Genomic DNA, 127,231 nt, shown 5'->3' with positions numbered 1-127,231 from the left:
TTTCGCAATTGGCTTATCAAACTCTACAGGTTCTTGAACCTTCCTCTTTACCAACTGGTCGGTGCTGATCCTTCTTCAGCGTTTCAGCCTGACAACGATGGGTTGTTCCCGGTGCACGTCGCTGCCTCGGCAGGCAACCTGGTTGCTGTCATCATCCTTCTTACCAAGTGCCCTGGCTGCGCTGGATTGCGTGATTCTCAGGGCAGGACCTTTCTTCATACTGCTGTCGAGAAGGGGAGCCATAATATTGTGAAATTGTGCGCATGAGACCACAGTTTAACTCGATCCTGAATATACAGGACAACCAAGGGAACACTGCTCTGCATCTAGCTATCCTTGAAGGACATTTGTCCATATTCCAGACTCTCATCATCAACCCACATGTTCGCCTGAACTTGCCAAATCATGAAGGAAAAACCCCCATGGATCTTGCCGAGAGCAAAGCTCCACCAGGTTTTTATTTGGGATGGTAAGTAATTCATCGACTACTACTATTACTCTTTATTTCTCATTTATTTAGAAAATGGAAGAAAGCTCAATTTAGTGTTTTGTACTAATTGTGGTAATTTTAAGCCACTTGAAAATTTGCTCTTTTCTTCTCAGCCCTAGGAAATACTATAGTGCCACACAATGTGAAGTTCCAGTAAAAATTACCGCGAATAATGGACCTTTACGATTTTTTTTTCTTGCAGCATGCACGGCGTAGGATACTTGGTACGCTGACTTTTGTAAATGCTCAGAATGGCAACTGTCGCCGTGATCATTTCAAAAAAGCTCGTTCCGAAGCTAAACAAGGATGAAGAGTCAAAAAAGATAACGGGTTTGCGCAGATTGTGGGCATCTGCTCGGGTGCTTGTCGCGACGGCAACATTCGCCGCAGTCTTCACAATGCCCGCGGTCTCTGTTCTGAGGACACGAGGGGTACCCCAGGGCGCCCGCCGCTGCGCCGAGCCCAGTTGGCCCCATTGGGTACGCCTATCATGGCCGGGAAATATGCTTTCAACGGGTTTGTCCTCGCCAACACATTAGCATCAGCTGCTCGGCTATAGCCACCTTCAGTCTCGTCTACTGCTGGATGGCTGCGGTTGACCTAGAGAAACGCATCAAGCTGGTTTCTATCTCGCTAGCACTGCTGAACGGTGCCGCGAGAAGCTTCTGCGCTGCCTTCGCATTTGCGCTCTATCTACTCCTTTCTCCGGTGGCCCCGGCGGACCGCCATCGCCACGGCCACGATGACGGCTCTTGTGTTGCTCGACGCGCTTCGCTTCCTGTGGCTACTGTTCGTGACACAGTCCATCGTCCTCAAGAGAAGGGGAGGCGCGGTGCCACTGCTCAAGTTAACAACTGCATTCATTGTCAACATGGTGTATCTCTTCTGGCCTTACATCATAATCTTCAGCCTGCTGGGAGGTCATAATAAGAGCCCGTTGCACCCAAATTGACTCCTCTGCCAGCGTACATGTGATTGAGGACAGCTGTACGTGGTGGACCCATGACACCGTGCCAAGACTCCTTGCCCGTATTTAATTTTTTCTTGAGAACAATTCTTTGTGAGCCATTTCAGTCTATAGTCTTAATTTGTACGTGTCTGTGGGTCGTGGGTGTAAGCAGCTCCTATACTCGCGCTCCATTTGTTTGTTTCTAAATGGACTAGATATATGCCCGTGCTTTGCTACGGGTTGCAAGAAAAAAATTTCATAACAATGCACAAAGTACGAAAAACATGGTGTTATTAATGGCATATCAGCTGCACGTAGGATACACCAGCATGTGAGGATACATCACATACAAGGTGCAATGTGACAGCTTTTTATTTAAAAAAACACAGCAAACAAAATAAACTTCCCGTGGTGAATTGAATTCTCCACACTGAACTACGACAACCAAATAACGTTTGCAGAGAAGAGTTAAACACATACACTCAATGCAGGATATGTATAGCGCAGTTGAGAATATTGCCAACTCCATGTACATATATAATCTTCATCAAATAAATGATTGCTCCAATTGGCGTTCCTAAATTCGGGCACCCGTAGCGTGTAAGTTTCAATGGTCTTTCGCATCCTTGCAGGCCACGTTGCGTCTCCTTGCTTTCCAGCGTGGCCTTCTTCGATCAGCTAGCTTATTTCGTCGTCGTCCGGCCGGTTCTTCAGGAGAGAGCTCCGTCCTCCAGCCAGGTCGGCTGGCTGGTTCTGCCCTCTTTGGGTTTCAGATCGGACGACGCGAAATTAGTTTTGAGAAGTAGTTAGTCTCTGTGTTTCCTGGGTATGTACGCATGTGCTGAGTGAGCGAGCTGCGCCTGTTGTAGGCTTGCATAAGAGCATGCATGATAGCAAGATTAGCAAAAAGTTCACGTGCTGGAAAGTTGATCCTCGGAAAGTACTAGACACTTCTTTTTCTTTGATTACAAAATATACTAGTAGACACTTGTAGTACTAGCTTGTACTGACTCTAGTAGTATATAGTACTAGCTTGCTTTGGTTCCTTCTCTCGTTTGGTTTGGAGGTCGCGGAATCGAATACTGGGAAATTACTATTTGTTTGTGTGTTTCATAGGCACGCATGTGCTGAGCCAGCTGCGCCTGTTGTAGGCGAGCATGCATGATTGGAAATTTGGCAAAAGTCTCGTCGTGTTCGTGTTCTGGAAAGTTGATCCGCGGACACTACTAGAAACTTCTTTCTTTTTTTTTCTTTGATTGATTCTAATATACTGCTAGTAGATACTTGTAGTACTATTAGCTTGTACTAGTTCTAGTATACTAATAGCCTAGACCGAATCCTAAATCCTTGCAGACATTTTTTGTATAATTTTGCGCCGCATCTGGATATATGGTGACCCGAAGACGCCGACACAAACGACCATCGTGGTGACTGGTGAGGACCGGAGGTGGAGGCGTTGGTGGCAGCTACCGCTGTCTAGGCTACTGGGGCAAAGCACCGGCGAGTCGGCGACGCAGCGGCTGAGCGGTAGCGCGGCGCGGCGCACGAGCCGAGAGCAAGCAGCAAGCGCAAGTAGTGACCGGTGAGACGAGGGGCGCCCCTTTTGAGGCGGGAATTCTGCCGCGAACGCCAGAAAAAATACTGAACAATAGGCGAGACGAGAGAGCGGTCAAACACTGAAAACTCGGGGCGCCCGGCGACTTCGATTCCCCCGGCCGGCCATTGCGAGCTGCAGCAGGCCAGCGCCGGCCTGATTGTTTCAGGAATTCAGGCTCCGGCAGCCGGAAGAGGCCGTCGTTTTCGGCCCCCTCGTCGGCACGGTGGCTAGCTAAGCTAGCGTACAAGTCAGTGGTTCAGCGCACGATGCCATCAGCGACCGGCGCCTGCTCCGGTATCATGTTACAAGAGCAGACACGTCTACCTGGTCGGCTCGGCATGGTCCGGGACTCCTGGTCCGGTTTTGTTTGGCGTTGTTCAGTTCCCAAAAAATTTTGCGCAGTACTCGTCACATCGAATTTTCGAACACATGCATAGAGCATTAAGTGCAGTTGAAAAAATAAATGATTATACAGTCTAACTGATTAGAACTGATTAACATGAGCTGAATCTTTTAAGCCTAATTAGTCTATAATTGGACATTATTTGTCAAATAACAATGAAATGTGATACAATACTAAAATCCAAACTTTTTCACCAACTAAACACACTCTTACATTGCTCCTTGACCGGTCCCAACCCTTCTAGTAGGATGTCCATATAATTAATAAGGGTGCTATAATAAATAAGAGAGTATGACATAAGAGTTAATAGAAAAAAATAGATATAATTTCTTATGCAAGACACCATATTTACACCAGAACCAGGAAAGAGAGAATAATGATAGGATAAGGCAAGAAAAAAGAAAAGAGAGAATTAGATGAGATTTATTTTCTGTATTTATGTTAAAAACTATGTATTGAGAGGTAGTGTCCATAAATACTTTCTTACTCTCTTTTTTCTGTAGACAATACGACACTCATTTGGCTGGTGGCTGATGTTGATTTGTTATAAGAAAAAATTATTGGCTGTTGCCTGATCGACTGGACACGACTGCATCGTCGCCGTCACCCCTCCCCCCCCCCCCCTTCTTTTCTGAACGGAGCGCTATGGGATGCTAATCAGGCCGATAATTGCATGCATGCGGTCAGCCTAAACCACCCCAGCTCTATTGATTAACCCGAATATAATTTACGGTCTTCTCGCCGCGCCAGATGTTCCCACGCGTAGGGAGAAAGGGGGGAGAAGGAGAACATGGACGGGAGCGTTCGCCACCAGCAGCTTTATTTGCGCCACGTCAAGCACTCGCCGTTCAGGGCATGGTCACTCCACTCGGCAGCCGCGACATGGCATGAACAATGATTTTTTTTTTGAGGGACATGAACAATGATCCCAGCCAGGCCAGCACCGATGTGACGCGTCACGACTGAGCATATTCGCTCTCTCCGTGCGAGAGGATAGGGAACTGTGCTTTCACACGCCCCTGCTGCTGCTGCAGCAGCCGGTGTGTTGTGTACTTGTGCTGTGTTTTCTCCAACTCCGACTGCTCCCGCGCCGTCACCAACAGTAGTTATTCCAGCCGGTGCAGAAAGCCGAGCCCGTCGAGGAGACAGGTCGTTGCTTGCATGTCGTATTAGGCTCTCCGCACTCGTCACTCTCTAAATTCATTTTCTAAAAAAATATTCTTGCCTAGTCATCAAAATTCTCCTTTCTATATTCAGTTTCTCCGCGTTCATTCACTCTCTATATCACTCTCTATACCAACTACCAGACCGTGGGGCCCACGTGTCGTAATTTTTTTTCCTTTTTTTACCCCCGCCCTCCCTCCCCGCTCTCTCTCCCCCGCAGCCCCTCTCTCTCTCCCCCTCCTCTCTCCCTCCGCCACCGCGCCACTCCTCCCCCGGCCACCGCCGTGAGCCTCGCCGAGCCACGCCGCCCCCTGCTCCGAGCTCCGCCGCCCCTGCTCCGAGGCCCGACGGCGCCCAACGGACCGGAGCTCGCGCGGCGCGGGGCGGCGACGGCCCACACGGCGCGGCGAGGCAGGGCGGCCTCCGCCGGCGGCCATGGTAGACCTGTCCGCCCAGAGCCCGCGATACGGCGCTGGGCTCGGGCTCTGTCCGCCCAGGGAGCTCGCCGCCGCCCCCTGGACCTCGGCGCGGCGGTCCCATGGAGCGAGCGCGCGGATCTCGGCGGCGTCGGCGAGCGCACCTCCCCGGTGGCCCCTCCCTCTTGCTGCTGCTCCGGGCGGCTTGGGATGAGGCGAGGCGGCGCGGCCACGGCGAGCGCGCGCACGAGGCGGCGGCCGCGGCGAGCAGGGCAGGGCGGACGTGGCGAGGCCAGGCCGGCGAGGCGAGGCAAGGCAGCCCCCGATGGCGCCGCGGGCGGTGCTCAGCGCAGCCCCAGGGGAGCACGGGCACTGCACCCTCCCTTGGCGGCCATGGCGTGCGGCCCGCAGGGTGGGGGCGGCCGGCGCACAGCACGGAGGGGCAAGGGCGGCCGGCGCACGGCACGGCGGGGGCAGGTGCGGGGCCGAGCGGCGGATCTGGGCGGCGGGCAAGGAGGCAGCAGGGGTGGAGAGGCAGGGGGCGGTGGCGGTGTCGAGGCCGTCGCCGCACCAGGGCTTGCGGCGGGGCAACGGCGAGAGCAGGCGCGAAGCCCATGGCGGCCGGCGAGCGGCCCGACCTCCCTCGCCTCCCATGGCCGGCGCGGCGGACCGGGGCAGCCGGCGCGCGCCAGCACGACTCCTCCACTCCGCGCCGCCTTCCCCATGGCAGTGCGGCCTCGGCGAGTCCAGGCGACCATGGCGGGGTGGAGCAGGGCCGGGATGGGCGCGCGGGCCATGGAGCTCGCCGCGGCGCCCCCTCCTCGTCGGCTCTTCGAGCTCCGCCCGCGGCGGCGGGGCATGAGCTCGTCCGCGGGCGGAGCAGGGGCGGAGGAGCAAGGGCGCGCACGGCAGAGAGCAGGGAGCAGAGCGCGGCCCTCGCGGTGGCGGCGCAAACCGCCCTCCTCCCTCCTCCTCCTCTCTTCTCCCTCCTCCCTCCATTGCCGGCGTGGGGCCATGGCGGGCCGCGCGGCGAGACGGCCGCCACCTCCCGCGTGCGTCCATGGCCGGCTTGGGGTGGCGGCCGTGCTCCTCCGACGTGGACCGTCGGCGGGGACGGTGGCGGCTCCTTCCGGTCCGAGCCGCGGCGCGAAGGCAGGGTGGTTGGGCCGGACGGCAATAGCGCGCTGTCCGTACCCGCGCGCTGGGAGTTGCGGGCGGGAGGAGCTGCGCTAACTTAGCGCAGCATTTAGAGAGCCCCGCTGCGGGAGTTTTCTCTCCAAACTCCAACTGTAAAATGCATAGAGAGTGGGATAGAGATCCCAGTGCGGAGAGCCTATTACTGCATCAGCACGATCTGCATGCCGACTCTCCAGATCAGGATAATGTACAGCAATCAGGCCGTTACTACTACCGCCTGAAACCCTGATAAGCTACGACTTTGCAACAACCGTGGCCTCTCGGCGACTGCTTCGCTTGCTCCACCTTGTTGTCATCTCGGCATCTCGCCTTTTGCTTTCGTAGCAAAATTGAGTGTTTATTGCCGGCTCGATTCAGCCCTGTTCGTTTGGCTGTGGCTGGTGCAGATTTATTATGAAATAAAAATACTACTGGCTGACTGATGGTTTGTTGACGGGTGCTGATTTGACATGAGAAAAAAACACTGCTACTGGTTGGCTGACAAGCCAAGTGAACACATTAAAGCCGTGCTGAATCCAAACCAGTGGAGTAACCAATCATGTCAGGGCATGGCAATGAACGGCCGTACAATAAGACATGAATATGCGTGGGAGTGGGACCAGCATGCAGCATCCTGTACAGTTCAACGGCCAGGGTAGAGCATGATCTCCGCTGACACTGATGTGACACAACTGAGCGGATAGTCAGCCAGTGCTTTTGGCACCAAAGAATAAAACTATTTGGCATCATGGCATCATGGCTGGAGTTGTAGTGGGGAAAAAAGGGCAGCAAGTGATCGGTGCATATCAAATGAATCCAATTAGCAGATCAAATTTACCTGACAGACAGCACAAAAGTTTCGACTTTAAACCAAATGGTTGGCATTTTTTCCACTTTCAAACTGGAAGCAATGACACAGCAAGTACTCGTCGAAGAACACTAGTATTGGTTCATGTAGGTTGCTCAACTGACAGGCCGCCTGACAGAAGAAACATGCACACAGGTAAGCTACGATATTTAGTAAGTTTACCCAGTACAGCGTGTTAATATGACATGCCAGCATCTGTTCTTGTGTTATCAAAAGTCATGGAACACCATGAGGGACTCATCATGTCTAGTGAGAGCTAGGATCAAAATGTTCTTTCTGTTCCGAAGTTTGGTTTCATCCTTTGTACCCTGAAATAAACAATGCATGAGGTTCTGATGCGCAGCAGTGTACTCTAAATTGTCTGACTTTGCATCAAGATCAATTCTGGCAACAAGATACAGCAAACATGGGATGCAAGCCCAGGAACTTACATTGCAATTTGTATTCTAGATTAAAGAATGCGACTTCAAGTATGGCAACTTACTACAAGGAATTATTGTAATTGCCAAAGATGATTAATAGCTAACCTCGAGTAGAAGTTCAGCCATACAATTGACCATCTGGCGCAAGTTTAAAGCAGCATGATAAAGATGATCGATGTAGTGTTCCCGATATGTATTTTTCACTCTCCAAACAAAAAACTGTGCATTTCCTGTTCCTGATGCCGCAGAAGGGACTCTCTGCAAAAATAATTGACTTATATTCCCAGCAGGAGCAGTTCTTTTGTTGTGTCCATTTAAAGTACAGAACAATATTGCTTGCAAATACTTAACTCACTACTACTCTACTAAATGCGCGGCAACTGGCAAGTGTAACAGTTCAGCAATTGTCTTCACTGCTGAATCCATGCTTGGCTTAATCTATCGATCAGGTAGAAGTATTCTGAAACTTTTGCTCCATGAAAATAAAAACTGAACTCTCCATAAAATGGTATTATATTTGGCAAGGACTATGGTGGTACGGCTGATATGTTCCGAGAAGAATAGTTACTTTGTACTAGACTCTTAGACTAGTAAATCATTAAGAGCAAGCAAAAGCATAAAGAACAGGGGTAATATAAGCATATAAAGTTTTCCTGTTCTGGCCTTCAGCTTTAGGAATTGGCAGTTGCGTAAAATCACTTCATATAAATTATTTGTGTTTACCTAAATTATTGATTAGCTAAATATGTAGTTGCTAGCAGAACTCTCCGTGTAGGTTGAGGAGTTAAAAGTTTAGTTTTCAAGCAACATTCACAAAAGTGAGCCTCCTGGAGATGCAATGGCTAGTCCATGGGACTCACACTAATTCAGCACTTGGTTGTTGGACCTTGGGTCAAGGCATTTTCTCTGCCTCTTCTGACCCTGAGAAAACTCAGGGTCGCCTTGTAACCTTAGATCTCAAAGCATATTGTAAGTAATATGTAAATCTGCCCAATCAAACCACCATCACCACAAACACCCACCCACCCAACTGGCAGATGCACATTAACAGCCTCCATTGTGCCAATCATGTGCACACTGAAGATTTTTGAAGATGATAATGTAGCCTGTCTGGTAGCATCCATCGATGTATAAGTACACCAATGTTCAATAGACATGGAAGACAAAACAGTCTGAGATTTTCTTCATTCCAAACTAATCATTCTATTTGGCAATATTTTTTCCAGATATACCACTCAAAAACCCAGAGGTCAGTAAGAGAAGGTTAGCAAGAAATGTCCAGATATGCCCTATTAAATGACATACTAAATCAGTCAACCCCTTTCACATCATTAAAGTAGGGTAGAGAGCAAAAACATTGCAATAAGTAACTGTTACTTTTTTCAACTGAAAACTATTTTGAAGCAGCAACTCCAAAGTAAAGGGACAAAAGTATTGTTAAAAAGATGGGAGTAGACAAAAAAAATTTGTCGAAGCAAGAAACGCTACATGTGTAGAGTTTATGGAACAAACCTCTGAATCTATGTATTCATCCTTCCAAAGTTTGTATAAAGTTTCATGAACAATCTGCTTGTCTAGAATTGTCTTGTCAGTAATCTGCAAATTTCGATGGAAGTCTAGCATCATGCTCTGAAGTTAGAGAGTGAATAATAAAAAAAAACATGAACACACCAGCGTAATGAAGATCAATGCATCATTGATGCATATAAAATGTGTCTGAAAACATAGCAGAAGAGTGCAATTTCCTTGGCATAGAAAATTACTTACTTCATCGGTCTCAACGGGACCGGCTTGTTTCAGCAATAACCTAAAGATTGTATAAGCTTCTTGCCCATGTTTCTTCTTCACAAGAGACTCTACCTATACGCACAAAGAAGAGGAACCAATATGGGTCTGATTTTAGGATATTTTAGTAACCCTAAACAATAAAAGGATGAAACAGTAAAGCATTCACGTACCTCATCGTTTCGACATGTCTCGACCAGTTTGTTTAAATCTGCAAAGAACACACAACTGTCATGCAAAAATCTTACATAAATAGCTTATAATGTCAAGGCTGATAGTGTCATAGTGGAAGTCCAAATCAAGAATTACATCAGTGTTCAAGAAACGCTACATGGTAAATAGCATGTTAAGTCAAAACCACCAGCATTAGGTCAGAAACCTCACAAGAGCAGAGTTAAGGTTGTATTACCAAAAAAATGATACCAAACTGATGCATTAAAGTTTCAAGCAGAGAGGAATTCAGATAACTAGACAATTCATGTATACAGTGATACAACAGTACAGTCTCCAGTTCATGTACAACAAATAGTTAAATACAAGTCTTACCGAAAGTGAATTGTTCTGGGTCCCTAGTGGTAGAAATGCACTCCAGATCATTCAATACACTTATTATCTGATCCACTGTCATTGATGAACCTCCTTCCTTCTGTCCTACTCTCTCCAAAATTCCATTCATTGGTGATGTCACTGCAAAAGTCGGAAATTCATTACTAAAGTAGTTCATCTCATCAAAATAATTGAAACTTTGCCAAAATACAGTCAAATTTGATACTTTTTTCATCAAATAGCTTTCAAAATTTTTAGTTTGGAAACCAAAAAAAATAATCATATATGCAGATCACATAAGAAATGCCGCCACCCCACAGTGCCCCAAAAGATCGCAACATTTTTATTGTGTATAGTAAAGTGAGGATGCATTAAGGATATGTACAAAGATGCGACGACGTTTGTCCGGACATGTGATGGAAACACCACTGACTTTCCTATTAACATAGGCCTACACCAGGGGTCAGCATTGAGCCCTTATTTATTTGCTTTAGTGATGGATGAGATCACAAGGGATATACAAGGTGAGATCCCTTGGTGTATGCTCTTTGCTGATGATGTGGTGCTAGTTGACGAGAGTAGGGCAGGGGTTAATAGGAAGTTAGAGCTGTGGAGACGCACGTTAGAGTCGAAAGGGTTCAGACTTAGTAGGACCAAGACCGAGTACATGATGTGCGATTTCAGCGCGACTAGGCATGAGGGGGGAGACGTTAGTCTAGATGGGCAAGTGGTGGTCCAGAAGGATACGTTTCGGTATTTAGGATCGGTGTTACAAAAGGATGGCGACATTGATGAAGATGTTAGGCATAGAATTTCAGCTGGCTGGTTGAAATGGCGGCAAGCTTCTGGCATTCTTTGTGACAAGAGGGTGCCACAAAAGCTAAAAGGCAAATTCTATAGGACAGCAATTCGTCCGGTGATATTATACGGTGCTGAATGTTGGCCTACAAAAAGACGACATGTGCAGCAACTGAGTGTAGCAGAGATGCGGATGTTGCGGTGGTTTTGCGGGCACACAAGGAGGGATAGAGTCCGGAACGAAGTTATTCGGGATAGGGTCGGGGTGGCACCAATTGAGGAGAAACTTACTCAGCATTGGCTGAGATGGTTTGGACATGTCCAACGAAGGCCTCCTGAGGCGCCGGTGCGTAATGGGATCCTTGAGCTAGTCGATAATGTAAAGAGGGGTAGAGGTAGACCTAAACTGACGTGGGATGAGTCGGTTAAGAGAGACCTTAAGGATTGGAACATCTCTAAAGAAATAGCTTTGGATAGGAGCGCTTGGAGACTAGCTATCAATGTGCCTGAATCTTGAACTTATTTCTTTCGGGTTTCATCTCTAGCCTACCCCAACTTGCTTGGGAAAAAAGGCTATGTTGTTGTTGTTGTTGTATAGTAAAGTGAGGATCAAATAGGAAATGAAATTTAGGATTTAGGGAGTCAGGAAAATGATAAAACAGCACAACTTCATCTAAGGCCATACCAGTGTTGAATTAACTATTAGTCACTTCATAATAGTTTATCAGTTTATCGGGCTTCCTCATTTCAGAACAGTTATCCTACAGAGAGATCAACATTGCAATTATTACTGTGTTTTATATCCTTCATCTCTGCTACTGATGATGCTAACAATAGAGTGGCCTCTTATGTCAATAATAATGGTCTAATGTCGTTAGTTATTCACAAGAAGGGCAGGCCTGGTGCAGCGATAGAGTCTACCATCTGTAACTGGAAGGTTCCGGGTTCGATTCTCAGCCTCTGCACATTTGTGCCGAAAAAGCTTGGTGCTCCCCCAGACCCCGCCCAGTGCGGGAAACCTACGGCACTGGGTATGCTCTTTTACCATCAGTTATTAACAAGATTTTATGCCTCTTTGGTCATTGCATATAGAGTAGCATTTTGAAATGGACTAGCATTGCGCCCGTGCGTTGCTACGGGTAATATAAATTTTACCCAAACCTACATGAGAACACAAACCACCAATTTTGTGCTCTTTCACTCCGTGTACAAGTCGTGCCACGACCGCATGAGGTATTGATTGTTCTGGTTCCGATTGGGATTCGGATTGATTTGTTCGGGTTCCAATTAGGATTCCGATTGACGTACAGAGGAATCATTGCTTGCTTTATAAATAGTGGAGATTAAATTTATGACATGCTCCAAATTGGTCCATAGAAGACCCTTATACAGATAAAAAGGTTCAAAATTACCAACTTAATGAACAACTATCACATTGTGGTTTACTATAAACCTAGCTATCAGTGTTTTTTAGCACCGGCTAGTGATTCTTTGTGGATGCGCGTTTGTGGGCGGATGGTAGTGCATGAAGATGCAAGGATTTATACTCGTCCGGGCCGCCGCAAGGCATAATACCCTACGTCCAGTTCGTGTTGCTCGTGTATCTTGCACTGGTTTGAACTTTGAAGTAGGGGGTTACAAACGAGCGAGAGAGGGACCGGCGTCCCAAGTCTCTAAGATCGGTGAGGTGGAGTGTTCGTGGTTCTCGTCTAGTTAGGGCAGCTGCCGGCGGGTTACAAACTGGCCAGGTGCGTTTCCTCCTCTGTCTGTTCGTTCGCCTGACGAGGCGGGCCCGCCCAATAGGTCGGGTGGGAGGCGCGCCCCTTAGGTCGGGTGGACGCGGCCCGCCCCTTGGTTCAGACGAGGCGGAAAGCCCTCCACGTAGGTCGGGGCTAATCAGTGACACTATCACGCTGGCTGATGAAGCGTCTTAGCCCTTAACCCTTAATCTCTGGATATCCGGTATATTTATACCTAACACTATCAATTATGCTCGTGCATTGCTACGGACAAAGTTGGTATAGGTATCGGATGCGTATAGGTGCCCATGCGTTAATTTTGTGAGATCTACGTGATCGAGTCGTGGACGGAGGGGGCTGGTCCGACACGCATACGGGATGGACTAAGGTTCACCTGTCAATGACACGAGACAGACCAAACCAAACGGACCAAACCTTTAGATGAAACCTTACTTGCTTTAGAAATAGGTATAGATAAAATTTATAGTAAAGCTCTATTTGGCACGGCTCCAGCTAATAGCTCCATGACAGATTTGAGGTTGTAAGCATAGTCACCGGGTTTGTGGAACGAGGGTGCGTTCCACGTTCCAGGAACGCTGTTCCGGGGACGGGAACGGGGAACATTTTCGTTCCCGCAGTGTACAAATCAATCCCAAACACCGCTCCTCGTTCCCCGTTCCTCATTCCTCGATCCATTGTTCCGAGAACTTCGGTGACTATGGTTGTAAGCTAAAATAAATTTGACTAATATATATTTTTATCCTATCGTAAAACACTTGCTGAGTACACAGAACTTCAGCCCCACGAATCTGGGGTTAGGAATACACAGCTCCAAGAATTCTTCGAGCTGGAGCTGTGGACGCACAGCAAGTGTTTTTTTTTTTTTTGGCTTGACAGCTCTGCAGCCAGCACCATGAGGCAAGACAAAAACAGATGCACATTCAGAACAGAGATATATGATAAAAATAGTCTAACTTCATGAAATATGCAGGAGAGCTATTAAAAAAACAAAAGCTGGATCAAGCTAGGACCAACCATGTGGCTTCATATTATATACGAAATAGGTACCCAAATTCACCTTGACAAGGATTGAACTTGGTTGGTGTGGATAACATCCACATCCGCAACAAACTGAGCCAGGCTCAATTCCTGGTAATGTGCATAATACTTATATTTCATGGTCTAGTATTGAGAGCATTTGAGCAAGATATTGGATGTTACCAGTCTTGTTGTCATTGTTCATTACATTGGCCTCAAAAAATGCTTCCCATATAGCAAGGGTACCAACCTTCAGCTTTGCTTTCTTTCGGTCTGCACAGAACTTCAGTACAAGAAAGTATAAGCAGTAGGCATTGACATAGTTCAAGGTCATGCTTCTCAGACCTGCACTTAGCATGTATAGACAAATAAAATGTATAACAAATGTGCTGTTAGTATTTGTTTCTTCTTTTTCTGTACCCCATGCATGTAGAGACATGATATATATAAATTGTGAAGCTAACAGTTTTGAATTTTCCTTCAACTTAACTTGTAAAGTACACCCAACTATGTGCCACAGATGATAAGCTTCTGCAAGATGTCTTTACATAGAGAACCGAGCAATGGTTTGGTTGATAGATCCTCCAGTTAAGAGGCCGCCCACTCGGGCTCAAACCCAGGTGCTCGCAGGGCATGTGAGTAACTTCTCTATAAGGGTTCAGTACTCCCTTCTCTAAAGGCACAGCCAAGGGGACGTCTCTACCGGTGGATGGTTCTTTTTTCTTTCTAGAGAAGCGAAGTTCGACTTACCTACATCTGATGTGAAATTAACATATATGAACTTTTATTTTGGTAAACCTTTTTTTTCTGTAGTTCCAATCCGTTCTTAATTCTATTTGTTCCAATGTTCGAGAAAACGTTAAAAAACGTACATTTACTCGCGAGTAAACGGTAATCGGACCCCCAGCGCATCGATTATGCCCTGTGCGGCGATAAAAGCGCTAGGCGCGCCTAGGCAGAGCGATTATGTGCGCGGCGGAGTTTAAACGGTGAGGAAACGGGTAAAATGTGTCGCGATGCGTTCAGCGGAAGGGCGGGCGACCGGCGGGAACTTTCCCGCGCAGGGGAAAAGAGCGCGCGGGCAGGTAAAGGGCTGGCGGCTAGGTTTTGCGGGCCGCACCCTGCTTCTCGCGCCGCTATTTCTCTCGCCGCCACCCCTTCCTCCTTTTCCCCGAGCCCAACCCCGACCCCGACTCGCCGGGCGCCTGGATTCCTCGGGTCCCCGCCGGGCACTGGCTACGACGGGAGCAGCAGCCGAGGCGGCCCCTCCCAGCTCCCGGCGGCGGCGCCCTCCAGAGGCGGCGCGCTCCCAGCAGCTGCGCGCTCCCAGCGGCGGCGCCCTGATCCGCCACTTCCCTGTGTCCTTGCCTCAGGTGATTTCTTCAATCCTTTGCATGAAATTGATTGCTTTGTGTCATCTGTTGCTGTTTCCCCATCGATTTGCTTGATTTCTTGATCTGATTTGAGCAATTTGGGATCTATTTAGTATTTACTACAACATGAATGCAATATTGCTACTCTGCTGGTCTGCTGTATGCCTGTATCTGTCTCCCTTGTTTGAGTTGTGCCCTGCACCTTGCTTTGCAGGATGTCGACACCTGAAGTTACTGAAGTTCCTGCAGTGACAGAGGATGAGAACAATCTGAAGAGGAAGTCATCTGACATAGGATGGGAGTGGGGACGGCTCTGTGATCCAAATGACAAGAACAGGGTCAAGTGTCTTCTTTGTGGCCATGAGAGTGGACATGGATAGTGAGAACCAGGATGATGGAGATGAAATTCAGAACATAAGTGCCTATATGCCATGAGGAATAGTGGGAACCTTGCTGCCAAGTTATCTACTCTAGTTATCTTTAATTTCTGTTGTGTCATGAACTTAATTTATTATCTTGTTTGTTGTCTGTTGTGTTTTGTGAGATGTGACTGACTTGTGAGAGAAGTCAGCAATGCAACTTATGAGTGATGTACTGATGTCTTTAAGATATATTTGTGGTTTCTGAGCCTTTTCCCTTTTGCATTATTGTGGATTTGTGGTGCTGTTTGGAAGATTGAATGGACTGACATGTGCAGCACTAGATCTGTCCCTACAAGACAAGCTTCTACTCTTTTTCCTTCTATTATTGTTGAATTATGATTTATGAATGTTTTCAGATTGCTAAGTACTATCTCTTTGATTGACAGGCTTTTGCAATCAGCTGTTTGTTGAATGTAGGAAGCCAAGGAGGAGCAAACATGAAGTCAAGAACAAGTGTGCAACAGCAGGTAAAAGTCTCTACTTATGTGCCTTTACAATTCATCATTTTGGCCTTCTGGTACAGTATCGTATTGCGCCCAGTAGTATAAAAAAACATGCAAACGTTTAATCGCGTTTAATCAACATTTACTCAGCCTAGGCGCTAGTCAGTGGCCTAGCGCCTAGCGTTTTCTTGAACCTTGATTTGTTCATATAATTTCGAGAAGACTCGCCCCCCCCCCCCCCCCCTGAAATTATATCTGGTAAAGGTTGCACTGTGCTTGTATATAGGATATACTACCTCCGTTCTTAAATATGACACCACTGACTTTGTTCGTTCATTTGAATTTTCATCTTTTTTCTATAAATGTTTCAGTCAATAGATAAATTGCAAGTCAAACCAAAAGTACATGCATTTGATGATAGATCTAGTGGTACTTGTTTTACTTTACTTAACTAATTTGAGGAAAAAAATCAAAGGTGTCATATACTTAAGAACAAAGGTAGCATTAGTTAGGAAAAAACACATAATTAGAATAAATTGGCTTGCAATTAGCTAGACTAGGATTCTGCTTCAATAAGTCCCATTTGCAGACATGGAAGAGTAGGTAAGCACAAATGCACATGGGAAAAAACATGAATACATGCACCTACATAAATTTGCTATATATAGTAGTGCTACGAGTACATAAGCATGTTCAAGAGAAAAAAAAAGAGTACTCACTTTCTTCTTTAAACAAAATATGAACCTCTCAAAATTTGCCCGCCAGAGTACTTCATTTTCTGCAATTATTGAATCCTCTTCATCTACTTCTAGGGCTTCATGTTTCCGCTGAGAAAACAATGATTAAGATAATTAGCAGATGAACAGAGAAGCATATTTCATACATTTCAAACAGTGTAATACTATATAATGAAAACGAATGATGCATGTTTTGAAGCTTTCATGAAAAAGACTATGATGTAAATTCTAACAAAGAAAAAGTTACATCTAGTGCTCGACTAGGTGGATCACAATGATGATGTGTGGCAGAAATATCTCAGAGAAGGAGAAGTATTGCAACTCATAAAAAGGGCAAACATCTGTCCAAGATTTGGTGGATTCTAATTAAGACTACATCCGCACCATTAAATGTGTTTATCCGTAAATGATCCAGAACTTAATTTAGCGAATCTTCAGTACGACTAAACGGACACCAGAAAATGTATTGTCTGGGAAAGATTTGAGCTCAAAATAAGAAAGGAGTTTGTATAACAAAGATAACGCTCATTTGGATCCATATTTAAGTAAAATTTCAGTTTTGGCATTTCACAAGCCTATATATCCTGAATACCATGCAGTGCAAATGTGTCTGCCAATCAACCTAAGTTTTTATTAACGAAATAAGTAAATCTATACCACTAAAATGTGTTATCTGGGTCAAAAAAATCGCTAACATGCAGGAATATCATCATATTAATGAAGAAGGTATCTAGCAAAAATTAAGCTAAAAAATACAAAAGAGGTGTGGACAACAAAAACATCACTCATTTGGATCTATGTCTAAGTAAGAATATAGATTTGACATCTCTCTAGGTCTATATATCATCGTTTTCAATCACAATAACCTGAATATCATGTTGCTTTTTCAAGTTTAACACAAGGAAGGCAGAATCAGGATCATCATAGACATTTTGTTCAGTAAGCATGAAGCCAACAAATGACAAAATAATGATAAGCTATAACTGAAAGAGCATAATACCTTTCCACCAGCAACAGCATGATGATCATCATCCTTTGCATTCGATGACTCTTCCATGGAGTATGGAATCTCAGAAAATTTTTCAGCATCAGATAAAGCTGCAGTACGGACAACTTTTTGCTCAAGTGAAAGAACCGTCTCAACAGCCTGTCCCAAAGATATATTTGTCAGCTCACCCAGCCAATCATGATGTATATAACATGTAACAAGATCAAGATGGTGGTATTAGGGGTGGAGACAAAAACCAGAACATGAGAAACGTAGTTAATGGCAACATATGTTTTCATCAGCAGCCCAGGATCAAAACAAGATGTACAACTCCTTTTCATGTGGGGGCAATAGTATGCTATTCCCTTTTTATCCCTGCTCTCATCTACTTTCAGTCTGTCAGTCATGACACTCCTTAACCAGTGATCTAACAATCTGGTTTGAATGCTCTATGGCTACATCTAGACTAGTCAACTTTTATCAATTCCTTCACACATCATCAGATGCAAGTATTTTGTAATACAGGTCCAAGCCAGCAATGCCCACAAACAAAGGAGGTACCACATCAAAGACATTCACATTACATGGTATCGGACTATGCATGCCGCTATCAAATGCCTTCTCTACTACAGTATTAAAACAGGGGCACTCAATGGGCTTTGTGAAATAACAAATTCCATGAAAATAGAATATTATTGTAACACAAAACGAGCATCAATCATTATGGAGCAAGGTAGAATGTGTCCAGAACTCTAAACACTACAAACTAATACCCATAATGGCCAATAAGGAATAAAAGTTACTCTAGGAGCTCGCTTCCTTGTGGACGTAGGCTGCTCATCTATAAGCGGATCAAAAAAAGGTTCTGGTTTTGGGCAACGTTCCACATAATGCGCATATACAAGTTTGTTGAAGTTCATTCGTATTTCTTCCCTTGTTGGTTTGGGGCTGCCTGAAACATGTACTGACCCATTAATAGGAGGAATAAAGTTGAAAAACAAATCATGCCATTGAAAAAGGCCAAAGTTCAGACAATAAAAAAGCAAACGAGTAAATAATGGTCAGATAACCACTTCAATAAAAGACATACCATCTGGTATTTTAGAGATTGTTCGCCACACAAGTTGATCAAATGTTAGCCTGCCATTCAGAAGTAATCCTTCAAGAAGAGCTTCTGACTGCAAGTTGTAAAATGTCATCAAAATGCAAACGATAGCTAAAATATGTTGGGACCTAGGGCGTGTTTGGCTGCCACTTAAGGGTACCGCGCCTAAAGTGTGACAGATGAAACGTTCACCACACCTATGGCGAGCTTAGGCGGTAAAAATCAACTCGTGTGGCAAACTCGTGGTGCCAAACAAACATTGAGGCAGTTCATCAAAGCTTCGGCATGGCAAACTGCAGCATGCCTAGGCGGCAACCAAACACACCCCTAAAGTTACAGCACACTATTCTTTCTGATAGATAACTAGATGAAATGAAAGTCATTTCAGTGGCAGAAATAGCACAACAACTAAAGAAAAGTTGTATGTGAAGACTTAAGATCATGTCCGTTATTTCTCTTTTCAACTGTCACAGACCAATATCATGCGCAGGAGGCAGCCGCACACCTTCTGCGAAGGGGGAATCGAGAGTGCGGGCGTTAGGTCACCGCATTCGCGCGCGCGCGCGGTCGCTCCGCGAGTGTGCGAGGAACGAGGGGGAGGGGAGGAGGAGTAGAAGGAACGGAGGCGGGCTTACCGATACGAGGGGGCCGAAGTGGTCGGAGATGATGCTGACGGCAAGGAGGATGCCGTGCTGCGACACCATGGCCGCGCGCCGGGCGGCGGCGAGGGATGCGCTGGGGTTTTTCTGTGCGAGATGCGGTGGGCGGTGGTGGACTGGTGGTCTCGCCGGCTCGCCGCGCATAAACCCTCGTCGACGGGATGGGGGGGGGGGGGGGGGGGGGGGGGGAATTTATGTGATGGACGGCCAGGATCGGGCGCATCTTGAATGGCCGGTGATTGAGGAATTGAGGAGACAGCAGAGTTGGCGTAAGCCACCCGTATAAGGCCGTCTCGAGCATTTTCAGCGTGTCCACTGTCCTCTACAGTTCTACTTCAGCCTCTATATAAATCTATTTTGAAAAGTAGAAATTAGAGGTAAAAAATCCACTCTAGCAGAGATCCTATCTGGCTTCTTTGAGTAGGGAGGCTTTCAAATTCCTCTCTCCTAACTCATGTCTCACGGATGCATATTGAGGCCTCTACTCAACCGCACGCCTAACTTTTTCCTCCCAACCATAGCCTCTACTCATCATCCTTGTCCTTTTGCTATGGCGGGGCCGACGCCGACCACCACCACCTCCACCACAATGACACCAACTGTGTGTTTGGTTTCGGGACGCGATGGGTTGGGTTGATTCCATCTCTTGTTTTGGGGATGGCTCCAACTTCTACTATGTTTGGTTCATTTTTAGTTTGGGTTGGGTTGATTCTAATTTTTTATTTGGTTGGTGGAGTCAAGAAACAGAAAACGGATGACGTTAGACGCTGTTATACCACTATTCACTGTACCCCATGTGTAAGGAATGGACCTACATGTCATCCCCCTCTCTCTCTTTTTTTACTTTTTCTTCTCCCTTATCCTCTTCCTCCGGTCCTCCCTCTCGCCCGACCTCATCTCCATCTCCGCCCAAGCCCGCCGGCGTCCACCTCGCCCGCCGGCCCCGCCTTCCCGCCGGCCGCCACCATGGCCAGGGCCGCCGGATCTGTGCGCTGCCGCCGCCGCGCGCTCGGCCCGCCGGCCCCATCCGCCGCCTCCGCCAGTCGGCCGACCACGGCGCTGCCCTCCCGCCGGCCACCGCCATGGCCTCCGCCGCCGGCGCCCTCCTCCGCGATGCCTCCGCCACCGGCGCCCTCCTCCACCATGCCTCCTCCGCTGGCGCCCTCCTCCGCCGTGGCCGCCGCCGGTGCCCTTCTCCGCCCAGGCCGCCGCAGCAAGCTCCCTCCTCCGCCGTGGCCGGCGCCGGCACCCGTGGCGTCTCTTGGCCGGCGACAGAGAGACGGGAGAGAGATGGGGGAGCAGAGTGACGGGAGAGAGACGCCACCGTCAAAGCATAGCGGAGCGGACTCGTCCGCCAGATTTCGTGGGATGGAGCGAACCCGCATCTCCATCGAATATTCCCCTCTTGGGTCTGCTCCGCCCCTTGCTGCCTCCATCCAAACACTGCAAAAAGTGGTTCGACCCATTCGGGTTGGACCCCTTCTCCCAACCAAACACACAGCAAGTGCAGGGCTCCACGCCCATGCCCACGCGTCCTGCAAGAGGGCACTAGTGGTGGTGCAGAGGAAGCGTGCCGCCGGCGCATCGAGCCGGGCGGTCTGGATGAGGAGAGAAAATGAATGGAAGAAGAGAGAAGATGAGCAGATAAGTTTGAGTATTGGCCCCCACATGTCATAATGGAAAGGGTGGAGGGAAGACTCACAAGTGGCTTCCACATGTCATAATAGAAGTAGAGGCTGAATAAGAAGATTGTTGCTGGAGTTGACGGAAAAAGATACAATCCCAGAAATTTAAGACAACTTCTGCTAAGTAAGGGCAGGAAGTGGTGGTGTCGTTGGAGATGCTAACGCGCTAGCACTCGCTGGATGACGGTGGGATGCTGCGATTGCGTTGGTAAATACTAAATGGCTAAATGCCGTTTTGTTGGGTTTTTTTTTTTTTGCGTTTTTCCTTTTTACCGCTTCCGCTACTCCTGAAGGATCTAGCTGTTTTTTTTTAACCAAAGATCACTTTAGCCTTGCTTTGTATTGGAAGCAAAATAAATTTGGTTGGAGACCTGGAGTTGCCAGCACTTCAGACTTCACTTTTAAATGAAAAAGATTCTAGGCTTCAGAAAGCCGCACTCAAAACTACTATAGGATGATTATAATAACTCTTTAGGAGGCATTTTGTTAAGGAAAGCAAAGTTTTTTTTTAATCTCCATCTAGTTTGATTGTACTGTCGTGTCTTTGCGCCAAATAATACATATGCGCAAGCTCTTGGTTGCATTGATTTATCTTGTAGCCCTGATCAATCTTTGTATTTGGGTTGATCCATCTCAGTAACTCTGTTTAGCTATTAGCAGGATTGGAGACGGAGACGAAGAAACTTGAACAGTGACAGTATTGTGCTTCCTTTTTTTCTTTCATCTAAAGTATGCGGGCAGCCAGGCATGAGCCGATCGATGACTGGACCGGGAGATCAGTCAGTCGGGTCGGCCCTGGCCGATCATTCCTATCCACTCCAGAACGGTCTCATCCTCGCCTGTTTGTTTATACTAGTGGTTATGCACGTGCCCTGTTTATTTCGTGATTTTGCACATTTCGAGTTCTATGTTTAAAACTAATTCTATATATAACTCTACGGAGCTACATAATATACACTATTGTGTAAGAGTTCCGCCAAATAGACAAATCAATCAAGAATATGTAAATCACAAAATTCAACAAAATAAAATTAATAATTAATAACAATAATAATGTAGCATAAGAACTTGTCTCAATCCATTAATGTTGATTATTGACTGATATGGGAATTTAAAATATGGCCAACACCAGCATACAAGACTTAAAAAATGTAGCAAGATCCATCCATATTTCTTGCTCAGATCAGCCATGGTATGGCATTAATTTAAATAGATATATTTCTCCACTCAGGTGTTACATATGTTCTTTAGAGCTCCAGCTATATCTTCAGGAATGTTAACTTGGACCTCGTTCCATAACCACTTCAGTAGATCTATGACCAACCACTTCCTTAGAACTCTCACATTCTGGTATACAATACATCACCACAACAAAAATTTTAGTTAGATAGCTAATGGCATAGCATCATCATATCAAGAGCATTTAACTTTGACGAATAGTGTTAAGAGTGTTACAGACTTCCTAGGTTGTTTAGAATGTTGCATCTTTGTTGAAGTAGATATGAACTCTTGGGCCACCTGAACCGTATCCGTCTGAGTGAACTCGAAAATGTGCTGGTTCCTCTCCGACGAGATGTTCCAGGCAGTGTACATCATGAGCGCTATTTTGGTTCTTTTCTGTTTCCTTGGCAAGCCTGAAAGTTCCTGTTGCTATCACATCGCAATGGTAGAGCTCTGGATAAGATCACGCAATGTCCACGTGACCAAAGTGAATTAGGTGGCAACCCTAAAAAAAGGACACACTGAAAACAATGAATATGGCAAACTGCTGTTGAGAAAACAACACATACAAGTCGAGTTTTCACTTGCATCTTTCTAAAGAAATTAGTGGAGCATACATGATACATGGGAAATCCCATCCAGCATGGATGATGGATTGATGGACAGTAATTAAGCAATCTTTTATATCTTTTAAAAAATAAGGAACGAAAAACACCACCGCCACTATTCAACTGAAACATAGGAAAAATGCAAGGGAGCAATATTTCCAAGTTCTTTGACATACCATCTCAGGAAAAAAAAAAGTTCTTTGATGTACCTCTGGGGAATTGAGCAATGCAAATAATTTGGGATAGACTGCCGTCGTTGGTGGCCTAAGCACCAAGTGATTCTATCTTGCGAGCAAAGGTGCTCTTAATAGGAAAACACCACCACGACTTTATTCTGCTTCCTCATCTCATCAATTTTAGTTTTGTGGTTATATGATAAGCCAAATCCACCAAAGAGCACAGTTTTGACCACAGGCCTGCACCATGAATCAATCACACATTTCACTGGATAGTGGATAGTGATGTCCATTTTAATGCCAAGAGCCCTAACAATTATTATAGCTATGAACATAACACAATAAAATGCAGAGGCCTAAAAAGATTCAGACTTTCAGAGGCATAACAGTTTTGACAACCATCAACTGGGTCACCAGAAATGGGCCAGAAACCATTTTAGATGTGACTAATATACCTTGCTTGGATACTGAAGCAAGCATTTGTTCATTCAGCCATATAAAATTTTTACACCAGGGGTCAGCATTGAGCCATTATTTATTTGCTTTAGTGATGGATGAGGTCACAAAGGATATACAAGACGAGATCCCTTGGTGTATGCTCTTTGCTGATGATGTGGTGCTAGTTGACGAGAGTAGGGCAGGGATTAATAGGAAGTTAGAGCTGTGGAGACGCACGTTAGAGTCGAAAGGGTTCAGACTTAGTAGGACCAAGACCGAGTACATGATGTGCGATTTCAGCGCGACTAGGCATGAGGGGGGAGACGTTAGTCTAGATGGGCAAGTGGTGGTCCAGAAGGATACTTTTCGGTATTTAGGATCGGTGCTACAAAAGGATGGCGACATTGATGAAGATGTTAGGCATAGAATTTCAGCTGGCTGGTTGAAATGGCGGCAAGCTTCTGTCATCCTTTATGACAAGAGGGTGCCACAAAAGCTAAAAGGCAAATTCTATAGGACAACAATTCGTCCGGCGATGTTATACGGTGCTGAATGTTGGCCTACAAAAAGGCGACATGTCCAGCAACTGAGTGTAGCAGAGATGCGGATGTTGCGGTGGTTTTGCGGGCACACAAGGAGGGATAGAGTCCGAAATGAAGTTATTCGGGATAGGGTCGGGGTGGCACCAATTGAGGAGAAACTTATCCAGCATCGGCTGAGATGGTTTGGACATGTCTAACGAAGGCCTCCTAAGGCGCCGGTGCGTAATGGGATTCTTGAGCGGGTCGATAATGTAAAGAGGGATAGAGGTAGACCTAAACTGACGTGGGATGAGTCGGTTAAGAGAGACCTTAAGGATTGGAATATCTCTAAAGAGATAGCTTTGGATAGGAGCGCTTGGAGACTAGCTATCAATGTGCCTGAACTTTGAACTTATTTATTTCGGGTTTCATCTCTAGCTCACCCCAACTTGCTTGGGAAAAAAAGCTATGTTGTTGTTTGTTTGTTTGATATAAAATTTTTAAGTTTAATGGCAACAACGGATATCTCATATAATGATTTACTACATTTTTATTAAGTTTAAAATTCTGTGCCCTTAGGCTCAGCTTTTGTTATGCCATACATCCATATCAGCCATCCCATAAAATGCTTATGACTTCCAAGTCCCGGCAAGCAGGTGTTTGAATGGCTATAAATTTTCGCATCAAAATTATCTATTGCTGAGAAAAGGCCAAGCTGAAGTTAAAAACTGAGAGAAGAATATTACAATGGAATGGTCTGGACATCTGATGCAGCTATCTCTACCCAACACCGGGTCATCAATTCTTCTTGCATCCATAAGTTTACCAGATTGACCTATTGTCAAAACCACTCAAAATGATTCTTTTCTTTTCAAATTACTGAAATAGTATGCATGCTACGATAATTCAACAAATAGGGGATCTGCATGATGACTACCTGTGGTCTGTGGATCCTCGACAAATGGCGAATATTTTTGTTTTGAGTAAAGCACATTCTATCTGGGTGCGTCCTTGGGTCGACCGGCTGGCGAAGCGGGTCACTTTGGAGGATGCTCAAGCGGTGGTACTTGTCACTGCAATTTCCAGCAACTCACCCGGCGTAGGAAAGTGCGCTCACCTTCTTCCTCCGAGATAACTGGAACATCTTCGCATAGAAGTCCTCTGACATGCCAGGAGTCCTGAGGGAGGAGGCTGAGCACTTCTTAGATCTCAACAAGAAGGTGCGACCCGTCAAGCAACGGCTTCGCCGCTTCGCGCAGGATCGAAAGGAGGCAATTAGGGTAGAAGTAACCTGGCTCCTTGCCACTGGTTTTATCCGAGAAACCACGCACCCAGATTGGCTGACAAACCCAGTCCTTGTAAAAAAATGGTGAATGGAGAATGTGTGTTGACTATACTGATCTCAACAAACACTGCCCTAAGGACTCCTTTCCTCTACCTCACATCGATCCGGTCGTTGACTCGACGGCCGGATGTGTCCTTCTCTCTTTTCTTGATTTCTACTCAAAGTACCATCAGATCTCCCTAAAGGAGTCGGATCAGGAGAAGACGTCCTTCATCACCCCCTTTGGGGCTTACTGCTACAACACTATGACGTTCGGTCTCAAGAATACAGGTGCCACCTACCAAAAGGCCATCCAGAAATGCCTCCAGGGGCAGATCGGGCGCAACGCCGAGGCCTATGTCGATGACGTCGTCGTCAAGACAAAATGTAGTGATCAGTTCATTACAGATATCTCGGAAACATTTGAAAATCTATAGAAATTCAAATGGAAGCTTAACCCGACCAAGTGTGTGTTTGGTGTCCCGTCCGGAAAACTACTCGGCTTCATAGTCAGCAGCCGGGGCATCGAACCCAACCCCATAAAGATCAATGCCATCAGGTACATGAAGCCTCCCAGAAGCAAAAAGGATCTGATGAAGCTAACTGGGTGCATGGCAGCCTTGAGCAGGTTCATAAGCCGGCTCGGTGACAGGGGCCTACCCTTCTTCAAACTTCTCAAAAAGTACGATAAGTTCGAGTGGAATGAGAATCCAGTGCATTCCAGCAGCGCACCCCTCAGTCTTCTTTTCCGCCTCCGCTCGTCGGCTTGTTGCCAGTCTAGTCACCTCGGTTCCTCTCCTCGCCCAGACGGCCATAGCCCACTCGCCCTCCTCCTCCGCTCGTCGCCAGTCTAGTCGCCTCGGTTCCTCTCCTCGCCCAGACGGCCATAGCCCACTCGCTCTCCTTCTGGTCGCCTGCACGAACGGAGGCTCGGAGAGCAGAGCTGAGCAGGGCCAGCGGCCAGCGCTGCAGCGCGTGATGGAGCCGGATGGAGGGCCAGCTTGCCGCACTTAGTGGTTGATGTACAGTATGTTCATTGAACATCTACTAACTAATGCCTAATATTTTCGTACAATTGCGACTCATGATCTAATGTATAGTAAATTTATGCATATTTTATGGTTATATTTTTTATACAAATAAATAATGATAGATTCGCCTTAGGTAGATTTTAATCCTAGCTCCACCACTGGGCCAAAATGAAACTCGGGCGATAGTTAGATGATCAAAAATATATTTTTTTTTTCATTTTTCTAAGCTAGCAACAGTGACATGGCTTCATCTTAGCCTATTCCAAACGCTGAAGTTGGCCTAATCAGCTACCGTGTCACATCACCAGTTCATCATGCTGCCTTGGACGTGGTATGCAGGGTAAAGCAGCAGGAGTTCTAGCCTTACGGGAACAAACCGTTGCTCGACGCCAAGCATCATATTAGAATAAAGGAAGACCTGCTAAGCACGCTTAGGATAAATTCTGCTCGGAAGTGTCGGTCCAATAATCACGTAGTTAGCGATGTACGGCACGAGCTCTACCTGAACTTTAATTTAGCGCACGCAAGGGTGAGATGCTGGACAACGTCGTCTGCTTTTTTATTTAGACAATGGATAAATCAAAACCCTATATATATATACATCGATTCACTCACATCTAAGCAGAGTGAACCCTCGTACTCGTATATTGCCACCATCGATCACATTCACAATCCAAGCGTGGCGTGCGTCGTAGATGGAGCCAAGCAACAGTTCGAGGCCACCAATCGAACATGATAATAAGAAAGGCGACGGCGAGCGCGTGCAAGACCTCGCCGTGGTCCGCCGACCGGAGCTCCTCAGAGCGGCGAGCTCGGGCCAGCTGCGGCTGCTGGAGGAATTTCTCAGCAAGGAAGACGGAGGATCGGCTGCGGCCACAGCGTTGGCCCGGGAAGTCGCCGTTCATCTGGAGGTGGAGACTCCTGCACTCTACCTACCATCAGTGGCCACGGAGGGGGCCTCTGCACTCCATGTGGTTGCGGCCAGTGGAGACAGACCAGGGTACCTTCAGGTGGCGGAGGCAATCTGCAGGAAGGCCAGCCAGCTGCTGTTTGCCTGCGACGGTAACGGAGACACGCCGCTGCACTGTGCCGTGCGGGCGGGGAACGCTGAAATGGCCTCCCTGCTTATTCGGCAGGCTGACTGCTGCGACCGGGAGAAGATCATGCTGAGGATGCAGAACAAGCGCGGGGAGACGGCTCTGCACGAGGCCGTTCGCTTTGGCCACAAGAGAGGCATGCGAATGGTCGAGGTGTTGATGTCCCATGACAAGCAGTTGGCCAGTGTGGTTGCAAGGGATGGTACATCGGTGTTGTACCTGGCCACCTCGCTACATCATAACGACATTGCTCAAAAGTTGATTTTTGAGGACAGGGAGCTCGCCTACTCCGGCCCACTTGGACAGAATGCGCTGCATCCGGCTGTTCTGCACAGCAAAAGTAAAGTACTCTTCACCCTTAAATTTAAATCTATTTAGGATTTTCTGCTAACATTAAAGTCAAATTTGAGCCCTTGGATTATGTGTTTACATAGATAGTGCCACAGAGTAGCGTGATGCTATCAATCCTTTTTATATTAGTTGTGAATTTAGACGGTTATACATACAGGCAAATTAAAGTGATTATATGCATTTTTTTAATAAACATATGAATTTCTCCTGACAAATTTGAAAATGATTATGATGACTTTGGTTATGTTTGGATTGCTAAAATTGAGTGCTAAAGTTTAGCACCTATTAGCACTTATATCATTGGTAAAGTTTTTATGTCTTGGCTAAGATTAAGCCCACCAAATTAGCATTTTTATTTGGATGAACTAATGCTAAAGTTTAGCACTTTTAGACAATAGCACTTTGATCCAAACACCCTTTATTCATGACTGGCTGGAAACATCGAGGCCCATCATTTCTGACCCTTGCTGGTGACGGACTTTTGAGGTCCTAAAAGAAAGTATTATGAGGTGATGTAAGCGGGCTAAATGGAGTATCATATTATATTTGTGCTGAGTTGGAGGGGAGAAATGGTGAGGGAGAAGAGAAGCGGGCTGCAAGTTTACAACCTGCTTCCAGCCTGCTGCAACACAAACTCCAATAGTGGTGAGAGAATGAGAGAAGTAAGATAAATTATTAATGTTTCAATCCAGCTATACAACTAACTATTATATGGGCTGGCTATTAGATACATACCAAAAATCCAGTTGTTTCTTGTCGTATGCTGTTTTTTCTCAGAGGAAAAGAAGAAAGAATATGTGCTATTTGTACAATGTACTGCTGTTCTATTCTCTTTTGCGTTTGACTAAGTGATTAAGTGTACCTGCAGTGATGACAACAGCTCTACTGAAACTGAATAAGGACCTGACCAAACAACAGGACCTCTCTGGAAGTACGCCGACACACTTCGCTGCATCAGCAGATGATCCTTCCCTTGAATTTCTCCTATATGTCTTTATGGAGAGGACCCTCGAGTTTTACTCATTGGGCATCTATTTCGCACGGAAAAATTGGCTTATCAAACTCTACAGGTTCTTGAACCTTCCTCTTTACCAACTGGTCGGTGCTGATCCTTCTTCAGCGTTTCAGCCTGACAACGATGGGTTGTTCCCGGTGCACGTCGCTGCCTCGGCAGGCAACCTGGTTGCTGTCATCATCCTTCTTACCAAGTGCCCTGGCTGCGCTGGATTGCGTGATTCTCAGGGCAGGACCTTTCTTCATACTGCTGTCGAGAAGGGGAGCCATAATATTGTGAAATTTGTGCGCATGAGACCACAGTTTAACTCGATCCTGAATATACAGGACAACCAAGGGAACACTGCTCTGCATCTAGCTATCCTTGAAGGACATTTGTCCATATTCCAGACTCTCATCATCAACCCACATGTTCGCCTGAACTTGCCAAATCATGAAGGAAAAACCCCCATGGATCTTGCCGAGAGCAAAGCTCCACCAGGTTTTTATTTTGGGATGGTAAGTAATTCATCGACTACTACTATTACTCTTTATTTCTCATTTATTTAGAAAATGGAAGAAAGCTCAATTTAGTGTTTTTGTACTAATTGTGGTAATTTTAAGCCACTTGAAAATTTGCTCTTTTCTTCTCAGCCCTAGGAAATACTATAGTGCCACACAATGTGAAGTTCCAGTAAAAATTACCGCGAATAATGGACCTTTACGATGTTTTTTTTTCTTGCAGCATGCACGGCGTAGGATACTTGGTACGCTGACTTTTGTAAATGCTCAGAATGGCAACTGTCGCCGTGATCATTTCAAAGAAAAGCTCGTTCCGAAGCTAAACAAGGATGAAGAGTCAAAAAAGATAACGGAGTTTGCGCAGATTGTGGGCATCTGCTCGGTGCTTGTCGCGACGGCAACATTCGCCGCAGTCTTCACAATGCCCGGCGGTCTCTGGTCTGAGGACAACGAGGGTGACCCCAGGGCGCCCGCCGCTGCGCCGAGCCCAGTTGGCCCCATTGGGACGCCTATCATGGCCGGGAAATATGCTTTCAACGGGTTTGTCCTCGCCAACACATTAGCATTCAGCTGCTCGGCTATAGCCACCTTCAGTCTCGTCTACTGCGGGATGGCTGCGGTTGACCTAGAGAAACGCATCAAGCTGGTTTCTATCTCGCTAGCACTGCTGAACGGTGCCGCGAGAAGCTTCTGCGCTGCCTTCGCATTTGCGCTCTATCTACTCCTTTCTCCGGTGGCCCCGGCGACCGCCATCGCCACGGCCACGATGACGGCTCTTGTGTTGCTCGACGCGCTTCGCTTCCTGTGGCTACTGTTCGTTGACACAGTCATCGTCCTCAAGAGAAGGGGAGGCGCGGTGCCACTGCTCAAGTTAACAACTGCATTCATTGTCAACATGGTGTATCTCTTCTGGCCTTACATCATAATCTTCAGCCTGCTGGGAGGTCATAATAAGAGCCCGTTGCACCCAAATTGACTCCTCTGCCAGCGTACATGTGATTGAGGACAGCTGTACGTGGTGGACCCATGACACCGTGCCAAGACTCCTTGCCCGTATTTAATTTTTTCTTGAGAACAATTCTTTGTGAGCCATTTCAAGTCTATAGTCTTAATTTGTACGTGTCTGTGGGTCGTGGGTGTAAGCAGCTCCTATACTCGCGCTCCATTTGTTTGTTTCTAAATGGACTAGATATATGCCCGTGCTTTGCTACGGGTTGCAAGAAAAAAAATTCATAACAATGCACAAAGTACGGAAAACATGGTGTTATTAATGGCATATCAGCTGCACGCAGGATACACCAGCATGTGAGGATACATCACATACAAGGTGCAATGTGACAGCTTTTTTTAAAAAAAACACAGCAAACAAAATAAACTTCCCGTGGTGAATTGAATTCTCCACACTGAACTACGACAACCAAATAACGTTTGCAGAGAAGAGTTAAACACATACACTCAATGCAGGATATGTATAGGGCGGTTGAGAATATTGCCAACTCCATGTACATATATAATCTTCATCAAATAAATGATTGGTCCAAATGGCGTTCCTAAATTCGGGCACCCGTAGCGTGTAAGTTTCAATGGTCTTTCGCATCCTTGCAGGCCACGTTGCGTCTCCTTGCTTTCCAGCGTGGCCTTCTTCGATCAGCTAGCTTATTTCGTCGTCGTCCGGCCGGTTCTTCAGGAGAGTGCTCCGTCCTCCAGCCAGGTCGGCTGGCTGGTTCTGCCCTCTTTGGGTTTCGGATCGGACGACGCGAAATTAGTTTTGAGAAGTAGTTAGCCTCTGTGTTTCCTGGGTATGTACGCATGTGCTGAGTGAGCGAGCTGCGCCTGTTGTAGGCTTGCATAAGAGCATGCATGATAGCAAGATTAGCAAAATGTTCACGTGCTGGAAAGTTGATCCTCGGAAACTACTAGACACTTCTTTTTCTTTGATTACAAAATATACTAGTAGACACTTGTAGTACTAGCTTGTACTGACTCTAGTAGTATATAGTACTAGCTTGCTTTGGTTCCTTCTCTCGTTTGGTTTGGAGCATGGTTTAATTTTTCGGTCGAATTTCGCCGAAATTTCGGTTTTTTTTTGTTTCCGCTAGTCACCGGGAAATGAAATTTCGGTATTTTTCGTCATTTTCCATTTTCAAATTTAAAAATTCAAAAATATTTATAAAAAATTCGGAAAAAATATGATAAAAACTAGGTGTTCTTCTGAGCAAATAGGACTAGAACACACTCAAATCTAAGATCATTTGCTAGGCTAAAATTATATTTTAGTTGAAAAACAAGGTTATTTGTAGTCTAATGAGGTAGAATTTGAGTTGGCATGAAAGGTAACGAAGTAGGAAAGCACACCTTTCAGAATGCTTTAACAATTCTCTATACAAATTGAATCAAAAAAATTCAAACACTGTCACATGAATTGATAACCAATTCAAATCATGTTTGTCCTGGATTTAAAACAACTTTCAATTGGATCAACCAATGTTCCTGAAATTTTATAGGCATATCCGCAATAACAAGAATAATAAAAGTCTAGTTGAGGCCTAAGAGAGAAAATGGAAGTTGTCACATGAAATGACAAGACTTTTAATTGGTAGTTTTTGAAATAATTAAATAACTTTCAAATAATTGCTCAAATGAAAAAGTTCCTGAAACAAAAGTTGTAGATCTCGAAAAACTGAACAAAGTTGGTATTCAAAAGTTTTTCATTTGACCTCGGAAACAGTAGGAAAATCACAACTGACATCATTTTTCGGTCGAAAATCACCGAATTTCGGTCGAAATCACCGAAATTTCAGTCGGAATTCATCGGAATTTCGTTTTTGAATTTGAATTCTCTTTCCATTCGGAATTAGCGAATTTCGGCGAAATTTCGGCCGAAATTTCGTTTCCGGCGGTTGGCGGGATTCGGAAAAAAAAAACAAAAAGGTAAACCCTGGTTTGGAGGTCGCGGAATCGAATACTGGGAAATTACTATTTGTTTGTGTGTTTCATAGGCACGCATGTGCTGAGCCAGCTGCGCCTGTTGTAGGCGAGCATGCATGATTGGAAATTTGGCAAAAGTCTCGTCGTGTTCGTGTTCTGGAAAGTTGATCCTCGGACACTACTAGAAACTTCTTTCTTTTTTTTTCTTTGATTGATTCTAATATACTGCTAGTAGATACTTGTAGTACTATTAGCTTGTACTAGTTCTAGTATACTAATAGCCTAGACCGAATCCTAAATCCTTGCAGACATTTTTTGTATAATTTTGCGCCGCATCTGGATATATGGTGACCCGAAGACGCCGACACAAACGACCATCGTGGTGACTGGTGAGGACCGGAGGTGGAGGCGTTGGTGGCAGCTACCGCTGTCTAGGCTACTGGGGCAAAGCACCGGCGAGTCGGCGACGCAGCGGCTGAGCGGTAGCGCGGCGCGGCGCACGAGCCGAGAGCAAGCAGCAAGCGCAAGTAGCGACCGGTGAGACGAGGGGCGCCCCTTTTGAGGCGGGAATTCTGCCGCGAACGCCAGAAAAAATACTGAACAATAGGCGAGACGAGAGAGCGGTCAAACACTGAAAACTCGGGGCGCCCGGCGACTTCGATTCCCCCGGCCGGCCATTGCGAGCTGCAGCAGGCCAGCGCCGGCCTGATCGTTTCAGGAATTCAGGCTCCGGCAGCCGGAAGAGGCCGTCGTTTTCGGCCCCCTCGTCGGCACGGTGGCTAGCTAAGCTAGCGTACAAGTCAGTGGTTCAGCGCACGATGCCATCAGCGACCTGCTCTATTGATTAACCCGAATAATTGCATGCATGCGGTCCGCCTAAACCACCCCAGCTCTATTGATTAACCCGAATATAATTTACGGTCTTCTCGCCGCGCCAGATGTTCCCACGCGTAGGGAGAAAGGGGGGAGAAGGAGAACATGGACGGGAGCGTTCGCCACCAGCAGCTTTATTTGCGCCACGTCAAGCACTCGCCGTTCAGGGGCATGGTCACTCCACTCGGCAGCCGCGACATGGCACGAACAATGATTTTTTTTTTTTTTGAGGGACATGAACAATGATCCCAGCCAGGCCAGCACCGATGTGACGCGTCACGACTGAGCATATTCGCTCTCTCCGTGAGAGAGGATAGGGAACTGTGCTTTCACACGCCCCTGCTGCTGCAGCAGCTGCCGGTGTGTTGTGTACTTGTGTTTTCTCCAACTCCGACTGCTCCCGCGCCGTCATCAACAGTAGTTATTCCAGCCGGTGCAGAAAGCCGAGCCCGTCGAGGAGACAGGTCGTTGCTTGCATGTCGTATTACTGCATCAGCACGATCTGCATGCCGACTCTCCAGATGAGGATAATGTACAGCAATCAGGCCGTTACTACTACCGCCTGAAACCCTGATAAGCTACGACTTTGCAACAACCGTGGCCTCCCGGCGACTGCTTCGCTTGCTCCACCTTCTTGTCATCTCGGCATCTCGCCTTTTGCTTTCGTAGAAAAATTGAGTGTTTATTGCCGGCTCGATTCAGCCCTGTTCGTTTGGCTGTGACTAGTGCAGATTTATTATAAAATAAAAATACTGGTAGCTGATTGATGGTTGGATGACGGTGCTGATTTCACATGAGAGAAAAACACTGCTACTGATTGGCTGACAAGCCAAGTGAACACATTAAAGCCGTGCTGAATCCAAACAAGTGGAGTAACCAATCATGTCAGGGCATGGCAATGAACGGCCGTACAATAAGACATGAATATGCGTGGGAGGGGGACCAGCATGCAGCATCCTGTACAGTTCAACGGCCAGGGTAGAGCATGATCTCCGCTGACACTGATGTGACACAACTGAGCGGATAGTCAGCCAGTGCTTTTGGCACCAAAGAAAAAAACTATTTGGCATCATGGCATCATGGCTGGAGTTGTAGTGGGAAAAAAAGGGCAGCAAGTGATCGGTGCATATCAAATGAATCCAATTAGCAGATCAAATTTACCTGACAGACAGCACAAAAGTTTCGACTTTAAACCAAATGGTTGGCATTTTTTCCACTTTCAAACTGGAAGCAATGACACAGCAAGTACTCGTCGTTCGTCGAAGAACACTAGTATTGGTTCATGTAGGTTGCTCAACTGACAGGCCGCCTGACAGAAGAAACATGCACACAGGTAAGCTACGATATTTAGTAAGTTTACCCAGTACAGCGTGTTAATATGACATACCAGCATCTGTTCTTGTGTTATCAAAAGTCATGGAACACCATGAGGGACTCATCATGTCTAGTGAGAGCTAGGATCAAAATGTTCTTTCTGTTCCGAAGTTTGGTTTCATCCTTTGTACCCTGAAATAAACAATGTATGAGGTTCTGATGCGCAGCAGTGTACTCTAAATTGTCTGACTTTGCATCAAGATCAATTCTGGACAACAAGATACAGCAAACATGGGATACAAGCCCAGGAACTTACATTGCAATTTGTATTCTAGATTAAAGAATGCGACTTCAAGTATGGCAACTTACTACAAGGAATTATTGTAATTGCCAAAGATGATTAATAGCTAACCTCGAGTAGAAGTTCAGCCATACAATTGACCATCTGGCGCAAGTTTAAAGCAGCATGATAAAGATGATCGATGTAGTGTTCCCGATATGTATTTTTCACTCTCCAAACAAAAAACTGTGCATTTCCTGTTCCTGATGCCGCAGAAGGGACTCTCTGCAAAAATAATTGACTTATATTCCCAGCAGGAGCAGTTCTTTTGTTGTGTCCATTTAAAGTACAGAACAATATTGCTTGCAAATATTTAACTCACTACTACTCTACTAAATGCGCGGCAACTGGCAAGTGTAACAGTTCAGCAATTGTCTTCACTGCTGAATCCATGCTTGGCTTAATCTATCGATCAGGTAGAAGTATTCTGAAACTTTTGCTCCATGAAAATAAAAACTGAACTCTCCATAAAATGGTATTATATTTGGCAAGGACTATGGTGGTACGGCTGATATGTTCCGAGAAGAATAGTTACTTTGTACTAGACTCTTAGACTAGTAAATCATTAAGAGCAAGCAAAAGCATAAAGAACAGGGGTAATATAAGCATATAAAGTTTTCCTGTTCTGGCCTTCAGCTTTAGGAATTGGCAGTTGCGTAAAATCACTTCATATAAATTATTTGTGTTTACCTAAATTATTGATTAGCTAAATATGTAGTTGCTAGCAGAACTCTCCGTGTAGGTTGAGGAGTTAAAAGTTTAGTTTTCAAGCAACATTCACAGAAGTGAGCCTCCTGGAGATGCAATGGCTAGTCCATGGGACTCTAATTCAGCACTTGGTTGTTGGACCTTGGGTCAAGGCATTTTCTTTGCCTCTTCTGACCCTGAGAAAACCCAGGGTCGCCTTGTAACCTTAGATCTCAAAGCATCTTGGAAGTAATATGTAAATCTGCCCAATCAAACCACCATCACCACAAACACCCACCCACCCAACTGGCAGATGCACATTAACAGCCTCCATTGTGCCAATCATGTGCACACTGAAGATTTTTGAAGATGATAATGTAGCCTGTCTGGTAGCATCCATCGATGTATAAGTACACCAATGTTCAATAGACATGGAAGACAAAACAGTCTGAGATTTTCTTCATTCCAAACTAATCATTCTATTTGGCAATATTTTTTCCAGATATACCACTCAAAAACCCAGAGGTCAGTAAGAGAAGGTTAGCAAGAAATGTCCAGATATGCCCTATTAAATGACATACTAAATCAGTCAACCCCTTTCACATCATTAAAGTAGGGTAGAGAGCAAAAACATTGCAATAAGTAACTGTTATTTTTTTCAACTGAAAACTATTTTGAAGCAGCAACTCCAAAGTAAAGGGACAAAAGTATTGTTAAAAAGATGGGAGTAGACAAAAAAATTTGTCGAAGCAAGAAACGCTACATGTGTAGAGTTTATGGAACAAACCTCTGAATCTATGTATTCATCCTTCCAAAGTTTGTATAAAGTTTCATGAACAATCTGCTTGTCTAGAATTGTCTTGTCAGTAATCTACAAATTTCGATGGAAGTCTAGCATCATGCTCTGAAGTTTGTAAGAGAGTGAATAATAAAAAAAACATGAACACACCAGCGTAATGAAGATCAATGCATCATTGATGCATATAAAATGTGTCTGAAAACATAGCAGAAGAGTGCAATTTCCTTGGCATAGAAAATTACTTACTTCATCGGTCTCAACTGGACCGGCTTGTTTCAGCAATAACCTAAAGATTGTATAAGCTTCTTGCCCATGTTTCTTCTTCATAAGAGACTCTACCTATACGCATAAAGAAGAGGAACCAATATGGGTCTGATTTTAGGATATTTTAGTAAACCTAAACAATAAAAGGATGAAACAGTAAAGCATTCACGTACCTCATCGTTTCGACATGTCTCGACCAGTTTGTTTAAATCTGCAAAGAACACACAACTGTCATGCAAAAATCTTACATAAATAGCTTATAATGTCAAGGCTGATAGTGTCATAGTGGAAGTCCAAATCAAGAATTACATCAGTGTTCAAGAAACACTACATGGTAAATAGCATGTTAAGTCAAAACCACCAGCATTAGGTCAGAAACCTCACAAGAGCAGAGTTAAGGTTGTATTACCAAAAAATGATACCAAACTGATGCACTAAAGTTTCAAGCAGAGAGGAATTCAGATAACTAGACAATTCATGTATACAGTGATACAACAGTACAGTCTCCAGTTCATGTACAACAAATAGTTAAATACAAGTCTTACCGAAAGTGAATTGTTCTGGGTCCCTAGTGGTAGAAATGCACTCCAGATCATTCAATACACTTATTATCTGATCCACTGTCATTGATGAACCTCCTTCCTTCTGTCCTACTCTCTCCAAAATTCCATTCATTGGTGATGTCACTGCAAAAGTCGGAAATTCATTACTAAAGTAGTTCATCTCATCAAAATAATTGAAACTTTGCCAAAATACAGTCAAATTTGATACTTTTTTCATCAAATAGCTTTCAAAATTTTTAGTTTGGAAACCAAAAAAATAATCATATATGCAGATCACATAAGAAATGCCGCCACCCCACAGTGCCCCAAAAGATCGCAACATTTTTATTGTGTATAGTAAAGTGAGGATCAAATAGGAAATGAAATTTAGGATTTAGGGAGTCAGGAAAATGATAAAACAGCACAACTTCATCTAAGGCCATACCAGTGTTGAATTAACTATTAGTCACTTCATAATAGTTTATCAGTTTATCGGGCTTCCTCATTTCAGAACAGTTATCCAACAGAGAGATCAACATTGCAATTATTACTGTGTTTTATATCCTTCATCTCTGCTACTGATGATGTTAACAATAGAGTGGCCTCTTATGTCAATAATAATGGTCTAATATCGTTAGTTATTCACAAGAAGGGCAGGCCTGGTGCAGCGATAGAGCCTACCATCTGTAACTGGAAGGTTCCGGGTTCGAGCCTCAGCCTCTGCACATTTGTGCCGAAAAGGCTTGGTGCTCCCCCAAACCCCGCCCAGTGCGGGAAACCTACGGCACTGGGTACGCTCTTTTACCATCAGTTATTAACAAGATTTTATGCCTCTTTGGTCATTGCATATAGAGTAGCATTTTGAAATGGACTAGCATAGCGCCCGTGCGTTGCTACGGGTAATATAAATTTTACCCAAACCTACATGAGAACACAAACCACCAATTTTGTGCTCTTTCACTCCGTGTACAAGCCGTGCCACGACCGCATGAGGTATTGATTGTTCTGGTTCCGATTGGGATTCGGATTGATTTGTTCGGGTTCCAATTAGGATTCCGATTGACGTACCGAGGAATCATTGCTTGCTTTATAAATAGTGGAGATTAAATGTATGGCATGCTCCAAATTGGTCCATAGAAGACCCTTATACAGATAAAAAGGTTCAAAATTACCAACTTAATGAACAACTATCACATTGTGGTTTACTATAAAACTAGCTATCAGTGTTTTTTAGCACCGGCTAGTGATTCTTTGTGGATGCGCGTTTGTGGGCAGATGGTAGTGCATGAAGACGCAAGGATTTATACTCGTCCGGGCCGCCGCGAGGCATAATACCCTACGTCCAGTTCGTGTTGCTCGTGTATCTTGCACTGGTTTCAACTTTAAAGTAGGGGGTTACAAACGAGCGAGAGAGGGACCGGCGTCCCAAGTCTCTAAGATCGGTGAGGTGGAGTGTTCGTGGTTCTCGTCTGGTTAGGGCAGCTGCCGGCGGGTTACAAACTGGCCAGGTGCGTTTCCTCCTCTGTCTGTTCGTTCGCCTGACGAGGCGGGCCCGCCCAATAGGTCGGGCGGGAGGCGCACCCCTTAGGTCGGGTGGACGCGGCCCGCCCCTTGGGTCAGACGAGGCGGAAAGCTCTCCACGTAGGTCGGGGCTAATCGGTGACACTATCACGCTGGCTGATGAAGCGTCTTAGCCCTTAACCCTTAATCTCTGGATATCCGGTATATTTATACCTGACACTATTTATGCTCGTGCATTGCTACGGACAAAGTTGGTATAGGTATCGAATACGTATAGGTGCCCATGCGTTAATTTTGTGAGATCTACGTGATCGAGTCGTGGACGGAGGGGGCTGGTCTGACACGCATACGGGATGGACTAAGGTTCACCTGTCAATGACACGAGACAGACCAAACCTTTAGATGAAACCTTACTTGCTTTAGAAATAGGTATAGATAAAATTTATAGTAAAGCTCTATTTGGCACGGCTCCAGCTAATAGCTCCATGACAGATTTGAGGTTGTAAGCATAGTCACCGGGTTTGTGCAACGAGGGTGCGTTCCACGTTCCAGGAACGCCGTTCCGGGGACGGGAACGGAGAATATTTTCATTCCCGCAGTGTAAAAATCAATCCCAAACGCCGCTCCTCGTTCCCCGTTCCTCATTCCTCGATCCATCGTTCCGAGAACTTCGGTGACTATGGTTGTAAGCTAAAATAAATTTGACTAATATATATTTTTATCCTATCGTAAAACACTTGCTGAGTACACAGAACTTCAGCCCCACGAATCTGGGGCTAGGAATACACAGCTCCAAGAATTCTTCGAGCTGGAGCTGTGGACGCACAGCAAGTGTTTTTTTTTTTTTTGCTTGACAGCTCTGCAGCCAGCACCATGAAGCAAGACAAAAACAGATGCACATTCAGAACAGAGATATATGATAAAAATAGTCTAACTTCATGAAATATGCAGGAGAGCTATTAAAAAAACAAAAGCTGGATCAAGCTAGGACCAACCATGTGGCTTCATATTATATACGAAATAGGTACCCAAATTCACCTTGACAAGGATTGAACTTGGTTGGTGTGGATAACATCCACACCCGCAACAAACTGAGCCAGGCTCAATTCCTGGTAATGTGCATAATACTTATATTTCATGGTCTAGTATTGAGAGCATTTGAGCAAGATATTGGATGTTACCAGTCTTGTTGTCATTGTTCATTACATTGGCCTCAAAAAATGCTTCCCATATAGCAAGGGTACCAACCTTCAGCTTTGCTTTCTTTCGGTCTGCACAGAACTTCAGTACAAGAAAGTATAAGCAGTAGGCATTGACATAGTTCAAGGTCATGCTTCTCAGACCTGCACTTAGCATGTATAGACAAATAAAATGTATAACAAATGTGCTGTTAGTATTTGTTTCTTCTTTTTCTGTACCCCATGCATGTAGAGACATGATATATATAAATTGTGAAGCTAACAGTTTTGAATTTTCCTTCAACTTAACTTGTAAAGTACACCCAACTCTGTGCCACAGATGATAAGCTTCTGCAAGATGTCTTTACATAGAGAACCGAGTAATGGTTTGGTTGATAGATCCTCCAGTTAAGAGGCCGCCCACTCGGGCTCAAACCCAGGTGCTCGCAGGGCATGTGAGTAACTTCTCTATAAGGGTTCAGTACTCCCTTCTCTAAAGACAAAGCCAAGGGGACGTCTCTACCGGTGGATGGTTCTTTTTTCTTTCTGGAGAAGCGAAGTTCGACTTACCTACATCTGATGTGAAATTAACATATATGAACTTTTATTTTGGTAAACCTTTTTTTTCTGTAGTTCCAATCCGTTCTTAATTCTATTTGTTCCAATGTTCGAGAAAACGTTAAAAACGTACGTTTACTCGCGAGTAAACGGTAATCCCAGAGCATCGATTATGTCCTGTGCGGCGATAAAAGCGCTGGGCGCGCCTAGGCGGAGCGATTATGCGCGCGGCAGAGTTTAAACGGTGAGGAAACGGGTAAAATGCGTCGCGATGCGTTAGACGGAAGGGCGGGGGACCGGCGGGAACTTTCCCGCGCAGGGGAAAAGAGCGGGCGGGCAGGTAAAGGGCTGGCGGCTAGGTTTTGCGGGCCGCACCCTGCTTCTCGCGCCGCTATTTCTCTCGCCGCCGCCCCTTCCTCCTTTTCCCCGAGCCCAACCCCGACCCCGACTCGCCGGGCGCCTGGATTCCTCGGGTCCCCGCCGGGCACTGGCTACGACGGGAGCAGCAGCCGAGGCGGCCCCTCCCAGCTCCCGGCGGCGGCGCGCTCCCAGCAGCTGCGCGCTCCCAGCGGCGGTGCCCTGATCCGCCACTTCCCTGTGTCCTTGCCTCAGGTGATTTCTTCAATCCTTTGCATGAAATTGATTGCTTTGTGTCATCTGTTGCTGTTTCCCCATCGATTTGCTTGATTTCTTGATCTGATTTGAGCAATTTGGGATCTATTTAGTATTTACTACAACATGAATGCAATATTGCTACTCTGCTGGTCTGCTGTATGCCTGTATCTGTCTCCCTTGTTGGAGTTGTGCCCTGCACCTTGCTTTGCAGGATGTCGACACCTGAAGTTACTGAAGTTCCTGCAGTGACAGAGGATGAGAACAATCTGAAGAGGAAGTCATCTGACATAGGATGGGAGTGGGGACGGCTCTGTGATCCAAATGACAAGAACAGGGTCAAGTGTCTTCTTTGTGGCCATGAGAGTGGACATGGATAGTGAGAACCAGGATGATGGAGATGAAATTCAGAACATAAGTGCCTATATGCCATGAGGAATAGTGGGAACCTTGCTGCCAAGTTATCTACTCTAGTTATCTTTAATTTCTGTTGTGTCATGAACTTAATTTATTATCTTGTTTGTTGTCTGTCGTGTTTTGTGAGATGTGACTGACTTGTGAGAGAAGTCAGCAATGCAACTTATGAGTGATGTACTGATGTCTTTAAGATATATTTGTGGTTTCTGAGCCTTTTCCCTTTTGCATTATTGTGGATTTGTGGTGCTGTTTGGAAGATTGAATGGACTGACATGTGCAGCACTAGATCTGTCCCTACAAGATAAGTTTCTACTCTTTTTCCTTCTATTATTGTTGAATTATGATTTATGAATGTTTTCAGATTGCTAAGTACTATCTCTTTGATTGACAGGCTTTTGCAATCAGCTGTTTGTTGAATGTAGGAAGGCAAGGAGGAGCAAACATGAAGTCAAGAACAAGTGTGCAACAGCAGGTAAAAGTCTCTACTTATGTGCCTTTACAATTCATCATTTTGGCCTTCTGGTACAGTATCGTATTGCTCCCAGTAGTAAAAAAAAAACATGCAAACATTTAATCGCGTTTAATCAACATTTACTCAGCCTAGGCGCTAGTCAGTGGCCTAGCGCCTAGCGTTTTCTTGAACCTTGATTTGTTCATATAATTTCGAGAAGACTCCCCCCCCCCTGAAATTATATCTGGTAAAGGTTGCACTGTGCTTGTATATAGGATATACTACCTCCGTTCTTAAATATATGACACCATTGACTTTGTTCGTTCATTTGAATTTTCATCTTTTTTCTATAAATGTTTCAGTCAATAGATAAATTGCAAGTCAAACCAAAAGTACATACATTTGATGATAGATCTAGTGGTACTTGTTTTACTTTACTTAACTAATTTGAGGAAAAAAATCAAAGGTGTCATATACTTAAGAACAAAGGCAGCATTAGTTAGGAAAAAACACATAATTAGAATAAATTGGCTTGCAATTAGCTAGACTAGGATTCTGCTTCAATAAGTCCCATTTGCAGACATGGAAGAGTAGGTAAGCACAAATGCACATGGGAAAAAACATGAATACATGCACCTACATAAATATGCTATATATAGTAGTGCTACGTGTACATAAGCACGTTCAAGAAAAAAAAAAGAGTACTCACTTTCTTCTTTAAACAAAATATGAACCTCTCAAAATTTGCCCGCCAGAGTACTTCATTTTCTGCAATTATTGAATCCTCTTCATCTACTTCTAGGGCTTCATGTTTCCGCTGAGAAAACAATGATTAAGATAATTAGCAGATGAACAGAGAAGCATATTTCATACATTTCAAACAGTGTAATACTATATAATGAAAACGAATGATGCATGTTTTGAAGCTTTCATGAAAAAGACTATGTACTCCTCCTTCCCCGTGTAAATTCTAACAAAGAAAAAGTTACATCTAGTGCTCGACTAGGTGGATCACAATGATGATGTGTGGCAGAAATATCTCAGAGAAGGAGAAGTATTGCAACTCATAAAAAGGGCAAACATATGTCCAAGATTTGGTGGATTCTAATTAAGACTACATCCCCACCATTAAATGTGTTTATCCGTAAATGATCCAGAACTTAATTTAGCGAATCTTCAGTACGACTAAACGGACACCAGAAAATGTATTGTCTGGGAAAGATTTGAGCTCAAAATAAGAAAGGAGTTTGTATAACAAAGATAACGCTCATTTGGATCCATATTTAAGTAAAATTTCAGTTTTGGCATTTCACAAGTCTATAGATCCTGAATACCATGCAGTGCAAATGTGTCGGCCAATCAACCTAAGTTTTTATTAACGAAATAAGTAAATCTATACCACTAAAATGTGTTATCTGGGTCAAAAAAATCGCTAACATGCAGGAATATCATCATATTAATGAAGAAGGTATCTAGCAAAAATTAAGCTAAAAAATACAAAAGAGGTGTGGACAACAAAAACATCACTCATTTGGATCTATGTCTAAGTAAGAATATAGATTTGACATCTCTCTAGGTCTATATATCATCATTTTCAATCACAATAACCTGAATATCATGTTGCTTTTTCAAGTTTAACACAAGGAAGGCAGAATCAGGATCATCATAGACATTTTGTTCAGTAAGCATAAAGCCAACAAATGACAAAATAATGATAGGCTATAACTGAAAGAGCATAATACCTTTCCACCAGCAACAGCATGATGATCATCATCCTTTGCATTCAATGACTCGTCCATGGAGTATGGAATCTCAGAAAATTTTTCAGCATCAGATAGAGCTGCAGTACGGACAACTTTTTGCTCAAGTGAAAGAACCGTCTCAACAGCCTGTCCCAAAGATATATTTGTCAGCTCACCCAGCCAATCATGATGTATATAACATGTAACAAGATCAAGATGGTGGTATTAGGGGTGGAGACAAAAACCAGAACATGAGAAACGTAGTTAATGGCAACATATGTTTTCATCAGCAGCCCAGGATCAAAACAAGATGTACAACTCTTTTTCATGTGGGGACAATAGTATGCTATTCCCTTTTTATCCCTGCTCTCATCTACTTTCAGTCTGTCAGTCATGACACTCCTTAACCAGTGATCTAACAATCTGGTTTGAATGCTCTATGGCTACGTCTAGACTAGTCAACTTTTATCAATTCCTTCACACATCATCAGATGCAAGTATTTTGTAATACAGGTCCAAGCCAGCAATGCCCACAAACAAAGGAGGTACCACATCAAAGACATTCACATTACATGGTATCGGACTATGCATGCCGCTATCAAATGCCTTCTCTACTACAGTATTAAAACAGGGGCACTCAATGGGCTTTGTGAAATAACAAATTCCATGAAAATAGAATATTATTGTAACACAAAACGAGCATCAATCATTATGGAGCAAGGTAGAATGTGTCCAGAACTCTAAACACTACAAACTAATACCCACAATGGCCAATAAGGAATAAAAGTTACTTACTCTAGGAGCTCGCTTCCTTGTGGACGTAGGCTGCTCATCTATAAGCGGATCAAAAAAAGGTTCTGGTTTTGGGCAACGTTCCACATAATGCGCATATACAAGTTTGTTGAAGTTCATTCGTATTTCTTCCCTTGTTGGTTTGGGGCTGCCTGAAACATGTACTGACCCATTAATAGGAGGAATAAAGTTGAAAAACAAATCATGCCATTGAAAAAGGCCAAAGTTCAGACAATAAAAAAGCAAACGAGTAAATAATGGTCAGATAACCACTTCAATAAAAGACATACCATCTGGTATTTTAGAGATTGTTCGCCACACAAGTTGATCAAATGTTAGCCTGCCATTCAGAAGTAATCCTTCAAGAAGAGCTTCTGACTGCAAGTTGTAAAATGTCATCAAAATGCAAACGATAGCTAAAATATGTTGGGACCTAGGGCGTGTTTGGCTGCCACTTAAGGGTACCGCGCCTAAAGTGTGACAGATGAAACGTTCACCACACCTATGGCGAGCTTAGGCGGTAAAAATCAACTCGTGTGGCAAACTCGTGGTGCCAAACAAACACTGAGGCAGTTCATCATAGCTTCGGCATGGCAAACTGCAGCATGCCTAGGCGGCAACCAAACACACCCCTAAAGTTACAGCACACTATTCTTTCTGATAGATAACTAGATGAAATGAAAGTCATTTCAGTGGCAGAAATAGCACAACTAAAGAAAAGTTGTATGTGAAGACTTAAGATCATGTCCGTTATTTCTCTTTTCAACTGTCACAGACCAATAACTGCTAACAAATTGCAAAAGAGCACAATGAATTAAATCAAACATTTAAGATGGGCACCATAAGTTGCATTTCTAATGTTAATCAATCGAATTGAACCTGTATATGGTAACCAACATGCTTTCTATGAGTTGTTATAACTCATAACAACAGGCTTAGGATAAATGAACGTTGGGCTAATATCTTTTACATAATCAAGCATTACGAATAGGGGGCATGAAACACAGACCATCACATCCCAGGAAAGAAAAGGGTTTAGCAGTGCAAACAAGATGGACAGTTTGCCCTTTGAAGGGGTGAGAAGAATATGTTCAGCACATTAGCTACTTGCTATTCTCTGAACATGAAGTGCAGATTGAAGTATTATGAATGCATAAATGAATCTGTAGTCGAAGAGTACAAACTACCTTGAGCACCAAATCTGACTAGTTGTGCACATTCTAAGTTGTTTAGCATGTCATAATAATCTTCAGTGTACCACTCAGAAACTCAACTGACCCCTACCACTACTCTGGAACTTTAATCAAGGTGAAGATGCATCTACACATTCAGCAACCTCTGACAAATTTCAGCAATTAAAGAACTGCAGCAACTGACTCCAAATTTATCCAACATTTAAAATGTATCAGCATAAACGGAACGACTACAACCAAACTCATGTAAACTACCTCTGGAATATCCGCACGGACAACAGAAAGGAACTTTGAGAAGCGCAGCCGGTGCAGGACATTGTCGAAGATGGCCAAGTAGACCGTCCCCGTCTTACCGCTGCTCCCTGCAAGCCGCCCAATTGTGGTGTCAAAGTCCAGCAGTGCATCAAATCAAATACTACAGGAGAGGGTTACGCGGACGGGCTTGCCTATAGGGGTCGAGAAGGCCTGGACGCAGTTGTGCTGGATGAGAACGAGGAGGGAGTTTTTCACCTGCCCCCGCGAGAGCTCGAGGCGGCGGACGATCTCATGCAGTGACAGCGCGCCGTGGCGCAGGAGGCAGCCGCACACCTTCTGCGAAGGGGCAATCGAGAGTGCGGGCGTTAGGTCACCGCATTCGCGCGCGCGCGCGGTCGCTCCGCGAGTGTGCGAGGAACGAGGGGGAGGGGAGGAGGAGTAGAAGGAACGGAGGCGGGCTTACCGATACGAGGGGGCCGAAGTGGTCGGAGATGATGCTGACGGCGAGGAGGATGCCGTGCTGCGACACCATGGCCGCGCGCCGGGCGGCGGCGAGGGATGCGCTGGGGTTTTTCTGTGCGGGATGCGGTGGGCAGTGGTGGACTAGTGGTCTCGCCGGCTCGCCGCGCCTAAACCCTCGTCGACGGGATGTGGGGAGGATGGGATGGGGAATTTATGTGATGGACGGCCAGGATCGAGCGCATCTTGAAGGGCCGGTGATTGAGGGATTGAGGAGACAGCAGAGTTGGCGTAAGCCACCCGTAAGGCCGTCTAGAGCATTTTCAGCGTGTCCACTGTCCTCAGCCTCTATATAAATCTTTTTTGAAAAGTAGAAATTAGAGGTAAAAAATCCACTCTAGCAGAGATCATATCTGGCTTCTTTGAGTAGGGAGGCTTTCAAATTCCTCTCTCCTAACTCATGTCTCACGGATGCATATGAGGCCTCTACTCAACCGCGCGCCTAACTTTTTCCTCCCAACCATAGCCTCTACTCATCATCCTTGTCCTTTTGCTATGGCGGGGCCGACGCCGACCACCACCACCTCCACCACAATGACACCAACCGTGTGTTTGGTTTCGGGACGCGGTGGGTTGGGTTGGTTCCATCTCTTGTTTTGGAGATGGCTCCAAATTCTACTATGTTTGGTTCATTTTTTAGTTTGGGTTGGGTTGATTCTAATTTTTTATTTGGTTGGTGGAGTCAAGAAACAGAAAACGGATGACGTTAGACGCTGTTATACCACTATTCACTGGACCCCATGTGTAAGAAATGGACCTACATGTCATCCCCCCTCTCTCTTTTTTTTTACTTTTCTTCTCCCTTATCCTCTTCCTCCGGTCCTCCCACGCGCCCGACCACATCTCCATCTCCGCCCAAGCCCGCCGTCGTCCACCTTGCCCGCCAGCCCCGCCTTCCCGCCGGCCGCCACCATGGCCAGGGCCGCCGGATCTGCGCGCTGCCGCCGCCGCGCGCTCGGCCCGCCGGCCCCATCCACCGCCTCCGCCAATCGGCCGACCACGGCCCTGCCCTCCCGCCGGCCGCCGCCTACGCCCTCCTCCGCGATGCATCCGCCACCGGCGCCCTCCTCCGCCATGCCTCCTCCGCTGGCGCCCTCCTCCGCCGTGGCCGCCGCCGGTGCCCTTCTCCGCCCTGTCCGCCGCCGCAAGCTCCCTCCTCTGTCGTGGCCGACGCCGGCACCCATGGCGTCTCTTGGCCGGCGACAGAGAGACGGGAGAGAGACGCCACCGTCAAAGCATAACGGAGCGGACTCATCCGCCAGATTTCGTGGGATGGAGCGAACCCACATCTCCATCGAATATTCCCTTCTTGGGTCCGCTCCGTCCCTTGCTGCTGCCTCCATCCAAACACTGCAAAAAAGGGGTTCGACCCATTCGGGTTGGACCCCTTCTCCCAACGAAACACACAGCAAGTGCATGGCTCCACGCCCATGCCCATGCGCCCTGCAAGAGGGCACTAGTGGTGGTGCAGAGGAAGCGTGCCGCCGGCGCATCGAGCCGGGCGGTCTGGATGAGGAGAGAAAATGAATGGAAGAAGAGAGAAGATGAGCAGATAAGTTTGAGTATTGGCCCCCACATGTCATAATGGAAAGGGTGGAGGGAAGACTCAAAAGTGGCTTCCACATGTCATAATAGAAGTAGAGGCTGAATAAGAAGATTGTTGCTGGAGTTGACGGAAAAAGATAGAATCCCAGAAATTTAAGACAACTGCTGCTAACTAAGGGCAGGAAGTGGTGGTGTCGTTGGAGATGCTAACGCGCTAGCACTCGCTGGATGACGGTGGGATGCTGCGATTGCGTTGGTAAATACTACATGGCTAAATGCCGTTTTGTTGGGGGTTTTTTTTTTGCGTTTTTCCTTTTTACCGCTTCCGCTACTCCTGAAGGATATAGCTGTTTTTTTAACCAAAGATCACTTTAGCCTTGCTTTGTATTGGAAGCAAAATAAATTTGGTTGGAGACCTGGAGTTGCCAGCACTTCAGACTTCACTTTTAAATGAAAAAGATTCTAGGCTTCAGAAAGCCGCACTCAAAACTACTATAGGATGATTATAATAACTCTTTAGGAGGCATTTTGTTAAGGAAAGCAAAGTTTTTTTTAATCTCCATCTAGTTTGATTGTACTGTCGTGTCTTTGCGCCAAATAATACATATGCGCAAGCTCTTGGTTGCATTGATTTATCTTGTAGCCCTGATCAATCTTTGTATTTGGGTTGATCCATCTCAGTAACTCTGTTTAGCTATTAGCAGGATTGGAGACGGAGACGAAGAAACTTGAACAGTGACAGTATTGTGCTTCCTTTTTTTCTTTCATCTAAAGTATGCGGGCAGCCAGGCATGAGCCGATCGATGACTGGACCGGGGGATCAGTCAGTCGGGTCGGCCCTGACCGATCATTCCTATCCACTCCAGAGCGGTCTCATCCTCACCTGTTTGTTTATACTAGTGGTTATGCACGTGCCTAGGCACGTGTTTATTTCGTGGTTTTGCACATTTTGAGTTCCATGTTTAAAACTAATTCTATATATAACTCTACGGAGCTACATAATATACACTAGTGTAAGAGTTCCGCCAAATAGACAAATCAATCAAGAATATGTAAATCACAAAATTCAACAAAATAAGATTAATAATTAATAACAATAATAATGTAGCATAAGAACTTGTCTCAATCCATTAATGTTGATTATTGACTGATATGAGAATTTAAAATATGGCCAACACCAGCATGCAAGACTTAAAAAATGTAGCAAGATCCATCCATATTTCTTGCTCAGATCAGCCATGGTATGGGATTAATTTAAATAGATATATTTCTCCACTCAGGTGTTACATATGTTCTTTAGAGCTCCAGCTATATCTTCAGGAATGTTAACTTGGACCTCGTTCCATAACCACTTCAGTAGATCTATGACCAACCAATTCCTTAGAACTCTCACATTCTGGTATACAATACATCACCACAACAAAAATGTTAGTTAGATAGCTAATGGCATAGCATCATCATATCAAGAGCATTTAACTTTGACGAATAGTGTTAAGAGTGTTACAGACTTCCTAGGTTGTTTAGAATGTTGCATCTTCGTTGAAGTAGAGATGAACTTTCGGGTCACCTGAACCGTATCCGTCTGAGTGAACTCGAAAATGTGCTGGTTCCTCTCCTACGAGATGTTCCAGGCAGTGTACATCATGAGCGCTATTTTGGTTCTTTTCTGTTTCCTTGGCAAGCCTGAAAGTTCCTGTTGCTATCACATCGCAATGGTAGAGCTCTGGATAAGATCACGCAATGTCCACGTGACCAAAGTGAATTAGGTGGCAACCCTAAAAAAAGGACACTGAAAACAATGAATATGGCAAACTGCTGTTGAGAAAACAACACATACAAGTCGAGTTTTCACTTGCATCTTTCTAAAGAAATTAGTGGAGCATACATGATACATGGGAAATCCCATCCAGCATGGATGATGGATTGATGGACAGTAATTAAGCAATCTTTTATATCTTTTAAAAAATAAGGAACGAAAAACACCACCGCCACTATTCAACTGAAACATAGGAAAAATGCAAGGGAGCAATATTTCCAAGTTCTTTGACATACCATCTCAGGAAAAAAAAAGTTCTTTGATGTACCTCTGGGGAATTGAGCAATGCAAATAATTTGGGATAGACTGCCGTCGTTGGTGGCCTAAGCACCAAGTGATTCTATCTTGCCAGCAAAGGTGCTCTTAATAGGAAAACACCACCACGACTTTATTCTGCTTCCTCATCTCATCAATTTCAGTTTTGTGGTTATATGATAAGCCAAATCCACCAAAGAGCACAGTTTTGACCACAGGCCTGCACCATGAATCAATCACACATTTCACTGGATAGTGGATAGTGATGTCCATTTTAATGCCAAGAGCCCTAACAATTATTATAGCTATGAACATAACACAATAAAATGCAGAGGCCTAAAAAGATTCAGACTTTCAGAGGCATAACAGTTTTGACAACCATCAACTGGGTCACCAGAAATGGACCAGAAACCATTTTAGATGTGACTAATATACCTTGCTTGGATACTGAAGCAAGCATTTGTTCATTCAGCCATATAAAATTTTTACACCAGGGGTTAGCATTGAGCCCTTATTTATTTGCTTTAGTGATGGATGAGGTCACAAGAGATATACAAGGTGGGATCCCTTGGTGTATGCTCTTTGCTGATGATGTGGTGCTAGTTGACGAGAGTAGGGCAGGGGTTAATAGGAAGTTAGAGCTGTGGAGACGCACATTAGAGTCGAAAGGGTTCAGACTTAGTAGGACCAAGACCGAGTACATGATGTGCGATTTCAGCGCGACTAGGCATGAGGGGGAAGACGTTAGTCTAGATGGGCAAGTGGTGGTCCAGAAGAATACTTTTCGGTATTTAGGATCGGTGCTACAAAAGGATGGCGACATTAATGAAGATGTTAGGCATAGAATTTCAGCTGGCTGGTTGAAATGGCGGCAAGCTTCTGATATCTTTTGTGACAAGAGGGTGCCACAAAAGCTAAAAGGCAAATTCTATAGGACAGCAATTCGTCCGGCGATGTTATACGGTGCTGAATGTTGACCTACAAAAAGGCGACATGTCCAGCAACTGAGTGTAGCAGAGATGCGGATGTTGCGGTGGTTTTGCGGGCACACAAGGAGGGATAGAGTCCGGAACGAAGTTATTCGGGATAGGGTCGGGGTGGTACCAATTGAGGAAAAACGTATCCAGCATCGGCTGAGATGGTTTAGACTTTGGACATGTCCAACGAAGGCCTCCTGAGGCGCCGGTGCGTAATGGGGTTCTTGAGCAGGTCGATAATGTAAAGAGGGGTAAAGGTAGACCTAAACTGACGTGGGATGAGTCGGTTAAGAGAGAACTTAAGGATTGGAATATCTCTAAAGAGATAGATTTGGATAGGAGCGCTTGGAGACTAGCTATCAATGTGCCTGAACTTTGAACTTATTTCTTTCTGGTTTCATCTCTAGCCTACCCCAACTTGCTTGGGAAAAAGGCTATGTTGTTGTTTGTTTGTTTGATATAAAATTTTTAAGTTTAATGGCAACAACGGATATCTCATATAATGATTTACTACATTTTTATTAAGTTTAAAATTCTGTCCCCTTAGGCTCAGCTTTTGTTATGCCATACATCCATATCAGCCATCCCATAAAATGCTTATGACTTCCAAGTCCCGGCAAGCAGGTGTTTGAATGGCTATAAATTTTCACATCAAAATTATCTATTGCTGAGAAAAGGCCAAGCTGAAGTTAAAAACTGAGAGAAGAATATTACAATGGAATGGTCTGGACATCTGATGCAGCTATCTCTACCCAACACCGGGTCATCAATTCTTCTTGCATCCATAAGTTTACCAGATTGACCTATTGTCAAAACCACTCAAAATGATTATTTTCTTTTCAAATTACTGAAATAGTATGCATGCTACGATAATTCAACAAATAGGGGATCTGCATGATGACTACCTGTGGTCTGTGGATCCTCGACAAATGGCGAATATTTTTGTTTTGAGTAAAGCACATTCTATCTATCCGAAAAAAAAGAGTATAGATGCAAACTTATCCTATAGAAGCTTTGTGAGTATATAACAATATCTAACTTATATTTACTTCCTGATCCAACAGGTAAGCCTCTCATGAGTTTTTAGCAGAAAGAATGAAAAAATGGTAGAGGGAAATATTGTCTCTGATCTACCAGGGAAGTGTCTCATCAGCCATTAGCAAAGCTCATGTTTCAAGTAGCAGGAAATCAGCTTATCGGCTAGATCAGTCTATTATGGATTATGAAATTAACTCTATGGGATTACATGCTTGCTACTACTTCTATGTAAAGTTCAAAAAAAACTGAGTAGAATAACTCTAGTGAGAACATTGCTAGTGACATGTTGTTTCAGCATAAAAGAAGAGAACTTTTAGTAGAGTTCAACAAATGAATATGGTCCTTAAAATATTATGCAACAAAAGAACCAGTCTGAACAAGGGAGTATTTTGGACCAAGCAAACACAAGCAAAGCTGATAGTAAAGTTTAGACTTGAGACAGAATAAGTAACCAAATTTTATATCAATAAAGGCAGAAAACAGGAATGTCAAAAATTACAAAGGAGAATGAAACACTGTTAGTGATGTATATCGCATCTGCAATACTTTGATCTTGCTTTAAGTGGATTGTAAAGTCCATGCTTTAGGCATTTAGATAAACTCTCCACAAATGGCTGCAGTAGAAAAAAAAAATAGCACATGTTGCATAAGAGCATACTTGACAGAATCAGATTGCATAAGGACTGCATTGTAGCCATATTCCTTGAACTCGTCAGCTCTACCATGCAAGCATTCTAACTGTGTCCTTGACTGTAACAAAAATAACTTAATATTAGCATATAGTATTATCAGGTAAATCTCTTAGAACAGACATATTGGAGCTCATGTATGGCATTCAGCTTGGTACATACATCAATAAAAAAGCAGAACTTAATGAATGAACTAACACCCAAAGGAAAACACCCTAAGCACACCAGTAATCACCACAGTTATTAGTTCAGTCAGTTGTGTCATCCTTGGCAATCAGATATAACTACTGCTAACAGAGTCAGCAACTGAAGTTCAGACAATCATTTCCTGAACTTGTTCAGCAAACCAACAACATAGCTACTCCTACTTAATTGGAGGACAACTGCAATTACGACCATTCAGACTAATGATAAAGAAACAAAGTGATACCAGTTGCAACTAATACGCATTGATTAATCATGTTGGTGGCCAGAATCTACAGAAAGAGTAGCACATGCCAATTTTCACATGGTTCTAACTAACCACCTGAATCTACAGAAAGAAAGTATGCACGTATTCATCAAACTACTCCTGCGCAGGAAACACAGACGGTCAACAGCTCGTACCCAAGAATCGAGCCCAGCAGTCTATATGCCCGGCCAGGGAACACGAAATAGCATCAGATCAATCAAGAACCAATCTTGGAGGCCAACAGCACCTACCCAAGAATCGAGCTACTCTTGCGCGACAGTAACAGATCGGCCAGGAGAGGGGAAGGAAGAGGGTGGTGCTTACCAAATGGTGAAATGAGGAGGGTGGGCGAGAGAGACAGAGAAGCGGCAGCGCGTCGCGTACTCGAGGACGAAGACGCTAGTGCCGAGGCGGAGAGGGATGATGAGCGAGGCGCCGAGGACGCCGCCCCGTTGGTCCTCCTTGACGTCGAATTTCTTGGGCTTGGGCGACCGCGCGGAGGGCTTGACCTCCGGTGACTGCAGGACTCGGGGGAGGAGGTGGAGCTGCGCCATGCCAGAAGCAGTAATGAATGAACTTAATGACTGAACTAATAACTGTGGTGATTACTGGTACACACAGCAAAAGGTAGTTATAGAGATAGCTAAGGTCTTAGTATTTAACCCCATCACTAATACTCTTCCTGGCCCAATCACAACCCACCTTTAATTAGCGGAAAATATCAAAGCATTCATTAAATCGAGAAGAGAATAGAATAACCAAATCAAACCTGAAATTAGTCAATCCTGCTGCTATCAGTGTGGAATCCTGAAATTAGTCCAAAAAAAGAACCATGAGTACAACAACAACAACAACAACAACAACAACAACAACAACAACAACATAGCCTTTTGTCCCAAGCGAGTTGGGGTAGGCTAGAGATGAAACCCAAAAGATGAAACCCAAAAAAAGAACCATGAGTGAGCTCCCAATAATTTATGCTAACTTGATTCTGTGATTTACATGGCCCCAAAGTAGAAATATTTTCTTCTCGAGTACCTCAGCTTTCTTCTCCAGATCTTCTTGGAATAGCAGGAAGAACAAACAGCCTTCCTCTCCAAATCATCTTGGAATAGCAGGAAGAACAAACAGGAGGTTGAACTCAATGCTGACCACGGCATGCTTGTTAACCCATTATTTATTAGCACAATTCACAGAACCTGCAATGCTCCACACGGTTGTTGCTCTTAGCAGCTTGTACTCATGATGACCACGGCTGAACCTGGAAGCCTCTGAAGGACTGATCAATTAGTTTGTAAATATATTGAAACCTGGAATAGTAGTAGATAATCCTATATCAGCACAATCTTTTGTAAATAATGAGAAGTCCTAAATGCATTGGTTCCCACGAGAATCAGTATATCCAAGCAACTTGCACATGAACATGGTTTCCTTTCAACAGAAAAATTAAGAATGACCATTGCAATGTGTGAATGAAGAAAAGATTCTATTTGTTCATACCTTCTTCTCATAGTAAGCAAAAATATATATTAGAACAGCCCCTGTTTGATGTTAGGAATGAATGATGGCATCGTTATGCCACATATCTGAAAAAACAAATTTCTGTAAGAAAATTTAGGGAAATTGTGAATTTACCAACAGGAAGACAGTTCTATTTACCTTGAACTATTTCTCTACTTTAGTCTGCTATTTTTCAATCTTCCTACAGTACTGTGATGGAGGGATCATTGTCTGCTGGTGCGGCAGCCGCTGCGCGATCCTCCTCGGTGTCGGTGGTGGCCAGCGGCAGTGGAGCAGCAGCCTCAGCCGCTGGGTGGTTCTGCCAATGTTACTTTAACAATCAACAACATAATTCCAATGATTCTGCAACGAGATCATATTTTTACATCTGTTGCACGACATTATTAAGGACTGTATTTTTTGTGAAATCTAGCATTATTAAGGACTGTATTATTAATAATGTCCTTAATAATTCCAATGATTCTGCATTATTAATAAGGACTGTATTATTAAGGACTGTATTATTCAGAACTATGAAGCATTCCAGTCTTTCTTCCAAAAACAAATCATACATGGACTGTATTATTCAGAACTGATTTGTTGGACATGTACTGGGAAACCCCGGATGGCTTGTATGTTGTATCCTATTTTTAGGCGCCTCTGACTATTTTTTTTTTCCAAAGAACCAAGCGCCTCTAATTCTACGGCTGAATCAGGAGGGCGTCAATGATGCGCTTGCCCTCTGGACCTTTGCTATACCAAGATGAGACATAGTCACCGTAGATTACATCCTGATACTTTTGTGGCTCATCCTTGCTCAGTGCTCACAAGCTGTGGGGCAGTGCATATTTTCCTTGACTTTGATGGGTCATAGAATGTCGCCACTGACAAGCGGGCACGTTCAGCATTGACAACAGCTCGATGAACAGAGCTCTTGTATCTTCCATTGGTGATGATATGGAGAAGGGTAAAAACACGAATAACATGGTTTAATCCTAAAGGAACCAAATCTCAAGTATACCATTCATGCAACACTTAAGCCATGACACACCACAACAGGGCCCCATGAAGAATACGGAACATTAGCCAGATCAGGAAAAAGGGTAGATTAATACTGGTGATAAAGCATGTTAATGTACAGTACCTCTGTCTGGTCAGCCAAAATGACAAGGATACCATCAGGCAAAGGAGCCACAGGTATCCACATTCCATCCTTCAATGACTCGAGGCCACCCACATCATCTTGTATCAGAAGCGTTATTGCACCCATATCAGAATGAGATTGCAATCCAAGAGCAAGGTCTGGTTGTGGACAAGGAGAATAATAGCTAATTGTGATATTCTGATAAACTTCTCCAACCGCCTCTTATATATAAGATGGTGGCAGGTTCAGACTTCCAGAGACGATACGCAGCAATCTTTGAGCAAGATCTTTCATGTTGTTGCTGTATTTCACAATAGTATCCCTGCAAATGCTACGTGTATTAGCTTCTGTGTTTCAGGAAAAAAAAAAGATATCTGGTGTAATGTGCTGACAGGGATGAAAATAGGATGCTTAAGTCCAACAGGTAAAAGAAAACTGAACTGAATAATCAGCACTATGCTATTGCTCGATTGCCCACTTTCTACTTATCAGCGCATCTGAACAAAAAAATCCTACATCTCTTATGCTTATGAACTCTCTGAACAAAAAATTCCTACATCTCTTTATGCTTACGAACTCTACCTTGTCATTCATGAATGAACAGAACTGTATTCTTACCAAATCATGACTCATCCAGAGATGAGCTGAGCAGATAGAGAGGATTTTTCCTATTGTTGAACAGGCCAATTACCTGTATCCGGGGACGAAATCGGGCCAGTGGGCGGGCGGGACTCCGGGAGCGTGTGGTGGTCGAAGTAGTCGCGCCAGTCGAGCACGGAATCGTCGTTGGCGAGCATGCGGCTGCCGTACCCCTCCGCGGCGGCGCCCCTGGCCGGGTCGCACGCGAACCGGAGCTTGTCCTCCATGGGCGCGCGGAAGAAGGCGAGCCCGGCACCGCGCACCGCGTCGAGGAGCTCCCCAGGCACGCCGTGCCCGACCACGTGGAAGGCGCCAATAACACGGACGGCGGCCGGCGACGGCGCGGACCGCAGCGCAGGGGCGACGCGTACGGCGGGCTGGGGATGACGCGGATCTGCGGGGACGACACGGACGGCGGCCGGGGACGGAGCGGCGGCGCGGCGCCAGCGACGGAGCGGAGGCGATGTTTGAACCGGAGAGCGGGGGGCCACACTCGGATCTGCGCCAAGGATGGAGCGACAGCGCGGTGCCGGCAATGGAGTGGGGGCGGCGTTTGAACAGGAGAGGCGGGGTCGCGAGGGAGGCGGTGTCGCGAGGGGGACGCGGGTGCCGCGAGGGGGAGGCGGGCCCCTGTCCCTTGGGCCGCCGTCCGCGGCGTCGCCTTCCGCCGCCGTGGGCGAGGCTTTCCTCCTCCTCGGCCTCCACGCTCCCCTCCTCGCCATGGCTCGCCTCCCGCCTCCATGCAGCTTCTTGTGGAGGATCGAGCGAATGGGGAGGGGGGTCGCGGGAGATGGGGAGGGCGAGGAGAGGCGGCGAGGCGAGGGAAGGCCGCGAGGGAGGCCGCGCGGATAGCGGTGGGAGGCGGCGTCGGGAGGGAAGGCCGCGCGATTAGCGGTGGGATTAGCGGTGGGAGCAGACGGCATCGCGATTTGGGTACGCGGGCGGGTAAGGCTATCTCCAAACATTCCCCAGTCCAACTCCCCCAAACTACTATTTACTCTATTTTACTATTTTTCTCAAAAAAATTCCTCCCTCTATAACTCCTTCTCTCCAACCATTCCCCCATATCTATTCCCTCTATATACTATCACTCATTAACTAACTATTTATTTATCATTTTTGAATTTTAAAAAAATCATACAGTATTTGTACTGTCATAATACACATTATCATCATGTTATGGGGCTCAAACGAGATTAATATCATGAAGAAACGGTGTAATTAGAGATATAGGTGGAGTTGAAACTCACTCTATATATAGAGAGAGTTTCAACTCCCCCCATATACAGGGGGAGCTTTGGGGGACCGTTGGATCGGATTTCCCCCCAAAGCTCCCCCTAAGTGGGGTGGGGGCCATATAGAGGGCACCGTTGGAGCAAGCCTAAGGCCGCGTGCAGGTGAGAAAAAAAGAGAGATTTGGGTAGAAATATTTTTCTTGACGGTGTTTTGAAGTTTGGTCAAGCACTAAGATCTTCCATATGAGTCTAACAGAGATATTTTATGAGATGGGTGGGTGGGTTAGGGTGGGTGAGAATTGTATTCAATTCTTTCATTTTTTATAGTATAGATAGTATAGATACGCCGCGCCGGCCCCATCCAAGCTCCAAAAGTCCAAACACAAGGGCATAAACTAAACCCTCCAATTAGAAGCTCTTGGAAAGGGGCAGCATCGACGTCGTGCAAATGGGTAATCTTTAGGTGCACCTCCAACCCTCTTTAGTTCAAAATTTTATACTAATTTTTTAAATTGCGATATGATTTTGAAAAATTAGTATAAAATTTTAAACTAGAAAGGATTGGAGGAATTGACACCCATACCCTGAGATGATAGCCAAGAGGAAACAGGGAAAAGGAAGGCCGTCAACCCCACCCAAGCAAGCAAGCAAGAGATCTTGCGCCCGGCCGGATTTTGGTTTTGCTTCCAAGGGAAAAACCTTCGGCCCGCACGGCCACGCCATCTAAATTCCCAACCAGACCCCAGCTTCCGCTGCGAGCGGCCACACACGACGCGAACCCGAGCAGGAGGCAGGCAGGCAGGGGCTGCACTGCTGCAGGCCGGGCGCCATCAAGCAGCAAGCATGCTGGAGCTCCTGCTGGCGGGGTGCAGCAGTGTGGTGGTGCTCCTCCACGGCGCCAGCCTCTTCCTCCGCGCGCTCTTCGCCCCGCGCCACGCCGTCGCCAGGCCCATCAGGTGCGCGCCGTCCCGTGTGCTCCCGCGCACCGGCAAGGGCTTTTTTTAGGGATCTCTCACACAGGCAAGGGGCTCTTCTTGTTTCTGCAGCTTCCTCGGGTTCGTGGCCTGACCGACGGATCCGGTGAGGGGTCCCGGCCGAGGTGCGGGGATCGTCGCCGACGGATTAAGGGGATCGCCGGTGTAAGTTCCGGAACAGAGCCCCTCGACCGATGCAGATAGCCTTGCTGGTCGTGTTCCTGTGGATTGTGAGAAACACGAGTGCTCACTACGCGTGTAAGTTGCCCAAGTTACACCACATCAACGAACTGTGCCCACAAGTTTATTAGCTCGTGCATCTCCCCTTGGTGCAACCTACCAATTCCTTGACAGAATATCGTGCCTCATTTGCATGGCATCGCCTACATCCAGTGCAGCGCGCGCGCTACTGGCAAGTTCAGTAGAGTACAGCCGAAGAGCCAGGTCGGTGATCTTCGATCTGCGCACCAGCTCCACGGCGCGCAGAGTTTGGGTGCCTCGACGGCTCGATGGAACCGGATCCGCTGCAGTTACCCCCCCTGCAGTTGGGTCACTGCCACGTGGGCCCCACGCGTGCAGACCCCACACGCAGTGACTCTGCACGGCGGCCAACTGCAGCGGAGCCTCGTCCCGGCTCGACGGCCTGGCGGATGGCACCGGTGTGACCTTTTGCCGAGGACTGGTGGACAGCCGCTGTTGGGTTGTGAACTTGTGAATTGTGATACCAACCCGCGGCGGGAGTTGCGCGCGGGTGCGGTGGATTGGTTTAATTGGTGATGAGATAGTGACCGGCAGCAGCTACGTGACCGCAACAACTCGACTAGTTCGTTGCACCGGCCGGCTGCCGGCCGGGTACGCGACTCCCTAATCCCTTTTATTTTACTGAGAAATATGCACATGCATTGCTATAGAAAGATATATAAATATACTGATTCACATATAAAAATTATATATCATGCATTATATTATTTTATAATAGTATAGTACGTGTCGGTTGAGGATTTTGATCTTTTCTATTTTACTCATCAAACAGTAATTCTAAATGGTTTTGGACCCTTAACTCAATACAGTCATCCAAATTCCAATTAGGACTCCGATTGACGTACCAAAAATTATTGCTTGCTTCAGTATTACTAGACAATTATGCTCGTACGTCGCTATGACAGATTTGGTATAAGTATCGAATGCGTATAATTATCCTTTTATTAATTTGGAGGGATTACGTGATCGAATCGTGAATGGAGAGCTAGTCCGACTCGCATATGGAATCAGTGGCGGAGCTGAGGGAGGGCTGGCAGCGGCCATGGGCCAGCCCGCCTAATTTTTTTTGTTTAGTACCCTCTAATCTTATCTTAATCCTAGTTAAGTTTTTAAGTATTCTTTAATTTTAGCTAATCTTAACTCAAATTTCCAAGTACTTTTTAATCTCATTTTAATCTTAGTTCAAGTATTTAAATATGTCTTAATCTTAGCCCACTTCAACCCACAACAAAAGCCCACAATATTATTCAGTTCCTTAAAAGTTCACACAATCCACCCTGATCTCTAGACTAGGAAGTTCTCTCCGTTCTCCGTGTGTGGCTATCATAGCTCATCCGTATCTCAGTGGAGGGTGCCAGCGGACTCACGTCTCACGATCGACATCGCGCGAATGCACGCCAAGGCATCGATGACAAGTAGATAGGCAGCCACAGCCGAGATGGACGACAACAACAAACCTACCTGCCCCACTAATGCGATTAGCATCAAATCCATGGCTTCTGTCTGTACATCTTCAATTTAAACCAATATAAATTTATTATTGTTGATATGGTATGCTCTGCAAGCATTGTTGATTTCGTATCGCATAATAGAATAGATTTTTTAAATTATGCCTAATCTTTGTAGAAAATCAAGCCAAAACTAAAATGAACAAGATATATTAACTCCGTTCCTATTTTACTTTGTGAATTGTCATTGCATGATTAAACAATATATACCGTAACTAACTAGCACATATTAGCATAATTAATAAAAAATTAATGTAAATTTCCAAATTTTTGTACCTACAAATATTATCGAAGTGTGTTCGGCCTCGGCCCCCATTAAAATTTCTTTCCAGTTCCGTCACTGTATGGGATGACTAAGGCCCACCTGTCAATGATACAAGACGGAACAAACCAAAAATTTAAGTGGAAACCTTACTTGCTTTAGAAATAGGTATAGACTACATAATTATGCCGGTGCGTTGCTAAGGACAAAGTTGGTATTTGCTTGTGTGTTAATTTGTAGAAATTTATGTGATCGAGTCGTGGATAGAGGACTGATCTGACTCGCATACGAGATGGACTATGGTCCACCCGTCAATGACATAAGGTGCAACAAATTAAAAATTTAGGTGAAAATCTTACATGCTTTAAAAATAGGTATAGAACACACGTGTTTGGGAAAAAGGGAAAAATTATCAGATCTGAACAGTGAACTCAGATATATTCCCTTCATCCCAAAACAAGTGTTCGTTTAGAAAATTTCAGACACATTACTAATAGAGCAAAATGACCATGTTATTCATAATTAACTATAGCAATTGTGATTAAAAACCGCGGTATTATTTTGCTCCCCAGATACTTAATAAATCAAATACATTGAAATCAGAAAAGTAACATCTACTTAATCATTTGATTGGCTCCATACCTTTCTCTATACGATTTCTTCTTAGTACTTATTATTATTTTAATTAGATGGACTTTATTACTGCATAATATTAATACAAAAAAACACTTTTTATGGATAAAATTTGAAAGCTAAACGAACAATTATTTTAGGATCCTATTACCGGAATTGCTTATTACTAAGATGTAACATGTAGTATTAAAAAATGGATGCTCAATTACTCATTACATTATGTATTGATTAATATAATGGTAAATAACTCAAATAAATATAAATTATTAGCACTGAAAACAACTTGTTGCACTGCTATAGAATTTTTTTAATAAACGGTTCACTCAAGGGCATGGCAGAAAATCTTGCTGAACTTAAAAAAATGAAATCCGTACAAGTCACTTCCTACTCATGCAAATGCAAACCAGTGGTATGAAATGAAGAAGAAACAGGAAAGCCAACAGAGAAGACAATCCGGCTCATGAGAAAGCATTCAAAGCACCTGAGAAGAACACGTCCAGTTTCCTCAGCTTGCTCAGGTATTCTTTTATATATATATATATATATATATATATATATATATATATATATATATATATGTGTGTGTGTGTGTGTGTGTGTGTGTGTGTGTGTGTGTGTGTATATATATATATGTGTGTGTGTGTGTGTGTATATATATACATATATATATGTATACATATATATACATATACATATGTATATATATACATATACATATACATACACACACACATATATATATACATATATATGTATATATATGTATATATATATACATATATATATATACATATGTGTGTGTGTTTGACCGGGTTTCTACCGGCTCCGTCTCCAGCTCATCCGGAACCAACAATTATGGGTCTGTTTGGCAGAGTTCTAGCTCCGGCTCCCTCAGCGGCTCCTGCTGGAGCCCTCCCAAACATTCCGAAAGTGGAGTGCCTACATACTGTAGCATGTGAGAAGGTGGAGCAGTGATTTTGCCTACGAGAAGGTGGAGCAGATTAAGCCACAAAATCCAACTTCACCTATTCCAACTCCGGCTCAACCATTTTTGTATGGAGCCAGAGCCCTCCCAAATATGACCTATGGCTCCTTCAAAATGGCTCCAGTTCCTCCTCCAGAGTTCCTCAGTAGGAGCTCTCCCAAACGGGGCTAGCGGTATGGCGAGTCAAAGTCCCCATGTTCCCTTGCCTTAAGGCTTGTTGTACGACGGGATTGTGGTTGCTGCTACTGTACATGGCTACCTCCTGTTAAAGTATTAGGCAATTGCACTATTAAATTCAGAAATAAATAAATCATGAACATAACTAGATCTAGCATGAACAACTCTATCATACTAGTGGCAAGGCACAACAGGATGATTAACTCTGAGAACATGATTAAGAACTGGATGGAAAAACAAATTACATACTGAGCCTTGACTTTTGGAAAGACAAACGGAGATGACTGGACGAAGACAGTCCTGTTGACGGAGTGCAGCAGCCGATGTCGCAGACGACGGTTCGCCGCAGCGCCTAACTTGGACGAAGGACGAGCCGTGATGAAAATCTTAGAGCAGTCGCGCCGGGTGCTTCCCAAAAACCTTATTTGTCCTCTCCCGGTGCAGGATCTCGAGGATGGAGGTTCCGGAGATCTGCTCTCCCGATCGTCGGTGCACGCCGATGCTCGGGATGGATTTAGACAACGATGGCGGCGCAGCAGCGAAAAAGAGGCAAAACTTTAGGTTTTGTAACCCTAACTCGGTTTTGTAACCTTAGCTTGAGTTGATGTGTTCTCTGGAGGTAGCATATGGGTTAGATATATAGGAGATCCATAGGACCTCTCAACTCCCCTTAGCAATGTGGGATTAAAGGTTTGCACCCCTCCACCACTTCCTCATGCCTACATGGGCCTTTGAGATTTATTTGGAATAGCTGAAATATTTAATAGGCCAAGCCCAAATTCCAACACCTCCTGATGTAAAAAAGTCATCGATCGTGGTGGGCGTTGCAATGATCCACTTGGCTCAAGTTTCAGGTTTTCGCAAATTGTTGTTAATGAGCCCTACATGAGCAGGTCCTATATGTTCTCTCCTGAGAAAGCTGCCCCATATCATTTGAGATTTCTTCTTTGACAGCATAGAGGCATAATTCATAGGGAAGGTTGGTAATTAAATGAAAGGCAGAAGGCTTTTTATTTGTTCTTCGAACCTTTTTTTTGCTTAGTTTAGATTTAGATGGCGACATATGTTAGTTGTCACTGTTTTAAGAAATTGACTTAGTTTATTATCATGTTATTGTTAATTGTAAACATTACTTCCATTGGTGGCGCTCCTGTGTTACCTTACCTCCGCCACCGGCCGAACCGCCAGCACCGCCGGGTTGCCGATGCCGCCAACCACCTCCTCCTCTAGGACCGATGGTCATTGAAGCTCCGAAAATCTAAAATCCTAATCTCCACCGTCTCGACCACCATTCCGGACACCAGCAGCTGCTCCTCCCCTCTCCCACCCCTCGCCGGCAGCCGCTTCATCCCCTCCCCCTCCCCACTCGCACCTCCACCCCGCCCCCTCATCCTCCGGCCCTGTGTGATAGAATCACATTGCATGCGATGAGTTTCAATCATTTACCGCCACGTGTCTACGCATGGCCACGTGTCATCAACTTATTTAATTTATTGTCTTCAATACAAATTACAAGGAATGATCTTTTGTCTGACCATATATATGAACGAGCGAGCACCAAAACTAACACACGACTTTCTTTGTTGTGCCAAAATCTACATAGCACGAAAGGCACTTCGGGTACATCCAAATTCCAAAAGGACAAACGCGATGAAATTGATTGAACAAAAAAGTTCCGTTTCCTGTTGTTCTAATCCTAACTCTGCACATCGAGTTGGTACGTGACATGACATTCATTTCATATTCTGCGCAAAATTGTTTGCCTCCAAAGGAAGACCAGGCCGTCCACATGTTCAACTTATTGGATCGTACGTATCAATGGCAAATTGATATAATTTAATCAAATTTTGACACTGCAGGAAGCTTTGACTAGCCTTACTTGCCTGTCATTTTCTTTAGATCCAGCTTTCTTGTCTGTGAGTCTGGTGGGAACAGGGAAACCCATCATGAGACCAGCACCTGCCTACTCAAGTTGCATTTCATGAACACATCATGCAATTTCGTTACAAATTCAACACCTCAATTTCTTGCATTGGCATCTTAATCTTGTTTTTTCAGTCACATTGGCATCTTAATCTGGCATTCCATTGGATTTTTTTTTCTTGGAGCAAAGGATGCTTATTACAAAGCAATAGAGAGGATGTGACTTTTTCTCATCAGCAACAAATTGGTATGTGTGGTCATGGCGTCGCTCTCTCAGACGATGGTGCAGGGGCCGGGGTACTCGTCCTCGATGGGGATGTAGCATGGCTGGCACGGCTTCATGTGCGGCGGGGGGCATGGCAGGGGGCACGACGGTGGAGGGCACGGCTTGGGGCACATCGAGCACGGCATGGGACAGCAGCACTTCTTCTTGGCTGCTTCCTCCTTTTTCTTCTTCTCTTCTTCCTCCTTCTTCTTCTTCTCTTCGGCCTCCTTCTTCTCGTCGGTCACCGACACCACCTCTGCCGGGTGCTTTGCCTTGCGCAGCGCCGCAACGATCTCCACCACGTCCACCTCGCCCACAACCGTCAGAGTGCTCTTCTCGTCGTCGTATGTCAGCGACTTGATCCCTGCCATCGTTATCATCACTTCATCAGACATCTAGCATCGATTCACCAGGCACGAACACACATGAATGACCACCGAATGACCAAGAAAATGCCTTTAGAGAGCGGCCGGCCACGGATAGGGAGGAAGATAATCGACCTTTAATTTTTGATGAGATCCCCAGGACGCAGGTTTTGCACTTCTTGCAGGTGATCGCCACTTTGAGCACTACCTGATGTTGCAGAACAAGGGTGATGAAGACCGATGGAAAATCACATGCTTGGTAAGGATTAAGAATGGCAATTTAAATGGGCAACATCAGATTTTAAATGCTAACCTTCATCGTCAGATCACCACGAGATTGATCCTTTGGGGACTACTTGGTAACTAATTGGCGGGCGTGTCTAAAATTAAGCTCTGCTAAGAAGCCTCATTTCCTCTAGGAAGCTTTTATACAGGGTCCTTGATGTCGGTCAAGGGGCCGTATGCCCCCCCCCCCCAATCTTTGGTTCAGAAATATGTGATGAGAGACCAATCTACAATGATTGAGACCAAGCAAGTCAGAATTACTAGTAGGTTGAGCTCACATGTAGAGACACGGTCGTTGGGATTATTCTGAAAGAGAAAATGGTGATGACTAGGTCGACATTTCCCTATCACAAGAGATGCCAAATCGCTGCAGATGGCGGTTCACGATATAAAATGTCTCGGCGAGTTGGTACTCTTAACAGACTAGTTCTTTGTACAGCTAGTTCAAAGAATATTTGGATAGAGAATGCATGTTCCTGCCTGCTCTGGTTTCCTGGATGTCGCAATGGCAGTAGTTGACGTGTGAGATAGTCTTCTTCTCTAGCTATTAGATATTTGCTAGCGAGCGAGATGACAAGAGCAGGTGGCAACTAGGAGACGTAAGCAACTAATACCATTAGAGAAGTAGAAGTGCACTAGTACCGGTATATCAGCAGGTTTTTAGTATTGGTGTAATCAGCCCGGTACTGATGTCTTGGTGGCCCAGGGCAGAACTAAAAAGAGGGGCCCTTTATAATACTTTATTAGAGCTAATAATAACAGTAGCTCCACCAAAAAAAATAATAACAGTAGTAGTAATAAAACACTGTTGAGCAATGGAATTATACAAAGATAACATTAGCAATTTACTAAAGGTACTAACATACTGGGTTGCCTCAACAAAATTAATAAATTACCAAGTTGTTAACACTCAATGGGGCCACCTGCCTAAAATTATTGCCCTAGCCGAATCTTACTATTACTAATTGGAGGCTCTTTTGGAGACTCCATATGAAGCCACCTAGGATCCTAGGTGGACACTGTGAAGAAAGAGAAAAATCCTATAAATTCTCATAAAAATCAGAAACATCCAGCCATCAACCCAACAACTCTAATTATAATAACCATCGGATCTGTTATTGTCAGACCCGGGGCAGCGTGACTGCTTATAGGCATAGAATATTCTAGAGTAAGGGATAGCTCATGTATGTACCTTACCTCTCTTGTAACTACCCAAATAGGCGTAGAACTAGCTGCAGTACAAAGAAAACTACCCGATCGTGCTGAAGTAGGACTCCAACTGTACTCGGCTAGAACTTTCCATGTAACCCTGTCCCTCCGAATATATAAGGGCGGGCATGGACCCCCTCGAAAGACATCAACATCTAAGGTAATACAAACCACCACACAGGACGTAGGATATTACGCAACTCGCGGCCCGAACCTGTCTAAATCTTTGTGTTCCTTGCACCATCGAGTTCCAGAGCCGTCGATCCCTACCTACAAACCTTACTGCTAATGGTATCGCTAAGCAGGCTTGGCGGTAAACACCGACAGCTGGCGCGCCAGGTAGGGGACTCGACGAGTTCATCGGCGAGTTCGATGCCCACTTTCGCTTTCAGCACCATGGTGCCTCCTTAAGGCGCCACCTTCGTCTTCGGCTCGTGGGTCTGCGTCGCCAATGGTTTGGGCGGTTTTGACAGCCACCTAACCAATCTACCCACGCTGAGGGCAACTACATCAGAAAGCTCTAGCAAACTCGCCGGATCAAGTGATCACGGCGACATGCTGCTTCCCGACCTCGCTAAGGAAATCGAGATGAAACTCGAAGATGACTCGAGTTCCACTCGGACTCAGATTGATCTCAAACCAATTTCTACTCGGATTGAGACTCCTGCTGCTCAACCCATCTTCGGGTTGCGCAATTCATCATCTACATACAAACAGATAATTAGACCAATCTATGCGAATAGCTTGAATCATCTGCCATACGTTGAGAACCACTCAATCACCGCTAGCCAGGAGGCATCCGTTTTCGACGTATACCGAGATCCAGTTGAGTCATCCCAAGACAGCCTGGATTTCATCACCAACGCGCTGGCAAAGATCCAACTCAAGTCTGGTCGAAGCCATACTCTCGCAGAACTACTCGATAACCTGCGAGAAGTCGCCAGCATTGATGATCTTCCGTTTCAACACGGTACTCCCCTTACAACTGAGAGGGAGACTGGTTCTGGGGACACCGTCCTAGCCGATTGTGAATCAGATCTAGAAAGCTTCTCCCCCGAACATTTGGTTCCGGTGATCATCCAACAAGCCGGAGGTGCTCCTAGTCAACACGACCCCAATGAAGCCTTGACCTTGTTTGGTTCTTTCTACTTTTGTAGCGCACGCAATCCGAGAAAAGAATCTCGCATGCATGGAGTGCTAAATGAAGCCTATTTGCAAAATCTTTTCAGGGATGGGCGTAACTTTTCGCGACGAATCTAATGACGGTAATTAATCGATAATTTGCTACAATGATACTACAGTAACCATTATCTAGTCGCGCGGTCAAAGGTCTTATTAGATTCTTCAGGGTCACTAGCGCAGGGGTTTTGAAGTTAGTTTTGTAAACTGGCTTTATTTGACACCGTAATTAGCAGTCAAAGTGTCACTATTCACTAGCATGCTACAAAAGTAGCGCGAACCAAACAGGGCCCTTGGATCAAATTTCAGAAGACAACTTGACCCAAGACGCTCCACAAGATGAAGATGAAGCTACTCGCATAGCTCGCAGGGCAAGAAATCAACGTAAAGGAGAACGCAGGGTCCGAGTGACCGAGCTCGCTCGCCTTCCTCCACGTAACCTCAACAACGAATTCAACAATGTTGCGGACCCAGTCTTTAGAACACCAATCGCCGCGATGACAGAAGCAACCCTGCGGCTTATGCAGATGCCTCAAAATCCGAAGATGGAATGTGTCATACACCTCACCAAGAATGCTGTTGAACAACTCGAGAGACAAAACCCGCTGTCCTCGCTTCATGGCACCCGGTCAAGGGCCACGGCAACAGTTACACCTCAAGCAAGCCGTACTCTTGGAGGCCATCATTGTAACACCCTTGGTGTCTGCACAGTAATTAAAAAGGTGTCTGCACAGTAATTGGGTATATTTTATATGCATCATGTGTGTGAATTGCTTGAAAATGATCTTTTTGTAAATATAAAGGTTATATGTGTAATTATAATTTTGTGCAAGGTCTTTTATGTAGTTATGTTGATTAGGTTGTGTAATTATAGCTTTGGTGGAGGGTATTTTTGCAAAATTTAGTGTATTTAATGCATGGCAGCAAAATTTGCTTTTAAGTGTAAGTTTAAAGTGTTTTTGCTTTGAAAAAGACAAAATTCCTTGGAATTCAAAATCCCTTCAATGTTTTTAATTTTAGCTCTTGAATCTTTGGTCAAATAAATTTTTGCACAACATCAAAGTTGTAGATCTTGAAAAGTTGAACAACTTTCATGTTGGGCACTTTTCCATTTGAGCTTTAGTTCAAAAGTTATGGCTTGTTTACAGAGTGGTCCCTGGAATTTTCTGAAATTGCAAAATGACCCTTATCCCCTTCCCCCACCTCCCTGCTCTGTTTCTCGCCGCCGCCCACCGACAGCGCCGCCCGCCGGCGCCGTAGAGAGCCTTCCCGGCCATTACTTCGCTTCGCGCTGGCACCCACGCGTCGCTCTGCTCCACCTCCCCCGCCTGTTGCCTCGCGCTGGAGCCCCCCGGCCGTGCCACACGCGCCGCCGAGCCCAGAAGCGTCCGCGCCGCCGCCACCTCGCCGTCGCGGTGGAGCGCCCGCTGCAGAAGCCACCGCCCTCTTCTAGCGAGCGCCCGAGTCCTACAAATACCCCAGAAACCGATTCCTATCGCCCTTTTGCTCTCTCCTCGCTCCCACGCCACAGAACGCCGCCGCCGCCCCGCTTGAACGCCGGCGAGCTCACCCCGCCGCGGAGCCACCACCACAGACCCGCTCCACCCCAATAGCCCCCACCATTAGTCGCGCCTCGTCCTAGCGCCGCTTCCCAGCCGCTTCTCGTCGCCCAAAACCCACCGGAGCTACCCCGCCGCCGTGCTCCGAGCCCCGCAAGCCGCCGCTCGCCGTGGACCGACCTCCTCCCTCCCTCATTTCGTGCCCCAAGAGCCTCCAGAGAACCGCATCGACCTCTACTCCATTTCCCCCAACCCATACCTCGCCGCCGGTGAGCCCCTCGTCGGGAAACGGCCGGTCAACCGCCGTCTCCCCTCTCTGACCCAGCCAAGGACCCTCGGGTTTGAATTCGAGAAAACCCAGGGGGTTATTTGAATAGCTCAAGACACATATGAATAGTGCTCTAGGGACTTCCTTGTGATGTTTTTCAGTGATCTTTGAAATTCAATATCAATTCGTGGAAAATTCGTAAAATAGCAAATTTGGATGTTTTGGAATCCTCTTGAAGAGCTCTATGCAGTAGAACCATAATATGTTAGGCTTTAGTTGAAAGTTTTTGCTGTAGAATTTGATATGTGTTACTAGTGCATAAATATTGGTTGATTTTATCTTTTTCTTAACTACTGTATAAAGCCATGTCTTGCAGTGAAACTTTTATGGTAGTTTACTCATGTAACACTAGTTTTTCTATAAAATGTTCATGATCAGTTCTCTGGTGTAGCTATTTATTTGTTTTAATCCTTGTTTAATAGACTTTATTTATGATAAATAGTTTCTGTTCGTAATAAATCATGAAAATATTTATGAATGTTCTTTTTGAGTAGCTTAGCTAGTACAGGAAGTTAAAATTGAAACTTGCTAAACTGATGTCTTTTTTGTTTATTTTCTCAGAATTAATTATGTGTAGATAAAATAATGAAAAATTCACAGTAGCTAGTTATTTTCTGTTTCAACCTCCTGTTAAATTTTGAGCTTCTACTTTGCTCTAGTTTGACCTGTATAATTCAAGCTTGTTCTAGGTGTTGTCTGAATGAATGAATTGTTGTGATTAAATGGCTACATGTCTTGGCATGATTTTTATAGGGTAGCTTAATCTGTTCATGTTCTGTCTAGGATAATTTTTGCTAAATTTATTGCTATTTGTGATCTGAGTTGTTTATTTAATTAGCAAAGCTTGAATTAATTGCTATAGGAATCAACCACCACTCATTTTATGAAGTTAGTATAACGTGCTTGTGCTGTTGATCATGATGCCTTGTGTAGTTAAATTTGTTATTTAACTACTCTATAAACGATTGCCCATGTGTGTATTTATAATATTGTTCTTGCATTACATATAGATACGACTACTTTGTCGGACGGGACGTACGAGCTGATCCCGGATTCCGAAGGAGGTGATTTCGAAGCTCAAGCGAACATTACCGTACTAACTGAAGCCCCGGACCAAAGTTCGGAAGAGCCTAGAGCTGAAATAGTTAGCAACTACCGAGAAGGCAAGCCCCGGACATAACCTATACTTCAAATCAATATCATTTACTGTATTACTTACTTGTGCATTTACAGTTCTTAGGATTTGAATTGAAACCCTAGATGCATGATCCTAGGAACCTATGTACTGAACACTAGACCTGAGTTCGAATAATTGCTAAGCTTATAGGACCGGTAAAAGTCGAGTGATTGCCTGTCACTCGCGAGATCTCTAGGAATTGCTTTTTTTTCTTTCTGTTATCAATATAAGGACGACAGACGGGGTTGTGTTCGATATCATGACCTTATGTGAGACCCCGTCTGTGTTGATGAACTTGCTAAGGTCGCGGTGTGTGGTAGTGCTGGTTAAGTTTTTGAAAGTACTAGCCACATGCCGTAAATATGGTACGCGGCAAGCCTAGTAGCCGATTGGACCAGGGAGTGGATATACCTTTCACTCTCTCTCAGGGATAGGTTTTATTTTTATGTTGCGCAACACTACGACTTCAAGGGACAAGGTTCGGCCTTGGAGCCCTGTAGTCGGGGAGAGTGACCCTATCCACAAGCCGGAAAGAAAGGTCAACGGTTGTTTGGGAATGACCCGACGGTGTTCCAGACGTGTGTGCTGGGTTTATCCTTGCAAGGTTGAATTTCGATTCAGAATCGTCCGCCTCTCACGATGAAATGAGACTGCTTGATCTCTTTGCCACACAGAGTAAGAAGAGCAACAATATTATGATCAATCTTGATGTTTGCTTAAAGTTCTACCATGATTGAATAGTAGTTGCTTACATAGAATGGTTAATCAACTAGAATCTTGAAAGCTAAAACTTGAAAGTAAGGACATACTCTTTATTGCTTTTCAGCAAAAGGAAAACCAGAGCCTCACAAAACCTTGCATAGTCTAGCTAAAGTGGACTACTTATACCCGTTGACGGTTAAGTCTTGCTGAGTATTAGAATACTCAGTCTTGCTAGTGAAACCCTTTTTCAGGTATGAGTTTTGAGGATCAGATCGCTAGCTTGACCTATCCTTGATCGATGCCTCCTGGCTGGTCCGTAGAGTGGGACACGTCTTCGACCGGCAATGACTATGACGAGTGATACCATGCTTGGGCTAGCCTGGTATCCTTTTTGCGACGTGTTGTAGCCGTTGTGTTTTATCTTTCGCTGTTTAAACCCTGAAGCTTTACACTTATGGCTTGTATAACTGTTTTACTTAAGTTGGCTTTGTAATAATGGTTTGAACTGGTTTGTAATCATTATTATGCCTGTGTTGTAAAATTGTGGTTGTAATATCTCTGGACTCGCCTTCGTGCGGGGTATGCTTGTTCGATCTGAGAACCGGTGGTTGTATCGGGACGTTACCCGACAGACCAAGAATTGTTCCGTTTGAAGTGCGTTTGAGCTGATATTGCCTTTATGGTGATGGCCTGCGCACTTGAGCCGGGATAATTTAGGCGGTTCTGCCACAGCTGGTATCAGAGCTACAAGCGTACATCAGAGGTGTTGGAACCTTAGAAACTATTTTCCGTATAAAATTGGAACAATAAAGAATTTTCGGAAAACTACGTTAGATTCGTTAAGAGTTGTGCATAGAACGTAAAGTCCTAGGGAATTTGCTGGAATTACTAGGTGGTTTTTTATGTATGGTTTATATTATCTGACTTCCAGCACTTTACATTTTGTCAAACCATACTCACAAGCAACTCTTAATTCCTGTAACGACGCACCTACATTGAGGTAAGAAGGTAAGGATCCTCAGTCAGCTGAGGGAGTCTGACCTTCCCGTCGGTGATGCGAGCCGAACGCTGCCCTCAAGTAGTGGCTTACTTGAGGTGCTTCTAATATACCGACTATTAGTTGACTATATTGGAAGTAAAGTGTGCTCAGTCAGCTAAGGGAGTCTGACCTTCCCGTCGGCGATGCGAACCGAACGCTGCGCTCAAGCAGTGACCTACTTGAGCTGTTGCCAATATACCGACCTCAGTCGACTATAATGGGAGTAAAGGAACTTGTGAATACGCCTCTGAGTAGCGTATGTTAACGTTGGCCATACGGCGGGAATTGTATGGCTGCCGCTTCTATAGTGAGCGGTAATGTTTGGGAACGCTTTCGTGAGTGCTGGCATGAAAGGTTCATTGGATATATATATATGTGTGTGTGTGTGTGTGTGTGTGTTCTGTCAATCTTATGCAGGTACACTAACCGCGATCGATAAGTTAAGAACGGTTAGAATGTATCGACTAGTTATATAGGGAGAGCCGTATCTATGTTATACCACCGTGCTAACCACGTAAGCCCAACCTCAGTTGGCAATTGTTTATCTTGTGAGGACGGTCAGGACGTGCATACATATCTGGTTGATGTTTGATTGGTTCATAATATTTGAAGTTGTCACATGAGCTTTTTAAGGAGTTTCTAGTATGATTCCTCATAGATAAATGTTAGTGTACTTAAGCCATAAGGGAGTTAAATTTTTGAATTTAGGAGCATGCTTGTTACAATGCTTAGACTTTCTTGGATGAAAAATATGGTTTCGAGTCGTGTTTTCACCCTAAGCCCCATCCTGTTGTTATAAGGATCTTTTTACTTCCTTAGAATCTCAAATGATGAACCAGTGCCAATTGTGGTTTATTATTTTCTAAGTTTGGAACCATATCATCTTTTGAATTAGAATCACCTTTGTTTTACCGCAGTCTTCTTAAAGTTTTATTTGAGAAGTCTTGAGATAATCATATTACTCACATTTGAATCCTTTTTGATTCAGATAGCGGCTTGTCCCCATATCTTTTGGGATGAGAAGGGAAATGCTCATACCGACTGTCTGTACTGGGAGGGTTTTCCAAGGATTCTTTGGGATTCACTTCGTATCTTCCACTACCCAGATCCACTCCAGTACACGGGACGCCAGTTTTCTGAGGATGGAATTAAGAAAAATAGAGTTACAATGACCATTCCTCAGCACCCCACCTTGGAGTGGCCACCGATTGAGATTGAGGTGATGGGGTACCATCTTGTTGATGCTTTTGAGAAAGCAGCTCTCAAAGCTATAACTACTTTTTGTGAGCACCATCCCGAAGAGGTAGCTGCGTATCCTATTGGTTTGTTTCCAGCAGTCTGTGCTGGCGATGCAGAGTGGCAGTTCAGGATCACGCACTTCGGGCACTTAGTTGGAGATGTAGCGGATGAGACTATTCATGCTGTGACCAGATATATGAATGCTCAGTCTCACTACCAGATACTTCAGCAGCGACACATGGACCAGGTAATAGACTTGGCCCAGAGTTTCCAGCAAGGTCTTCGTTTGAAGGATATTCAGATTCAGGGACTTCAGGATGCCGTTGCTGAGAGGGATCATGCCATTGCACAGTTTGAGCATCAGGCTTTGGAGCATGATGCTGAGATAGTGCAGCGTGATACAGTGATTGGTTATCTTCAAGGGCAGGTGAATGAGCTTCAAGCAGATTGGGCCGATGCTTTAGCCCATGTTGGTACGCTCCAGGAGCAACTAGATGCTCCAGCTGAGCCTGCAGCAGCAGATGAGGACCCCGAGGAGGTTGAGGGAGTATCTGATTTAGATTCAGAGCACGCACTTGCTGAGCCTAACCCTCAGCCGGACGACTCTTCTTCCGGCAGTGCCTCTTCTGTGGGCAACCTCGACGACTTCTAGGCACCTAGACTTGTCCTAGATAGTTTGTGTTTTCTCTTGTTGTAGCATATGTACATAGGGAATAGATGTTGTAAAATAGTCCTAGGGAGGAGTACCACTTATTGTATTATATGTGGTAAGGGTGTGTAATGCTAGGTTGTAAGAAAAATGCTACTTTGGATGTAATATAAGTAGCGACTACCAGTTTGGAAATCATGATCTTCCTACTTACCAAATCTCTTCAGTTGTGCATTTTCACGCCGTTTGATGAATACTAAAGATGTTGCAAATTTTGTGGCATGTGTGCTCATCAAATTTTAGCCTATTGAATCTATGAGACTAAATTTTAGTCCAATCACTTCTATGATCTCTGTTGTTTAGCAGCATAGCACATAGCGATGAAGAGTGAATTGCTAGATTATTTTCTTTACCCTTTGTTCTCAGCATTGAGTCTCAATACGATGGAGCATGAAGCTATCTAACAGCTGACCAGTTTTGAGTTTTGTGGGTTGCACAGTTATGTGTTGTGCATATTGTGCTACACCGCATCTAGTTAAATTTTGCTGATTTTATTTTATCTAATGTATGATCATTGCACGTACCATTGATTTTGGAAGCGAGAAATATGTATCTAATGGATGTCTTACATAATTACAGATGGTTGGTCATACTCGCGGAACGCCTGATGGCTTCGGTTGTGAAGCTGGCAGTGGATCTCAGCAACCACCGCCACCCCCGTCGAATCTGGCCGAGTTAATGGCCATGCAAACAGAATTGCTCCGCCAGCTAGTCCAAGGGCAACAAATTCAGCCACGCCAACAGTATGGAGGACGGGAGGCACAACCAGCGTGTTACCAGGAATTCTTTGGTACCCAACCTCCACTTTTCAGCCGAGCTGATGACCCACTAGACGCCGATGCTTGGCTCCGTACAATCAATTCCATGTTTGCTTTGTTAGCAGTACCGTGTGTTGATGCCCAACGTCCCCAACGTCGCTGACGACGACGTTATCGACTACTTCCAGAGCGGCATCACCATCCAGTCTCTGTACCGTGACTTCAGGCGTAATCGTCCCAAAACGGTAGTGGAGCTACGAGACATGATGCAGCGCTGGGCGGATGAAGAAGAGCAAGAACGCAGTTGCTTCCCATGCCGTAACAACGACAACAATGGGAGGTGCCACAACGACCGTGGAGGGCCCAGTAACCAGCAGGATCCTGCGTGTAAGCGCAAGCCTGACGATACTGTCGGCACCATGGATCGCACCCTGTGTGGTAAGAAGGGCGACAAGCCGCAGGACCAGTTCGACAAGATCCTTCATAACAAGAGGTGTCCAATACACCCCAAGAGCAACCACTCAATGTGGGAGTGCACAATTTTGCGTAAATCCTTCCAGTCGGCACCTGCAGAGGCTCCCAAGAAAAAGCAGAACAAAGATGACAAAGATGACAAGAAAGACCCTGATGGTTTCCAACATCAACAAAACGTCGTCAACGTCATATTTGGAGGAGATCCCAGCTTCTCCAAGCGAGCCCAGAAGCTCCTACTCAGAGAGATCCTCTCAGTCGAGCCAGCAATTCAGAGGCCACTAAAATACAGCGAGGTCCCCATTACCTTCTCTAGGGAAGATCAATGGACCAGCTTCTCTGAACCTTACAAGTTCCCGCTAGTACTCGATCTAGTCGTCCACAGTTCCAAGCTTACTCGACTACTCATCGACGGCGGAAGTGGGCTCAACCTGATCTTCGCAAGCACATTGGCAAAGATGGGCCTCAACTACATGAGTCTGCTCACTCCAAGTAAGGCCCCGTTCTATGGCATCATCTCCGGAAATTCTTCTACACCAATTGGCCCAGTTACTCTTCCAGTCACATTCGGTACTGAACATAACTTCCAGACAGAGTACATCAAGTTCGAAGTAGCCGACTTCGAATCCTCTTTCCATGCCATCCTGGGAAGACCTACGCTCGCCAAATTCATGGCAGTGCCACACTATGTATACCTGCTCCTCAAGATGCCTGGAAACACATGAGTACTCTCCCTATTCGGAGACCTACTCAAGTCTTTCGAATGCGACAAGGAAGCAATTGATCACGCCTCCACAATTCGAGTTCCCAGCTCCATTAGCGAAATACTTGCTGCTGCTAAAGAACTCTCACTCAAGGAGTTGATGCCTTCCAAGAAGCCAAGCCAATCATCGTTTAAGCCAACTGGTGATGTGGACACCAAGATTATCCAGCTACAAGAGGGAGATGACGCCAAGACCGCCATCATTGGTGCAAGACTGGGCGATAAATAGGAACTCGAGCTCGTCAACTTTCTTAGGGCCAACCGAGACGTATTCGCGTGGAAACCAGCGGATATGCCAGGGGTGCCCAAGGAGTTGATCGAGAATGTCTTGAAAGTCGACTCTAAAGCCACACCAAAGAAGCAGCAGTTACGGCGTGTCTCGCAGGACAAGCGAGAAGCCATCAAGAAAGAGCTGGCAAAACTACTCGCAGCAGGCTTTATCAAGGAGGTCTACCATCCTGAATGGCTGGCCAACCCTGTTCTCATCCAGAAGAAAACCAACAACGAGTGGATGATGTGCGTCGACTACACCAATCTAAACAAGCATTGCCCAAAGGATCCTTTTGGGCTACCACACATTGATCAAGTAATCGACTCCACAGCGGGATGTGTCATGTTATCCTTCCTCGACTACTACTTAGGGTATCATCAGATCGCCCTGAAAGAAGAAGACCGAATCAAGATGGCCTTCATCACCCCTTACGGGGCATACGCCTACAAGACCACGTCCTTCGGGTTGAAGAACACTGGTGCAACTTACCAGCGTGCGATACAGCTGTGCTTTGCCGATCAGCTACATCGCAATGTTGAAGCCTATGTAGACGATGTCGTCGTCAAGACCAAGACCCAGGATCAATTTATCACTGACCTGGAAGAGACCTTCAACAGCCTCCAAAAATTCTGCTAGAAAATCAACCCAACCAAGCGTGTCTTCGGTGTACCCTCTGGAAAGCTACTCGGATTCATCGACAGCAATCGAGGAATCGAGGCCAATCCAGAGAAGATCAATGCCATCATGGCCATGGATGCTCCAACTACTATCAAGGACGTCTAGAAGCTCACAGGCTGCATGGCAGCCTTGAACTGATTCTTGTCTAGGCTTGGTGAACGTGGCTTACCCTTCTTCAAGCTCCTCAAGCGACAAGACAAATTCGAGTGAACTACAGAAGCTGCAGAAGCACTCGAGAATCTCAAGCATCATCTCTAGTCACCGCCGATTCTAACAGCTCCACTACCTGACGAGGAACTACTCCTTTACATCGCTATGACTACTCATGTAGTCAGTACGGCGATAGTAGTCGAATGTCCGGAGGAAGGCCATGCCTACGGCGTCCAGAGACCAGTTTACTTCATTAGTGAAGTGCTCTCTGAATCAAAGGTTAGATATCCATCTATCCAGAAACTTCTGTATGAAATTCTAATCACCTCCAGGAAGTTTCGACATTACTTTGACGAGTACAAGATCTCAGTAGTAACTGATTTCCCATTGGGGGATATACTTCACAATCGGGATGCAATTGGACGAATTTCAAAGTGGGCAGTTGAACTGGGAGCCTTAAAAATCAACTTCAAGCCAAGAACAGCGATCAAGTCACAAGCACTAGTCGACTTCTTAGCTGAATGGCGGGAAAATCAAATCCCAGCACCTCACAATGTTCCAAAGCATTGGGTAATGTACTTTGATAGCTCACTCAAGCTCGACGGAGGTGGCGCGGGAGTTCTGTTCATCTCCCCCAAGGGAGAACAATTGAAGTATGTGTTCCAAATCTTGTTCAAAGTCTCCAACAATGAAGCTGAATACGAGGCACTGCTATATGGCCTTCGACTAGCAGTTTCTCTCGGCATCAAGTGACTACTTGTATACGGCGATTCTCTACTCGTCGTCTAGCAAGTAAATAAAGAATGGGACATCAACAAGGATACAATGAATGCATACGTTGAAGAAATCAGAAAGCTCAAAAACAAGTTCTCAGGATTGGAAATCCACCACGTAGGTCGTGACAACAACGTGGGAGCTGATATCCTCTCCAAACTTGGATCTACTCGAGCAGCTGTGCCACCTGGAGTCTTTGTTCATGAACTTCATCATCCATCAGTCAAGATACAGAGCCAACAGACCACTGACACGGAGGCCCCGGCCACAGTCAGAGAAGTACTGATGATCGAAGAAGACTGGCGGACCCAGTATATCGACTTCATCAAGGTGTTCAAGCTTCCACCACATGTCGATCACAAAAGCGCTGAAGTTGCTCGTATCATCAGGCGTAGCAAGGGTTTCGTCCTCGTCGGCGACAACCTATACAAGTGCTCTGCTTCCGGCATCCTCATGATGTGTGTTACCCTTGAATAAGGCAAAGACATCCTCAGGGAGATACATGAAGGAGTTTGTGGCAATCACGCTGCGTCATGGACACTAGTCGGCAAAGCTTATAGGTCAGGATTCTTCTGGCCAACAGCTATTTCAGATGCAGAAGACCTTGTCAGATGATGCCCTAGCTGCCAATTCTTTGGCAAAAGGACTCACATTCCAGCACATAACCTGATAACAATCCCTCCTTCATGGCCATTCGCCTGTTGGAGTTTGGACATGATCGGACCTTTAACCGTAGCTCCAGGAGGATTCAAACATCTGATGGTAGCAGTCGACAAGTTTACCAAGTGGATCGAGTACAAGCCTATTGTCAAGATTTGATCAGATCGAGCAATGGATTTCATCTCTGACATCATCCACCGGTTTGGTTTTCCTCACACCATCATCACAGATCTTGGCTCTAACTTCACGTCTCAGTCGTTATGGGATTTCTGCGACAACTCTTGCATCGAGGTCAAGTATGCTTCAGTGGCTCACCCTCGAGCAAATGGTCAAGTAGAGTGTGTCAATGGCCTAGTACTCGACAGCTTGAAGAAAAGACTCTATGACGCTAACACCAAGAAAGGTGGCAAATAGATTCAAGAATTACCCCATGTGGTCTGGGGGCTGCGAACGTAGCCTAGCAAAGCAACTGGACAGTCTCCCTTCTTCCTCACCAATGGGTCAGAGGCTATACTACCCGTAGATATCATGTGGAAATCTCCAAAATTAGAAGCCTATCAAGAAGGCGAAGCAGACGAAGTTCGACAACTTGAGTTAGATTCGGTCGAAGAAACCAGAATCAATGCTTTAACACAATCGGCTAGATATCTTCAAGGCGGTAGACGCTATCACGATCGCAATGTCCAGCAAAGATCTTTCAACATTAGAGATCTAGTATTACGAAGGATTCAAGATGAGATTGGACTGCACAAGTTAAATTCCAGATGGGAGGGTCCTTTCATCGTAACTAAGGTTACAAGACCCGGATCATACAGAATTACCGATGCAAACAGCAATGAGGTATCCAATTCCTGGAATATCGAGCACTTGTGCAGATTTTATCCTTGATCCAAGTAACATGGTGATGTCATATGATCTCTTGATCTACCACTTCATGTCACATATTTCCAGATGATGCTTGCGGTTTGCTTCATACAGCTAGTTCCGAGCAACAAGGGATTCATCTAGTCGTCTGGCAATCAGGGCATTCTGTTGTTCCAAGGTTTTTCGATTGTCAACAGTCTTATATAAAACTTGAGACTTCAAGAAAGACCGATTGGCAATGTCCTGTGACATACAAGGCAAGACTGGTCAGATATCACCAACTACTCGATGAAGACAAGTAGCAGCAGAAGACTAACCTTGGTATATTTGAAGCTCCATTGCATATAGTCAACAAGCTTCTTTACGTTGTCTATGGATAACAATGGATCATCAAACAGCTCCTTTCCCAACTCCTCCTGGGTTGACTGAGGCATAGATTGAAAGGGTACTAGTCGAACGGCAAGACCTCTCGATCCTCCAGCTCCACTATCACCGGTTCCACCAGCATTGGAAGCAATTTTAGTAGCCGCAGGAGTATGTTCGGGCACTTCAGGATTCGGCTTATTTGACATCCTAGTCGTGTCTGCATCTGGCAATCCGGCAGATGGGCTCTCGATCAACCCAATTACTAGCGATTCTGGGGCTGATCGACTAGTTCCTTCTGAACTACTCGACATCCAGTTACGAAAATCTTGGATTTGATCTTTTTCATGTGCTGGTAGATATTGGATCCTAGGTCAAGCAAGATTTACAATAAAAAAGCTGAGGCAAACAGGACGAAATCAAAAGAATATCAGATTCTTACTGGCCAGTATCATGGCGAGAAATTTTTATCTGCCAGTATCATCAGAAATAGCATCTACCGAAGTCGGAGGCATGCAATACCAGGATTTATAATTTTTCTGCAAAAGAAGCAAAGAATTTGTCAGAAGATCAAAAATTTCAACTACAAATACTCGACAATGTTTCCCAAACACATACCCATGCATTTTCGGGAGGGTTTTCTGCCCAGAAGAATGTTGGAAGTTTCAGAGACTTGTCGAAGTTGACGAGTACCTTGCAGCATCTTCTGACTACTTCAGACTGAGCCATTGGTTCTGGTGATATTCTGGTGGGGTCTTGTGTGCCTTCATATCTAAAGGCAGGATGCTTACGATGCTGGAGAGGCTGGATTCGACGGCTTACAAAGGAAAAGACCACATGATCACCGGTGACTCCTTTATTTTTCAAATGAGCAATGGCTTTGAGGATGCAATCAACTTGCTTGCCACCAGGTCCGTTACTCGACCAGCTCTCTGGGACTTGGGAGGCACCAGGAATCCTTTCTGGAAGTGGAGATTCGAAATTCCCAACATAAAACCAGAATTTCTTCCACTCAGCTCCTTTACCCGATGGATCATACGCCAAGTGCTCGTCTCGGGACTCAGGACAGAGTACTAATTCACAACCCCTGACAACGGCGGGTTTGGCAGAGTTCGGAATAGGAATAAGAGTAAAAACATGTTGGAAAAGGTGAAAGTGGGGAAGAATGCCAAGGAATGCTTCGCAAAAATGGGTAAAAATAGAAAGATGCAAGATTGATTGCGGAGTCAGATGATGCAATTGGATATCCTAGAATTGCAGAAGAGCATAGAAAAATTCTGATACAGGAAGTGCAAGACCACGTTCCATAAAAATCACAGAATACAACGGTCTCGAGGGTACCTTCCATAGGGTAATCTTCTCCTTCCCCAGCACATCATTGGATCACACCTTGAGTTTGAAGAAGGCCCAAATTCTCCAGTTCCTGCACCGCTGCTTCTGACATTTTGCTTCTGCGCCAACTTGTTGACATATTGGCAACCGTTTCCTCTTCAACCTTGGATTTGTCCTTCTTGGGAGCCATCTCAATGTCACAAGCTTAGTCTCGGGGGCTACGAGAGGGGCTATAGATGACACCGGGAATGGGCAAGTATGAATCTGAGTTTGACGGCGGCCAAGAGTTCAAAGGGTGAAACCCTCACAAGATACTAGATGGATTTATATGGTCTTTGATGGCAATTTCGTGAATAACCAGGAAGATCAACGGTTCCCTTTTTCTTACTCAGGGAGGTTTTCATCACTTATTATGCCACGAGTTTCCTTTGATTCTTAAATCTAAATGGAGAGATTTAAATTCAAGACTCGGGGGCTGCGGGATATGTGTATCAGAGATTCATTTTTCAAATTTCTTGGAAAAATAAAGCAAAAAAGACTGAAGTGACCCTCAGCCTGATTCTGCGATTCAACATATGGCTCGAGGGCTACTCCATATGGAGCGCGAGTACTTCGCGCACCATATATGACCAAGATTTTGGGGCTTGAGCACCTCACAGCCTCGAAGTAACCAGAAGTACTTGGAGGACTACTTGACATACCTGAAGGGAGCAACCAGAAGGATGATCCGACTACTTGAAGTACTCGAAGACACCTAGCCAAGTACTCGATGCCTGCAGGACTCGGCTACGAAGAGCTCGGGGGCTTTTCAGACCCGGGGCAGCGGGACAGCTTATAGGCATAGAATGTTCTAGAGTAAGGGATAGCTCATGGATGTACTTTATCTCTCTTGTAACTACCCGAATAGGCGTAAAACTAACTGCAGTACAAAAGAAACTACCCGATCGTGCTGAAGTAGGACTCCAACTGTACTCGGCTAGAACTTTCCATGTAACCCTGTCCCTCCGGAATTCCAGATATATAAGGGCAGGCAGGGACCCCCTCGAAAGACGTCAACATCTAAGATAATACAAACCACCACACATGACGTAGGGTATTACGCAACTCGCGGCTCGAACCTGTCTAAATCTTTGTGTTCCTTGCACCATCGAGTTCCAGAGCCGTCGATCCCTACCTACAAACCTTACTGCTAAGGGTATCCCTGAGCAGGCTTGGCGGTAAACACCGACAGTTATCTTTTCTAATAAATTATTCATCTCTGCCATTATAAAAAAACTAAAGTAACCCTCTAATCTTTGTGTAAATTACCCACCTATATCATTATAAAAATAATGCAAATACCCTCCTAAATTTGCATATAAATTATCCAAATATGTCATTATTATTACAAATTAAATTACTCATAAATCTAAATTAAATTACTATTTCTATCATTATTTAATATATTATTTATATTATTGTTTATATAAAAATATTACCCCCATTATAAAAAATCTAAAGTAACCCTCTAATCTTTGTGTAAATTACTCACCTATACCATTATAAAAATAATGCAAATACCTCCCCTAAATTTGCATACAAATTATCCAAATATGTCATTATTATTAAAAATTAAATTACTCATAAATCTAAATTAAATTACTATTTCTATCATTGTTCAATGTATTATTTATATTTTTGTTTATATAAAAATACTACCCACAATATATGTCAGCATATATTTATGTATGATGGAAGAGATAAGAATATCAATTCACAAACAAATAGTTCAAATAAACATATATTAAATACATATGGAGGTGTGATGCAAATAAAGTATATTGTAACTGGATAATGATAAGTATATATTTTAAAATATGTATTAGAATAGTTAATAGATGAAAAAGTTCATGATAGATAATTATAATTATTGATCTCATTCTTATACTAAGTCTAATTAGTCCGTGCGGGAGCACGAGTTGATAGACTAGTTGCAACTGAACCATGATGGATGATGGTTTTACAGTCTGATATGTGAAGATCGCAAAGAGGGCAAATTATCAGGCATAGGAGGTAGAAGGCAGATGCGTACAACATACAGATGAATTTTGACTTCGAAGACGGAAGATAAATGCAGGGGCATATGCGCTATTATCCAATGACTTCCAATTTCACAAATCTCGGCAATGCAAACAGATAAATCGAGTTCATCGGCAAACTGCAAACGGCGTCAGAGGCGAGGGAATCCGATCAAGATGAGTAGGCGAACAGCTAGGATACGAAGAGTAGCCGAGTGACGAAGCAACGCCCGATGGCGTGGTTTGTGTGTGAATCGTCAATTGATCTGATTGATCGGTGTGATTAACATGTTGCTTCTTGCTTGTTATTTGGATCCGGCTCTGTATTATATATTTGGAGGCCCCTACGTTTTTGGGGCCCGGGACCAGGTCCGGCTCTAAAATTCCGAGGGCCCTAGAGCGAAGGAAAACTATGGGCCCTTTTGGCAAAATATTTTTTCCATTTATAATGTGATAGAGGATATGGTTGATACTAATAGCATGCATGTACTTATTTTTTCTGAAAAAAAACAGTGTTGATGCATCAAACTAAAAGAGAAGCAATATGAAATTAGTATAATTACGTCAATAAGAACCAAACAACTCCATCGACAAAATGTTTCAGTGCTTAAAACATTTCTTGGAGTGTTTCTTGCGAATCAATAAACTTAAGCAGCTCTCATGTTCTTTTATCCTTTTCTAACACCTAGTAAATCATAAAAGGTAAATACTGGAATTGAAATTTGAAAACACTAGCAAATAATAGAATTACTATCATGACTCGCGAAGCCTGGTGCGGTGCGGCGGGCTGTTGGTAGCGTCAGCTAGCGAGTTTGTACTAGAAGCGAATGACTGGATGAGCGAGGATGTGATTTGTTTCTACGAGCCTACGAGGCAGTGTGAGTGCCGAGGTGTTCACAACCAAAATTGGCATTCGACAATACCAACCGGTCTGACCGGTACGCCCTAGCGGTCTAACTGGTCCGACGCTGTAGTCCGTTCGGCAGCAGCCGACCGGTCTGACCAGTAGGGTCGACCGGTCTAACCGGTCCAAGTGGAATCCGAGTACAACTAGGGATTTTAATAGATTTAGATCTTGTAATAGGATTTCTTGCGGGATAAGTCCACCCCACCCTATTAATATAAAGGGTCACGGCCGATTAGGTATCCAATCGATCAAATCAATACAACTTTTATCTTTTTACTTTTTTCTTGCCCTAACTTTTCCAATCTATTATTTGCTGTCCCTCCGTCGTCTCTACGTCGATTAGGGCGTTCTAGGTGGCCTGCCGACCCTAGAACAACCCTATGTGCACCTGCCCCGACGGGTCTTCCCGGGCTAACGTTCGTAGGTTTCGTCACCGTTCTGTCGGCGGCGACCGGCTGACCGCTCCAAGGGACCGGTCTGACCGGTCTACGCAGGAGGCGCTGCAGCGAGCTGCCTCTTCGCGCCGCACATTCGAGTGTGTTCGTGTGTTGATCCTGAAAGGCGTCAACATACTTTTTGGCGACTCCGCTGGGGAAAGAATCAATCGGCTGCTATGGCCGGTAAAATTCCTAAACCTAGCGATGTTGATGCCGCCAACATCCAAAGGCCGACTGTTCAGCAACTTTCGGCCGAACAACAGAAGGCTCTTGATGACATCCAGAAGAAGATCAGGGAGGAGAAGGAGAAGGAGATCCAGAAGCTGGAGGAAGAAGCCATGAAGCAGTACATCTCGCACTTCTCCATCGACCGACAAGGGAAGGTCACGACGGATGCCGGCTTCGATGCTTCACAGTTTGAGGTAAAATTCGATGAGAGCGAACAGCCCGTTCTTAATTCTAAAATAGCTAATGCTATAGATGATGCTGTTTCTTCTCATGTGAATAATAAGTTGGAATTTATTGGTCAAAATATGCATGATATGTTTGATGACCGTTTTAGCCGAATTGAAATACATCTTGGTATGAAGTCTGTCGGTAATAATGCGTCTACATCTAATACCGATAAGACAATTCGTGGTTCGGCAATTCCAACTAATAATGCTATTGTGACTAATTCGGCTAATCAGCAAAGCCGAATTAATTATAATGCATCACCTCATGCCAATGTGCCATATGGCGCAGCAAGTTCGTTGCGACATTCCACACCGCCGAACTGTGCTCAACCTAGTAGTACACCGATCACAAATCGGCTTAACGCCGATGATGTTGGATCAGGTAGTATCAAAGAGGAGGTGATTAAGATATTTCGGCAAACTTTTGGTATAGAGCCTAAAGCCAAATGCCGATCTTATCAAAGGCTATACCCTGAGAATTACGATTATGTTGCATATCCTCAAGGGTTTAAAATTCCTGAATTTGTTAAATTCACTAGTGATGATAGTAGAACTACATTGGAGCATATAGGTCAATTTATTATACAATGTGGTGAAGCTAGCACTAATTATATTTACAAATTGAGGTTATTTCCTTTATCTCTATCGGGTGCTGCATTTACATGGTTTATTTCATTGCCACCCAATTCAGTTTTCACTTTTGCTGATTTAGAGCAAAAATTTCATGATTATTTCTTTAGTGGTGAAACTGAATTGAAATTGTCACATCTCACATCGGTTAAGCAAAAGATACATGAAGGTGTTTCTGAGTATATTAGAAGATTTAGAGATACTAGGAACCGATGTTATAGTTTGACAATTTCTGATAGAGATTTAGCTGATCTAGCTTTTGCTGGTTTACTTGATTTTCATAAAGCAAAGCTAGAGGGACAAGAATTTCTAGATGTTAGTCAAGTCTTACAAAAAGCTCTGGCTAATGAAAGCCGAGCTAAAGAAGCTAGAGATTCTCAAAAGTCCAATGAAAAACCTAATCGTCCTGTTTATGTGCTCGGGTGTGATTCCAATTGTTCGGACGATGAAGGTAAAGATGTTTATACCGCTGAATTTATTTGGTCCTCTAATGATAAACCTTGTGCTTGCGGTTCTCTTAAGCCGATTCCTAAAGATCGGCAAGAAAGATTTACTTTTGATGTATCCAAATGTGAGAGGATATTTGATGAATTAAATAAGAATGGTTACATCAAGATGTCGCATGTCATACCGCCGCCTGAAGAATTAAAGCGGCGAGCTTATTGCAAATTTCATAATACTTTCTCTCATGCGACTAATGATTGTAATGTGCTTCGGAGACAGATTCAATCGGCTGTTAATGAAGACCGAATAATTGTTCCACAAATGAAGGTGGATTAGAATGCTTTCCCTGCACATACACATGTGTTTGAATTGAGTAATCCTAAAGTGTTAATTCGGCCAAATCAAGCCGAATCAACAAAAGGAAAAAATATAATCATTGGTGAAGAAAGGTCTGAGCCTTTGAAATCTCATCAGGAAGCTCCAGCAAAGAAGGTCCTTGAAGATTCATTGAAGAATTCAACGCTCGGGGGGCAAGAACAGAAGAAGGGCGCCAGGTCTGCTCAGACCGGTCTGACCGGTCTGGAGACCGGTCTGACCGGTTGATCTAGAATTTCTGGAAAGAATTCCAGAAACAAGAAAGAAAAAGAAAGGCCGAGTTTTAAAGAACTCTTGGCCAAATATGAGAATAAAGGAGTCGTCCAGAAACAGAGGGAACGACCGGATAAAGTCAAGGATACAAATCTGTCATCGTCTCAAGAGCAATCGAGTTTGAGCCAAGGTAATTCATTTAATGGACCGATTGCTCCATGGTATTGCTGGTATCCTTGTTATATGCCTTTGGATTATAGTAGGATGCACATGCATTCATATTATATTCATTATCCTCCTATATATCCAAGCTTTGCTTCACAAAGACCGATTAGCGATAATCTGGTCAAAAAGAACATTGATTGCAGCAAGGAGTGTGAGAAGAACATAAAACAAGATTCAAAATATCTACAGCCGAAGTGGTGTCCTTCAGGTTTGTCTCAAACCCAAAAGAGGAGGCTGCAAAGGATGCGCAAGAAAGAGTCCATGGAACAGCAAGCAGAGGTTATACCAACAAGGTCGGCGACCATAAAGCAGGTATGGAAGCCCAAGCAAGTTGTTTCATCATCAACTTGAGGAAGAAGCAAGATACAGCCGATAAATCATTATCGCCTTTAGACAATTTTGGTTCAGAAGAGTGTTCTTTGGCACGCAAGCTTCGCCAAAGAACAGGGAGGCATATGTTGACAACCAAAATTGGCATTCGACAATACCGACCGGTCTGACCGGTACACCCTAGCGGTCTGACCGGTCACACTGTAGTCCGTCCGGTCACACTGTAGTCCGTCCGGCAGCAGCCGACCGGTCTAACCGGTCCAAGTGGAATCCGAGTACAACTAGGGATTTTAATAGATTTAGATCTTGTAATAGGATTTCTTGCGGGATAAGTCCACCCCACCCTATAAATACAAAGGGTCACGGCCGATTAGGTATCCAATCGATCAAATCAATACAACTTTTATCTTTTTACTTTTTTCTTGCCCTAGCTTTTCCAATCTACTATTTATTGTCCCTCCGTCGTCTCTACGTCGATTAGGGCGTTCTAGGTGGTCTGCCGACCCTAGAACAACTCTACGTGTGTCTGCCCCGACGGGTCTTCCCGGGCTAACGTTCGTAGGCTTCGTCACCGTTCTGCCGGCGGCGACCGATCTGACCGCTCCAAGGGACCGGTCTGACCGCTCCAAGGGACCGGTCTGACCGGTCTACGCAGGAGGCGCTGCAGCGAGCTGCCTCTGCTCTTCGCGCCGCACGCTCGAGTGCGTTCCCGTGTTGATCGTGAAAGGCGTCAACATACAAAGGGTCACGTCAGAGTAATGGAATTGCTTTGAGCTGTCAAAATCAACACATACAAAGAGGCATGTAAAAAATCCTGAGCCCCTTTCCAGCGTGGGCCCTAGGCGGTCGCCCCTCCCGCCTAGGGGTTAGAGCCGGGCCTGCCCGGGACGGCCGCACAGCTCGCCCCCCTCCCCCCCGGGCACTGACGATAATCTGCTTTGAGTCATACATTATCAAAGATTCAATGTGGTTGCCCTTACCTCATCCCTGAATGCAGCTGATTCCTAAAGTTCCTGGGAATCTAATAAGAATGCAGAGGGGAATACATCCGCTGAGAAAAGATTTGATGTCTGCTTGTTATCCCAGTTAATTTTGGTGTCTTGGAAACTAGAAAGTGTACTTTTTCGAGGGAAGTTTGGCTCCTGAGTAGACAATTTGGGAACCTGTTACACCACGTTTTTGCTTCGTCTAGCACTTGATTTCTTTGGCGCGTAATCTACATCTTGATTCACAAATCAAGAATTCCAACAATGACTCTACGAAGTTACTTGGTTTTGGGACGGGATTCCGGTGAGAGACTTCTCCATCACGGACACCTTGATCACTAATAACCTCGTGGTGGCAGTATCATGAAAATTGCTCAATGGCGGCATTTGAGCAACTGTGCAGGGAGCTAGCAAAGATGGGAGGCATGTGGATATGGTACACGCATGAAGGGATCCAGATAATTAAGACAACTAGCCTATCAACTCATGCTCTCGCACGAGCTAACTAGAATTAATATAAAATAAGATTTATAGCTAATTATAATTATCTATCTCACAACCTCTATTATCTATTAAATATTCTAATACATATTATCATTATCTAGTTGCAATAAATTTCATTTTGCATAACACCTCCATGTATGTTTGTGAATTGATATTCTTATCTCTCCCATTATACATAAATATATGGTGACACATATTGTAGGTAGTATTTTGTATAAATGATAACATAAATAATATATTATAGAAATAATAATTTAGAATTTTATATTAGTGGACTTTATTTGTTATAATTATATAATTTAGATTCAAATTTAAGGGTTACTTTAACTTTTAATAATGATATATAATTGGATAGTTTATATGCAAATTTAGTGGTTATTTGCACTAATTTTATAATGGCTTTAGATGGATAATTTACACAAAGATTAGGGGTTACTTTAGATTTTTTATAATGGTAGAGGTAGGTAATTTAGATACATATTTAAGGGTTTATTTTAGTCTATTTTCATAATTGCATAGGTGGGTAATTTATTAGGAAAGATACATATCCCATGACTGTTTTGATTAGAGTGGTCGGATTGATGGCCGGGTGTTTCTCATTTCTGTGAGAATTTCTAGAATTTCTTATTTTTCAGAGTATCCACTTAGGATTCTAGGTGGCTTGATGTGGAGGCTTCTTTGAAGCCTCTAATTTGTTATAGTAAGACTAGAGCACATTTGGTAAGGCTCCTTCTACTTCTGATTCATTACGGGAAGTGATTCTGTGAAAGATGTGATTCTATGTCTGAAGTGTCTATATACAAGCACAATGCAACTTTTACCGGGAACAATGGGGGTTGGGGGTTGGGGGAGTCTTCTGAAATTATATCAACAAATAGAATTAAGAATAAATTGGAACTACAGAAATAAGGTTTACCGAAATAAAAGTTTATGTATGTTAATTTCACAACAGATGTAGGTAAGTCGAACTCGCTTCTCTATAAAGAAAATAGAATCATCCACGGGAGAGACATCCCCTTGGCTTTGTCTTTAGAGAAGGGAGTACAGCAACCTTTAGAGAGGTTGTTATAATTATATAATTTAGATTCAAATTTAAGGGTTACTTTAATTTTTAATAATGATATAATTGAATAATATATGCAAATTTAGTGGTTATTTGCTTTAATTTTATAATGGATTTAGATTGGTAATTTACACGAAGATTAGGGGTTACTTTAGATTTTTTATAATGGTAGAGGTAGGTAATTTAGATACATGTTTAAGGGTTTATTTTAGTCTATTTTCATAATTGCAGAGGTGAGTAATTTATTAGGGAAGATAACATATCCCATGACTATTTTGATAAGAGTGGTCGGATTGATGGTTGGGTGTTTCTCATTTTTGTGAGAATTTTTAGAATTTCTTTATTTTTTAGAGTATATCTACTTAGAATCCTAAGTGGCTTCATGTGGAGACTTCTTTAAAGCCTCTAATTTGTAATAGTAAGACTAGAGCACATTTGGTAAGGATCCTTCTACTTCTGATTCGCTACGGGAAGTGATTCTGTGAAAGATGTGATTCTATGTCTGAAGTGTCTATATACAAGCACAATGCAACTTTTACCGGGAACAATGGGGGTTGGGGGTTGGGGGTTGGGGGAGTCTTCTGAAATTATATCAACAAATAGAATTAAGAATAGATTGGAACTACAGAATTAATGTTTACCAAAATAAAAGTTTATGTATGTTAATTTCACAACAGACGTAGGTAAGTCGAACTCGCATCTTTATAAAGAAAATAGAATCATCCACCGGGAGAGACATCCCCTTGGCTTTGTCTTTAGAGAAGGGAGTACTGGAATCTTTAGAAAGGTTACCTGCGAGCATCTGGGCTCGAACCCGAGTGGGCGGCCTCTTAACTGGAAGGTATCAACCGAGCTACTACTCGGTTCTCTCTGTAAAGCCTTCTTACATAAGCTTATCATCTGTGGCATAGAGTTGGGTGTACTTTACAAGTTAAGTTGAAGGAAAATACAAAACTGTTAGCTTCACAATTTATTTATATATATCATGTCCGTACATGCAGGGGGTACAGAAAAAGACTAAACAAATATTAGCAGCACATTTGTTATACATTTTATTTGTCTATATACATGCTAATGTAAGTGCAGGTCAGAGAAGCATGACCTTGAACTATGTCAATGCCTAGTGCTTATTCTTTCTTGTACTGAAGTTCTGTGCAGACCGAAAGAAAGCAAAGATAAATCTAAAAAAAAAGAAAGCAAGCAAAGCTGAAGGTTAGTACTGAGGACCAATGGTGGTGTATGATGAGTGATTGACAACATTGTGTGAATTTGATGCCTCTTGACTCGTGATGTGCAGCCGCAGGATGCGGCGTACTGATGCGGTGAAGGTCAAGCGAAAGGTTCGTGCTGATGAATCAAGAACGATGAAGGATGAAAGCGAGTAGGTTTGGACTGAGAGATTCGAGGAGTCCGGCCGGAGTCATGGGCGATCCACGTGGTGCTTTGAAGAGTAAGAGTACACGAACGGATAGAGATGATGTCGGTCGAATCAAGCGGGACAGGTGTCAGAGGTTGGCGGAGACTGGCCACGCGTCAACATCGAGGAGGTCGTGTGACGGTCAAGCGGAGATGGACGGTTTGGGTTAGGTTTCAAAATCACTATGCTAACAGGTTTTTCGATTTGGGTCTCAAAATCGGAGGTGCCGGGCGGTGCAAATGAAGTGCCGGGCGGCGTCTCGCTGATGTGCATCGCGAGCGCTAGGTGCGGCGGCTGGCAAGCACCCGCTGCTGCTCGGGTGTCCCTATATAACTTCTGGAAGATGAATAGTCTATGTATCTATAAAGCCCATTAGACCCAAATTAGATTCAACATTACCTAAAAATATTTCAACATTTTGACATAATGGATTCAACATCTCTTATAAACTATTTCAACATTTGGATATAATAGATTCAACATTTATTAATCCTACATCAACATTTTTTTGGAGGGGGTAGGGGCTTCCTCTCCGGACTCTGGCGTCGGCGGCAGCGCTCCCCGCAGGCAGCTAGGCGCGCGCGGAGAGGCGGCCGGCCGCGAGGGCGCAACGGCGGCGATAATGCAGGGGAGGGCCGCGGGCGGCGCGGAGCGACGGGAGCAGGGGCGGTGGCGGCCAGGGCCGCCGCGGCGGAGCACAGGAGGGTCGCGGCCGGCGCGGAGCATGGGCGCGGCGGCGGTGCAGGGGAGGGTCGCGTCGGTCGGGCGCGACGGGAACCGGGGGCTACGGCGGCCATGGCGCGGTGGCGACCGGGGGCGATGGCGGGCGGGGTGGCGGGCGCGGCGGCGCGGGCTTCACGAGAGGAAGGAGACGGTGGGCTAGGTTTTACTGTGGAGATCCAATGGTGATAGATGTTCGCACGAATCTCAAACACGGAAAGATGATTAGAAAAAAAAACTTCCGGAACATATAGGTTCCACGCTGCTGCTCGTGGGCGAGCAGCCAACGCTGCACCCGCAGGCACACGGCCCAGCAACGGTGCAAGGGGCCCACGCGGGGAGTGACGCGGCCCACGCTGACCCAAGCAGCTCACGGCAAGCAGTAGCATGGCAAGCCCAGCACATGGAAATTGAAGGCCCGGTTTGCATCTTGCACTAGCTTATTTCTTCTTCACTCATGTATTTATTTTCTGCTTTCATGTTCTAGCTAGTTAATAATTTAATTAGTGTTTGATCTTGCTAATCATCTTAGATCTTTGCTTGCTTAATTAGCTAGGTTTAATTAGCTTTTGTTCTACCTAATATTAGTTAATCTATGCATCTTAGTTAGGGTGTTTTATAGAGAGTTTAGCTTCTTTTTCAGTGCAAACTTTTCTTAGCGTATTTCCATGTCGCTTTTGCTTTATGTGAGGATTCCTAATCGTTCATAGGATGAGAGTGTCACTAGTTGACTCGTGTTATCCTGATGATTATTAGAGGGGGTTTTTGAGCAGTGAATTGGAGTCAGTATTTCGTAGAATTTTTTTAAGGTTTTCATTCACCCCTTCTATTCGCCCATTCGAGTCCCACAGGTACCCTTGCTATATGGGAAGCATCTTTTGAGGCCAATGTAACGAACAATGGTCGTGTTTGGATCGAAGGGCTAAAACTATTTGGGTTAGAGCTAATTAGCTCAAACAAACAGCCCTCCAATAAAATAGCTCTTGATATGATTGGATCCAAGAGCTATTTATCCTTTAAAGCACATTTTCCCAATCATTGGAGTCCTATTACCTTTCTTGCTACGGTGGGCTCCACCTGAAATAGCCCAAATAATCACCATTTGGGTGGGATAGTTTTTGAGGTAGGCTATTTGCAAATAGCCAAGAACTAGCCCTCATGTTTGGAGATTTTGGGATATTTTAAGTTATTTTAGGCTAAAAATATCTCTAATCCTTGGATCCAAACACGTCCAATGACAACAAGACAGGTAACAACCGATATTTTGCTCAAATGCTATCGATACTGGACCATGAAATATAAGTGTTGTGCCCATTACCAGGGATTGAGCCTGGCTCAGTTTCTTGTGGGTGTGGATGTTATCCACACCAACCATATTCAATCCTTGTTAAGGTGAATTTGGGTGCCTATTTCATATATAATAATATGAAGCCACATGGTTGGTCCTAGGTTAATCTAGCTTTTATTGTTTAATAGATCTCCTGCATACTTCATAAAGTTGACTATTTTTTAAAATATATCTCTGTTCTGAATGTGCATCTATTTTTGTTTCGATCGCCTAATATCTCTGTTCCGAATCTCTGCGGAGTATTAGGCAAATTTATTTTAGCTTTACAACCTTAAATGAATCTGTCGTGGAGCTATTAGAGCAAGACTAATGGCTACGCCAGCAGCCGGCTGCAAGCAATGACAGGTCCTACAGGTATTTATTGCACAGCAGAGAGACCAGCCAGTAGCAGCCGTCGCAGCAGCTCTTCGCTCGCTCATGCGGGCGTTTCGTTAGACGTCCGCTCCACTCTCTCTCATATTTTCTCTTTCTGCCACATAGGATTTAGCCACTTCTCACCCTTTATAATACTTGCTTTTAACAGAAGCCGTGCCAAACAGGATTTTAATTTAAACTAGTTTTTTTTACCGTGTGAGATCTCCACTGCGGATACCAAAGAAGAAGAAAGAAAAGAAAAAGGAAACAAATGAGCCCGCCTCCGGTGACGCCGATCCCAAGCCCGCGTTGCACGGCGGCCCCTCGCCATGAGGCTTCCTCGGCCGCCCCCTCACGTGAACACCCACCACCCAGCTCCAACTCCAACGACGGCAAGGCCAGCCACACTCAGACCAGGGAGACCGGAGACGGCAGTTCCTCACAGTTCACACCCAGACCAGACACCAGAGCGAGAGTGCGCTCGGCCTGCCCGCACCTTGCAGCACCGCACCACCGGCGAGCCGCCCACGCCGCGCGCGCGGACGGGCACGTGACACGGGATGGCCACGTCAGCAGAGGCCGCGCCGCTCCGCATCTCCTCCTCTCCGGCGGCGAGCAAGCAGCTCGGCGGCGCGGGCCGCGGGCGCGGGCGCGGGCGTGACGCGCTCGTGTTCGCGGCCGGGGTTGCGGCCGCGGTGCTCGCGATCCTGGGCTCGGCGTCCGTCCTCGCGCCCGGGAGCAGCAGCCTGCTGGTGGCCTTCCCCGTCCCCGGCCCGGAGGACGGGCCGCGCACGTTCTACGACGACCCGGAACTCTCGTACGACGCCGTGGACGGCCGCCGCCTCACCGGGTGGGACGCCAAGCGCGCGGAGTGGCTGCGGTCGCGCGGGATCGGCCGCCGGAGCGTGTGGTGATGGTGTCCGGGTCGCAGCCGGAGCCGTGCCCCGGTGACGCGGGCGACCACCTCCTGCTGCGGTTCCTCAAGAACAAGCTCGATTACTGCCGACTCCACGGCATCCAGCTCCTGTACAACCGGGATTTCCTGCAGCCGGCCATGTCGAGCTACTGGGCCAAGATCCCCATCGTGCGCGCCGCCATGCTCGCGCACCCGGAGGCGGAGTGGATCTGGTGGGTGGACTCGAACGCCGTCTTCACCGACATGGACTTCTCCCTCCCGCTCGCCACCAGGTACGCCGGCTACAACTTGGTCGCCTACGGCGTGGCCAAGGACATCAAGAGGAAGTCGTGGCTGGGCATCAACGCCGGCGTGTTCATCATCCGCAACTGCCAGTGGTCGCTCGACTGTTGGAGCTCAGCCTTGCTCCGCGACGACGGCGAACAGAGACGAACAGAGCTCCGCCGGGGGTCGACGGTGAACTCACCCTTCCGGCTATCCCCGGCCAGGAACTTATGCGCAATTGACGCACCAGTTCACACTCAATCTCACTGAACCGATCGCTGGGCGAATTCACTCACGCACAGGACGAATTTGACTCGGCGGAAGGAAGAAGATGAACAGTAGACACGAGAAGAATTCGCGCTCTAACGCACAGTGCCGCACACCGCTCTCCAATTCGACTCGCAAGCTTCATCACCGGAGTACAACGGGCATATATAGCCCAAAGGACGCACCCACGATCCACCACCTAGCCTAGAACGCCGGCATGGACCGCCAGCCTCGCCACCACGCGGATGACGCGCTCTGACACGCACACGCCGCGTGCTGGAACGGCTCCCGCCCAATGCGCCCGCTCCAACGGCCGCCATCTTCCTCTGTCCTGATCGCCCGCACGACCCGGTCTTCAACGATCCACGTGATCGGCTCCCGATCACGCCGCCGCCCGATCGCCAGACGATCAGCTCCGCCACGGTTCACGCGCACACACACGCTCACCTGCAATCACACGCGCGCCACGGACTGGCTCGTGCACAGCCATCCGTGCACGACGCACGCACACGCAGCACGCACACACGCACTGGACACACGCACAACTCTCGCGCGCACAGACCACGCGCTTGGCGCACACACACAACGGGCGCGCACACACGCCACCAGGCTTGAACACACGCACACTCCGTCGCCATGATCGTGTCAACGACGATGGGTTTATTCCCACACTCACCCCCTAAACCCAGCGCCCTACGCCGGATCCCAGCGCCACCGACGCCGGACTCTTCAGAAAAGAGCTGCTTCGGTCGACTCGTCGCCGACATCCGCCGTGGCCGCCATGACGACCTCCTTCTTCGGCTTGCGGCAGTCGCGCGCGAAGTGGCCACGGACGCCGCAATTGAAGCATTTGCCAATGCTGGACTTCGCCTTGCGCCGCGCCCGCCATTCCTCCTCCGTGAGCAGAAGCCGTTCGCCGCCTTGATCACCGGACGTTGCCTGTGCGCCCGTCAGCTAAGCCCGCCGCCTTGATCGCTCGTCGAACGCCTTGAGCCGCCCGAGCGCCTCCTCGAACGGCATGGACGCCACGTCGCAAAACTGCTCGATGCCGGCCACCGCCGGATACAACCGGTCAGGCACGGTGTCGAGCAGCTTCTTGACTAGCGCTGCGTCATCGAGCGTCGATCCGAGACTCGCGAAGCTCGCCTTCATTCCACTGATCTTGCCGGCGTAGACGTCCAGCGCGTCGCCGTCCGCCATGATCAGGGAGTCAAATTCCCCTCTCAACGTGGCGAGGCGCGCCGTCCGCACATGATCCGCGCCGACGAATCGCGTCTTCAGCGCCTCCCACACCTCATGCGCCGTGGCCTTGGTCGACACCTGCATCAAGATATCCTCCGGTAACGCTTGCAGGAGATGTGCCCGCGCCGTCTTGCTCTTCCGTGCGTCCACCTCGGCGCCGCTCGACGTAGACACGACCTCCCAGAGGCCCTGCGCGTCGAGGATGGCCTCCATCTTAATCGCCCACGCCGTGTAGCCTGTCGGCGTTAGCACCAGATAGCTCACGGAGCCGGACGTCGCCACCCGCTCGACGATGACCTCGCGCGTCCGCAGCTTCCTCGGTGGAGAACGACCATGCGATCGCTGACGAGGTGGAGTCGCCAAGTGCCGTGGTGAGGACGACATTGCCCCCCGGAACTAACCGGCTCTGATGCCACTTGTTGGAGCTCAGCCTTACTCCGCGACGACGGCGAACAGAGACGAACAGAGCTCCGCCGGGGGGTCGACGGTGAACTCACCCTTCCGGCTATCCCTGGCCAGGAACTTGATGCGCAATCGACGCACCAGTTCACACTCAATCTCACTGAACCGATCGCTGGGCGAATTCACTCACGCACGGGACGAATTTGACTCGGCGGGAGGAAGAAGATGAACAGTAGACACGAGAAGAATTCACGCTCTAACGCACGGTGCCGCACACCGCTCTCCAATTCGACTCGCAAGCTTCATCACCGGAGTACAACGGGCATATATAGCCCAAAGGACGCACCCACGATCCACCACCTAGCCTAGAACGCCGGCATGGACCGCCAGCCTCGCCACCACGCGGATGACGCGCTCTGACGCGCACACGCCGTGTGCTGGAACTACTCCCGCCCAATGCGCCCGCTCCAACGGCCGCCATCTTCCTCTGTCCTGATCGCCCACACGACCCGGTCTTCAACGATCCACGTGATCGGCTCCCGATCACGCCGCCGCCCGATCGCCAGACGATCAGCTCCGCCACAGTTCACGCGCACACACATGCTCACCTGCAATCACACGTGCGCCACGGACTGGCTCGTGCACAGCCATCCGTGCACGACGCACGCACACACAGCGCGCACACACGCACTGGACACACGCACAACGCCCGCGCGCACAGACCACGCGCTTGGCGCACACACACAACGCCCTGGCGCGCACACACGCCACCAGGCTTGAACACACGCACCCTGATCGTGTCAACGGCGATGGGTTTATTCCCACATCGACTTCCTCGACGAGTGGGCGCGCATGGGCCCCGCCTACCCGGAGCACGCCCGGTGGGGGATGGTGCTCCGGGACGAGCTCAGCGACAAGGACTCCGACGTAGCGTGCGACCAGTCGGCGCTCGTGTACCTGCTCCTCTTCAACTGGGACAGGCTGGGGAAGAAGACCTTCATCGAGACCGAGTACTACTTCATGGGCTGGTGGGGGGAGATCATGGACCGGCTCGACGGCGTCACGGTGAGCTACGAGGCCGTGGAGCGGCGCGCCCCGGGGCTCCGGCGGCGCCACGCGGAGCGGGAGCACCTGCTGTACGCGGCGGCGCGGAACGCCGCGGTGAGGGGCGCCGTGCCGGGCCCGGCGGGCGGCGGGAAGACGGGGTGGCGGCGGCCGCTCATCACGCACTTCACGGGCTGCCAGCCCTGCAGCGGCGGCCGGAACCCGACCTACTCCAAGGAGAGCTGCGACGACGGGATGCGCCGCGCACTCTTGTTCGCCGACGACCAGGTTCTACGCGCGTACGGGTTCCGCCACGCCGCCCCGCTCAACGACAGCGTGCTGCCGCTGCCGTTTCGACTACCCCGCGCGCAGCTGATTCATTTTTTTTTTGAAAAAGTCAGCTGATTCATTTTGACAAGGAAGCAAAGCAAGCAAGTTTGACACAAGTTTGTATTGCATAAATGAAATTACAGCACGCTCGCTATAGATCCATAAGATTTCAAGCTTAATCAAACCAAACACCTGAACTTCCACTCTTCCAGGGCGTGATCATCAAGATGGCCGCCAGGCCGCCACTGATTTCTGCTTCCTCAAGTATAAAGGCTCCAGTGCCTGACGCCACCATAGCTGGATATCTTGACCATCGTCAGTAGGAACCTCAGTGTTCAGATTAGACCTCCTTGGCAAAGCTTCAGCTTATGCATAAATGTGCAGCTGTTCTTTTCTGGTCGACCTGTTAATCACGATGAGGCCCAATGAGCCAGCTCGCGAGATTTCTGTTGAAAAAGTTCTTCCGGCCTCTCTAAACTATTGCCATTATTTGATTTACCCCCTTAAAACTAAATGATTGTGCTCTTCGAACTATTGAAACCGACCGATTTACCTCGCTAGGCGGTTTTCAAAGCGGTGGCTAACGTGTCGCCCCGCTACGGTAGCTGTCCTACGTGGAACCACATCAGCCACGAGGGAGGTAAATTGAACTTTCACGATAGTTCAGGGAGGTCTATTAGGCTTTATAAAAAGTTGTGAAAATATTATTCATAATAATTTAAATATTTTTTCTCGAATAAATGTATATTAAAAAAATACTAAAATGTTCCTCAATATTATAAAATTATAAAAATATTATTTTAAGTTAAAAAAGTCATAGATATTTTTTTCCTCGTTCCCACAATAGTATGCACTACTATTCACATAGGTGGTAGAATTGTATTGGAACCCTATAAAATCTTCTATTTTTTCTTCCCTGTATGTAGAGCAGATCAGGGCACACGCCGGGATAAGCGATTCCGGCTATCGGGGCTCTCACCGGCAGCTGCAGGGTGGCGCATAAGCATGCCTGGGCCAGTGCGCACCCGTACAGAGGCGTGGTGTGGCTAGTAGCAATCTGTGGTCTGCTAGTCGTTAGAATAGGCAGCAGAGGCGATCGAGACTCAACAGCGATGGTGCGGAAATGGCAGGGCGACCGATGGCGTGAGGGGAGGTGCACTTGAACTCGCCTGTTTAGTGCAAAGATTTGTGGCATAAAATTCATCGACAATTGATAGCTAGCAAAACAGCCATAGATTAATTAGTTAGGAATTAGATTTAATTAATTATCTTTTAAATTTACACGGTGGTTTGTAGTTTTTTGACTTAAAATAAACTTTCTATGATTTTATAATGTTAAATAGTATTTTAATATTTTTAAATGTACATTTGTTTTAGAAAAAATATTTGTATTTTTTAAAAAAAATCTACAATTTTTTGTAAAGTTTGAGGAACCTCTCTGAACTATCGTGAAAGTTCAATTTACTTCCCTTATGACTAACGTGGTGCCACATGGAACAGCTGGCGCGGTGCCACATCATTCAAAACCGCTTTGAAAACCGCCTAGGGAGGTAAACCGACCGGTTTTAATAGTTCAAGGAGCACAAACATCCGATTTTTTAGTTGAAGGAGGCAAATTGAATAATGGCAATAGTTGAGGAAGATTGGAAGGACTTTTTCCATTTCTGTTCTACCTAAAGGCTTATCTCCACACCACCCACACACGCACGCAGAGAGAGAGAGGAGAATGCAGTTGAATTCCGGCATATACAGCAGTATAAAAATATATTGAGCGCTGCTAGCTGTACAAGGATTGCAAATGTCATAAGCACAAAATTCAGAGTGCCACCAATTCAACATAATCAGTTAGACAACGCTGCACTAGGCAGACGGCAGACCTCGCTTCAATGCTTGCATGAAGCGAACACATACCAACTAGCAGATATGTGCTCTCGGCACATACAAAGCACAAAATTGACCGCTGGAAGGACGGAACATCACCTTCCTCCTTGCACTGTCACTACGGAGAAAGCACTAGTGTACATGAGCTCACTAAAATATTCGAACAGGAGGTCGAAAACCCAGATTTAATGCTCAAGAGTGACGCCAGCACGTGCAGAAACTTTCTGGAACTCAGATACAGGGATGTCAGTCATCACAATTTTTTTTTTCAAACGATTCTACAGTTTCGGGCTAGGAGTTCTATTTGAGGAATGTGCATCCCAGGAACAAGAAAACGTAAGCAACCAGCGAGGTGAGAAGCTCTAGGGACCATGAAGGAGGGATCATGAATGTCGGGATCAGTGGGACCAATAGAGAGCCAACAATCCAGCCGCCAACAAGTACTCCAAACCTGAAAGGACAAAGAGTGAGTAAACATGGAGATGTTGATGACCAGTCAAGGCATTTTGATGGAAGAAACTTTCACTACCCGGTGGTTGATGCCCTGAGGAGGTTCTTCATCTTGTCGTTGAGGAAGTATATGCATGAGAAGAGTGATATCGCGAGCTACACATGAAAACCATTCATCAGTTCAGTGAACCTCAAGATGGCAAGTATTTCAGTTTCAGATGTACTTATCTAGGATTTATCAGGTCATGTATTTCCATAGTATACTAGATGGTTGATGCCAACGCTTTCTTGAAGAATCATTCACCAAATGGTTGTTATAAAATTTCATCAGGTTACTAAGTTCTGTTGATGTTAGACAAGAACATAAACAAACATAGGCATGGAAGAACTGTGATTGAATGCTAAGGTGATTAGTGACAAATAGACCAACTAGTGTGAAATTTGAAATTTCACAACCTACAAACCTTACCTTCAGGAAAGCCATGGAGTTTAAACATGTCCACAAAGATGGACCTTAGAATGTCAGGAAAAAACAAAGCATGTACCTGGAATGCAGGTCCATTCTCAGCAGAAGTTGCTATGCTCCACCCAGCAATGAAAGCAAAGAAGAACAATCTTCTGGAAATAATATCCATTGATGGAACCTCAAAGTAACCAAGAAGTGCCTTGACCCATGATGGGGATTCCTCTACTCGCTTCTTTAACTTGGTTTTCAGATTGATTTTTGTCTTCTTCCGCTGCTGGTAGCTCTTCATAATTATCTTTTCATAAGCGCCTTCAATAGCTTCTTCACTCGGTTCATGCCCAGCATATTGTTGAATAAGAAAATTCCTTGCACTTCGGATCTCTTCTTCAGATGCGTCACGATCAACACCAAGAAGCTTGTAGGGATCACGAATTCGGTATCTTGGGAACACTGGAACATGCTCTGTTAATAAACAAAAAAAGGAGGTGGATACCATATAAGCAGACTATTGTCCAGGAATACTTAACAAAACCATAGTCTAAAACACTTCTATACTATAAGTATGAGACTTTAAGGAAATGGAACTATGCAGCCAACTCAATTCACACCAGTATATGTGTGACAAATAATCGGATCGAAGTGGTCTTTCTTTAAATTGCTTTCCTTCCAAGACAGGAATGGCCAGGCCAATATTAATACAAAACAATGACCCAATGGCTACAAGAATGTCCAACAGTTTACAAACAATAGGTGCTTCCGCAAAAAAAAAAGGGAAAATGATGTGTCCACTAGAGAGGAATGCAATCAATCTTAACTAGTTAGGTATTTTAATCTGAAGCAACATCTAGCAATTTTCATGTTCAATCATCAAAAATCATTTTACCCTTTCCGGAATTTTTCCTCTGCAAAGGTTCAAGTGGATTCATAAGAAAAAAGCTTCAAGTGGAAAATTTGGCAACATTACATCCTTAATTCCATAATATAAATGCAGCCTAAGACTATTCTATATTATAAGAAACCAAAACATAAATTGGGCATTGTGAGAAACAGAACTGTGGAAACAACTATATTCAGACATACATATATGTTGCTACAATTAAATGAATGTGGATTATTATCTTTCTAAGAATGTGCTTTTTGATTTTCAGGTGCAAGGACTGGTACAAAGGATTGACACAGCGAAGCTAAAAGAAATCCCATAATTACCAATTACAGGTGCTTGCATAAGAAGTTACTTAGCTACCACAAGCCTTTGATTTTCCTTTCAAAAAAAATACTACAAGCCTATGATTTGATGACAGCATATGCGCATACTTGAGAAATGCAATTAAACTCAATCAGTTAAGTTTCCTTAAAGTACAGGGTAGATACATTCTCACTCTTTACTCATTTATTTTTGTTAAACAAACACTCCTAAAAGCATGGCCCCTTCAATGTGGACAACCTAATAACACTGATATGGTACCAATTGCCAAGCCATCTGCCACATTCTGGATTTTGCAACAGCGCTCTTCCGAACTAGTGCCCCTAGTTGTCACCCTAAAACATCTTACCCCTTTCTAAAATTACCACCAATGTTTTACAGTCGTCTAGTCGGACCTAGTCGCCATGGCACCGATAAGGTGATTAGTCGAGATTAGTCGTCGATCAGGCCGATTAGTCGAGCCTAGTCGTCTGTATAGTCGTCCTATCATCCTAGGACCAATATTATATGTATACTATACATTACATAGTGTATATCAAGCATGAACACCGCAATGATGGTCAGTTGGTCACTCACTTGTGAGATTTGGGTGACAGCGGGTCCGAGGCACATGCATTGTGCATATATACCTAAAACCTAATGGGCCTAATGCCAGCCCAGCAGCCCAACCACACAGTTGACGCAGCCCATTACTGCAAATCTGATCATTTTCCTACCTAGTCGAACAAATAATCGCGACTAATCGACGACTAATCAGACGACTAGAATTCTAGTCGCTCATACCTAGTCATTGCTCCTTATCGGTGCCAAGGGAACGATAAGCCCGACTAATCGCGACTAGTCGGACGACTGTAAAACATTGATTACCACCACAATACAAAGTTTCGAACTGCAAAATTCAGCAAAAATTCCGCAGGTCGCACCAATCCAACCCGTATCTCACCGCCGAGCAGCCTCAAATACGTCACGATAACACCGAGTGCTATGCATTGTAGCATTGTTTACACTAAACAATACGGGCCTGCCAACTCAAAGCCATTATTCCTTGCTGCCTGCATCGGTAACCCAAAAGCCAACCTACAGTGCCATCCCCTCAAACCAGATAAGTCAAGGCAGAAGACCTCGTACCGTAGCTGAACCCGCGGTCTTCGCTGGCGCCGGCACCACCGCCGACGGAGAGGCTCATGGAGCACCGCGGGCCCCGCAGCCGCGGCGGCAGCGCGACGATGCCGCCGCGCACCAACGCAATGCCATCCGGGCCCCATCTTCCGATGCTGAATTCAACAAAAAGCCACGAGACGGTGTCAGCATCCCCGCGAGAAGAGGCAGCGGCAGGGAGGGGGCGCGAGGAGGGGGTTTAAGGTTGAGGCGCGCACCGGAGGAGCCGCGGGTGCGGGCGGGCGAGGAAGACCGCCGCCGTGGCCTGCATCTCAGGCGCCTCCGCGGCGAGGGGAGGGAGGCTGTCTTGCCGCGAGCGCGACCGCCGCGGGGGGAGGGAGGAGAGGATTCGGATTGGATAGGAAGCGACGCGGAATACGGGGGAGGCCGAGCAGGTTGGTGGGTCGTGAGGCCGGTCCGGTCTTTTCTGGGCCGGCTGAGCTGGGCTTACACTCTAAGTGGGCCGTGTTCGATTGTTTTCTTTTTTCAGGCATGTGTCGGCCCAAACTACTGCGCGCCTTTCAGCGAGTATGGGCTTATCCATGGGACCACTCGCCTTTCTTGCAAAACAGACGCAACTGAACTGATTAGTCAGAGCGTTCGAGTTTCTAAATACTTCATCCATTTAAATTATTTTTTTCATTTTTTCTAAATATATAGATTTTATTATGCATCTAAGTATATACTTTGCCAGATACTTTTATGTATCTAGAAAAGCCAAAACAACTTACAAATTATAATTTGAAATGATATCATCAGATTGACCTAAGCATTGCACACTATGCAGCGGATGTGGAAAGTAAACGATTGATATCATAATTACTGTCTTAATTAAATGCGTATAAATCTTTTTGCGTCACTTAAGGAAAAATTATAATTACTCCTCTCTGTTTATAAATAACTAAGCAGTTTTAGGCCAGTGCCCGTCTCATGGCATAGTTTCAGGCAAAGTTACTAAAACTAAGAACTAGGTAACTGTGATGGCCGAGTAATATGGGGGATAAAATTTCTCTCTCGTTCCATGAAACTCTCTTCTTTTCTCTCCTCGCCATGCATGTCAGCGAAATTTGTGATGTGGCATAGAATTTAATACCATGAAACTCCTTTGAAACTGATGTTAAGAACTTCTTTTAGAACAAATTAAACACGAAGGGAATATGCCGTTCATCCTCTCATAAAAAGTGGCAGAGTCAGCTCTGATTGACGCGATTTCGAGCCGACTATTTGGCTAACCCAGGCCTTCAATGGTAGGTACTAATTAATCAGATGGGATGGGAACAAGAGGAGACGAAGCTGTAGAGGGGATAAGATGCATTAGCTCACAAGATACTCAGAAATGCTCACATTTTTGACAAATTCTAAACACTAAAAATGCATATGTTTTTTGGATGGAGGAAGTACAAAATTCTCATTTTGGTTCCACACCAACTTGCTTGTACATAACGTCGGGGGTTTCCATGTTTCCTTATGTAAAGTGTCTTGTTTAACAAAGCCGGAAGTTCAATTGTCGTCATCATCATCATAACACATCTAAAACGTAACCAAAATAGACAGCCAATCTATCCACAGTCATAAATGTACCCGAATCCACTCATGATCGATCTACACCTCTACCTGCAGAAATTTGCACAATCCATTTCGATTCACTCTTAATCAGGAACGGACCAGGATTTCAGTTCCTCCCATGAGAGAATGCTCAAGGCGCGTGCTCACGCACGGATAGCTTCTGAAATCTACAGGTAGCTACACCTACACGGATGATCAACAAGATTATTCACGACAAGATCGAAGGCAAACGGAACCGGGCGTCGATCGACCGGCGATCGTGCCGATCAGAAGCCGAAGAACCGCTTCTTCTTGTTCTTCTTCTTGCCCCCGCCGGCGCCGGCCCGGGGGCGGCACCCCGCGATGTCGTCGGCGGCGGCGAGGTTCTCGGCGATGAGCTGGCGCGCGCGGCGGCTCCTGATCTCCACCCTCATGCTCTCCGTCTTGTCCACCTTGTCGTAGCACACCGCCTTGCTGGCCTTGCCCCCGGCGCCGGCGCCGGCGCCGGCCAGCTTCTCCTTGATGCCGTCCACCAGCCTCGCCAGCTTCCCCATCGCCGCCCTTTCAGATTCCTGCACCAAAGCGAGATCGAAGACGACGACGCGGTCGGTACTTGATGACGGGCCGCGTGACACGACACGACTACACGGGATCGGCGAATGGATGGAGGCGCCGTCGCCGCCGGGGAAAGGCACTACGCACGTACGGCAGGGCCCGTGACTGGAGAGATGCGCGGTTGGAGAGGGCGCCGGCGTCCCGCCGGTCAAGCAGCGCCCGCGTTTAAATGCAGTTGGGTTCGGGAGGGGGAAGGAGGCGAAGGCTTTCCACACGCCGCGCAGGCAGCCCGCTCCTGCGCGTGGCGGTTACTGACGAGGCCTGGCTGACTCGCCGCTGCCACGTGTGCCGGGTCAATTTGCCAGCGGCGCAGGTGAACAGGTCCCTCGCGACTCGCGAGACTGACTGTTACTGGGCTGACATGTGGCCCCGGATCCCAGTTCGAGGTTACACGACGGCGAGCCTCAGCCAACCACTTGGGTAGTGGACTTCTCATTCTGGAGTCTCGATTTTTTGGGCCTTGAGCAATCCGAGGCAGATCTAGCTAGCTGTTTAATCCAAGGAACAAGTTTATTGGCACATTTCAAATATTGAATGGAAGAAAAAAAAGAGAGCAAGAAATAGGTAGGGTTACTGCACCTAAATCATGGATTGATGGCATGATAATACTCGTCTCGAATGATCAGAAGTCTTTATTTGCTTCAACAACCCGCCTGGTCAGGCACAATCCTCCGTCCGCTCAATTTTCATTTGCCGGCACAGCACGAGAGCCTGTTGCGGTACGGTGATGGCCTTCAACCGCCGGCAACCTGCCATCTCTGGCGGGTCAGGCTACAAGATTTCGTGTCATGGAAACGACGACCGTGCCATCCGCACAGGTCCTCTCCATGTTCTGAAATGAGCTCTTCACCTGCCGCTGGTCGTTTATATTAGTATTTTCTTAGGAGCTCTAGTGTTTATATTAGTACTTTCTTAGGAGCTCTAGTGTTTATATTAGTACTTGACTAGCAGAAGTACCGAAACTCCTCAGAGTAAAAGTAGTGCAAGGGCAAATGATATCATGAAGCCTCCGCGTGTGGTGGAAAAAAAACACCGGGAGCGGAAAAAAAGAGTGTATCCATAAAAAAAATGGAAAAATATACTCTGAAAAAAATGCTATGACCAGGCAAAAGCAGAGTGTATTCAGAAAAAATGATATCATGAATGTTTTATTAGCACCTCATGTGTGAGAGTTGGCACGAAGTGAAGAAATCCTTTGGCAGGAAATACAGCTCATTTATTTTTCCGAAATATAGATACAACTCATACCTCCTTTCTAGAGGTAAACAACTTGATTCTGAAGGGCCTATGTATAATGATATGCACACTTTGTTGTATAGCTCTTTCTTGGTGGGGTACATTTGCAGGGAAGAAATATATTTCTAAGTATCTAGATTTTTGATATTTTCGCCTGTGCTGCTTGGGTGAACTCCTTGCGCAGGACTCTCCTCATGACCTTGTTCGAGGCGGTTCTAGGGAGCGATGGAACCACGGCAACAGAAGAGACCTGCATACAGAGGGAAGCGAAGAAAGTTCAGGTGATGTTTGCCACATGAATCTTTGATGCAGTCGGCGACAAATCCACATGAACAATGGACATACCTTGAAGAGGGGGTTCAGCTTCTTCAGAGCCATGTTGAACGCTAGTTTCAGCTGGTTCAAGTCCTCTACTTGTTTGCTCTGGTCTTTGAAAACGACGGCTATCGTTAGCTGTTCAGGGCCACCACCTATTGGCGGAACCCCAATAGCTGCTGTTTCGAGGATGGCGTCGTTTGCTCTGTTGCAGATCCTCTCAATCTCGATGGAACTAACCTGAAAGTGACCATAAAGTTTGATTAGTGGACCATGATATGACACATTTTGATGTGTAGTTGCATATTACCACAATGCACGGTATACCTTAATGCCACCAAGATTCATTGTGTCATCTGCGCGCCCATGAGCCCTATAATATCCATCACAAGTACGCTCAAATTCATCTCCATGTCTGCGGAGGACCTGCATGTGTACAGGGGTTAATCAAAACCTTTAAGCATCAGAAAGGAGCCCAGAACACACATACGTACTTTCCCATTCCATTCTGGCATTCCGTTGAAATAAACTTCCTGATGATCAGCGTTTAGCAGAGTTGTTGATGATCCAAATAAAATCGGATCAAGCGCGAGTTCACCAATACCCACTGAATCTTGTGGCTGCAAGTTTGAAGATTATAACCAACATCAATTCTGACATTTACTTTTCATTTGTCACAACAAGCATCTATTTGTGAAATTTGCAAGCGTAGATGGACGCAATAAGATCTAATGTCAGGTCAATGCTTACATAAATGTAGATCCCTGTGGTATTTAAAATTGATGTTAGTTGCATATCAGCTTACAAGGGTTTAAAATTGATGTAAGTTGTATACCAACTTAGCGAGGAACACATGCTCTCTGTGTGTATAAAATGACATGAAAAATCCTATTCCATGATATACTTACCAAGGGATTCCCGCTGCTGTCAAGAATGAACAAGTTGCAACCCATGGCAGGTGTGCTGAATGCAGACAGCGCTTGAGGTTGCAGCAAAGATCCAGTAACAAATCCACCACCAATCTCTGTGCCTCCACAATACTCAATAACTGGCTTGTAGCAAGCTCTTCCCATCAGCCATAAATAGTCATCCACACTGGACGCCTCCCCAGATGAGCTAAAGCACCTGTATAAACAAAACTGGTGAGGCAGCGAGGAAGAGAAAGTGCATGCCATACAAGGTATGCAAGTTAAGGCAGACAAGATCCGGACTCTGGAGAGTGGAGCAATTAAAAAATTACCGGATGGAGGACCAGTCAAATCCAGCTGTACAATCAGTATTTTTCCATGTACGAGCGATGCTGGGTACCAGTCCAAGCATTGTCACCTTAGAATCCTGGAAATTAATGTAAGAATAAGTAGGAATGAGATTGCAATGAAATGAAGAAAATTTGGAATGATATTGCAATGAATGAAGATAGAATAGCAGTAAGTTAAATTTTCTAAGAATCCACAAACATTAGTGAAGCAATATACACTAAAACAGAACAAATAGGACAGTTTCCTGTCCGCAATATTCATTTTTTCTAAGAATCCACAAACATTAGTGAAGCATGCCAAGCCAGTGATATTCATGATGAGTACCCAAAAGAGATTAACTGGAATAACAAACCATGCAAAGGGAACTTTTGCTCATTAAGTTTATATTTTAAATGTTTGGCATTGATATTTGGGACAACCGGACAAGTCTTATCCTCCTAGCATGATGTATCTGAAGTCTGAACACAATTATAAGTTCCACAATTGTTGATACTAATTTTGTGAATTGATTGAGGTGTCTTTTATTTGTACCTGTACAAACTTTGCAAAACCTGAACTATTTGGGGAGCCGTTATACAGAGCCATGGAAGCTCCATTGAGTAAGGAGGCATATACAAGCCAGGGGCCCATCATCCAACCAAGATTTGTTGGCCACGCAACAACATCTCCTTTACGAATATCCATGTGACACCATCCATCAGCAGCTGCCTTTAGGGGGGTCATATGTGTCCATGGAATTGCCTTGGGCTCCCCTGAAAATAGAAAAGTGTTGGAGTTTTCTGTAGAATATTTTTAAAAGGTGCACAATTTTATTACTCAATATCATAAATGGGATCTGCTGCTGGCCGGTGTTGCTGTATACACCTGCATAGCTGATAATTGCACATGGGCAAATCATGTCAGAACTGATAAGGTTATCAAAATATTATCTTGCCTGTGGTCCCTGACGAAAATAGGATATTGGTGAAAGCGTAGGCAGGTTGATTAACAGCAGCATAACTTTCCACCCTGCAAAATTTTTTCTGTCAGTGGATGTGAGGTAGATCAAGTTATTCCAAGTAAATTAGGTTGATTTCAAGATGTTGACTAAATTATTTCCATACTACTACTACTACTTAACCAAAAGCTTGTAAGCTTGTTGGGCACTGAGGCAAAAGGTTCTAAAACTGATGTGCAGTTAGAAGAGTGTCTTAGGGATCATTCATTTTTTGCTCTAGAAACTGTTGAGTGTTCAGTTAACACAGGGAATACTATTGTCCAAGTTGGGTTCATCCCCAAAATTCAATCAAGACATAATAAGAAAATAACTCACTTGGTATCATTAACCCTTCCAAGGAAATCCTGCCAGGATAGGTCGTTAAGACGCAGTCCCTTTATTGGCAATGATCCCCTTGCAGAGATCACAACTGCCATAGGGGCCTTAGCCTCCACAACTCTACTGTAGAAACAAAGATATAATGTGAGAAATATGTTCTGATAATGTAATTAATTGACGTAGCCTTTATACTTAAAAATGCACCTGTACAATGGCAGTTCCTTGTCATCACGAAGGATGTAATCCTAGGAAAGAAAAGACTATCAGAGCCAGCAAATCATTGCTTTGGTTTAAGTACAAAGTCCTTGTCAAAATAACTATGAGACAAGTAACTGAAGAAGAATTCAATGTAGCAGCAACAGGGTTACTACCTGAGTGAAAATTGCTTTTGCTTCTGATATCTTCAACCTTGTTGATATTGCCAGTGCAGAAAAGCTGTCTGCAATTGAGACAACCACATAGCCTGCTAAAACAATCGCAAGGTAGATCACGACAGCATTCACGTTCATAGGCATGTCGATAGCAATTGCGGATCCCTTTGGCAGGTCCAGTGCATCAAGTGCATTTGCCACATGGCTGCTCTAGGCAAAGCAAGAAGAATTGGTTATGCAATCAGATTGCAATGAATCACATCACAGCTATGATCAAAACTATCAGTGCTGTTTAGAGCAGGATAGCCTTACCAAACTTTTTTCCTCAGCTCCTCAAGAGTCATGAAGTTGAGAGGTTCTGAATCCTTTCCTTCATCCCTCCACACAATGGCAACATCCTCGGAGCTTCTCCCAGGTTTAGCCGTCAGGCAATTGGCGGCAGCATTCAGCTCTGCGCCCGGTAACCACTCGCCACCAGGATACGCATGGCTCTCTCTCCAGATGCAAGACGGCTCCACACTGAACTCAACACCCATATCCTCAAAGACCATCTTCCAGTACGCCTGTTCATAGAACCCACGGATCGAACTGAAGACAGTAAGCTCACTTTGCAGCAGTAAGAAGCAATGAACAGCAAACAAAAGAGGCATGTTTTGTCAGCCACCTCTGGGTTCTCGTTGGAGAACTTGTAGAGGTCAGTGAAGCTGGTGATGGGATCCTGGTACGCGTCTCCGAGGAGCTCCCTCCCCCGCGCCTCCATGACGCGGCCGACATTGGTCAAGGCCGCCTCCTCGCTGAATTTTATTTGCAAAACATCAGCGTGTTAGAAGGGACTTGGAAGCTGCGAAACCATTGAGGCAAGCGAGCTAGGCGTTGGAAATATCGGAGCTTTACGGGTCGGGGGTCCAGGCGGGCGGCGTGGGGGACGGGAGCCCGGCGAAGCAGCCGTAGTAAAGCATCCGGTGGATGGCGAAGGGGACGTCCGGGCGGAGCAGGGACCGGCAGAGCTCCCCCCACACGGCGGCGGGGTCCGCGTCGCCGGCGCCGAGCGCGCGCCGGAGGGCCGCGTGGAACGCGGCGGCGTCCGTCCCGGGCGCCGCGGCGGCCAGGTCGCCGGCGGTGATCGCGCCCAGGGGCTTGTGCGACGCGGCCGCCATGAGTGACTCCCCGCTGCTACGGCTACTGCTACTGATGTGGAGCAGATAGATTGCAGATACACAGGGCACAAGTTCTGTACGGCAAATAAAGAAGACGAAGAAGAGAGAATTCTCGGACCGGTAGGTGGGTGTACCAAACTAGCAAACAACCTACTAGGATTGGGACAGAGACTCGGGTCGGGGGAGGAGAGATCAGAATCGGATATAGAATTATAGATAGAAGCTGTTCTTGTCGGGCAAACCCAACCGACGTGAAAAAAAAATCGGGACGCTGAGTTTACATTTGCCCGTAAGTTTCCAACCTCCCGGTCAATTTTTTCCATCGAAGCACATGGTGAGTCCCACTGTGCTAACATATCTTCTCTCCCCTGCAGCGCATATCCCATTCCCGTGACCCCCTCCTTCTCACCCGCTCCCTTCCTCCTCTCTCTCATTTTCTCTTCCTCCTTCTGGATCCAGGCGAGGCGAGCGCTCACTGCGGCGGCGCTGGGGAGCGAGCGGCGCGGCGAGCTCCGCGCCCCAGGGTGAGCGGTGCAGCGGCGGTGGCCCGACGGCGGCGCTGGGGAGGCGGCGGGGAAGCACGGCGGCGGCGGGCCGGCGGCGGCGGGCAGGCGCGGCGCGGCGGCGGGCGGGCCGTTGGCGGCGGGGCAGGGCCGGTGCTCGCCCCCAGCGCCGGCGGTGGGTCGGCGGGAGGCGCAGCGCTCGCCCCAGCACCGGCCGCGCCGGATCCAGTTTTTTTTTTGCAAAAATTTTTCAACAAATTTTTTTGATTCCTTTTTTGATTTTCGGATGAATATTTTTTTAATGATGCAAAAAAAATTCTTGAAATTTTTCTGATCTCCAATTTTTTTTCTTGAATTTTTTTCTGCTCTCTATTTTGCTTGAAATGTTTTTTGGTCTCCAAATTTTTTCTTGTATTTTTTTTTAAAAAAATTAATCAGAAAACGACAAAAAAAATCTATAAATGAAAAAAAAACAACGTCGGAAAATCGACCGTACGAGAGGCTCTCGTACGGTTGACCGTAAACTATCAATACCCAACAAAAAAATACGGTATCCTTGAAGCCCGTGCGTTCCACGAGCAGGGCATCAGATAATTTGCTCTTTGGACGTTTTTCAACAAAACTTCTCAGCCGTTGCTCAAGGGGACTCTGTTCTTAATTCTTTTTTTAAAGCACCCTATAAGAATTTAATTGGACACCCACACTGACCGCGCGCTCAACGCAGATGGGCTGCCGAGAAGTCTAAAGATGCGCCTACCGGAATTTACACACACCACACAGACATGTACAGACGCACGCACGCACCCCGATATCCCTCAGTGGATAAATTCCCGGTGCGACACCAGGTCGTCCCCGACGGGGATTGAACCGTGGTGGGCTGCCTGGGCACCGCCAGAGCTAGCCACTGAGCCGCCTTCGGCTCGTTCGCTCTGTTCTTAATTCTATGTGAGGCCGAGCATAGTATGCCAAAGAGGGCGTGACGTGTGTATGATCATCTGTCCCTATCCCTTTTCGGTCGATGATTGCCATCTCATTTTCAATTGTTTCTGTTCATTCCCAGCTATTTTTATTGCCTGCGAGGCTGTATACGGACCATGCCCCTCGCTTTACAACTGTTGCGCCATAGGTACCGCTGCGACTAGAACCTTGCGTTCGGGCGCTCGGCATAAAAAATAATATTTTTGACAGACATTTCAACTAAGAAACGCCGTTAGGCATGTAAGTGGTACGGATATTTACCGACCGTATTCGAATTCGATTCAATTTAAAATAGTTTTATCCATTCGTATCAGATTTCAGATATTCAATATCCGTAACGGATCCATATTTGGATACTAAAAGTTACATTTTTATTATGTCGATAATCATTACAATTTTATCCGACAAAACCTAACACTATTTGTATCCGATCCATATTCGAATAAAAATATGAAAACAAATACGATGTCAATAATATTTGTTTGTACTCAACCTGTTTACATCTCTAACCACCATACATCTAATCTTGTTGATTACAAGCCACGAGGATAGTTGAACCGTATTTCGTATAAATACGACTCCCCTCCTTGGCGAGATGAAAGTTCGGTCAGCATTTGACGATTGTCGTATCAGAAATCTTCATGAAGCGGAATACTTCGTGTCAGATCTAACTAACCTTAAATAGGATCTTAAATTAATCTACTTATGATCTCTAATCAAATTTAATACGGAAATTATGTACTTAACAAATAATCGGACCCTTGTGATGTTATGAACGTCTCTGCTCTTGTAGATGCATTGATGACGTAGATAAAAGCCATAGTGAAAGCAATCGCGTAGGCTAAAAGGAGGAGGGATGAATTGGACAACTTCAAACTTTAACCTATGATCTCCAACTAAATTTGCACAAAACATAAACTAGTCTATGTTATTTAGATGTGCAACTACGATTCATCTAGTGTGATATCTTCATCCTAAAATAAGTTTTGTAACCTATAGCCGACCCTAGCAAGATTACTACACTAAGAATGTAAAGGTACATAAGTTTCAAGTAAGAAATGCGAAAATATAAAGAAGTGAATGAGATGAAGCAAACACTTGACGCAAGGATTTATCTCGTGGTATCAGTAGGCACTATGAGTATTGCTTCCTAGTCACCAAATCTCTTATAGGTGCATCCTTGACTTGCCACAAAGGCTAAGCCACTAAGACTCATGCCAATTTTCCGGTCATCTTGATGCCGCCTTCACTAGGGAAGAAGGGGTCTCCTCATTCCCTACACAAAGGCCATCGTCGCCGCTTCATACCACGGTGGAGGGTCTATGACTTGTCGGTGAGTCACCAAAACTCCAAGGGGCCGGCACACCGAGGTTACAGTTGAGGTTCACTCAAGAACCACAAACAAGGCACAACGTTTTGCTCTCTCTCGCTCTCTATATAGTTAACATATCATTAACACTCTCAAAGCATGTGCTAAATTCTATGAATGTGATCAATTGGCATTCTTGTGGCTTGGAAGTCTTCTTCAGGGTAGATGTGATTTCTCTGAATTTCAGCAACCTCAAATGGTTCCGGGGGGATTATTTATATAGGCTAGGAACTCGGATATAGTTATTACCTACCTTCTTCTGAATAAGCATAAAGCATCGGTTAAACCGGTTGCCACCGTTGGTTTACCTGGTCACACTGAGCCTGCATGCTACCTGTTGAACTCCAACTGGTCCTGTCATTGCATCAACACCTTGCACCGACGGGTGTTGGTTTAACTAGTGTTGAAGACTTTGTTCCTCGAACTCATTTATTGCTTGACATGCTCTCTGACTGAGTAATCACAACACTAATGCATGACGCCTCTGATAGTATCGTCGGTTAAACCGCTGCTGAAGTATATTTTCCCTAAAACTTTGTGAAGCAAAATAGGGACTCAAAAGCACAACTGTCCATTGCACGGATGCCTCTATTCATAGCACCGCTTCATTAAGCGCTACTGATTTTGTTTCCACTTGATCGTCATAGCAATTCTTAATGCACCGGCCTGTTGATTCTTGATACCGTAAGTTTAACCAAAGCATTCATTCATGGTGAACCTTGTCCAAAATATTTTGGCTGTCATTTGGACACTAGTGTAACTAGTTTTATGTTGGGGATACTTGTAAATTTCTCGAACATAGTTAAAATTAAAGATCATTAACTTAGTATAAGACCAAAACAACTTAGGGAGGCAGCCAAATTTGCACACAATTCTGCACAATCACATATCTTGATACTTTGTAGAATATCATTTTTTATATCCAACTGTGTGAATCGGGGGCAAATTCTATGCACCGCTCCTCCAAATCCAAACGTTTGTAGCCCCAACCTCGATGGATGCCACAGGTCTTGTCTCACTAATCTTAACCGTTCACTCAATATATAACTAGCAAGGTGGCCTGCGCTAATAGCGCGGGTAGCTTGTTTTTATTTAATTATTTAAAAGAAATTACATTGATAGAAGAGATGTATTTGTTAATTTATTTACTTCTCGTTTGCTCTTGTTGAATACTACCTACATCTTTCTATGTATAGGAGTTCATGTCAATCATCAATTTTTATGTTGCTTTGCTCTATATTATAGTTGCATATTTTAGTACTTTAACCTGCAAAATCTAAATTTGAGGATTGAATTTAATTTTGGGTCACCTTGAATACGGATGAAAATTGTACATATTTGTATTTATATAAAGTTTTGTATAAGTAGTTATGAAATATATTTATATGTATGTGTTAGTTATATTTGCCAACAATCTGTAACTTAGATGTTGGAGTTCGATTTGTATCTTGCAATTTTTTTATTATTATTTAGCAAAAATATATCTAATGTAGTTGTTAGAGCACTTAAGTAGCATCTAGCAGACCTAGATCTGACTCATCACGGGAGCTAAATAAAAATGATCATGGATTAGACAAAAAAAAGTTATGTTCAAAATAAGTTGGGGCCTCATGCTGACTTTGGTAAATAAATGTTATGCAAGAATTATATATATGTGTGCTATATTAATGCATATATATTTTAAATTTTTTATTTAACTAAACCTATTATTATTTTTCCAACTTTGGTTACTGCACAATTTATTAGTTTTTAGCTCATATGACTGCATAAATTGGCCTACTTTAGAGTTTTGTCATCTCGGTGATAAATAGTTCCATATATATCTTTACTGTTGTTTCTAACTCTTTTCTTTATCTTCCATTTTTTTCCCTCCGTATATTTGAAATCGATTAGCGTGTATCATGTTCAATGCATCTAATGGAGAAGTTCCATGTTTAGTATTGTGCATTTGTTTGAATCGTTTGTTTTGTATTGTAGGCAATCGACTTTGGAATTGATTGGCAGGGCTCTAGGCCTGAACCTGTGGCTTCTTTGATAGAGCGGCTTCTCTTATGGATATAGAGTTTTTTTAAAAAACTATTCGATAGAACCGCTTCTCCTATTTTTTCATGAATGTATGGAAGATGTCAAATGTTCAACGTTCCATGGCTATAATTTAATATTTTTCTCATAATCTATAATATGATTTCGTAATAACATAGTAGTGACTAATGATATTATTTATAGACTAAACGAATAAATTCACTTTTGTCCTTTTCTTTTGCCCTCATTTTCTCATTTTTCCTGTCTTTCTTTTCTATTCTCCTTTTGCTACTTTCCTTACCCGTTCAACCTTGCTGTTTCTTTATCCTTTTTTCTTCTCTTCCTCTGTACTTCTTTAGAGGTATAGATCACATTTGTGTTCCGTGCTTAGTATTTTTTCATGTACTTATAGAAGATTAGATGAGGATAATAATATTAAAAATTATTTATGCTATTTGATTCCTCAAACGACTAAGTCCTTGATTTTTCCCATGCATCTATTTAGATTGAGCTAATAAACTGTCACATTTATTTGTAGGTTTCGGTGTTTTACCCTTTATCCTAGTGATTATTACTTGTATGGAACTATTTGTATGCCCGCAGAATCGTGAATCTTCGTTGACCACCATCAGATTAGTTTGTATAACTGAAGTTGTTCAGGAATATGCAATATTTATGCCTACCTTCTTTTTCTATTCTCTTTTTTCTACTTTCCTTACCCGTTCAACCTTGTTGCTTCTTTATCCTTTTCTCTTCTCTTTCCCTGTACTTCTTTAGAGGTATAGATCACATTTGTGTTCCGTACCTAGTATTTTTTCATGTACTTATAGAAGATTGGATGGGGATAATAATGTTAACAATTATTTATGCTATTTGATTCCTCATACGACTAAGTCCCTGATTTTCCCCATGCATCTATTTAGATTGAGCTAATAAATAGTCACATTTATTTGTAGGTTTCGGTGCTTTACCCCTTATCCTAGTGATTATTACTTGTATGGAACTATTTGTATGCCCGCAGAATCATGAATCTTCGTTGACCACCATCAGATTAGTTTGTATAACTAAAGTTGTTCAGCCTGCCTTCCTTTTCTATTATCCTTTTTATACTTTCCTTACCCGTTCAACCTTGCTACTTCTTTATCCTTTTCTATTCTCTCTCTATACTTCTTTATAGGTATAGATCACATTTGTGTTTTGTGCCTAGTGTTTTTTCATGTACTTATAGAAGATTAGAAGGGGATAATAATGTTAAGTATTATATATGCTATTTGATTCCTCACACGACTAAGTCCCTAATTTTTCCCCATGCATCTATTTAGATTGAGCTAATAGCAGTCACATTTATTTGTAGGTTTGGTGTTTTAAACTCTTTATCCTAGAGATAATTACTTGTATGGAACTATTTGTATGCCCACATAATCATGAATCTTCGTTGACCACCACCAGGGTAGTTTGTATAACTGAAACTGTTCAGGAATATGCAACATTTACGATGATAATCCTTCGTATTCATTGGCCCACACTGACATTCATAAGGTGCTGATGGTATTACAATAGATTGCAATATCTGAAACTCTGCGCATCATCATTATGTTTTTCATCCCTATCTCGACGTTTGGTTTCTCTAGAAGAAATGGATTGATTGAGTTCGGCAATGATTTTGAGTAGAATCCAGTGTGCTCCATGCAGCTGGATGTACTGCAGGACCTTCTTGAGACTCAAAAGGTTGGGATTCGAAATCTCGAGCAAAGACTATAGTCACGCCGTAGTGCAGGGCATTCCGAAAATTTTTTTAAAGCAATTATCTCTTTCTGTAGTACAAATACAATACAACTATGGTCGCGCTATCACGCTTATGCTGCTGCCATATTTTTTTGCATCTTTAAGGAGGGTTAATGCGAGACATAGATGGTAACGTGAGTTTTTATGTCATGCGGACTCTGTATTTAACTTTAATTAGATACATACACTTTTGGATAGTTTAGAATATTGCATCTTCATTAAATTGGACATGGACTCTTTTGGCCAATTTAGACGGTTAGATCTTCATTAAATTGAACGGTGTAAATCCTATACACAAATACTGTTTAGATCTTCATTAAATTGGAGTATTTAGTAACTTTATTTGGCATAGAACTCAAATTTTGGTTTTTATTATTGCATTTGACCTATACTATTTATTTAGCTATTTTCCTTCTTAATATGCTTCTTAATCACTACACACATCAACAATAATCTTTTTTATTCTAGTTCTTGCATTTATATATATATTAGTCATATTTGATGCCAATTTTTTTATACTTTTGATTTTTAATTTAGCTTTTTGGCTTTTTTGTCGAGTGCTAATGCTAATTTTCTTAATTTTATAATTCTGAATTTGCCTATTTAGTAATTGTATTCGACATGGATTCTTTGGTTAAGTCCTAATTTTCTTATTTTTTAATTCATAATTAAGCTATTTACTAATCATATTCGGCATGGACTCTTTGTCATGTCCTAATTTTTCTTAATTAGCTATTTATTAATTATATTTGATATGGACTCTTGAGTTACTTTGAACCATTAGATCTTCGTAAAATCTAAAGGTGCAAATCCTTCTCTTTTTTTGATTAATGTACGAATTTCTAGACTCTCTCGACGAATGTGGTGGCTTCTTTTAACACTCCCTTAATAATATAATAAATTTTATACTTTTAATTTTTAATTTAGCTATTCAGCTAATATTAATTTTTTGTCGAGTGCTAATGCTAATTTTTTTAATTTTATAATTCTGAATTTTCCCATTTAGTAATTTATTCAACATGAACTCTTTGGTTAAGCCGTATTAATTCCTAATTAAGCTATTTACTAATTGTATTCGGACATGGACTATTTGTCATGTTCTAATTTTTCTTATTTTTTAAATCTAAAATTAGCTATTTATTAATCGTATCTGATACAAACTCTTGAGTTAGTGTGAACCGTTAGATATTCATAAAATCTAATGGTGCAAATCCTTCTCTTTTTAGATTAACGTGGGAATTTCTAAATCCTCTCGGCGAACGTGGTGGCTTCTTTTAACACTCCTTTAATAATATAATAGATACGGCCGGTGCGTAAGAAGTATGGGCCCATATAGTAACGAGATGGAACATGTTGTAGCATCAAGGATACTGACTAGAGGAACGAATAGAAAGTTTTAACTAAAGATATATAAATATTTAGCAATTTAATTAGTGACACAAATAAGCCCCTATATCTACCAAAATCTATCACTAGTAGGATTTTGCAACCTAGAGTAAGAAGAAGCAATTCAATCTCTAACAAAGTAAAGTGCTCAAATTAAATTGTAATAATGAAATTGAGAAGGCATGAGAAACGAGTTTTTTTTCTGTGGTGTCCATGACTTGGTGATCACCACTAATCCATGTTGAGGTGGACTCAGAGCTTCAACCGCTCCTCTATTAAGACTTCTCTTGATCTTGAGCTAGTTTGAATCAATAAACCTCTCCACACCTCGATTTCACTAGAGGAACTCTCACCAACCAAACCGGGGCTCCTCCAAAAACTTAGGGCTCAACGGTTTCGGCTTCTCCAAGTCATCTAGGGAGCGGCAACTCCCAAGAGTAACAAGTCGATGATGCCCTAGTGCCAAGAAGCTCAAACACTTGATGCAATGTACTAGGATGCTCTCACAATGCAATCTCTAAGCAAAGAGTGAGAGAGAGGAGATGGCTGGCTCAAGTATGTCAAGAAAGTTTTCCAAAGTGTCAAACGATCTCGGCCGAGTATGTCAAGAAAGTTTTGCAAAGTGCCAAGAGACACCATCCATGGTCGGGCAACGGGTACATATATATAGTCAGCCCCTCAAAATCACACTGTTGCACTCACAATCCATGGAAATAGTGTTTTTGTGGATTGCCCGCCTCAATCAGACCGGCGGCTAGGAGTGCATTAAATGCGTGCTAGATTCGACCGTTTCAGCCCTAGCAGACTGTCCGCGCCCATAGAGCGCATTGTCCGCAGTACAAAATCCCGAGCACTCAACGATGGAAAATATCTCTAACTAAAACTGGAAATAACCGTCAGAATATCCCCTCCCCTGAGGCGGACCCTGTTGTACAAGCTTTTCGTCCCACCAAAACCAACATTTGTTCTGACTAAAACCATATATTAGCTGGTCGACTGTCTACACCGCAAAGGCGGACCGTCCGCTGTTCACTCTTCAGCAGCACTTAGAAACCCCAAGTTCCTGACCAAGATTTAAAAAATGGTGGACTGTCTGCACCCCAAGACCAGACTGTTCGCTACTTAGTGTCAGTGCATTTTGTAACATAAGTTTACCATTTTCAAAAGCAGTTAGCCCTTTGCATGCAATACAAGTGTTTGAGTAAAATGACACTATAGAACCATCAAGCAAATGCACATTGTCCACTCTTGATATTACAATTATCTATCATGTTAATTTAGTGATTTCTCATCCACTAATCACCTTATAATCAACAAAAATAGAAAAGCCCTATCATATATTTTTGCCTTGAGTTTTTCCCTCAACATAAACTCCAAATTAATTCATGGCATCAATGCACACTCATTTTTTTCTCTTGGACCAACGTATATTTATTTCTTCTCAAGAAAATGTTAGTCCACAAATATTTTCATTAATTATCAAAACTCAAATTAGGAGTCTAGATGCTTTCACACTCATGAAAAGATGTGTAGCCTAATGGTTACAAGAGCATCGTTAGCACCTCAGATGCTAGGTTTGACTACCATGGGAATGAGTATTATTCTAGGATTTGACAACGTTGTGGTTTCAGTGATAAGCGACATTCCTTCGACAGCAAAGCGCCTATGGTGAATTCAGCAATCTTGAGAATTGGCTGGCTAAGTTTTTGATGATGCTCACAAGGGTAGAGTTTCCGTACGTGGGTTCATAAAGGGTGAATGTATGTGCATTATAAGTATCTGAGTTATACTATGTAATTAAAAAAACAGTATGCGGCTAGCTGCATGGGATTAGATTTGAAAAAGAGATGCACAATCCCTGCCCCCCGCCCCACCCCCCACCCAGTATAGATGCTGATATGCCCAAGCCAATACACACTATGCCTGTAATACTGTAGCTTGCCGTAATCTTCATATTCCAATAAACATGCAGCCGGAAAAACTAACAAAAGTTACAAAATCACTATAGCAGATCTATGTAGAATTAAAAAATTCTTAAGAATTATCAGAAATTTAATTACTAAAAGACATCTCAGAGACAGCTTTTGTTTAATTCTCTATTTAATTGCAAAATCACTATTTCAGTTATTTTCTTCAGAATAGTTGGGTATTCCTAGGAATACCCATGCATCCATATATATACTGGCTTCAGCAAAGGTGGCCGCCACACAGTTTAGGGGTGAAACTTCAGGCATATATATACAAAGCCTGACCAATAATTGGCCATTTTATTACTAGTCTGCTGCTACAAATCAGCGATCGAGGTGCTACAGATAGTAGAATTTGATTGTAGTCGCCTAGAATTGCGAATTGGTCATCACCAATACTTTTTAATTCAACTATTCAGGCAAGAGGGTCGTTGGTGACCGATCCACACATTCTCTAGGTGTCTATGAGACCGTACGGAAAGACAACTTGTTCTTTCTAAAACCACTTTTAATTAAGAAGTGTCCATTCTCAATGTCATTGACATTTGAGGTCACTTAAGTCAATAACCGGTTAGAATGACAAACAAATCTTAACCACTCACTCCTATAAAAAGAGTTAAAAAAATATTTGATCGATTCTGTATATCACATCAAATATCCATGTCAACGATGGCAGGCCCTGTAAATGGATGGATTAGGGTTTTTTGAGATTTTATCGGTTTTGGGGCTAAACGGAAATGGTAAATAAACACAAACGAAAACATTAAAGCCACCTCCTACTGTTCCCAAATATTGATATTTTGGGCCGGTATTTTTTCACAATAGATAACATGTTGGGCCTGCTAACTGGGCCAAATTAGGTCAGATTCTTTCTCCTCTCGGCCTACTATCTTCCTAACAGCCCAGCTGTTCCGGAAATTAAGCCCAAGCCAAGATTGACTCTTGTTTTTTTTTCGAACCCAACATATTCGAATTTCCTAAATTGATACCTCGCTCGCCCGAATGAATTGGTTTTCCTTTTTCTTCCACTAAATTCTTCTAGATTAGATAATCTATCCAGCCCTGGTTTCGTAAATCAAATCATTTGATATTCAAAGTTCCTCTTGTTTGCGTTTTTATAACACTTAGAGCATCTCCAGCAATAATTCCTACTTACAGCTAGGGGTGGTAAAGGGCCCAACATTTTGAACTAGAAAATCTAAGGATCGGGCCCTAAAAGGGCCGGGCTCTAAACATATGTATTTTTAAACTAAAAATTTTAAAGGCTTTATTGGACTGTGAAGAGGCCATTAGGGCCATGGCCCATTACCACCCCTGCTTACAGCCTCTATTTTTATCGGGAAAGGTGGGACTTACACGATTCGGCTCAGCAGGGCGACGCTCGAGGCTTCGGTACGATCAAGTAGAGGCTTCCCTAGTCACCTGTGGGAGATGGGGCTGGGAGGGAAAATTTAGGTGCCTCCCTACTTTAAGAAAAGGAATAGGGGCCTTTTTAGAGTGGATTTTTGAGCTCTCTATCCCTATCTTAAAAGTTGGGATTCTAAATAGAGACTCTGTTGAAGTTGTTTTTACTATAGATTTTTGTATACAAAAATAAATCAATTAGAGCGTCCACCGTACAATAAAAAGACGTCCACCGTACCACCAAAGCAAGCAGCGGATCGATCGGAGTGAGCGAGTCCAATCCACGATGGATACCTTGACCACCATTGCCGCCGTCATCGCTGTCCTCCTGCTAGCACTACTGCTCGCGCTGGCTCAAGCCTCACGACGCGGAACTCGCCGCCGCCGGAACCCGCCGGGGCCGGTCGCTCTCCCCGTCATCGGCCACCTGCACCTCTTCAAGAAGCCCCTGCACCGCACCCTGGCGCTCCTCGCCGCCCGCCACGGCGCCGTCTTCCAGCTCCGGTTCGGCACCCGCCGTGTCGCCGTCGTGTCGTCGGCCCAGGCCGCCGAGGAGTGCCTGGGCCCGCGCGACGTCGCGTTCGCCAACCGCCCGCGGCTGCCGTCGGGACGGATCCTCTCCTACGACTGGACCACGATGGGCACGGCCAGCTACGGGCCCTACTGGCGCCACGTCCGCCGCATCGCCGTCACCGAGATCCTCTCCGTGCTCCGGGTGCAGCAGTTCGCCGACGTCCACGAGCGCGAGGCGCGGGCCATGGTGCGGGGCCTCTACCGCGCCGCCGCGCGCGGCCGCGCGCGGGCTCGGGTGGAGCTCAAGTCGCGCCTGTTCGAGCTGCTCATGAACGCCATGATGGGGATGATGTGCGCGCGGACGTACTACGGCGAGGAGGCGGCGGCGGAGGTGAGCGAGGAGGCGCGGTGGTTCCGGGAGATGGTGGAGGAAACGATGGAGCTGAGCGGCGCGTCGACGGCGTGGGACTTCCTCCCGGCGTGGGCGCGGTGGCTGGACGTGGGTGGGGTGGGGCGGCGGCTGCTGCGGCTGCGCGAGGGCCGCACGAGGTTCCTGCAGGGGCTGATCGAGGAGCAGAGGAAGGAGATGGAGAAGGGAGCGCCGGCCAGGAGGACCATGATCGGAGTGCTGCTGACGCTGCAGAACGAGGATCCCGAGGCCTGCCCGGACCAGCTCATCCGCACCTTGTGCTTTGTGAGTAATCGCTTTCTTTCTAGTTTCTGCAAGTAAACCTTTATTATTATCGACAAAATTTCTGAATAAAATCCGATCTCGTTTCAAATTTGAATGTATGTACGGGAATTTTTGTATTAAAATTCTAGATCTTATTATCTCGAATGCAGTAATTTCATTAGAATCCAATCTCCAATGCATGCGGCTGAGCTGCTTTCTCACGTGCACGGCATTGCCGCCAACTTGCCTGGAATCATGCTCACCGCTGCCTGGAATCATGCTCTGTATCCAACGCCAGACTTTGGAGTTTTATCCAGCTGATGTTATCAAAAAAAAACCTTGACCTGCGGGGCTAAGATCGCCCCCACGGTATTGTTTGAGAGGTAGAATGAACTTCTCATAGCAGGCCAAAAAAACCCCTGAACCCCTGCCTCACCCGTACACGGGGGCCCATCGCCTTGTGAGTTAGGCCGGGCTCCACAGTGCTTTGGACATGAGGTAGGCGAGGGGGTTTTTTTACCCGCAGGCAGAAATTCGTCCCGGCTAGGGATCGAACCCACAACCTGCGGAGTGCCGCCGGACTGCCGTGACCAACTGGTCCGACATGCTTTGGCTCCAGCTGATGTTATCAAAACCCAACTATATTTGTCGCGCTATAGGCCACGCGGGATGCAAGCATCGTACATGTGTCTTGATGCAAATCATGCCTCGTGCCACTTGCATTGTTCAAGTCTGTTAAGATCCTTTTAAACCTTTTTGTTGGGATCAAAATCTGGTACAGCAAAATGGTTTTCTCACTAGCCGTAAGATAAAATTTCAGTGAATTTTTTGTAGAGTTATACGAAATGTCAGTGATTTTTTTTACAAAGTGTACATAACCCAATGATTATTACAAAACATAACTGACAATTGGCTAACTGGGGAATGAACAAAGGAAAAATGATCTAAACCAATCCTAAGGATATGCTTCCATCCGTGATTGGCTATCTCCAAGGCGACGGTCTACGGTCTCTAATGCAAGACTCGCACTTTGTAACAGCATCTTGATCGTATTTTTATGCTACAATTGCACCCATAAGCGCAACCAATAGGTCCCCTTGAAAACAGCCTGCATAAATGATGAATACTTGGTTTTGTTAAAAATAATATCATTGCGGCATCTCCAAATAACCCAACACAATGCAACTTCCCCCACCAAAACAACACGCCTCTCGTTGTTATTAAAATTTGAGAGCCAAATTCCTAGCATATGGGAAATCGATCTTGGTGGGGTTAGCTCTGTAGCTAAATAGACTATCTTCCATATCTCCTTTGCATGGTGACAATCAAAGAGGAGATGTGTAATTGATTCATCACAATTACATAAGTAACACTTCAAACTCCTATTCCAATTCTTCCTCGCTAGATTATTTTTTGTTAGGATAACTCCTCTTTGGAGAAACCAAAAAAAGATCTTTATCTTTGAGAGGAATTTTTAGTTTCCAAATCAATTTGTGGCGAAAGGGAGCATGTTAGTTTATTTTATGGAGGTACATAGATCTAACAGTAAAAATCCCGTATTTATGTAAATTCTGTCTAAAGTTAGTGAATGAATGTGTCGGAAGTTATACTTTGTTAGGTTTTTGGATTTGAGAAAGAAAATGTTCGCAACCATATGAATGACGTCAGAAATGCACATCGCCACTGATGGAATGTATCATAGACTTGGAGTAATGAAGAGCAGCTGAAGCTGAGGATGGCCGGGTGTGGTGTAGACAGATGTTGCAACTTCCAGCTATTCGTTGATTTCCTGTTCGTTCAGTAAATTATCGGCTATATATACGTTAGAAGCTTTGCTAGAGATTCTTTTCGCTGAAGAAGTTCTACTTACTCAAAATCACAAATGGGGGCATGAATTCATTTTGCGACACTATAATACACATCTTTACAATTTAAGAACTTCTAGCAAAAATGCCATAGTTGTAGGATGTCCTGCACGTTGATCTTTAGACTTTCCGGTGTTTGTTTTCTTTGAATTTACATTGATGTGTGTTTCTAGTTTTCTTGAATGAAAATACAAATAATGGAGGGGTACTCATTACTCAAATATGTCTTTTCCCTGCAAATGGTCTTTAAAGAGCTCCCGGGAAGCTGGAACAAGTACTTCAGCAGACACAGTCGAATGGGCTATGTCGCTGTTGCTAAACAACCCTCCGGTGCTGGAAAAAGCTCGCCAAGAGATCGACGCATGCATAGGGCAGCCAGTACGCCTAATCGACGCGACTGATCTGCCAAAGCTGCACTACCTTCGGTGCGTCATCATGGAGACCTTTCGTCTGTACCCACCAGCACCACTTCTCGTTCCTCACGAATCCGCCACGGACTGCACGGTGGCCGGGTTTCATATCCCCAAGGGGACAATGCTTCTAGTGAATACATTTGCAATCCATAGGGATTCTGAGCTATGGGATGAACCAGAAAGCTTCATCCCTGAAAGGTATTGCTTGTGTTATCAAATTATTCCTTATTTCCTCTTGGTTTGTATACACAAGCCTAATTAGAATTAATATAAAAATAGAGCTTATAGCTAGTAATTATAATTATCTATCTTACTCTCTTTCATCTATTAAATATTCTAGCACATACGCTAAATGCATATTAATTCATTTTATAGTTGCAATAGATTTCATTTTGCATCACACCTCCAACTATGTTTGATATATATTTAATTGAATCATTTGTGTGTGAATTAGTATTCTTATCTCCTTCATTATACATGAATACATGGTGACACATTTTGTGGCCACTACTTTTATATAAACAATACCATGATAAAATAGTAATTTAGAATTTTATATTGGTGCACTTTAATATTTTATTATAATTATATTTTAGATTCAGATTTAGGGGGTTACTTTAACTTTAATAATGACATAATTGGATAATTTATATGCAAAAATAGGAGGTTATTTGCATTATTTTTGTAATAGTATAGATGAGTAATTTACACGAAGATTAGGGGTTACTTCAGATTTTTTTTAGGAAAAAGTTCAATGTACTCCCTTCAAGTACTGACAAAGTCTAAATAACCTCATAAAGTATAACTTGGTTCAATTTACCCCCTAAACTATGCAATTTAGTCTTACCCTCATATATAATTTGTCTTTTTTGTTTGTCCATACACAAGTTGAATTTTAATTTCAAATTAGTCCACGTAGTGGTAGACATCACAATGCATATACACAAGTTGAATTTTAGTCCACGTAGTAGTAGACATCACAATGCATATTAAAAAATTTTGTCATAATTTTTTCTCATTATTTTTCTTATAATTTTATACTCCAATGTTTAATTTATTATTAAATATCCTAACCTATCAAAATAATTATAAAAAATTATGATGTATTTTTTTAAGATGTGTTATGATGTGTACTATCATATTGTAAAATTTCAACTTAAAACTCCACCTATGCATGGAGAAATGAAAAAGACAAATTTTTATTAAGGGGTAATTTGAACCAAAAGGCA

The 127,231-nt window shown here is 44.8% G+C and overlaps 8 protein-coding genes, 3 long non-coding RNA genes and 2 pseudogenes across 13 annotated transcripts in view; 4 read left to right on the top strand and 9 right to left on the bottom strand.

The window, feature by feature from the left end:
- Positions 1-6,685: 6,685 nt before the first annotated feature.
- Positions 6,686-19,278, bottom strand: LOC120660561. Of its 2 annotated transcripts, XR_005669646.1 has the most exons (14): positions 19,095-19,278; positions 18,445-18,532; positions 18,158-18,306; positions 17,367-17,513; positions 16,349-16,456; positions 13,575-13,674; positions 9,817-9,957; positions 9,444-9,481; positions 9,253-9,345; positions 8,998-9,081; positions 7,591-7,743; positions 7,253-7,371; positions 7,034-7,174; positions 6,686-6,873 (listed from the first exon to the last, which is right to left on the bottom strand). XR_005669646.1 is itself a non-coding variant. In XM_039939132.1 (13 exons), the coding sequence occupies exons 1-12, from the start codon at positions 19,260-19,262 to the stop codon at positions 7,273-7,275; spliced, it is 1,368 nt and encodes a 455-aa protein (XP_039795066.1). In that variant the 5' UTR covers positions 19,263-19,278; the 3' UTR covers positions 6,709-7,174; positions 7,253-7,272. The 2 variants fall into 2 exon arrangements, 1 of the variants encoding a protein (XP_039795066.1); XM_039939132.1 differs by having other exon boundaries at positions 6,709-7,174.
- A 2,551-nt stretch (positions 19,279-21,829) lies between these two features.
- Positions 21,830-24,762, bottom strand: LOC120660560. Its single transcript, XR_005669645.1, has 4 exons — positions 24,514-24,762; positions 22,842-23,048; positions 22,263-22,529; positions 21,830-22,150 (listed from the first exon to the last, which is right to left on the bottom strand). It is a non-coding gene; the product is annotated as an uncharacterized LOC120660560 (long non-coding RNA).
- Positions 24,763-25,827: 1,065 nt separating this feature from the next.
- Positions 25,828-30,203, top strand: LOC120660555 (putative ankyrin repeat protein RF_0381). Its single transcript, XM_039939128.1, has 3 exons — positions 25,828-27,559; positions 28,439-29,082; positions 29,309-30,203. The coding sequence occupies exons 1-3, from the start codon at positions 26,818-26,820 to the stop codon at positions 30,059-30,061; spliced, it is 2,139 nt and encodes a 712-aa protein (XP_039795062.1). The 5' UTR covers positions 25,828-26,817; the 3' UTR covers positions 30,062-30,203.
- A 3,582-nt stretch (positions 30,204-33,785) lies between these two features.
- Positions 33,786-46,214, bottom strand: LOC120660557 (DNA-directed RNA polymerase III subunit rpc3-like). Of its 2 annotated transcripts, XR_005669643.1 has the most exons (16): positions 46,015-46,214; positions 45,743-45,887; positions 45,552-45,658; positions 44,394-44,481; positions 44,107-44,255; positions 43,312-43,458; positions 42,279-42,386; positions 39,535-39,634; positions 36,836-36,976; positions 36,464-36,501; positions 36,273-36,365; positions 36,015-36,098; positions 34,613-34,765; positions 34,274-34,392; positions 34,048-34,195; positions 33,786-33,887 (listed from the first exon to the last, which is right to left on the bottom strand). XR_005669643.1 is itself a non-coding variant. In XM_039939129.1 (15 exons), the coding sequence occupies exons 1-14, from the start codon at positions 46,081-46,083 to the stop codon at positions 34,294-34,296; spliced, it is 1,521 nt and encodes a 506-aa protein (XP_039795063.1). In that variant the 5' UTR covers positions 46,084-46,214; the 3' UTR covers positions 33,883-34,195; positions 34,274-34,293. The 2 variants fall into 2 exon arrangements, 1 of the variants encoding a protein (XP_039795063.1); XM_039939129.1 differs by having other exon boundaries at positions 33,883-34,195.
- Positions 46,215-48,715: 2,501 nt separating this feature from the next.
- Positions 48,716-53,159, bottom strand: LOC120660559. Its single transcript, XR_005669644.1, has 5 exons — positions 51,569-53,159; positions 51,378-51,466; positions 49,700-49,906; positions 49,124-49,390; positions 48,716-49,011 (listed from the first exon to the last, which is right to left on the bottom strand). It is a non-coding gene; the product is annotated as an uncharacterized LOC120660559 (long non-coding RNA).
- A 1,670-nt stretch (positions 53,160-54,829) lies between these two features.
- LOC120660558 lies at positions 54,830-57,070 on the bottom strand (annotated as a pseudogene).
- A 1,035-nt stretch (positions 57,071-58,105) lies between these two features.
- Positions 58,106-59,284, top strand: LOC120658844. Its single transcript, XR_005668864.1, has 2 exons — positions 58,106-58,315; positions 58,406-59,284. It is a non-coding gene; the product is annotated as an uncharacterized LOC120658844 (long non-coding RNA).
- Positions 59,285-64,186: 4,902 nt separating this feature from the next.
- LOC120658843 (late cornified envelope-like proline-rich protein 1) lies at positions 64,187-65,175 on the bottom strand. Its single transcript, XM_039936998.1, has 3 exons — positions 65,026-65,175; positions 64,848-64,920; positions 64,187-64,711 (listed from the first exon to the last, which is right to left on the bottom strand). Exons 1-3 carry the CDS (start codon positions 65,029-65,031, stop codon positions 64,356-64,358), a joined length of 435 nt encoding a protein of 144 aa, XP_039792932.1. The 5' UTR covers positions 65,032-65,175; the 3' UTR covers positions 64,187-64,355.
- A 29,072-nt stretch (positions 65,176-94,247) lies between these two features.
- LOC120662645 lies at positions 94,248-98,263 on the top strand (annotated as a pseudogene).
- A 1,636-nt stretch (positions 98,264-99,899) lies between these two features.
- On the bottom strand, positions 99,900-103,688 carry LOC120660553 (protein CHAPERONE-LIKE PROTEIN OF POR1, chloroplastic-like). The gene is made up of 5 exons (XM_039939126.1): positions 103,530-103,688; positions 103,282-103,427; positions 101,029-101,411; positions 100,563-100,639; positions 99,900-100,484 (listed from the first exon to the last, which is right to left on the bottom strand). The coding sequence occupies exons 1-5, from the start codon at positions 103,580-103,582 to the stop codon at positions 100,334-100,336; spliced, it is 810 nt and encodes a 269-aa protein (XP_039795060.1). The 5' UTR covers positions 103,583-103,688; the 3' UTR covers positions 99,900-100,333.
- Positions 103,689-104,858: 1,170 nt separating this feature from the next.
- On the bottom strand, positions 104,859-105,649 carry LOC120660554. The gene has a single exon (XM_039939127.1). It carries the CDS (start codon positions 105,408-105,410, stop codon positions 105,144-105,146), a length of 267 nt encoding a protein of 88 aa, XP_039795061.1. The 5' UTR covers positions 105,411-105,649; the 3' UTR covers positions 104,859-105,143.
- A 941-nt stretch (positions 105,650-106,590) lies between these two features.
- LOC120660552 (probable acyl-activating enzyme 17, peroxisomal) lies at positions 106,591-111,302 on the bottom strand. Its single transcript, XM_039939125.1, has 14 exons — positions 110,862-111,302; positions 110,632-110,761; positions 110,280-110,530; positions 109,968-110,172; positions 109,801-109,841; positions 109,594-109,719; positions 109,216-109,289; positions 108,813-109,033; positions 108,263-108,357; positions 107,931-108,147; positions 107,517-107,642; positions 107,350-107,448; positions 107,053-107,262; positions 106,591-106,957 (listed from the first exon to the last, which is right to left on the bottom strand). Exons 1-14 carry the CDS (start codon positions 111,122-111,124, stop codon positions 106,841-106,843), a joined length of 2,175 nt encoding a protein of 724 aa, XP_039795059.1. The 5' UTR covers positions 111,125-111,302; the 3' UTR covers positions 106,591-106,840.
- An 11,479-nt stretch (positions 111,303-122,781) lies between these two features.
- LOC120660551 (cytochrome P450 81Q32-like) overlaps positions 122,782-127,231 on the top strand; it is a 5,226-nt gene continuing 776 nt past the window's right edge. The window contains exons 1-2 of the mRNA XM_039939124.1: positions 122,782-123,745; positions 125,842-126,200. Of these exons, the coding sequence (XP_039795058.1) occupies positions 122,825-123,745; positions 125,842-126,200 (1,280 nt within the window). The 5' untranslated portion in view covers positions 122,782-122,824. The remainder of the gene's footprint in view (positions 123,746-125,841; positions 126,201-127,231) is intronic.

This window comes from Panicum virgatum, chromosome 2N (assembly GCF_016808335.1).
Source record: "Panicum virgatum strain AP13 chromosome 2N, P.virgatum_v5, whole genome shotgun sequence".
NCBI classification, from domain to species: domain Eukaryota; kingdom Viridiplantae; phylum Streptophyta; class Magnoliopsida; order Poales; family Poaceae; genus Panicum; species Panicum virgatum.
This window is presented reverse-complemented; position numbering and strand designations above follow the sequence as displayed.

Bases quoted from the DNA above. Each gene is read 5' to 3' on its own strand.
- LOC120660561 (XM_039939132.1), bottom strand. From the start codon at position 19,262: ATGCGCGGCGAGCCGGCGAGACCACCAGTCCACCACCGCCCACCGCAT. The intron at 9,346-9,443 runs GTACGTGAATGC...TTGTGCGTATAG, and splicing joins AGACATGTCGAAACGATGAG to GTAGAGTCTCTTGTGAAGAA. The intron at 7,372-7,590 runs GTTAGCTATTAA...TGTTTATTTCAG, and splicing joins TGGCTGAACTTCTACTCGAG to GGTACAAAGGATGAAACCAA.
- LOC120660555 (XM_039939128.1), top strand. From the start codon at position 26,818: ATGGAGCCAAGCAACAGTTCGAGGCCACCAATCGAACATGATAATAAG. The intron at 27,560-28,438 runs GTAAAGTACTCT...GTGTACCTGCAG, and splicing joins GGCTGTTCTGCACAGCAAAA to TGATGACAACAGCTCTACTG. The intron at 29,083-29,308 runs GTAAGTAATTCA...TTTTTCTTGCAG, and splicing joins CAGGTTTTTATTTTGGGATG to CATGCACGGCGTAGGATACT.
- LOC120660557 (XM_039939129.1), bottom strand. From the start codon at position 46,083: ATGGTGTCGCAGCACGGCATCCTCCTCGCCGTCAGCATCATCTCCGAC. The intron at 39,635-42,278 runs GTGAGTACTCTT...CTTGTACTGAAG, and splicing joins TATTTTGTTTAAAGAAGAAA to TTCTGTGCAGACCGAAAGAA. The intron at 34,766-36,014 runs GTTTGTTCCATA...TTATTTTTGCAG, and splicing joins ATGAATACATAGATTCAGAG to AGAGTCCCTTCTGCGGCATC.
- LOC120658843 (XM_039936998.1), bottom strand. The intron at 64,712-64,847 runs GTCGATTATCTT...TAACGATGGCAG, and splicing joins GATCTCATCAAAAATTAAAG to GGATCAAGTCGCTGACATAC.
- LOC120660553 (XM_039939126.1), bottom strand. From the start codon at position 103,582: ATGCAGGCCACGGCGGCGGTCTTCCTCGCCCGCCCGCACCCGCGGCTC. The intron at 100,640-101,028 runs GTACATGCTTTG...TTTCATGTGTAG, and splicing joins AGAATGGACCTGCATTCCAG to CTCGCGATATCACTCTTCTC. The intron at 100,485-100,562 runs GTAGTGAAAGTT...TTGTCCTTTCAG, and splicing joins CTCAGGGCATCAACCACCGG to GTTTGGAGTACTTGTTGGCG.
- LOC120660554 (XM_039939127.1), bottom strand. From the start codon at position 105,410: ATGGGGAAGCTGGCGAGGCTGGTGGACGGCATCAAGGAGAAGCTGGCC.
- LOC120660552 (XM_039939125.1), bottom strand. From the start codon at position 111,124: ATGGCGGCCGCGTCGCACAAGCCCCTGGGCGCGATCACCGCCGGCGAC. The intron at 109,842-109,967 runs GTAGTAACCCTG...TTTCTTTCCTAG, and splicing joins CAAAAGCAATTTTCACTCAG to GATTACATCCTTCGTGATGA. The intron at 107,263-107,349 runs GTATACCGTGCA...GGTCACTTTCAG, and splicing joins TGAATCTTGGTGGCATTAAG to GTTAGTTCCATCGAGATTGA.